This window comes from Podarcis raffonei, chromosome Z (genome assembly GCF_027172205.1).
Source record: "Podarcis raffonei isolate rPodRaf1 chromosome Z, rPodRaf1.pri, whole genome shotgun sequence".
Lineage (NCBI taxonomy): Eukaryota > Metazoa > Chordata > Lepidosauria > Squamata > Lacertidae > Podarcis > Podarcis raffonei.
In genome coordinates, this window is record NC_070621.1 from 4,565,376 (window position 1) to 4,707,425 (window position 142,050).

General features: G+C 45.4%; 5 protein-coding genes, 1 long non-coding RNA gene and 1 pseudogene across 21 annotated transcripts in view; 2 read left to right on the forward strand and 5 right to left on the reverse strand.

The window, feature by feature from the left end:
- Positions 1-1,413: 1,413 nt before the first annotated feature.
- ST6GALNAC6 (ST6 N-acetylgalactosaminide alpha-2,6-sialyltransferase 6) lies at positions 1,414-19,960 on the reverse strand. 5 transcript variants are annotated; one of them, XM_053374030.1, is made up of 7 exons: positions 19,725-19,960; positions 17,796-17,991; positions 11,307-11,371; positions 8,551-8,724; positions 4,272-4,669; positions 2,845-2,952; positions 1,414-2,692 (listed from the first exon to the last, which is right to left on the reverse strand). In XM_053374030.1, the coding sequence occupies exons 3-7, from the start codon at positions 11,319-11,321 to the stop codon at positions 2,506-2,508; spliced, it is 882 nt and encodes a 293-aa protein (XP_053230005.1). In that variant the 5' UTR covers positions 11,322-11,371; positions 17,796-17,991; positions 19,725-19,960; the 3' UTR covers positions 1,414-2,505. The 5 variants fall into 5 exon arrangements, with proteins under 5 accessions (XP_053230005.1, XP_053230002.1, XP_053230003.1 ...); XM_053374027.1 differs by having other exon boundaries at positions 1,414-2,695; XM_053374028.1 differs by lacking the exon at positions 17,796-17,991 and having other exon boundaries at positions 1,414-2,695.
- A 9,200-nt stretch (positions 19,961-29,160) lies between these two features.
- On the reverse strand, positions 29,161-46,386 carry ST6GALNAC4 (ST6 N-acetylgalactosaminide alpha-2,6-sialyltransferase 4). 5 transcript variants are annotated; one of them, XM_053374026.1, is made up of 7 exons: positions 45,883-46,386; positions 43,348-43,412; positions 42,254-42,397; positions 39,207-39,389; positions 35,476-35,678; positions 34,119-34,226; positions 29,161-30,832 (listed from the first exon to the last, which is right to left on the reverse strand). In XM_053374026.1, exons 2-7 carry the CDS (start codon positions 43,357-43,359, stop codon positions 30,643-30,645), a joined length of 840 nt encoding a protein of 279 aa, XP_053230001.1. In that variant the 5' UTR covers positions 43,360-43,412; positions 45,883-46,386; the 3' UTR covers positions 29,161-30,642. The 5 variants fall into 5 exon arrangements, with proteins under 5 accessions (XP_053230001.1, XP_053229997.1, XP_053229998.1 ...); XM_053374022.1 differs by having other exon boundaries at positions 29,167-30,832; positions 35,476-35,888; positions 45,883-46,380; XM_053374023.1 differs by having other exon boundaries at positions 29,167-30,832; positions 35,476-35,888; positions 45,894-45,998.
- A 2,558-nt stretch (positions 46,387-48,944) lies between these two features.
- On the forward strand, positions 48,945-52,252 carry LOC128406543 (uncharacterized). 2 transcript variants are annotated; one of them, XR_008328520.1, is made up of 3 exons: positions 48,945-49,453; positions 49,530-49,587; positions 51,764-52,252. It is a non-coding gene; the product is annotated as an uncharacterized LOC128406543 (long non-coding RNA). The 2 variants fall into 2 exon arrangements; XR_008328519.1 differs by having other exon boundaries at positions 48,945-49,587.
- A 4,380-nt stretch (positions 52,253-56,632) lies between these two features.
- Positions 56,633-76,504, reverse strand: PIP5KL1 (phosphatidylinositol-4-phosphate 5-kinase like 1). The gene is made up of 10 exons (XM_053374021.1): positions 76,181-76,504; positions 72,789-72,989; positions 70,265-70,315; positions 69,193-69,347; positions 64,515-64,639; positions 64,358-64,392; positions 62,171-62,226; positions 61,233-61,345; positions 59,505-59,664; positions 56,633-57,626 (listed from the first exon to the last, which is right to left on the reverse strand). The coding sequence occupies exons 1-10, from the start codon at positions 76,196-76,198 to the stop codon at positions 57,050-57,052; spliced, it is 1,491 nt and encodes a 496-aa protein (XP_053229996.1). The 5' UTR covers positions 76,199-76,504; the 3' UTR covers positions 56,633-57,049.
- LOC128406541 (10 kDa heat shock protein, mitochondrial-like) lies at positions 58,529-59,286 on the forward strand (annotated as a pseudogene).
- Positions 76,505-79,918: 3,414 nt separating the features above from the next.
- On the reverse strand, positions 79,919-85,637 carry DPM2 (dolichyl-phosphate mannosyltransferase subunit 2, regulatory). 2 transcript variants are annotated; one of them, XM_053374033.1, is made up of 4 exons: positions 85,530-85,637; positions 84,468-84,557; positions 83,097-83,199; positions 79,919-81,731 (listed from the first exon to the last, which is right to left on the reverse strand). In XM_053374033.1, exons 1-4 carry the CDS (start codon positions 85,530-85,532, stop codon positions 81,673-81,675), a joined length of 255 nt encoding a protein of 84 aa, XP_053230008.1. In that variant the 5' UTR covers positions 85,533-85,637; the 3' UTR covers positions 79,919-81,672. The 2 variants fall into 2 exon arrangements, with proteins under 2 accessions (XP_053230008.1, XP_053230009.1); XM_053374034.1 differs by lacking the exon at positions 85,530-85,637 and adding an exon at positions 85,187-85,286.
- A 13,517-nt stretch (positions 85,638-99,154) lies between these two features.
- EEIG1 (estrogen-induced osteoclastogenesis regulator 1) overlaps positions 99,155-142,050 on the reverse strand; it is a 47,978-nt gene continuing 5,082 nt past the window's right edge. For 3 of the 6 annotated variants that reach the window (XM_053373260.1, XM_053373263.1, XM_053373261.1), the window contains exons 2-13: positions 141,630-142,050; positions 116,253-116,373; positions 114,872-114,901; positions 108,689-108,805; positions 108,043-108,089; positions 106,286-106,461; positions 104,698-104,802; positions 103,869-104,058; positions 102,357-102,478; positions 100,382-100,451; positions 99,537-99,562; positions 99,155-99,410 (exon numbers count right to left, since the gene is read on the reverse strand). The exon at positions 141,630-142,050 is cut by the window's right edge and continues 279 nt beyond it. In XM_053373260.1, the coding sequence (XP_053229235.1) occupies positions 99,379-99,410; positions 99,537-99,562; positions 100,382-100,451; positions 102,357-102,478; positions 103,869-104,058; positions 104,698-104,802; positions 106,286-106,461; positions 108,043-108,089; positions 108,689-108,805; positions 114,872-114,901; positions 116,253-116,373; positions 141,630-141,775 (1,182 nt within the window). In that variant the 5' untranslated portion in view covers positions 141,776-142,050 and the 3' untranslated portion in view covers positions 99,155-99,378. The remainder of the gene's footprint in view (positions 99,411-99,536; positions 99,563-100,381; positions 100,452-102,356; positions 102,479-103,868; positions 104,059-104,697; positions 104,803-106,285; positions 106,462-108,042; positions 108,090-108,688; positions 108,806-114,871; positions 114,902-116,252; positions 116,374-141,629) is intronic. The other 3 variants (XM_053373264.1, XM_053373265.1, XM_053373266.1) reach the window with 3 other exon arrangements.

Here is a 142,050-nt window from a genome sequence, read left to right on the forward strand (position 1 = left end):
AATTAGCTGTCAAGACGGAAAAAGAGAACTTTGTTTCTGTTGCTTCTGCTGGTTATATCTGTTACAATTTTGTTACAATTTGTTGAAAACAAGGAAGAACTGATACAAACTAACTGGATTTTTGGATTTGAACTGGAATGAATATTAAGAAACCAAAATCCCTCTAGAGGGGGTTTTGGGACATTACAAGAATGGCTGGAGGAGGGAGAATTCAGGCTGAATTGGACAGAGTCTTTGTTCTCTTGGGAAAGTTACAAGGCCAAATTGATGTTTTGGCTATAAATGTTACAACTCTGGAATCAACTGTAAACAGTATCATTGAATCTGATAAGGATTTGAATCAGGAAGTTTATTCAACTGAACAGAAAGAGAAACTTGACAACTTTGAGAATTTGGAGAAGGAGACATGTTGTCCCTGAAGAAAAGGAAGGAGGAGCTGTAATTCTGCAGATGATGAAGGAGGACTTGAGGTCTGACATGATGGTAATGAAGGAAAATAAGAACTTGATGTGGAAAATCTGGCCTGAATTGGAGATTGAAAAAAGGAGAGATCTCCTTATGTGGAGATCTGAAGACCTAAGGATTACAAATTTGCTTAAGGTGGAGGTTGGAGCCTCGGGGACATTTGGACTTGAAAGGAGTAAGAAACAAGATTTGGGCTCCACTTTTAAGTATGGAGGACTGGTTGGAAGAAACATGGATCCTGAAAGGCCAGAGCTTCTCCGAGATTTGGTGTTTAATTTTAAGGACTATCAAAAAAACCGGCAGAGAGGAATTGAGAGAGAATTAAGAGCCTCGGATGTGAGATCTCCAGGCTAATACTAGATTAAGACTGATGGACATTTGTTGGGGACTGAAACCGGGAAAGGGGGGGTGGGGTTTGGGAAGCCAAAGGGTACATAATTATAATGTGTTTTGTTTTTATTTTGTTTTTGTAATGTGTATGAAAATTGGGAAATTCGTGGAAGGGAATTTGGGTTGACTTTAGAAAGAATGTTTTAAGAATGTGTATTGATGTATAAGTATTGATGTTTAAGTTTGGATAAGGTAAAATTGGTTTTTTAAAATGAACTAAATTAAATGAAAATAAGGTTAGCAAAAATAAATTGAGGAAATGGATGAAAGAGAAAAAGTAAAATAATAATATGTTAAATTAAGTATAGAAATAGGTTAAAAATTATGGATAAGGATTTGCTGAATTAACAATTTGAACTGGAATACAAGAAAGGGAGGTATGAGGAGGTCTGGGAAATATGTTATTGAAAAATAGGTATTGTGAACTTTATGTGTTTTTAATCTTTTTTGCTTTTTCCTTTTTGATTCTTTTTTATTGTATTAAATTTGAAAATCTTAATAAATATATATTTTTTTAAAAAAATGTTTTACCGGGAAGGCGGAAGAGATCTTGGCCCCTAGGAGTTGGCTCCTATGGCTCATTTTGACCAGCTGATGCAAGCTTAATAAAATCTAAACAAAACACAAACATGCTTCTTAAGTAAACAGCAGACTAATGGCACATGGCTTGCCTCCCTGGAATAAAAACAAAATCTTCGATTTGTTCCACCCCATGCCACTCTTCTTTCCATCCCCTCTTGGGTCTATTATGGGATGTTCTGTTAGTAATGCAAATAGTTGGCATAGGAAGGTGAGCTAGCAGGTTTGTGGGGGTGGGGGAAAGAGGAGCCATAGCAGGTACTTGTGGATTTGCAAGGGTTGATTTTGGTTTTTCTCAATTTCTCATTATTTCCAATCTCCAGTTCTCCACATTTCAACATTTGCCTTGCAATTATTATTATTTTTGGTAAAAGTGAAAAGTCCCTATTAAAAAGTTAGCAGCATTTTAGTTCCCCTCCCAACCACCGCAACCACTTCTCCCTCCCACAAGGGAGTGCCGTCCTTGACCCTCTCAAAAAGGTTGCCCATCCCTGTTACAAAGGGCTGGGTAAAATTCATGGTCTGCCCACAAGCTCTTAACCATGACAGCTGAAAACCGAACCTCCATGTACAAAGGAAGTCTACCTCTGTATACCCGCTCCAAGCAGGAGGCAAAACACAGTGGAGGGCTGCCACCTTCCTTGTAGGCTTCTCGGAAGTACCTGGTTGGCAGATACAAGGTGCTGAGATCTCATCCTGATCCGACAGGGGCTGTTTTGTGTGCTAATACAAGCCCTCTGGTGGGCTTTCAAATCATGGGCTTCCTTGGCAGCAGCAGGCTGTGAGCTGTCATTAAGGAGGGAGGGGGAGCAGAGTCATCCAATGCATAATGCCCAAGGGCACTGTGGGAAATTTAAAACAGCAGCTGAGCAGGCCTGGCAGCCTGGCACACGGAAGGCCTGGGGCTAGGAACAACGTTGGCCCTTGAGCTATCTTCACACCAAGGGCATCTCTTTCCCTCCTCCTGTTGTGGAGAGGGCCGTGTGCCCCAGAAACTCCTCCCCACTGCCCCGCAAGTCCATGGGTTTGGCACTTGTGTGGTTTCTCCTCCGTCCTACCCCACGGGGGGCTTCAGTCCCAGTTCGGGTGGGAGAAGGTGATGTTGTAGAGACTCGCCCACTTGGCAAAGACCCGCTTCTCAGTGATGAACCGGTGGTGGTGGCCCTTCCGGCTTTGCTCATTGTGGATGTAGGTGGCACATTCATCTGGACCCTTCGGCTCATAGTAGTGGTAGGGCAACCTGTGAGGAGGAGGCTTCCTGCTGTTGGGAAGAGAACCGGGGGTGGGGGGTCGGTTGGGGTTTGGTGAGCAGGGAGCGGTGCAGAGAAGCAGAGGCAGAGATTGAGGCAGCCCTGGGGCAACCCCCACCCCCTCGAAACTGACAAGGAGTATGCAGAGTGCAGGACTTACATGCAGTAGTTGGGAGGGACCATCCCATAGACGTGGATCCTGTCACACAGCTCAACGCCAATCACCATGGTGAACCAGCCGGTGCTCAGCCATGACCGTGACGTCACTCTGCAAAAGCAGGGAGAAACAAAAGGAGGGGGGTTTTCAAAGGAAAGGGAATCCAAACACAACCTGTGAGTGATTGATATAGATTAGATGCTGACCTGCAACAAAATGTTGCAGTGTGGAATTCTCCACGTTGAGGATTCCAATCACTCTATTCTGTTTCACATCAATTTTTCATTCCACACACCTCATACTCCACAGCCAATCAGCATTCTTTTATCACTCAGCACACACTCAACCCTAATTTCGCTGGTTTATTGTTTTTTGTGGGAGGTGCCTGCCCCTCTCTCTGCCGATCCAATGGGGTCCCAGGCACCCACACAGGGTCCGTGTCCCTTTCGGAGACAGACGCGGCAGAAACTATAATGGCTTTAAGAAATGTGGTTTATTCACCTATTTACACCTTCAGTCTGCATGGAGGGAGTCCAGATCTTATAGCATAGTTCTTTCAAGAGGTAGCAGGGCAGGCAATCTGCCCAAGATGGATCTCAGCTCTTCTTCCTCCTTCTCCTTCCTGGCAACCCTTGCTCAATAACTTCATTTTCGTGTCCCCTCAAACACACATCTCACTCCCTTTTGCCCCTTTTGCCATGTTAACAGATTGGTTCTTCTCTAGGCCAGCCAGGCTGGTTTGCATAAGCCAGCCCAGGGATTCCTTGTCTGGCACAGTTCTGCAGCCCATAAGGTAAAGGTAAAGGGACCCCTGACCATTAGGTCCAGTCGTGACCAACTCTAGGGTTGCGGCGCTCATCTCGCTTTATTGGCCGAGGGAGCCGGCGTACAGCTTCCGGGTCATGTGGCCAGCATGACTAAGCCACTTCTGGCGAACCAGAGCAGCGCATGGAAACGCCGTTTACCTTCCTGCTGGAGTGGTACCTATTTATCTACTTGTACTTTGACGTGCTTTCGAACTGCTAGGTTGGCAGGAGCAGGGACCGAGCAACGGGAGCTCACTCCATTGCGGGGATTCGAACCGCCAACCTTCTGATCGGCAAGCCCTAGGCTCTGTGGTTTAACCCACAGCGCCACGTGCATCCCTCTGTAGCCCATACTTTAATCCATATCCCAATTAATCAATATCCTAGCATTTCTTCATTTCTAGGATTTAGCTCTCCCCCCCAACACACCTATTAACCTATTAACACCATTTTCCTTCTACTTCTGCAAATCTTGGGATTCCCCAGAACCTGCAGACACCTCCCTCTTGTAACTTAAAAGGAAAAGATACAATCAACCTATCTCTCCTCCCTCCCCACAGAAGGGCTTGCGTGGAAGAGGAGCTGCAGAAACTATGCTGGAGGGACAACTGCAGGTGAATTTACCTGTCCTTCCCTGTCTCCTTTTTGAACAAGTCATCAAACTGTTTCATGCGCCTGGGGGAAGCTACGAAGGCCGTCATGTTGGGGAATGACATGCTGACGCGCTGGATGACCTTCAGCAAGCTCTTCTGCATCCTGACTGGTGGCCCCCAAAAGATTAAGATGGTGTCTGGAGTCTTGTTGACAAACTCCTGTGGTCTCTTCAGGACCCGGAAGATACTTGAATGGGCCACCACCCTGAAGGTCGTCTTGTTACCAACATCCGCTTCATAGGCCGTCGTGGGAGCATCGTTCATGCGAATTGTGCACTCTGACTGGTCGATTGCTGCTCCCAGCTTGCTCCCCAGCAGGTGACTGGAACTGGTGACGATCACGCATTGGCTGCAGTGATGATCCAAAGTCTGGGGGTGTGGGGATAAGATTATTATTACAGTGGTACCTCGCAAGACGAATGCCTCGTAAGACGAAAAACTCGCAAGACGAAAGAGCAAGACGAAAAAACTCGCAAGACGAAAGAGCCTATGGGCTTGCTTCACAAGACGAAAAGGTCTTGCAAGTTTGTTTCCTTTTTCTTAAAACCGTTAATACCCAGGGTGCATTGCTTGAAGAGGTGCAGTTCCGTGCTTCGCAAGAGGAAAAATTCGCAAGACGATTAAACTCGCAGAACAAATTAATTTCGTCTTGCGAGGCACCACTGTATTATTATTATTAATAATAATAATAATAATAATAATTGTGGCATTTGTGGATTTAAAAAGTGCCTTTGATTCGGTCGACCGCAATAAACTATGGACTAAACTAGAACACCTTGGTATCGACCCATATCTACTTACACTGATTCAAAGTTTACATTCTAACAACCAAATATATGTTAAAGTATCAAAAGATGGTAGACTTGCAGGTCCTATTCTGAATAATCGATGAGTTAGGCAAGGCTGTATCTTGGCCCCTACCCTATTTAATCTATTTTTATCTGACCTACCATTATTTCTTCAAAACGCAACCACTCATACTCCTTATTTAAACAATAGCCCACTCTTTTTATTACTTTATGCAGATGATGCTGTAATTATTTCACTCTCTGTTTTGGGTTTAAAAAAATTATTTAAGAGTTTCTCAAACTACTGCTCTCTCAATAATCTCAAAATTAATTATGATAAGACAAAGGTTATGCAATTTAGAAAGAGAGGGAACCCAAAAGGCTGTATAATTAATGGACATCTAATACAGGAAGTTAAGCACTTCAATTATCTGGGAATCACATTCAAAAATAATATGAATTGGAACTTCTATAGGGCACACCAGTGTGGATTTCAGGTGACCTCAAGAGGTTGGATAAATTTCACGCATCCCTTTTGAGGTCATTATTAGGACTTGCAAACTCTGTAAAATATGAAACGATATGTTGTGAGCTGGGAATACTGCCTTTTTCAGTAAGAGCATGGCTGAGGACCTTGAAATATTGGATCTTCCTCCATTATAGAGCCCTATCCCCTAATTCTATACTTTACGATCTTTTAAGTGATAGTGCAATCTACAATCTATCATTGATTTGTAGGAGAAAACTGGATTCGATAGGGCTCACTCTAACTGATTTTGAAATCTCTGATCCCAAAGATATATGGGAAATTATCAGGAAGACTCTTACAGAAAAAAGTGTTCTCGCCATGCTTGAGGTTGCAAAGCACAGCACCTGCTCTCCTATCCACCTAAATCTCCCTTTGTGTAGAGATTTCCAAAAGGGATACATGACAAATCTGAAGAAACATGAATCGTGTAGGCTGTTTATGTTGGCCAGATTTAACATGTTTCCCTCGGCGGTAGTGAGAGGAAGATACTTAGCTATCCCAGAATCAGAGCGTCTCTGTAAATGCAGAAAACAGGAACCCGATACCCTAGAGCATATATTCTTTTCCTATGATTTTGGCAGCTATGCCAGAAGACAATTATTTGAGGCCCTAAAATTTAATAGACAGTTTTTTACACAACCAACTATTCAGGACCTGCTGGCGGACAGCGATGATCAAATTACTTTAATAGCGGCTGAATTTAGTGCTGTACATGAAGAAAGAATGGGCCATGATAAAGAGACTTAGTGGTTTTTAATGGTAGGTGATGTTGCTGTGTTGTATTATATTATTTATGTACATCGATTTACTTCTTGGAGTTAAGAATAGGACTGGGATAAATTGTGTTCGCTGAGCCCGTATTTTATACAGTCTGTATATGATGTTTGTTTGTTAATGTGAGGTGTGATATGCCTAATAAAGGATTTTGAACAGAACAGATGATTATGATTATTATTATTATTATTAAATTTTATTTATACCCCGCCCTCCCCAGCCAAGACCGGGCTCAAGGGGGCTAACACCGGTATAAAAACAATTGATTGAAATACAAGTTAAAAACAAGATTAAAATACAACATTAAAATGCAGCCTCATTTCAGTAGAAACTCAAATCAAAAACTTTTTGGGGGTGAAAATGTCAAATCTTCACCAAGGCCAACTATCCAGACTGGTCCTACATGGCCAGAAAAAAGCCAGGGAAGTCCCCAAATAGGAGTTCCATCACAGAAGGAGAAAGCAAAAAGGAAGAGGGGGAGGGGATCAAGTTGATTCCAAGCCAAAGGTCAGGTGGAACAACTCTGTCTTACAGGCCCTGCGGGAAGAAATCAGATCCTGCAGGGCCTGGTCTCATGAGACAGAGTGTTCCACCAGGCTGGAGCCAGTGTTGAAAAGGCCCTGGCTCTGGTTGAGGCCAATCTGACTTCCTTAGGGCCCGGGACCTCTAGGGTGTTGCTATTTGTGGACCTTAAGGTAAAAGACGACATAGCAGAAGTTTATAAAATTATGCAAGGTATGGAGAAAGTGGATAGAGAAAGGTTTTCCTCCCTCTCTCATAACACCAGAACTCAAGTACCTCCATTGTAGGAAATGGCCCTAATCCAGGGGTCTGCAACCTTTAAGACAAAAAGAGCCACTTGGACCCGTTTCCGAAGAAAAAAAACTGGGAGCCGCAAAACTCGTCATTATAAAAATAACTTTTTTGTCACTTTTTTATTATTTCTTTGTTTGACCCCTCAGAATTACTCCTCCTCATAGAAATAAACGTTAAATTAACAAGTTACCTCTTTTTGTGTGTGTGTTCTTCACTCCCCTTCAAAACAGTGACCAGCGTACATGCCCCCTTTCAATGCAGTGACCAGCGTACATGCCCCTTACAATGTAGCAGGTGGGCGGGAAGGTGACGTTGGGACGGTGCGTGACTAACGCATGCACCGCCCCATGCGACGTCACAGCCAGTACAGCGCCCGCCACAGTGGGGAGCATAGGGGCGCATAATGCGCCTCCTCCCCTCGCTAGTATCCGCCCTGGAGCCGCGGCAAAGGTGTAAAAGAGCCACGTGCGGCTCCGGAGCCGCGGGTTGCAGACCCCTGCCCTAATCCATGAAAGCTTATGCAATAATACAATTTGTCAAGTCTTCAAGGTGCCACACGTCTTCTTGTTTTTTCAGTTCTGTGGTGGCAAGTTTTGAACCATTCTGCATAGCATTCGTGCTCTCCACAGTTTTTTTGACTTTTTGTGTTGTCATTTCCCCCCCCCCCTTACATTTCATCATTTAATGTCTTCATTTAAAAACATTGCTTCATTTAAAACCATCTTCTCAAAGACTGCTAACAACATCTAAAGCCAATAAAATAATACAATGTTGGTATTATCCAAGATGAAAATGGCAGATAAAACGTCTAAAACAGCTAACCTCTGAAACTCTATTTAAAAGAAAAAATCATCGAGAACAAATCAGCAGAAGTTGAGAATCAATTTCCCATACAGCCACAAAGCCCACTGGGAGACCTTGGGCCAGTAACTCAGCCTAACCGACCTCACAGGGTTGTTGTGAGCATAAAAAGGGGCTGGGGGAGTGTCTATAGCACTCCTTGAGGGGTTTGGGAGAATGTAATTTTTTGTGATGTAAATGTAATAATAAACAGAGGTAGGGAACCTTTTTCAGTCTGAGGGCTGCACTCCCTTCTGGGCACCCAAGGGGCATTTGTCAGTGGTGGGCAGGACCAGAGGCAAAAGTGGGAGGGGCGATGAATGTAAATTTTATCCGAGTTGCTTACACAGTCCTTTTTCTTCCAAGAGTTCAAGGACACTTTCTAGTTAGGCAGAAAACACCTGAGTGTGCAGCAAAGCCAGTGAGGGGCTGAGATTTGGGGAGATCTAAGATTCTATGACCTGCAAAACAACGGCAGCTGAAAGTTCACGCGCTTCCCATACCTTGTTTCCAGAGACTGGCAGGTACCCGTTCTTCACCCCCCATTTTTTGAGGCTAGAAGGCAGCGGGGGCTTCACTTTCACCGCAGTGTAGTGGAAGACTTCGCTCCTGCCATTGTAGATGATCAGCAGCATGACCAGGCCAAACAGAACCACAAAGACAACTGCGCGCTGGCCCTGCAGACACAAAGAGCGGACGAGGGGGCAAATGGTCAGAAGAGCCAGGTTGCTCTCCAGGGCATCTGTTCACACAGGGCACCTTTCTAGCTTGGCAGTAGCCTGCGTAAAAAGGGATTCAGGGACAGTAGTTGTTCACAAGCAGAGCAGGAGCCAAGAGCCTGACATGGCAGAAAAATATACAGGTTCCAAGTCATGGGAAGCGGGAGATCTGCTTGATCCTGGGTGCAGAGGGTCCAGGATACATCCACTCAGGGGCGACCTGTCCCACTTCACCACCTGAGGTAAAAAAGGAAAGTGCTTCTTCCCCACAAAGCTGCTGCCGAAGCCTTGTGAATTAGGGTTGAGCAGCAGCAGCAGCTGGGATGCAGGTGGCGCTGTGGGTTAAACCACAGAGCCTAGGGCTCGCCGATCAGAAGGTCGGCGGTTTGCTCGGTCCCTGCTCCTGCCAACCTAGCAGTTCAAAAGCATGTCAAAGTGCAAGTAGATAAATAGGTACCGCTCCGGCGGGAAGGTAAACGGCGTTTCCGTGCCCTGCTCTGGTTCCCCAGAAGCGGCTTAGTCATGCTGACCACATGACCCGGAAGCTATACGCTGGCTCCCTCGGCCAATAAAGCGAGATGAGCGCCGCAACCCCAGAGTCAGCCACGACTGAACCGTACGGTCAGGTGTCCCTTTACCCTTTACCTTTAGCAGCAGCAGCAGCAGCAGCAGCAGGGGTGGGACTCTGTCTGAGGTGGCTGCTTCAGTCTGCCTCATGGATGGGCCACTCCTGAATTCACTGTTAATGCACAATTATTGTGTCTGTGAAGAGCCCTGCTGGATCAGGCCATAGGGCCCATCTACTCCAGCATCCTGCTCTTACAGTGGCCAATCAGCAGCCCTGCAGGACCTGAGCACAAGGGCATCCTCCCATCTGTCATTCCCATCAATTAGTATTCAGTGGAGGGAGAATGTAGCTATCACAGCTAGTGACCAGTGATAGCCTTATCCTCCATAAAATGATCGCAGAATTCACACACCCCCAAAAGACAACCTGCACATCAGTCTGGAGGGGGCCAGACATTTCCCCCTTCCCTCTCCCATCCTGCTAGAGCAACTTTCATCAACCGGTTTTGGACCACAGCTCTCAGCAAGCACAAATTTATGCAAAGCTTGCTTTTGAAAAACAAACAAACTTAAGTGCCTCATGATTGCCTTTTGTGAGTAAATTATTTAGTGTTGTGATCCTGGGGAAATCTGAATAAGGAACTAATGGAACTGCTGGGCAGGGAGAGGGGGGGTGAACAGTGGGTGTGGTGGTATACAGCCACAAGAGAATAAACAGATTGAACTGTGCAGCAAACCCAGAGAACCAGAAGTGCTTTATGTGGCTCTTAACATTTAACGTTCATTTACCCTCGCAATGAGAAGCAGCAGCTTTTGCATAGCTGTCTATGCAGGCTGCCCATAGGAGAGCACTATGAATTCCTGGCTTGGTGCAGGAAGCATGCCTCTCCCAAAGCAATTCCCAAAGTTTGTGTAGAAGCTAAATGTGCCCATCCAGGCCTCTCTATCTGGTCCTTGAACCTCTCCCTAGGCCACACACTTTCCCAAGCCATGCCTGTCACTGGCCCTGCTACATAGCCCAGGTGCTTTTGCCTGTATGAAATGTGTTCCCTTAACACTAATAAAGCTTTTGCTTATCTGGAGGGAGGGAGATGAGGGACATGTGAATGTGTATATCATGGGTAGGCGATCTGGCCCAATCGCCTTCTAAATCCAGCCTGTGGACGGTCCGGGAATCAGTGTGTTTTTACATGAGTAGAATGTGTCCTTTTATTTAAAATACATCTCTGGGTTATTTGTGGGAATTCGTTCACACACACCCCCAATATAGTCCTGCCCCCCACAAGGTCTGAGGGACAGTGCACTGGCCCCCTGCTGAAAAAGTTTGCTGACCCCTGGTGTATATGAAAACTTACAGTAGAAAGGTGCTCTTTATGTTCTTTCCATCACTCATTTTTGCCTCTGGTACAGTCCTGGAAACCAAGCCTCATGAACGGTTGAGGGAGCTGGGTATGTTTAACTTGAAAAGAGGAGACTGAGAGGAAATGATGATATCCATCTTCCCATATCTCAAGGGCTGTTGCACAGAGGATAGAGCAAGCTTGTTTTCTCCTGCTCTGGAGGGTAGGACTCAAACCAGTGGATTCCAGTTACAAGAAGGGAGATTCCAACTAAACATCAGGAGTAACTTTCTGGTGATAAGAGCTGTTTGACAGTGGAACAGACTCCCACAAGAGGTGGTGGACTCTCCTTCCTTGGAGGTTTGATGGCCACCTGTCATGTATGATCTGCGTGAGATTCCATCATTGCAGGGGGTTGGACTAGTTGACCCTCCCAGCTCTACAGCTCTATGATTCTATGTGGCACTTGGAAACTCTTTGTGCAGAAGGGAATGAGGCCATACAGGCTGAAAAAGATTCCCTGCCGCTGTTGCAGTACAGCAATGCAACATTCATATTCATAGATCAATAGTATGAGGAAGAAACAGATTTCTCCTGAGACTGCAGGGGGCAGGAGTGGGGTAGGGGGCTCACCTTGTCGTTTTTCATGTCGCCGTCCTGGCCTTAGGTTGGAGCCTCGATCAGCGTAACTTGGATGCCTGCAATAAAGTCAAAAGGACAGAGTGACATTTGTGGTTTCTGGATGAATAAGAAGGGGCTTTTACTAGCATGCAAGGTGTTCCACCACCCTGGGGTAGGGGTCACTTCAATGCGAAGGAGAGTGGGACATGGTCTATTTTGCGCCTGGGCTAAGCACTGGAAAGTTGCAATGTACTAATAAGGAAGCTGGGATGCGGGTGGCGCTGTGGTCTAAACCACTGAGCCTAGGGCTTGCCGTATCAGAAGGTCAGCGGTTCGAATCCCCGCAACGGGGTGAGCTCCCATTGTTTGGTCCCTGCTCCTTCCAACCAAGCAGTTCAAAAGCACGTCAAAGTGCAAGTAGATAAATAGGTGCCGCTCCAGCGGGAAGGTAAACGGCGTTTCCGTGCACTACTCTGGTTCTCCAGAAGCGGCTTAGTCATGCTGGCCACATGACCTGGAAAAACTGTCTGCGGACAAACGCCGGCTCCCTCGGCCTATAGAGCGAGATGAGAGCCACAACCCCAGAGTTGTCTGCGACTGGACCTAATGGTCAGGGGTACCTTTACCTTTAATAAGGAAGCAGCGTGTGAGCATGTGCCAAGTGAACTGTTACAAAAGCCCGGTGCCTGCCCCTCTCTCTGCCAAGCAGAGGCCAGAGCACATGGGGCCACAGGCACACACAGGGTCTGTGTCCCTTTGGAGAATAGAAGACATGGCAGAAGGACCTGTGTCTGGTCCTCTCCTTCTGGCACCTCTGCAACTCCTGGTTCCTCTGGCAGGCTCTCAGGAATCTCTGTTTTCTCCTCCTCCACAGTAGGCTCCCAGGGGTCAATCAGAAGCACCCCAAGAGTAGCTCCTCCTCAGCTCCAGCCAGCTTGGTACCTTTTTCTTCCATCACTGGCTCCTGGCATGGAGTCACACTTTGTTCTTTCAGCTGCTGCAAATGGTGCTTTTGCATCTGTTCCCATTGTCAACTTTGGTGCTCGCCCTTCAGCTTCCACTGCTGGTTTAGATGTTCCTGCATCAGCATTAACTGCTTGAGGAGTACTGCCATTCCTCCCTCTATTTTTTATTTCTGGTTTATGTTGATCCTTATATATAGTGAGAGGGTGGGGAGGGGTATTACTCAGAAGGGTGGTGGGAATGGGTGATTGGCTGATAGGTGTGGGAAACCTGTTGACGGCTGTTAATGACTGCAATTGGTCTTACAGGAAAAAGCAAAGGGTGAGATGACTAAAAACAGCTTTATCATGTATAATGAGACAAGAATCCAATGTCTCTATTCAGACCAGGTCTCTCCATGGTTTTAAGTTTGGTAATAAGTTGCAATTCAGCAACTTCTCTTTCCAGTCTATTTCTGAAATTCTTTTGTAATAAATAAGACAGCTACTTTGAGATCTTGTATAGAATGTCCTGGGAGATTGAAGTGTTCTCCTACTGGTTTCTCTGTCTTATGATTCCTGATATCCAGATTTATGTCCATTTATCCTTTGGTGTAGGGTTTGTCCTGTTTGTCCAATTGGCCTGTTTGTCTCATTGGGGCTGGCCTGAAGGCAATTGGAGAAATTTGCCCAAATTGGGCCCCACAGGCTGTTCCTAAGCCCCCCCCCACACACACACCAGGGTAATGTAGATGGATTTTATTTATATCTCTAAGATTCTGCAGACTTTGCTGTGAACTGGGGCCCCCACAAAAAAAATTCAAGTTGGGTCCCAGAGCTTCAAATTGGGCCCCACTGGCTGGCCCTGTCTCATAGTTGCTGGGCCTGAGTTGCCCTGCCCTTGCATGAAGTCTTGGGTTTGCAATTTTGGGAGAGGGGAGATTGCCTGCTGGGGGGCAGGTGGGCTGGCGAGGCCCCCCTAGATTTAGAGGCCCAAGTTGCTCTTGCATGAAGTCTTGGGTTTGCATGAAGTCTTGGGTTTGCAATTTTGGGAGAGGGGAGACTGTGGCACTGGGGAGCGGGCTACCCTACTTCTAACTATAGGGTTAGTAGTAGAAGATAGTGTATTTTAAAATAGTATTATTTGTAAGTGATAAAATGTGAAGATTTTTATGGTATAAGTAAGTGTGATTAAAAAAATGGTTAAAAATTATGATATATGAAACTGCTAAAGATGAGGTAAAATGAAAATCAGATGGGGGGCTTGGGGAAGCCCACCTAACAATGCTTAGAAAAAATAAGGATAAGACATGAATTTGTTTGTATTGTTTGTATTTCTGTATTGTTTATTTGTGTTATAAAATGAATTAAAAAATTGGGGGGGGGAATGAAATGTGTCTCTTGCAAACCTGGAGGAGGGCTGAGAGAGGTATGCAAGTGTGTGCAGAAGCTAACTAGCTTCACCAAGGTAAAACAGTTGTGTTTCAATTCATTTTAATTATTTTTTGGGAAAGTACTTAAGATCAGCCCACCCCCTAGATAAACTTTCTCTCTTTCTTACTTCCCAAGAACAATGTGGCAGCTGGCATCTCTTCTTAACTGTCACGTGTCCTGGATATTTAAATGCTTTTTTTAAAGCCCTACTTTTCCCCTGCACTGCACTCAGAGTGATCAGGAAAATGCTCTAATTGACAAGGGAGGGAGGACCGGGGAGGGGGAGGGGGGAGAGGCAGGAAACCAGCAGGGTCTATAAACAACACGCAGGAAAAGCAGCAGTGAATGGAAAATCTAGGCTTGACCTTAACGCACTGGGCTGGGTCCTCCAAACAGGCCCAAGGACAGGATTGCTACGCATGATTAACTTGGGCAAACTGATTTCCTCGTGGGTTAGATGTCAGGAAAGAGGCAGGAGAATCAGGCACATCCGGAATGGAACATAGGAAACTGCCTTTATACTGAATATTATGAATTTTCAACTAAGGGAAGGGCCATAGCTCAGTGATAAGAGCACCTGCTTGGCATGCAGAAGGTTAGGGCTGGGAGAAAAATCCTGCCTGAAACTCTGGAAGGTCACTGCCAGGTCACGTTGCTAAGTAGGGATGACTGACAAATACTAGTCTAGGTTCAAGCAAAAACTTATCACAGCTGTGATTTTAAGGTTTTGGGGCATGGTACCAAACCCTCTTCATTTCACTACCATGTAGATCACAACAGATCACTTGGACCATTTCTATTTATTTGTTAATTCTAAGTACTTTTACCTTCTTAGTCCTAAAGGTAAAGGGACCCCTGATCATTAGGTCCAGTTGTGGACAACTCTGGGGTTGTGGCACTCATCTCGCTTTACTGGCCGAGGGAGCCAGCGTACAGCTTCTGGGTCATGTGGCCAGCATGACTAAGCCACTTCTGGCGAACCAGAGCAGCGCACGGAAACGCCATTTACCTTCCCGCCGGAGCGGTACCTATTTATCTACTTGCACTTTGATGTGCTTTTGAACTGCTAGGTTGGCAGGAGCAGGGACCGAGCAACAGGAGCTCAACCCATTGCGGGGATTTGAACTGCCAACCTTCTGATTGGCAAGACCTAGGCTCTGTGGTTTAACCCACAGCACCACCTGCATCCCTAAGGGGCCCCAAAACAGATAACATTTTTTTAAAAGGCTGTAACATTAAAGAGAGATGGCTAAAACTCTCCCTATAGAAGAACATACAGCCTTATCCCTTACCTTGGCACTGCTGCTCACCCCGCCCAAGTACCAGCTATCTCCCTCTGCCTAATGGTAGGGCCGTTCTTTGGGGAAGGATTATGGCTCAGAGCATTTGCCTTACATGCAAAAGGTCCCAAGCACAATCTCTGTTGTTTCCAGGTAGGGCTGTGGGAAAACCCTTCCTGAAAACCCCATTTCACCGTTTTTGAAACAGTATATGAACCAAAGCACAGCCACCCTTCAAAATTCAACATACAAACCCTCCCACTATAATGCATTATATTAGAGGGAATTTGCTTTGCAAAAATTTGCATGTTCTATAAAACTGCATGCATGCATGCATACATGCATGTGTGTATTAGGAGGAATTCTCCTTTGCATAAAGAAAAATCTGCAAATGTGGATAACTGATGTTAAGACCAGAAAAATGAGAATCTGAAGAATCTGCCCACCCCTAGTTTGTAGAAGGATTTTTTTTCCCCTTTAGGAGCACGCCATTTTAAGCACAATAAAAGGCTTGTTTTCAGTGTTCTTTAGCAATCTGGTTAGAAGAATTTTAACGATGTGTGGGTGTTAAAATGAAATCCCAGCATCCTGTGCTTGGGATGGAACATTCTGGCCTGCACAGCAGTGCTTTAACGCCAACATTTTACACAGAGACTGTCATCCATTGCTCTCCTAAGTGGGAATAAACCCCAGTGATCTCGGTGGGGCTCTGTAAAACATGCATGTAATTGATTCTTAGAGCAGAGCTTCCAAGTGGAGCACAGCTCCCTTCTCTCAAATGTCCTACTGGGGACTTTCTCCACCTCTTCCTGACCTACCCATCCCTCTGCCATCAACCAGAATGAGGTTTGAATGAGCAAGGATGATTAGGTTTATGCCTGGGCTGCTTTGAAAATAAAATAAAACCTTAAGTATCCATACTTGCCTTTTGTGAGTTAATTATTTAGTGTATGGATCCTAGGGAAATCTGACTCAGGAACTCATGGAATGGGGGGAGTAGGAGTAGGAGAAGTATATTATTAAGTTGGGTGGGAGTGCAACTGAAGAGCCCAGGACGTGTGTCAAACCGGAGAACGCTTTGAACATGTGCTTAAATCTCCCGCAATGAGCAGCGGCAACTTTTGCCTAGTTAGGTCGCACTCCCATGTGGGGGCACAGTAGCCAAAACAGCATCCATGAAGAGGCCAGGGGAGCGGGTGTCAGCAGACTTACATATACTGCTTAATAATTTGGAAAATCAATAAAAATAATTGGCAAAAATATATACACTGTTTAATCACTAGCATTTCTAAGCTGTGTACATAAAAATAAACAATACGGAGAATAATACAAAGGGGAGGGCTTATTGGTTTGCTTTGTTTTTATTATGTATTTTGTGTTTTTATCTTGTATTTTCATGTTGTGAACAAATTAAATAAATGAATTTTTAAACCCCAGAAAATAAAACAGTTAAAAACTCATCATAAAACTGAATATAAACGCAAAACTATCTTAAAATGCTTGCTGGAATAAGAAAGCCATGCACCTGAAGTTCAGGAAAAGGGTGGGCGGGTGCCTGTGTAATCTCAATTGGGTGGGGGTTTCACTGCGGCGGGAAGGTAAATGCCGTTTCCGTGCGCTCTGGTTTCCATCATGGTGTTCTGTTGTGCCAGAAGCAGATTAGTCCTGCTGGCCACATGACCCAGAAAGCTGTCTGTGGACAAACGCCAGCTCCCTTGGCCTGAAGTTAGTTGAGCGCCTCAACCCCAGTCAAATTAGGCTGGACTTAACCATCCAGGGAACCTTAACCTTTTACTTTTACCTTCCATTGGCTACACTGGTTGGGGCTGATAGGAGTTGGAGTGCAACAACACCTACAGCACTCAGTGGTTTAGACCACAGTGGGGAGGGGGATTACATTTTGTGGTTTGCCTCAGGTGCCAGAATGTCTTGGGCAGGCCCTGATCATAGGCAACCAAATAGATTATTGATTACCTGAAGAGGCCAGAGACCATCTTGGCTGGGAGCCCCGGAAGACCTGCTCCCCACCCCCACCCCCCGCCTGCTGGCCTTTCCCATCTGGGAGGGTGGGGCCCTGACTGCAAAAGCTGAGGCTGATGAACAGACATTTAGAATGGAGGGTATTGTTTGGGGGGTATTGTTGCTGTTGATATTAATTTTTTCTATCTGTGTTTTAAGATCTAATTATTTATGTGGAAATCAATCAGTTTGGTTGTGTATTTTTGATGTGTTTTATTTCTTGTTTGTGACTACTTTTGGTTTTGTTTGGAATTCTGTAATTTGTTATGTCATAAGCTTCCTTGAGCATGGTTTGAACTCTGAAAAGGTAGTATACATATAAATTGGTGTCTGTAGTATGTATGTGCAAGGCCAATGACAGCCAAAGCCAATTCATTCTTTATCTCCATGTTCCTTCTCCCTGCTGAGTTCTAGAAGGGGCAGCACTGAGACTAAGGAGGAGGAAGGTGGCAGGCAGGATGACCCCCTAGACTGGATTTAAGTAAGGTAGGGGGCAGGGTCTGGCTGGTGGCAGGCTGAGGTTGGTGGGGCTGTGCCCCATTAGCCCTAATGGTCTAGCTTCCACTGGTATTTGATAGAACACTGGAGAATTTGGGGCGGGTGGCAGAGAGATTTGTTCTACATCTTTGCCCCACTCCAATATTGATTATGCCATTGTCTATTTTAGCAGACATTAAATATATTCCATGCCGCCTTCAGAACTTCAGCTGGGTACAAATGTTTTAAAACAAGCAGATAAATAAGTGCTGCTTGGGCATTTGGGCCTGTGCCTGATTTTAGCTCTAACAGAACATATAAAAAATCCAGGTCAGTGTCTCCCTCCTTACCAAGGCAGGATGTCTCACATGAACAAAGTCGGGAGCATGGTTGGGGGGGTCTTCTCCTTCGTGGGGAGCCATGAGGTGCTGCCAGCCCCAGTTGCCAGACCACCCTTCCATGATGCAGCCTATGCGCTTGCTCCTTTTATTCAAGCATCACAACAAGACAGTAGGCACACAGGCCAGCAGCCCTGCTCTCAGAGGCCTGCAAAAGAAAATGGTGTTTAAAAATAAAATAAAATAAAGCAGATGGGCTGGCTTTTCAAACATGTTTGCTGGTGAGGAATCAAATCGAAAGCACCCTCAGACCCTCATGGGCCAATCTGCTGGTTGGAGTCGAAGGCTTTCTCTCTAGCTAAACTTGAGCAAAGCACATGATGCCAGGTGGCGGAGGGCCAAATTTGGAATCATTCCCTGCCCCAAGGCAACAGTTTTTTCCAAACAGCTGTTTTCATTAGGGCAGGCTCCACCAACCTTAGTTGGCAAAGGCTGCATTAGGGATAAAATAAAATAAAGCTGAGTTATGTCAGATCCCACAGCACAAACACACAAAATGCAAAAGTGACTCAAAGTGAGGATCCAGTGCTGGCTCAGCACATCTTGACCAACCACATAGGAGGGCCGTCTTCACACCATGCATTTAATGCACAGTTCCCCCACTCCCCATGAATCCTTGGGACTGTGGTTTGCTGCTGTGAGAGCTACAATTCCCAGCACCCTTAACAAACCACAGTTTTCATTATTATTTGGGGAGTGGGGGAATGTGCTTTACATGTATGGCGTATATGTAGTTAATGCAACATCTACCAACCAGAGAGAGATTTTGGATTGTGCAATACAATCACAATCTCACATCTTGTTCCCTGTATATTTTATAAATTGCACTGCCTTGCAAAATTTTGTGTGAAAGTGCAGTGCACAATGATGTAAATAAGTAAAAAATATATTCTTAGGAGTGGCCGGGGTGTGTGTGTGCAAGGATGTTAATCAAAGAAAGCTGAGTAGTTATGCTTCACTGACCCAAATAAATCCTTCCATCCCATACCGGAGAGTGTACAGACAAGAAACTTTACAAGTAAGACATCCCCCCGCCCCCTAAAAAGACACTCCACTCTGCCTTCTGTGCTCCTTTACTTGTATGCCAGGAAGGGCCGTAGTGGAAGAGCATCTGCCTGGCATGCAGATGGTCCCAGATTCAAACTGCAGGATCTCCAGGCAGGGTTCAGTGAGACCCCCGTACAAATTCCTGGAGAGCCACTATTAGTTGTACTGTAAACAATGATGAGTGCACTGACTCAGTTTTTACAGCTTCCTCTTTTCATTTACCCCTTCCTTCTGCATTGCTATACTCCATATATATATATATATATATGGAGTCTTCTTATCTAGAAATATCACCACTCTGTTATATGAATGCACTTCTCTCATACACACACACACACACACACACACACACACATATGAGAGAAGTGCAATTCATATAACATACACACACACACACACACACACACACTATATATATATATATATTTATATATATGATACACACAACCACCCTGCCCCCCAAAACCCACCATCCTTCTCTTTAAACCTACCCTTATCCTTTGGAGATTTGTCAAATAAATCGTTAGCATGCACATACATAAAAAGCTTAGCCAAGTGTAACGGATGGTACGGACACCTGGGTCCATTTGGAGGAGCCCCAAGACCTTTACCCAAACAAATATTTAACAATGCGTTTCCATGGGAGGCCTGTTTGTTGTCAAACTCAGCAGCCTGCTGTCAGGCAGTCAAACCTACAAAGCAGATCTAGGGGCAACCAGAGAGAAACCAGCGCTATATCTTAAGGTTTCTAGACACTGGCAGCTTCTCCACTCCTCCCCCCCACCCTACTTCACAAAACAACCCCCCCCCCCAAAAAAAAGCCATACATGCCACCTTCTTGATCTTCAGGTGCGCCCTCGATCCAATTCTAGATTTCACCAGGAAAGGATCTCTCCTCTGGGCTGGTACCCAGCTTCACTTGCACACATCCCATCACCAGAAGAAGCGGCTAAACCTCTGGGATCCAGACGAAAAGATGACTCTCTTGGATTTTGCAAGCCTCTGGGTCCTAGCACGTCTCGCTTTCTCCCGTCTGCATTCATGCTCCGAGCAGCAAATCAGGGGCACCCTTTCCCTCCTCCTCCTCCTTTCTCTCCTGATCCGATTTCAGCTCGCTCTCTGGCTCTGCCTCTCGCTGTGCGCGCGCGCAGTTAGTGAGGTGTTTGGGAAGAGAGATCTGACACCAAGAAGGGGCCCGAGGAGCAAATCCAAGCGATCTATTTTTAATTTTTTGTGAGATTTACACTATTGCCTAGCGATCAAATACGTAGTTCCCCAAAGTGATCATATAAGCAACAGGTTGCAATGATACAAAAAACGAAAAACTCTCTGTATCTCTCTTTGCACCAGCAATCATTAGTCCTGATGGATAGGGCCAGAGGGATACCCACAAACCGGTTTTGTTTTGGGCAGGTGTATTCTGTACTCACGAAATTAAAAGACGCCTGCTTCTTGTGAGGAAAGCAATGACAAACCTAGACAGCATCTTAAAAAGCAGAGACATCACCTTGCCGACAATGGTCTGTATAGTAAAAGCTATGGTTTTCCCAGTAGTGATGTATGGAAATGAGAGCTGGACCATAAAGAAGGCTGATCGCGGAAGAATGGATGCTGTTGAATTATGGTGCTGAAGGAGACTCTTGAGAGTCCCATGGACTGCAAGAAGATCAAACCTATCCATTCTGAAGGAAATCAGCCCTGAGTGCTCACTGGAAGGACAGATCCTGAAGCTGAGGCTCCAGTACTTTGGCCACCTCATGAGAAGAGAAGACTCCCTGGAAAAGACCCTGGTGTTGGGAAAGATGGAGGGCACAAGGAGAAGGGGACGACAGAGGACGAGATGGTTGGACAGTGTTGTCGAAGCTACCAGCGTGAGTTTGACCAAATTGTGGGAGGCAGTGGAAGACAGGAGTGCCTGGCGTGCTCTGGTCCAGGGGGTCACAAAGAGTCGGACACGACTAAACGACTAAACAACAACATTCTATATTAACTCAGACCATTGGTCCATCTATACAGCAGGCAGCAGCACTCCGGGGCTTCAGTCAAGAGTCTCTCCCAGCCCTACCTGGGAGATGTTGGGGGGGTAGAACTGGAACCTTCTGCATGCAAAGCAGGTGCTCTATTAATGAAATATGGCCCTTCCCCATAGTTGCTGCCATAATTGTGCATGGAGTGGATTTATACCAGGCCGTCTGCATGCCATTCTGCTTTATTAGCAGAGCAGGCAGAATATAAATACAGGTAGGTAGCTTACCAAAGTCTAAATGCTATTTACTTGCATTGTTTCTTAATGAGCTACTGGGAAGAAATATGTCTGTACAGTTGCTCTTATTTCACCACAAGTAAAAGAGACGAGAGACTTGCTTTTTAAAATGATGGCCAAAATTTCTAGGGGAAGGGGGCGGTCCTTGAATATCCCTGACGGGGGCTGGGTAAGGGTAGCTTCAGGCCACTCTGAAGCTACATCTCTGAAAGGGAAGATAGTAGATTTTAAGTGTTTAAAGAGCATCCCCACACAGGTGAAACAGGGAGAGTGATGCACATGCAATAAGGCACCAAAAGCACATTAACAGTTTGGAACAAATGCAACGAGGGCCTGTTGTTCTTTAAAATTGATTTCCTCCTTGGTGCATGGTAAAATATTTATTTATGTATTCACAGTCTGCCTTCTTGCAGAGTTACAAGACAGTTAACCATCAGATAAAAAAAGAAGTATAACAATAAAAACAGAAGCAGAATCAATGACACAAACCGGAAGTCAATTTTAAAAAATTTAAAAATGGGGAGGGGGAGCAAATATACTAAAAGACAGATCAGATTAGAGCCAGAGTGGTGTAGTAGTTGGAGTGTCGGGTTAGGACCTGGGAGACCCGAGTTCAAATCCTGACTCAGCCATGAATTTCACTGGGTGACCTCAGACCGATGACTGTCTCTCGGCCTGGCCTACCATGCAGGGCTGTTATAAGGGAGAAAATGGAGAAGGGTACACCATCTCAAGCTCCTTGGAGGAAAGGTAGGATTCTGAATGGGATAACAATTAAAATTAAACTTAAAAGTCCAAAAGATTAGGGCAGGCTTTGCAAGACATAATTAAGAGGCAATAACAAAAGGCACCAGCTGCACAGGTTTACGCTGGGAATTCCATTCTTTAGCTGCTGCCACTGAAGGCCTTGTCCCCAGAAGGCAGGTTTGCTGAGGAAATCTTAGACAAATTCCTGGAGGGCAAGGCTGTCAGTAACCACTAGCCATGATGGCTATGCTCTGCCTGTAGCTGGAGGCTGTCTACTTCCAAGTATCACACGTGGGGAGAGTTCCTGTTGCACTTGGGTTCTGCTTTTTGAATTGTTTGTTTGTTTGTTTGTTTGTGTTTCTTAAATAAAGTTATGTAATTACAATTTGCAGCCCAAACCAATTATGCATCAAATACCCTATGCTTCTCACACTAGGGAAAAAAATGAAATAAAAAGGAGGAAAGACAAGAATAGAAAATGGAATGGAGGGAAGGGGAGGCGGAAGGGACAATGTAACAAAAACTCTACAGTACCACGAATAAATCAAAAGTGAAGAATATTGTTGTTTACGTTGTTGTTCCAGAAATGCAAAAACAAGGCCGGCTTCTCAATAAATTTATTTTCATTCTTATTATGCATTGCGTTCCTCTCACATGCAAGTTTTATGACAGAGGACGCCACATTTTCCTTCACCCAGTCCCATTTTTCTGCAGTGTGCAACACACACAGGCCCCAGACACACAGTTCAGGAATTATTCTTTGCAAAAAGGAATGCAAGGTTGCAAGGTTGGACAGTGAAATATACTCAGAGTCGCAAAGTGATTTCATGCTCTTTATTCAGCCCATAGTGGTGAGGAGGAATGAAAGTCCCCTCAAAGTATCTGCTTTATATACATTATTTACACAATGGGCTGCACATGATTGGTTAATTCCGGAATTCTACTGTAAGCCAATCAGGTTGTGGATTCACTTCTATCTGGAGCATGATTGGGTGGTTCCTGCCAACCAATCATACTGCTGCATTGTTCTAGGACCAATCAGACTGCTGCATTCTGAATCCTATTGTTCTAGGACCAATCAGACTGCTGCCTTTTGGATCCTATTGTTCTAGGACCAATCAGACTGCTGCAGTTTGGATCCTATTCAACTCAGTACATAAAAGACAGACTACAGTCTGAGGACTTCCTTTGCAAGTGTTTAAGGAAAAAGAACCAGATTTTTAAAAAAGAAGGTTCCAAGTTTAATTATCTAAAAATATTTACACAGCAAGGTGTTACGTCCCCAACAGCTCTTGCCATCAGAAAACTCTTCCTGTTTAGCTGAAATCTCCTTTGTTGTAATTTGAAGCCACTAGTTCAAATCCTATCCTCTGGTGCAGCAGCAAGTCTCCGCTGAATTGTAATTCTTCTAACTGTAATCTATTTCCCAATTGGTCTTCTAAGTTCCACTTGGGTCTTCTCTACCACTGGCTTCTCTGCCCCATATTGTCTTTTCTAAATTGGAATTGAGAGGGAACTGTTTTCATAGTTGCATCAAGGGCCGGCCCACTCATAAGGCAAAGTGAGGCAACTGCCTTGGGCAGCAGAATCCACAGGGACAGCAGATTCTGATATAGATTTTCACTCACCTCTTCTTCCCTGGTGGGGTGGGAGACACCATTTTGTGGTTCACCTCAGGTGCCAAAATGCCTTGGACTGGCCCTGGTTGCATCTCCCAGCCAAAAAAATGTTCTTTCCTATAGAATCCATAATGGCAATTGGCTTATGAAAACAGCATTCTTCTCTGCCAAGATCCTAGTTTGAATTACCTTAATACAGTGGTACCTCAGGTTAAGAACTTAATTCGTTCTGGAGGTCCGTTCTTAACCTGAAACTGTTCTTAACCTGAGGTACCACTTCAGCTAATGGGGCCTCCCGCTGCTGCCGCACAATTTCTGTTGTCATCCTGAAGCAAAGTTCTTAACCTGAGGTACTATTTCTGGGTTAGCGGAGTCTGTAACCTGAAGCGTCTGTAATCCGAGGTACCACTGTATTGTTCTCTCATGCATTCACGGGAACTTTTATTAAGCATCAAAGAGTCCAGACTGCTGACACTTCAGATATTGCCAGCTTGCTCATCTGCTAGACAAAACGTGCTTCTTTGCCCTCCTGTAAGCAAAATCCATTCTCTCTCTCTCTCTCTCTCTCTCTCTCTCTCTCTCACACACACACACACACACACACAAATGCAACTGTTATGTTCCGGTTGCTCTGCAGTCACTAAGGCTTGAGTTATTTCTCATCAAAGCTGATACATCCTGCCCTGCAAAGCTCGCAGCTCAATATTTCAGTCCAGCTGGGTTAAAACACAGCTTACTTAACTTTGAAAGGGATAGAATAAAGAGGTCTGATACACTTTAAAAAATATATATACAGGTATATGTAAATATACATTAAGCATAAACGTATCTGATAACATTAAGGTACTCGGTAGCCAACTACACAAGTGCTTCTGTTTATTAGGGTTGCCAACTTACTAAAATCATGCCTAAAGGCACAAGATGCATTTTAATCATGGCCAGGACTTGCATCACAAAGCAGCAAACTGGTCCTTAAGAGGTGTGCATGACCCTTTCTAGAATGCTTCCCTGGCCTGAAACTGTGTTTATTTGAAACTCCTTGAAAGCAGCTTTGGGTGATATTTGTTAAAGCAGGATATAGTGTACAGTCGGGACATTAGGGCAAATCCTCAACAGTAGTTGCTGGTGGCCGGGTGCGTCAGACGGTTGTTCCCCATGGTTACCATGCTCTCGAAGTACAGTCGTCATAGCAACTCTGTCTCACAGATTTAGGTTTCTCAACATTTCCGGAGGAGGCTCTTTGCATGGGGGCAAGGAAAGCCCCCTCCGTTTTGAACGCTGCTCAGCCAACATTTAATGCATCTTTGCTTTTAATGCAAAGAAGCATTTGGTTTTTATATGTTGGTGTGGTGGTCCTAGCTTTAATTTTCTTTGTGTGGGGTGGGTGGGTATTTTAAACCCTTTAGTATCTGGATGATTTGAGGGGGTGCTTATCAAATTTGCAGATGATGTGAGGCATAGCTAATGCCACAGAATACAGAATCAAAATTCAAAATGACCTTAACAGATTGGAGAACTGGGGGCAAGCTAACAAAATGAATTTCAGTAGGGGCATATGTAAAGTTCTGCACTTAGGCAGGAAGAACCAGATGTACCAATATAGGATGGGGACACCTGGCTTACTAGCAGTACATGTGACAAGGACCTGGGGTCTTGGTGGAACACAAGCTTAACATGAGTCAACAGTATGATGCAGGGTCATCTGGTCCAACCTCTGCAATGCAGGAATCTCAGCTAAAGCATCCATGACAGATGACCACCCAACCTCTGCTTCCAAACCTTAAAGGAAGGAGAGTCTACAACCCCCCCGAGGGAGACTGTTCCACTGTTGAACAGCTCTTACTGTCAGAAAGTTATTCCTGATGTTTAGTCAGAATCTCCTTTCTTGTAACTTGAAGACATTGGATCGAGACCTACCCTCCAAAGCAGGAGAATACAAGCTTGCTCCATTTTCAATGTGACAACCCTTGAGATATTTGAAGATGGCTATCCTATCTCCTCTCAGTCTCCTCTTTTCCAGATTAAACATACCCAGCTCCTTCAAGTGCTCCTCATAAGGCTTGGTTTCCAGACCCTTGATCATCTTGGTTGCCCTCCTCTGCACACGTTCCAGTTTGTCAATATCTTTCTTAAATTGTGGTGCCCATAATTAGACATGTATTCCAGCTGTGATCTGACCAAGGCAGAATAGAGTGGGACTATTACTTCCCTTGATGTGGACGCTAGACTTCTGTTGATGCAGCCTAGAATAGCATTAGGGGTTTTTTTTTTGCTGCTGCATCACACTGTGGATTCGTGGTCTGCTCAGACCCCTAGATCTTTTTCGTACCATCCTGCATTTTTCAATGGATTTTCCTATCACTTTCCAAACTGCAAAAAGCCCCGAGGCTTTTAAAAAGTTGATTTGTTGCACTAGGGCAGCAGAGCTCCTTAATAGTCACTTTAAGTGTGCAAACCTCAATAAGGAATATGGGGAGCTGTCTCATAGTGAGTCAGACCACTAGTTCATCTAGCTCAGTATTGCACACTGATTGAGTGGAGCTCTCCAGGGTTTCAGGCAGGGAATATTCCAGCACAACCAGGAGATGCTTGGGATTGAATCTGGGACCTTCTGAATGCAAAGCAGGTGACTTACCACTGAGCTATGGGCCTCTCCCTAAGTTCCAGTATGCGTTTGGATCCCTCCCACAAAATACTGGCTGTCTGGAGGCTCCCTGGCTCAGGTCAATTGAGGAGTCTAGTCCCCAATAAATTCCAAACTTTCAGTGAGTTATTTGTTCTTCCCCTCTCCCCTCAGAACAAAGAGGACATTGTTCATGTCATACTGTCATGGGGGGGGGGAGTGCTGAGTGCAGCAGACGCCATGGAGACTCAACATTCTTTTTGTCAGAACTACATGTGGGATTTTGGCTCAACGGGCATATGGAGAGATGGTCACCCATAGATTTGTTCATGCTTTGGTGACTTAAACCAGGGATATGAACTTGGCAAGGAAAATGGACAATGTGACAAGAACACCAGGACACCAATAATGGTTAATGTTCACCTAGTTTATTGTTGCCGCAGAAGATAATTTTAAAAGTACTTTTCAAAACAGAGAGAACTATGCATGGGGGAGGGCAGAAGAGAGATGAGCTTCGATAGTTTCTGCTTCGCAGCTTTTCTCTGCCACTGCCCTCAGAGGATGAGCCTGCAAAGCAGGAACAGAGAGCCCGTGATTCTCAGGATCTTGGGATCATGCAACACTGCCATTTAACGTGAATAGCAAGCTTCCTGTACCTCCATTTATTTCCCATTATCTATATGACATCCTCTAAATCACTGCCTTTCTGCACTTCCTCAATCTATCCAAGATAAGGTAAAGGTAAAGGTAGCCCTGCCCTTACGGGCCAGTCTTGACAGACTCTAGGGTTGTGCGCTCATCTCACTCTAGAGGCTGTCCACAGACACTTCCGGGTCACGTGGCCAGCGTGACAAGCTGCATCTGGCGGGCCAGCGCAGCACACGGAACGCTGTTTACCTTCCCGCTGGTAAGCGGTCCCTATTTATCTACTTGCACCCGGGGGTGCTTTCGAACTGCAAGGTTGGCAGGCGCTGGGACCGAGCGACGGGAGCACACCCCGCCGCGGGGATTCGAACCGCCGACCATGCGATCTGCAAGTCCTAAGCGCTGAGGTTTTACCCACAGCGCCACCTGCGTCCCAAGATAGTGGCCATCAAATTGGATGCCACCTGCATCCAAGATAGTGGCCATCAAATCTTGTGGGAGTGAATTCCATAGTTCAACTCTGTGCTGTGTGAAAAAGTACTTTCTTTGTCTGCAGCTTCAGTGGATTTCCATGAGTTCCAGCATCGTGAGAGGAGAAATACTTTTAGTCACTTGCTTCACTCCATGTGTAATTTTATGTGCCTCTATCATGTTCCTTGCCTCCTCAGTTTATTGACCTTCCTTTCTGAAATAAAAAGCCCCAATCATGGCAACCTTGCCTCAAAGGGGAGTGGCTCCAGCCCCTCAATTGTTTTAGTTCCACTTTTCTGGAAGTTCCCCCATTCTACAATATCGTTTTCAGGTGTGGTGACCAGAACTGATCACCATATTCTGAGTGTTAGTGCCATAAAGACATTGTGATAGTGGCTGTCTTATTTTCTAGTCTTCTCAGAAAGAAGAGCTGTAATATTTTCATTGGGGGGCGGGGGAGGAATAGGATTGAAATAATTTGCAGTTCAGGATTTTTGTTTCTGACACCAACATTATTTTTATCCTTAATGTACTGCTTGGCAGCAGTGAGATACTTGGCTGTGAGAAATGCATTTAACAAAATAAACAATAATCTTACCAAATTTTAAAAGGCTGATCTATTCCCCATTCCAGTTCCTCATTTACCATAGCATGATGGGTGTGCTGAATTTTTCAACTTCCAAATTCCCAAAAATGAGGGATGCTAAAAATTTGTTACATGACTTGGCAATTCGAAAGATATTTTGGTTAAATTAATATAATTTAGTTTTCCTTCATAAATAAAATGTGTGTAAAATTGCATAGGAATAGTTAAAAATGATTGCCAAGTACTTTAACTGCATGTTAAATATTAATATTATAATGTATTTATCCATATTACTGTTGTTTAGCATTACCTGACATTTTCAGAAGATAAAATTAAAATTATTTGGTTTTCTGAAAACAGTTTATGTGCTTCATCATACGTAAACTTACCCAGCCAAATGTTGTCAAATCACAAAAATAATAGCAGATTTGAAGTCCTCACACCCAAAAAATTTCTTTAAGACCCCCTCACCAAAGACAGAATGACACGCCCTACTATAACAACCTATTGTTGTTGTTGTATTATTATTATTTTATATCCCATCCTTCCTCCCAAAGGAGCCCAGGGCTATAGCTTGGTTGAGGCCCTCTTTGGGGCTCCAATTGTCATTATCATAATTGCACATGGCACTTTTACAAAGCCAGAGAGGCTTGTAACTTAAATGGTTATGCAGAAACACATAGGGGTTTGGCTGGACATCAGGAAATGAGAGGGTCGGGATTTACGGCTGCTCAGAAAGCGTACAGAAATGGAACAGTAAGCACCCTAGGTAAGTGGTGTGACCCTGCAACCTCGGCTGTCACTCTCCTCTTTCTCCTCATCTCAGTGTTGCCTTTTTAGAACTCAGCAGGGGGTTCTGCCCCCTCTGCCTGCCATTGGATCTGGCCCCATCTGGTCTCCCAGCCCTACCACTCCCAACAGGAACCAGCTCCCACTGAGGACTTCCTCCAAGCTGTGTTCCAGATAAAAAAAACCAGCGCTGGTCCACAGTTCCGACCTCCTCCCTCCACGCCCAATGGCTGAACACCACTACCAGCAAACCATTTCAACCCACCAGTTCCCTGATCTCCACCTGTAACTGTGCCGCTGATCCCTTCGTTGTTGCTAAAAAAATGGTCAGATTCGTTGAAAGCCTGAATCTTTAAGAATGCCCTCCTCCCCGCACTTTAAGAAGAGGAGGAGGAGTTTGGCTTTGATATCCCGCTTTATCACTACCCAAAGGAGTCTCAAAGTGGCTAACATTCTCCTTACCCTTCCTCCCCCACAACAAACACTCTGTGAGTGGGGCTGAGAGACGTCAGAGAAGTGTGACTGGCCCAAGGTCACCCAGCAGCTGCAGGTGGAGGAGCGGGGAAGCAAACCCGGTTCACCAGATTACGAGTCCACCGCTCTGAGCCACTACACCACACTGGCTCACACTGGTAAGCCTTTCTCCAAGGGAAAAGGACCGCTTGGAGGGCATGGTGTGTATTTTTTATTGGGTCTGCAGTAGGTGGGGGTCAGGAGAAGGGTTGACTCCCTTTCTGACAATTCCAGCTGCCCCTGCTATTTCTTCAGGAACAGGAGTGGGCACCTTTTTCCTCTCCCTGTTGGGGGCCCCGTCTGCCAGTGAGTGGGGGGCAGCATCCATGGTGAGGCACCCCACTCTCTGCTTCCATACTTAGGCTTTCTCTCTCTTGCTGCCACCCACTTCCCCCCTCCTCGTCACCTGCGTAAAATAAAGCTGAGGGCCACATGAATTTAGTCTGGGGGCCATTCTGCGGTTGACAAGGTACACATCCCACCCCTGTTTTCCGACAGCCAAGACGCGTGAAGCACAGCAGTGTATTTCTGAAGTAGCTGCCTTTCACACTCAGGAAGGCCATGCACTGTCAGCCCTTTCCATGCTCAGGTTTCTAAAATGTTTGATAATCTCTCGGAAACAGCTGAAGGGAAACAGAAGCACAGAAGGCGGTGGAGATAAGAGGAAGCAGCTGAAGGGGTGGGGAAGGAGGGCGACATGGTGGAGAGGCCCACAGAGCCACGTGACCCACAAACACAGCAAACAGCCACATGGCAGCCAAGGCTGTTTTTGCTACTGAGCCCTGGCTGAGAGTCTCAGGCAGAAAGGAGTCGTTTATTTTATTTCATTTTTTATTTCATTTTATTGCTAAACCACGTGATGTTCAGCAATCTCTCAGCAGTGCACAAAACATAGGAACAGTTATTGTGGAAACAGATTACTGTCGTCCCCATCATCTGCTTCCCAAGATCCCATTAACTCAGGGGGTGGGCAGTCTTTTATCAGGTAAACTACCTGGGATCTCCAGCATTAGAAAACGTTGCTGCCTAATCCAGGTGTACTTCTCATCACACAATGTGTCAAGCACAGAAAACATAATTGGTGAAGTAGGCCGCAACAATCCAACACTAGTGAGGATTGCTTATATATATATATATATATACTACAATATTTGAAATGTTTCCATCCCTCCACTTAAAAAAAATAACAATTCCAAAGTGTTTCCCACCTACCAACGAGAAGGACTTTCCACTCAGTGTTCAGGAAGAGGAGAACAACTCCTTGCCTCTTGACCGGAAGTTTAGCAATACATGGCCAAGGGAAATGGAAGAGGCCCTGTACCAGCTGCTCTGCATCCTGATGCCTCATTCCCCTTTGAAAACCACGTGTGCAGGAGCCAGCACTTTGTGCAGAACCAAACAGTGACAAATATGGCTTCCGTCTCAAATGTTTGAAGATTGAATTCATAGAAAATACCAAAACAATAGCACCATGGGTGGCCTGCCGCTGGCCTCATCTACCCATCTGGCCACGAAGGGTGAGTGAAGACAATGTTCCTTTTCTTTGCCCAGCGAGAAAAGACGGCCTTCTCTGTGATGAAACGATGCCCACCGTGGGGTGCTCTTTCATGGGTCAGGTACATCTTGCATTCATCTAGTTTGCCCTTTTCAAAGTAGTGGTAAGGCACAGTGGGCTGGATTCTGTCTCTGCCAATCAAAGGACAACAAAAACACAGAAAATGAAAACCAGGTTGCTGCATGCTTAAAGCGGCCTGGACCACACCGTCTGACAGGTTAAGAGCTGGGCTACCATGTGGCTCCTCCTACTTTAAACCCATGTATCCTCCCATCTGCATTACTGCAATGCACTGTAAGTGGGGCTGCACTTGAAGGAAAAGGCTGCAGCTATTGCAGAATGTGGCAGCTGCTGGGTTGCCCCTGGTCCTGAAAGATGGTTGCCAGAGAGCTACTGGTCTAAACTCAAAGCTTGGGACTCAAGTACTTAAAAGAGCGCCTTCCCCCATACCAAGTATCTTGGACCCTGTGACTGGCAACTCTACAATTCCATGAATCTAAGATTCTTTGGGGACCTTCTAACTCTGCAGGAATCTCATACATGGCAGATGGCCATTCAACCAATGCTAAAAAACCTTCCAGGAAGGAGAGTCCACACCCTCTGGATCCCCATAGCGTGTTGGGGATGGGGGGTGGGGCAGAGGGGTTGTGGCCCCAGGCGCACATTTTTGAGGAGGTGCAATCAGGCACCCCATGACAGACAGAGCCTGGCAACTGAGGTGCAGCAGAAGGTGGGCTGGTCTAGTGGGCAGGTGGATGGAGACGGTGGATGAGGAGCCTATTGGAGGTGGGCTCCATTCATCCTCTCTGAATGCACACCCCTGGTGTGTGCCCCCACCTCAGCTGCTTAATCCACCAGAGGGGCTCAACACTTGCCCTGTCCTGGATGCCTGCATCCTATGCTAAGCCACTGCTCCGGAGGGAGTCCATTCCCCTTCTGAACAGCTGTCCCCCAGTCCCCCAAAAGCCCCGGGTTCAAGCCCTAGCATCTCCAGATAGGGGTGGGAATGTCCCCCATCTGAACAACTCACTGCCAGTCAGTGTCAACAATGCTGAGTTGACAGCCACCAGCCAAGAGGACTGTGTTTTACCTCAACTGTGAGAGGCAGCATGCCTCTGAATACCAGTTTGCTGCGAACTGCAAGAAGGGAGAACTGCCGTTGCACTCAGTTCTTGCTTGTGGGGCTTCCCAAAAGCAACTGTGAGAACAGGATGCATCTTCTTTTTTGCTGCTGAGCTGTTGGGCGAATCAGACGTTTTGCAGGGCAGTGCGGTAGCGAAAGACGCGTCTTTTGCTGCTGCACTACCCCACAGACCACCTGATTAATCTGGCAGCATTTATTTTATTTTATTGCTGTCGGGCTGCCTGGTCTGCTAGAGGGGTAGAAAAAAAATGGCACCTAGACATTTTGTTTTGGCACCCACGACTTAGGTCCCAGGAACCACTTGGCCCCTAACATTTCTATTCTAGTTTCTAACACTGCCGGTAGGCTTGGGATAGAGGTGAAAGCTGTTTCCTGGTCCTGCTGGATCTCTCAGTCTTTCAAGACCATGGTATCCTTCTGGACCATCTAGGCAGGCTGGGAGCTGAGGGCACTGTCATAATAATAATAATAATAATAATAATAATAATAATAATAATAATAAATTTTATTTATATCCCGCCCTCCCCAGCCGAAGGGAGGGAGTCAGGCTGTGCCCTGGCCAAAGGCCTGGTGGAACAGCTCTGTCTTGCAGGCCCTGTGGAAAGATGTCAAGTCCCGCAGGGCCCTAGTCTCTTGTGACAGAGTGTTCCACCAGATTGGAGCCACAGCCGAAAAAGCCCTGGCTCTAGTTGAGGCCAGCCTAACCTCTCTGTGGCCTGGGACCTTCAAGATGTTTTTATTTGAAGACCGTAAGTTTCTCTGTGGGGCATACCAGGAGAGGCGGTCCCGTAGGTACGAGGGTTCTAGGCTGTATAGGGCTTTAAAGGTTAAAACCAGCACCTTAAACCTGATCCTGTACTCCACTGGGAGCCAGTGCAGCTGGTATAGCACCGGGTGAACGAGATCTCGCAGTGAAGACCGCGTAAGGAGCCTCGCTGCAGCATTCTGCACCCGCTGGAGTTTCTGGGTCAGTCTCAAGGGCAGCCCCACGTAGAGCAATAATCCAGTCTGGAGGTGACCGTCGCGTGGATCACAGTGGCTAGGTCAGGGCGAGAGAGGTAAGGCGCCAACTGCTTAGCTTGGCGGAGATGGAAAAATGCCGCCTTTGTTATAGCTGTAATCTGTGCCTCCACGGAAAGGGAGGTGTCGAAGATTACACCCAAACTCTTAACGGACGGTGCTGGCACTAATTGCGCCCCGCAAGAGATGGGAGTTGCCCCCCAATCCCATATCGTCCTGTCCCAGCCACAGGACCTCTGTCTTCAAAGGATTTAGCTTCAACCGGCTCCCACGTAACCATCCAGCCTTTCATGCAGAAAGTGTCCAGAAAGTGGTTTGGGGATGAGTGTTCAGACCCTTTGGCGCTCTGCCTCTTATTTAAATTGGAACCAGTGCAGGGGTGAACGTCCTGTGTGGGTGTCTGTAGGCTGTTGTGGGGTGGATGGCAGTCAAAAGATTGAGGCTGAATCCTGACAAGACAGAAGTATTGTTTCTGGGGGATGGGGGGGGGATGGCAGGTGTGGGGGATTTGCTGGTCCTGAATAGGGTGACTGCTCCTAAAGGACCAGGTGCGCAGCCTGGGAATCAATATGGACTCTCCATGGAGACGCAAGTAAATTCTATGTCCAGGGCAGCTGTCAACCACCTCCTGCTTGCAGACTGTCTTGCCAGAGTAGTGCATGATCTGGTTATCTCCTGCTTGGACTAGTGAAATGCACTACCTTTGAAGGTGAATCAGAAACTACTGTAATCCAGAATGCGGCAGCTAGACTGGTGACTGGGAACAGTGTCCAGGACCATGAAACAAGGATCCTAAACCATCTTCATTGGCTCCCACTAAATTTCTGAGCGCAATGCAAAGTGCTGGTGCTGACCTTTAAAGCCCTAAATGGCCTCGGCCCAGTATGCCTGAAGGCGTGTCTCTAGGCCAGACACTGAGGTCCACCTCCAAGGGCCTTCTGGTGGTTCCCTCACTACAAGAAGTGAAGTTACAGGGAACTAGGCAGAGGGGCTTCTTGGTGGTGGTGCCCACCCTGTGGAATGCACCCACCATCAGATGCCAAGGAGCTAGAAGACACCTGAAAGCTCTGTATAGGGAAATTTTTAAGGATTAATGTTTTGTTGTTTTTGTATATGCTGGAAGCTGCCCAGAGTGGCTGTGGCAACCCAGTCAGATGGGCAGGGTACAATTATTATGTTTATTATTATTCTTAAATAATGTGTGTGTATCTCTGCTTACATACTGTTTCATACCCCACCTCCCTGTGCCATACCTGCAATAGTTCTCGCTGACCATGCCAAAGACAAAGATCTGCTCACACAACTCCATCGCCAAAACCATTGTGAACCAGCCTGTGCTCAGGAAGGAGCCAGATTTCATCCTGTGAATTTGGGAGAGACAAGGCAAACACTAACATAGAGACAGGCAAATCTGTCAACTGCAGCTTCTCTCTGTTTCTCACTTTTCCGACTTTTTAAAAAAGTCACCAGGAGAATTCATAGGGCTTTCAGTGTTGATTTCTCCAAACGTGCATATTTCTGTGTGCAATTCTGCCTGAAAGACACATTTTTTTGCAAAGCATTCCCCCCACCCAAAATGCAGCACGTTTTGTATATCATTTTGGCTAGTATTTGTTCTGCGCAGAATCGTAAAGGGCTGGAGGATGACTCCTAGGCCACCAAAGCTCAAACTTAGGACTTCCTGCATGCAGGTCAGATTACACCAATTCATGGAGGACATGGCCACCAACAGCTACTAGCCACAATGGCTAGGCTCTGTCCACACTGTCAGAGGCAGTGTGCCCTGAACACCAATTGTTGGAATTACAAGCAGGGAGAGTTGGTGTTGTGTTTATGTCCTGCTTGTGGCCTTCCCTTTGGGACATTGGGTTGACCAGTGACTCAGGATGCTGGGCTAGTGACTGTAGCTAGCCAGCAGTAAACTACACCTAGCACATTGGAGTTAACTCTTTATTAGCAAAACCAGGATCTGTCAGGCCTCATGAGCACAGCTACTCGTATCCAGCAGGTCTTGCCCCCATGGAAATCAGTTGCCAAGACTGAAGGTCCCTGCCTCCCCGCAGCTGCCTAAGTCCCCTCCTCTCCACGGATTTTCCTAAGCAATTTGAGGCTGCACCTGTGAGAAGCCCGCTTCTCCTCTGCCCTCTTCATGCCTCTCCTGGTTCCGGGAGACCAGGGTGGAGGAGAGCTTGTCGCAACTGGAGGGGGAGACACTTGTGCCTCTTCACCGGCCAGACTCATCTCTGCCTCTTGGCCTCTCTCCTCTCCTGCTTCAGCTTCAGCTTCTGCCTCTGATTCTGCACTGCTCTCTGCTGCACACTCTCCCTTCTCACTAAACCCTGTTACCTCTTCTGCTTCTGGCACCTCCTCCAGTCTTTCTCTGACCACTCATTGTCTTCCCACCACCAGTCCCTGGGCAAAGAATCTGAGTCTTCTTCCCTTGGTGGTTCCCCAGCTAGTTCCTCCCACCATTCCCCTGAGTCCAACCAGTCCATGACAGCTGGACATGCCCCCTTGGCTGGATCCAACGGGCTCTTCTTATATCCTTGGCAGATGTGCTTCACCATTATGGTCCCTGCCTGGTGATAACCCACTCTAGCCACCTCTCACCTGTTCTTCCCTGTCTCCAGCAGGAAGAGCTCATCACAGTGCACCATCATCTGGTCAGTCAGCGTGTAGAGGTGCAGGCTCGGGTACATCTCCTTCACCTTTAGGAGGGTGCGGTAGACCAAGCCCACCTTCTCCCGGCTCATCAGCCTGGTGGGGCCCCAGATAACATAGATTGTGTCCCGGGACTGCTTGAAGAAATAGCTCTGGTTCCGCAAGAGCAAGGGGATGCTGGTATGAGAAACGACCCGGATAGTGCTCCTGCCACCCACATCCTCCTCGTAGCCCTGGGTGGGGGCCTGGTTCATGCGCAGGACACACTCCTTCTCATCAATCTCCTTCCCAGAACGCGAACCCAGCATCTGCCCAGAACTCGATACCACAGCACACTGGCGACATGGCACTCGGGCCAATGGCTAAAGGTAGAAGAGAATTGAGCCTGGAGGGAGCTTAGAGAAGACCAGAGGCAGTGGCTAAGGCTACCCTTGCTGCACTGCTTCTTTTCCCCCATTAAATCTAGGAACCAAGCCAAAGGAGAAGACAGACATTTTAAACAAAATTGGGTTTTGCCTCTACAAAGAGCACCCTCTTTTGGAAATTCAACATGCATCTGAAAACTGGACCAAGGAAAGGGAGGGGATTCCCTCATCCAGAGTGAGGGTAACACTTCCTGATCTCACTCTGAACTGGCTTTGTGACACTGACACACAGCCAGATCTAACTGGCTGTCTGGTAATGTGGTGTCATCATGTTCAGTGGGTAATACCCAATTGACTGGTGGCGCATTATGAGGCCAGCTTAAAAGAAAAGGCAAGAGAAAAAGGAGTCCTGCCAATTAGGCAACTAATAGCCCACAGGAAAGGTGAACTGTGAGGAGGAGTAAACAGAGCAATTTTGTATGCTATTGAAGCATGATTTTCTTTTTGGTGAAAATTAAATTAATGCATCTTTACTCTGGCATTTGACATCTGAGAGAGATATATTTCAGGACCCACCTCTCACGTCTCAGCCTATCCATGCCTTTGGTTTTTATTCATCCAAGGTTTATACTGACATCCCGGTGAGAACTATGAAAACCCTTCGGGCAAGCAAAGGATTGTTTTGTTTTTAAATTTCTATACCGCTTTATATTTTTAATAAAAAACTCAAAGCGGTTTACAGCATATTAAATCAATAAAACAATAGCTGGGCGATGTTCCTCCGGCCTCATGAGGAGCCTCTTCAGTGGGGCTGGTGAGTGTGGGCCCAACCCCCTAGGCCAGGTGGAAGGAGCCTTGCAGGGAGCGGCCTTCACACTCACAGCCCACACTCACCAGCCCCACTGAAGAGGCTCCTCATGAGGCCGGAGGAACATCGCCTGGCTGTGGGGCATAGAGGCCGCTCCCTGCAAGGCCCCTTCCACCTGGCCTAGGGGGCAGGGCCCACACTCACCAGCCCCACTGAAGAGGCTCCTCATGTGGCCGGAGGAACATCGCCTGGCTGTGGGGCATAGAGGCCGCTCCCTGCAAGGCCCCTTCCACCTGGCCTAGGGGGCAGGGCCCACACTCACCAGCCCCACTGAAGAGGCTCCTCATGAGGCCGGAGGAACATTGCCCGGCTATGGGGCATGGAGGCCGCTCCCTGCAAGGTCCTTTCCACCTGGCTTAGGCAGCGAGGCCCACACTCACCAGCCCCACTGAAGAGACTCCTCATGAGGCTGGAGGAACATCGCCCGGCTGTGGGGCATGGAGGCCGCTCCCTGCAAGGCCCTTTCCATCTGGCCTAGGGGGTGAGGCCCAGACTCACCAGCCCCACTGAAGAGGCTCCTCATGTGGCTGGAGGAACATCGCCCGGCTGTGGGGCGTGAAGGCCGCTCCCTGCAAGGCCCTTTCCACCTGGCTTAGGCAGCGAGGCCCACACTCACCAGCCCCACTGAAGAGGCTCCTCATGTGGCCGGAGGAACATCGCCTGGCTGTGGGGCATGGAGGCCGCTCCCTGCAAGGCCCCTTCCACCTGGCCTAGGGGGCAGGGCCCACACTCACCAGCCCCACTGAAGAGGCTCCTCATGAGGCCGGAGGAACATTGCCCGGCTATGGGGCATGGAGGCCGCTCCCTGCAAGGTCCTTTCCATCTGGCCTAGGGGGCTGGGCCCAGACTCACCAGCCCCACTGAAGAGGCTCCTCATGAGGCCGGAGGAACATCGCCCAACTATGGGGCATGGAGGCCGCTCCCTGCAAGGCCCTTTCCACCTGGCCTAGGGGGCAGGGCCCACACTCACCAGCCCCACTGAAGAGGCTCCTCATGAAGGCAGAGGAACATCACCCAGCTGTGGGGCATGAAGGCCGCTGCCTGCAAGGTCCTTTCCACACAGCCTATGGGGCAGGGCCCACACTCACCAGCCCCACTGAAGAGGCTCCTCATGAGGCCGGAGGAACATCGCCCGGCTATGGGGCATGGAGGCCGCTCCCTGCAAGGCCCTTTCCACCTGGCTTAGGCAGCGAGGCCCACACTCACCAGCCCCACTGAAGAGACTCCTCATGAGGCTGGAGGAACATCGCCCGGCTGTGGGGCATGGAGGCCGCTCCCTGCAAGGCCCTTTCCATCTGGCCTAGGGGGTGAGGCCCAGACTCACCAGCCCCACTGAAGAGACTCCTCATGTGGCTGGAGGAACATCGCCCGGCTGTGGGGCGTGAAGGCCGCTCCCTGCAAGGTCCTTTCCACCTGGCTTAGGCAGCGAGGCCCACACTCACCAGCCCCACTGAAGAGGCTCCTCATGTGGCCGGAGGAACATCGCCTGGCTGTGGGGCATGGAGGCCGCTCCCTGCAAGGCCCTTTCCACCTGGCCTAGGGGGCAGGGCCCACACTCACCAGCCCCACTGAAGAGGCTCCTCATGAGGCCGGAGGAACATTGCCCGCCTATGGGGCATGGAGGCCACTCCCTGCAAGGCCCTTTCCACCTGGCCTAGGGGGCTGGGCCCAGACTCACCAGCCCCACTGAAGAGGCTCCTCATGAGGCCGGAGGAACATCGCCAGGCTGTGGGGCATGGAGGCCGCTCCCTGCAAGGCCCTTTCCACCTGGCCTAGGTGTTTGTATTATTTCCTCTATTTCTGATGTTCAGGATTAAATGTCATTGCTTATGCAGCTAAAATAGCACCATCCAGGCCCAAAGAGGAAGTATCAGCAAACCTTTGGGGGTGGAGAGAACCATAACTACAAAGAACACAAAAAGACGCAAGGTGGCATGAAACCTACCAAACAGGTCTGAGCCCCGAAAAGGACTGACTGCTGGCTGTGGGGCAAGTAGGAATGGAGTGTCTGAAAGAAGGGCATGGCTGGCTGGAACCCTGAACAGGAGTGCTTCATAATGCAGATCCAAATGACCTTTTCAGAAGTTTTCTGCATCCCTTTCTAAACCCTGAACATACTTGTCTGGGTCTCCACACAGAGCACAACGAGGAGGCGGAACAGTCTGCACTACTCCAGGTGAGTGGGGAGGAGGAAGTCACGTTTCTGAATGCTCCCCACCCCATATGTTTTGCTTTAAAAAAAAAAAACACCCTGCAAGTAGAAAACAAGCACATCAGGGAGGAGATAAAACCCTCCCCCCTGCTTTTTGCTTATGGGGAGGGTTTCATTTCTCTCTTCATGGAGGATGAAAAGGACACCCCAAAATGCAACCTGAATTGGTGCCTCTCAACTGACCAATGCCATGGTTTGACAATGGTCGCTTTCATAACCGGGAGGCTTGACTCACCTTCCCATCAGGGACGCTGATGTAACCCTCAAACTGGGCAGCTCCAGGACCAGCTGGCAGGACTCCTTGCTCTTCCGGGTGATGGCAGCCAAGCCAACACAACGACAGACAGAAGTAAGGGCAAATCAAGATGTACAGGATGGAGCAGGCACACAGGATGACCAGAGTTAAAAACAGCCGAGACTGAAGAAAAAGAGAGAGTAGAGTCTGAGCTTCCTCTTGGCAGGCAGAAAGGCAGATGCACATCATAGTCCGAGGGCCGCATTCTCTTCTGGGCAACTTTCCAAGGGCCACATGCCAGTAGCAGGTGAGCCCAGAGGTAAAAGCGGGTGCAGCAACAACAATAATAATAATTTCATTATTTGTACCCTGTCCATCTGACTGGGTTGCCCCAGCCACTCTGGGCAAATGTTAAATTTTATGTTTGTACTACAGGCTAGTTTCTACACACTCCCCTCTCTAGTCTCTTTCCACAAAAGCAGGAGATGCTGCCGGAGTTGAAGGACATAAACACTCAAGCACAGTGCAAACAGCCTGGGGAAACGGGGCCTGGCTGAGGAGTGTGGCCCAGGGACAGTCCCAAGGGCCAGAGAGAGGGGGGCATTTAGCCCCCAGGTGCAAGGGTCCCCATCATTGCATTAGGCAGGGAGCAGTATTTCAACTGAACCTCCTAACAGGGACTGAACCTGGGACTCTGCACATGCAAAGGTCGTACTCTGCTGCACAGCTGGGGTCCTGCTCTGTAGAAACCTTGGCACTCTAAGGACCCTGGGAAAGCAGCGCCACATTAATTGTCCTACAGGATGCTAAAAGACACTTGCCCAAGTGCATCTTGTGGAAATGACAGCAAACAGCTTGATGGCAAACAACTTTGCTGCAGGCAACCCTGAAGAAGTCAATTTGAACAAAGTCCACCTCACACCACTTTTCAGAAGAGGAGCAAGTTTGAGGTCTGGCAACTCGCCAAGAAGAAGAGCATTCCAAGGGCAGATCAAGTGAGGAAACAAATATACCAGAGTTGCCCCACATATCTGCCTCTCAGGTTACTGGCAAGCCTGCAAGGGGACTGGAGAATTTCACTTCCACTTTTAGAATCAGAGCATCATAGAACTGGAGGGTTGGAAGGGATCACGAGGAACACCTAGTCCAACCCCTGCAACGCGGGGATCTTTTGCCCAAGTGGGCTAACCAGAGTTCCCTGTTGTGTCCAGACTCGGAGGGATGGGGGAACTCTTCGTGTTAAACCAATGATGGGGAACCTGTGGCCCTCCAGGTGTTGCCGGACTACAACTCCCATAAGCCCTAGCAAGCACAGTCAATTGACAGGGATGATGGAAGTCAGAGGTGGTTTTAGGGTAGTGCTGCAACAATGTTGTAAAAGATAGAGCACAAGGGTGGTGCTGGGGAGTCTGAATTTTACTGTCACACAGGGCACTTCTGAAATTTGAAAACCCCAAGTCTGCCACTGTGGAAGTCGTAGTTTCCCACAGAAAAAAACATGGTTCTCCATTTCCAGAGATATGGAGGATTTATATTTCTTTCTAGGGAACCTTTCAGAGGCAAGCATGCCAGTGATGGGGGGGGGGCGGCAGAGGCAAAAAGTGAGCAGAGCAATGAATGCAAATGTTTACTTTTGTATGGTAGGTGAGATTCTCCACATTCCCCTCTACTGTCCATGCGGACAAGTATAAGAGGCAGTGTTTGTGGACACCTCGTATCCAAGCAAAAGCAAAAGGAGGGCATGAAGCTGGGGCAGTGAGGTGTGTGGCCTGGGGAGAATCCAGGAGGCCAGGTAGAGAGGTTTGGAAGGCCCTATCGTGCATTGGCCTATGATTCCCCACACCTGGTTCAAACTATGGTTAGTTCAAACAAGCCAGGATCAAACTGTGGCTTAAGAACCACTAAGCAACATTCTGAGTTTTGACTTAATGCGGAGATGGGCTCAGTATAAAAGCAGTTGACTAGATCACTGGGTAGATCTAGCCTGAGACTCTTAATCGCAGGGCCATGGGTTCGAGCTGCACCTTGGGCAAAAGAGTCCTGCATTGCAGAGGGCTGCAGTAGATGACCCTTGTGGTTCCTCCCAGCTCTGAAATTCTATGTGTCTATGAGATATTATTTTAATTAATTAATTGGTCAACCTCTTTATCTTGTCCAAGTCAACTTACAGCCAAATATTTCCAAACGTTTTACTTGCAGTCACACTAAAGAACAAGGGGCAAGCGCCACAGGCTAAGGTTTGCACACACCATGCTACAGCACAGTAATCGTCTCTGGACTCCAATTCCCATTAGCCCCAGCATGGCCCAACGGTCAATGAACCTGGGAGCTGGGGTCTAACACCACCTTCCAAAGGGCCACAGGTTAGCTACCCATGGCTACTCATGTATCTGAACAGGGCATTCAACTCAGCCTTACATCAGCTGCTCTGCACCAAACCTCTGTCCCATTCAGATTTCACAGGTCTGCCGATAGTCCCACCTGCCCTTCGTTCCATGAGCTAAGTGGATGGCGATCACTGTGCTCTTAAGAGGCTTGTTTTAGATGCCATAATTGGCTTAGGCCTGCATGGCGCGAGATCTAACTGCAAAGAAGCTTAAAAGAAACAGAGCTTTGGTTTAACTGGTTGCAGGTTAAATTCCTCCCCACCCCATGCAGGTGAGCAGCTAAGTGGCCACACATGGAACAGAATTCGGTATGTGCCCACAACAGGTTTTGGGGAGCAAGGAGGCTGAGCTTAAGGTTACGCTGGGTCTAAAAGAAACCATTATGGATGGGGCAGGTGCTGTAGCTCAGCAACAGAGGATCAGATTTGCATGCAGAAGTTCTCAGGTTAAATTGCTGGCATTTCCCAGTATGCCTCAAGCAATCCTCAAGCAAAGGACTGGTTTAAGGCAGCTTCCTATGCTCCTCAAGGCCAAATGTTGCAGGACTAAAGTTCCCATCTTCAGGGGAACATCCATAGCTTCAGTGTCAGAGAATCAGCTTGGCATGCAGAAGACCCAGGTTCAGCCCTTTGCTGAGAACCACAAGGAGTAGAATCTTACTTTATCTTTAGGTGAAGAACAACAGCTCAGTAGCAGAGTGTATGTTTTGCAAGCAGATGGTCCCCAGTCCAATCCCTGGCATCTCTCAGAAAGTGCTGGGAAACAACTCCTGTCTGAAATCCTGGAGAGCCCTTGCCTGCCAGCCTGTAGACGATCTGACTTGACTTAAGGAAGATTCCTCTGTTACTAAAACGGCTGCATCTGCTGGGCAAAAGGAACCCAACAGGCAGCGTTTTGAAAGCAAGCAACCCCCTGGTGTAGGGATCAGATGGGATTACCATGAGGAATTATAGAATATACATCAGGCCATCGTGTCCACGATGAAGACATTGTGTTGACTGGGTTTGATATATTGACGATAATTTCTGATTAAATCCCATAAGATTCTACATTCATGTCCTTTAATGCCCTTTTGCCTCTACTGCCCATTTCTCTCCCCTCACATGTCACGTACACAGCAGCACAGCAGTTGCTTCGCCACGCAGGCATCCTGGGCCATAAAGATTGTGGGCAAGCTTATTTGAAGTAGCTCTCTAATGTATATTAATCTTAGGATCTTAATCTTAGGGCCAGGAAACAGATCTCACATGAAGGTGATACTGATTGCTATCCTCCTGGCCATCCTCCTTATCATGTGTACTGATTGTTTATGACCTCCGGGGTTGCCAGATGCTCTTTTTTGTAGTTCTCAACTTATTTACCCCAGAAATATTTGTGCTTAATTAGTTTTAGTGGTTTAACTTCTCCCCACGTGGGGTTTGATGAAATGCTCAGAGGAAATATGGTTGGTTCTTACGAGCACTGTGTAAAAGATTCTTTTGCTAATAAAATGGCCTGGCGAGGGATGTGGTTTACGCACTTTTCTCCGAGAGCCTTGCTGGTCAAAGCCTCGTGTCTTGATTTTTAATCAGGGTCCAATCCTTCCTTTACTTTGCAAACGCAACACCTGGGAAGGTGTGCTATGCCAGTCAAATGAGCAGAAGGCAAGGAGGCACGTGAAGAATGTTAAATGGAAGGAATATTCCCATGGTAAAAGGAGCGTATGAGTGCAAACTCAGATCCCATACACACCTTCTCCCCAATTGCATACTTACAAACAACTGCATCCTTTTAAGGTCTTATCAGCCATGTATCTGCTTTGGGCCTTGAGGACAATGCCCTGAAAAAAATAAAACCGATTGTTTAAGAGACTGCTTCTTAGGACATCTCCACCACATGAGGACATTTGAAAAAGAGAGAGGAAAAGTGGAAGGAGAGCTGCAGACCATTTTTCATACTTGGATATTTTCCTTTGTGCTGGGCATGGTCAGTTCTATGGAAGTGAAGTTCAGTACACTTTATGGCACTGTTTGTGTCTGTATGTGTGTTCAGTGCGTGTGGTGGGATGTCTGTTTCACCAAACCCGTGAGCTTATGGCCCTCCATATTTTGTTGGACCACAATTCCTCATCATCCCTAACCACTGGCCAGGCAGGCTAGTACCCCATCCCTCCTGTGCAGGTAGAAAATGCTGCAAGACCTTCCAGGTGGGAAGAGGGAGAACAAATATTCAGGAGGACCTCTGAAACTAGATTCAGGAGAAGCGGAAATGCCACTGAGACTCTTAGGGTGGAAGGGGTCCAAATACAGTCATAAGCTAAAGGGACCCCTGACCATTAGGTCCTGTCGTGGCCGACTCATCTCGCTTTATTGGCCGACGGAGCCGGCGTAGAGCTTCCGGGTCATGTGGCCAGCATGACTAAGCCGCTTCTGGCGAAGCAGAGCAGCACACGGAAACGCCGTTTACCTTCCCACCGGAGCGGTACCTATTTATCTACTTGCACTTTGACGTGCTTTCGAACTGCTAGGTTGGCAGGAGCAGGGACTGAGCAACAGGAGCTCACTCCGTCGTGGGGATTTGAACCGCTAACCTTCTGATCGGCAAGTCCTAGACTCTGTGGGTTAATCCACAGTCATACCTTGGGATAAATACGCTTCAGGTTGAGTGCTTTTGGGTTGCGCTCTGCGGTGACCTGGAAGTAACAGAGCACGCTACTTCAAGGTTTTGCTGCTCGCGCATGCGCAGATGGTCAAAATGATGTCACGCAAATGTGCGGAAGCGCAAAACGTGACCTGCGCACGTGCATATGCGCTATTGCGTATTACGTTCTGTTCAGGATGCGAACGGGGCTCCGGAATGGATCCCGTTCTCATCCTGAGGTACCACTGTAATATGCGCAGACAGAGTCAACTAATTCTACTTTTGTCCCCATCCACCTCCCTGCTGAGACTAAGGAGGGAGGCAGTGTGGCCACCCATCCCCAAAATAGCAATATAGTTTGTGTCTCTGCTTTGCCCCAATTTAAAACTAAGTCAGAACTTTCAGAACTTGTCATGTTGGTGACACACTTTTTAGACATGCCTCATTTCATGAGACAGTAATTTAGTTTTACTACCAAAGTGGAGGTCAAACTAACCCCTTTCCAGCCCCAGGAGGAGCACAGGCTTTGCTTGCAGAAGATTCTAGAGAGGAGTAGTATATGTGCATATGTATGTATGTATGTATATACACACCTACGCACAGGAATCTGGTCTGTTAGGGCACACAGGGCTCTGCCTCACCACCTCAGCCTGTGCTCAGCCAGCTTTTTTGATTACAACCAGCCCCAGAGATGGCACAGACTGTCAGCTGCCTCCTCCTTAGTTTTTTATTTAACTGTGGGTAAAATTGAAGCTAATCTGTTGGCTAACGTTCCTGCAAATTATTTACTGTTAGATATGTAGGCTAGGCATCAAATGGCACCTTAAATCTAGCTTTGCAGAATGTCTATTTGCCAGGGGGTTGAACTAGATGATCCTCAGAGTCCCTTCCAGCACTATAGTTTTACGATACTATGATCCTATGATCTCAGCTACATTGCTTGACTTTAGCTTGCTCTTACAACAGTTCACTTGTCCTAGGATGCAAGAAGGAAAAGCTCTCACAGTGGAAATGGTATTACTTTCTATTTTGTTCTCTTCCTGTCACTTGATCACAACAGCTGCCTTTTTAACACCTCTCTTTCAGCATCACTGATACCGTTATTTCAGGCTCTGTGAAGTTTTTGCAATTTGGCCAGTTTCAGCTTCTGTAGTGTTGTTGGATCAGTCACAGGAGTTTTTCCTTGTCGTGGTGGACTTTACAACTAGATTCTTGCTGTTGTGCGACTGATGGGTTGGACTTTTTGATTTCATGTTTTTATTGAGTGCTTCAGGTCTGCTTTTCTTACCATACATGTTGGACTTGAGAATACTGTATTTCTATTAGGCAACTAAAAAACTGAGTTAAATAAACAAGTAAAATTTTATAAGTAATAATGAGAATAACTGACAACAATTAAAATAAAAAATTAAAATACCGTGGGTCCCTTCCAACTGCTAAGTCACACTCCAGAGTAGACTCACTGAAATTAAATGACATGACTAGCTTATATCCATTAGGACTATTTTGAATAGGGTATAGTTGGATACATCACAATCACACACACACAGGACCACTTTTGGACAAACCACATGCCCAAATATGTAATCTTAGCCGGATACCGCGGGGGGCACAGTTGATCAAAGAGGAGGAGGGCGTTCTGCACATGCTCAACAGCACATTCATCATACCTGCTCTGTACCTGAACTCAAGGAGGGGGCGGAAGCGATGGGTGGTCTTCTTTCCACACGGAAAAGCAAGACTGGAGTGAGAGCCCTTTTGCTGCTCCGGCTTCCCCGGCTCAAATTCAGACCGCTGGCTTCACGAAGCTCGACGAGAGCGGAGGCGCAAGAGGAATTGGGGCCCCCGCTGCTATCTCGGTGACTCGGTCTGGGAAGAGGAGACGTGCGCGACTCCCACAGCGCTGCAGAGGGCCGGGAGGAGAGGCGCGCATGGCCCCCGAGGGCGGCCGCTTGGCGAGGAGGTATCCTTCCCAAGGCGCGCTCTGCAACTAGACTTTGATGTGCCAAAAGGCGCGGCGGGAGGCGGAGGCGGCGACTGGGACTTCCCAGCCTAGCTTTTTGCTCGCGGGTTCCGAGGAACGGGCCTCGCCCGGCGTTTCGCAGCCTCAGCCGAGGTCTGCGCGCAACGCGGCCGCACGCTTTCCAAAAGCGCAACGCGACGCGCAACCGCTCGGCCAGCTGGTGCTCTGCTTCCTTCCTTAGCTGATTACGACTCCGCCCTTTCCCCTCCCAGCGCCGGAGGGTTCGCGCGACCGCAGCTGTTCCCTTTCGCAGCGCGCGGGAAACAATTCCAGGCCGGTTGCCTTGTGCCGAAAAGCACCGCCTCTCCTTCCAGCTCAGGCCCGGGCCGCCGGCTCCCCGAATGATGGATAGGTTCTCTAGGCTAGGGTTTCAGGAAAAGAGGGTTCTTCCTATCCCTAGCTAAAGATGTTCCACCTCGGTCCTTTGGGGTGGGGGGAACAAAATGAAAGAAAAATTGGAAGGGGGAAAGCTTGTGCTTCTGCGCCCCTTCCTAGGGGCTGCGATCCAAAACGCAACTTACAATTGGGAATCTGACCTCGGAAATCCCTGCCCCCGAGGAAGCGCATTGCGGAGCCCTGACCCAAGGGCAAGCCTCGTCTGTGCGGGTCGTTTGGCGCTGTGGCATACTAGCTCAGATCCATTGGTGGCTGATCCATTAGAGCCAGTGGCTTCCTGCCAGTCCTCCTACTTAGAACCACCACTGGGATGGTCCTGGCTTTCAGTTTCCCCTGCCTTAGCCTCAGTGTTGCTGGGAGGGTGGGCACAAAACTTGCATTACACAGACCCTGCTTGTCGTTGGCTCTGGCGCCAGCCACTGTTGATCCCCCTGCCTTCTGCTCTACCAGCCCCAACAGGCAGCAGCCACCAAGGCCTACAAAGCCCGAAGTGGGCAGATGTTCCTACGGTTGGAGCTACTACTCAAACTATTGACCAGGACTGCTGTGAACATTTTTTGATCTTGATTCAGAAGATTAAGAAGGCAAAAGGAATTGAAATCATTAATTTCTTTTATCTGGGTTTGGCTATTAATCCAATACAAAAAAATGTTTCCCTGTACCCGGCACATCAACACCTCTTCATATTGTGTTAAATAATATTTCCAATTTCGGAATTGAAAAGTCTTTGATTTTGATTTTTATTTTAAAAAATAAAAGCAAGAAAGACAATTTTCTACCTGTGATCCCTTGGGAGATGTTTGTTGATGGTGCCACTTTCAATTACAACTGGGTAGAAATTATGGGAGGAATAAGAACATCTTATTATAGGGAAGGGGAAGAGCATAGACACCGCACACCCCCCAAGAAAAACTGGCTATGGGAGGCTCAGGAGAATCTCCAGAAAAGCACACTGTGGAGGAGTTTCCCGTCTCCCACTCAGTGAAGAATTCGAACTCAGGCTGCAGAGTCTACCAAAATCTTTAATGCTCAGATCAGTGTGATACATGGGCAAAATGCCATTCAAAGGCACAGCAGGTGCTACGCATAGCAAAGCAAGCAAAGACCTTTGGGTATAGGGCGGTATAGAAAACAAACAAACAAATAACAACTTTGACAACAGAGACCCCATTCTTCTTTTTATGAAATGGCTTCTCCAGGAACGACATATACCCCAACTTAAGAGCTAACTCTTCTTAAGCCCCCCCCCCCAATAAAATATTTGAAGGGGCTGGGGACCCCCGAAAAAAAGTTGATGGGTATTGCCATTCAAATAGGGGGGATGCCATGTCATGTGATTATGGAGGGTGGTGCTTACTGCCCCCCCAATATTTTATTCAAGTTGGCACCCCAGCAACCTTTTATTAGGGATTGGGGTGGGCACTAATTTCTCATGCGCAATGACCCTATGTTGAAAACAAACCATTTACATCCACTGTATTAATGGGCTGAGGGACTTTTTAATGTGTCCTTATGACCAACAGGTGGTGGAAGGAGCGAGCCAGATTCTAGTGAGTGAGACTGTCCCTGGCTATAGTACTGGTTTTAGCCCTCTCACTGGTCAGAGGTGAAGGAGCTAATGGGCAGAGGGAATAGGAGAGGGAGGCTGGGGGAACAGGTTTAAAATGGAGACAAAAACCAGTTTCGGTTAGATTTCTTTTCAAAACTATTGTTAATTTTTTTTTTACGTAAGCAAAGGAATTGTAAGGCACAGAAAAATTATTATTTACCACTTTAAAAAGAGATACAAGGGAAAACGAATACAAATGAAAGAATGTGAGGGGCGAAATCAAGTTTATTTACCTTGCAACCAACAAGTCATTGGGTGTGAAAAGGAGCACAGGAAATGGTAGGTGGATATGAAGTCTGCTTCAAGCAGAGTGAAGAATAAATACAGAAAATAGAAGGCTTTTCTTTTAAAAGGCAACTGGAGAAGCCATTTCATAAAAAGAAGAATGGGGTCTCTGTTGTCAAAGTTGTTATTTGTTTGTTTGTTTTCTATACCGCCCTATACCCAAAGGTCTCAGGGCTGTTCACATAAAATATCAAATACACAAAATCAAAACAATAACAGCCCAATAACCCCCCCCAAGAGAGCCAGCATTTTAAAAAGGGTATAGGATATAGATCAGGTCAGGCAAAGGCCTTGTTAAAAAGGGACATTTTTGCCTGGTGCCTAAAGTATATAGTGAAGGCGCCAGGCAAACCTCACTGGGGAGAGCATTCCACAGGTGGGGAGCCACTGCAGAGAAGGCCCCTTCTCATGTTGCCACCCTCTGGACACAGGCCTTTTCCTGTGCCATCACCACACAATAAGGTACATCTTTTGGTGGGACAGGCATCCTTGCTTTGTTCCAGCTTTTTTTTTACATACCTCACAGATCTACCTGTGCCTGAAGCAGATCTGCTCAACTGACAAGTAAGAGGCAGCGTCAGAGCTCTTGATACATCAAGTGAACATCTGCAGCATAGGATTGAGAGATATCTGTGTCTTGACTGCGCTGCTTTAGGTAACCTGCTGTTTTTGCTCTTCTGTGTCTGGAGGGGAGGGCTGCTGAAGACCCTAGTCTCTTCCAGGTGCATCTCAGTGACACAAGAAATGGAATTTTGCAAACCTTCAGGAAACTTAACGGCAAGTGAACTTCACACTCCACAATTCAGTGATCTTTTTCAGTACAATCCTTTTGTGCTGGCCTCTCCATTTCCGTTTGCTTGATCTCTTCACAGTTCTGTCCAAGAGCCCACCACCTTCAGGGGAAGCCAACCCCTCCTGCAGAAGTCAGGTTGGTAAGAACATTTCTCTGGAATTGGCGGGAATAGGCTGGGGACAAGCTAATGAGTCCAGATTGCTTTTCACAGACCAGCAGAAGGAACTTCCAGGCCCATGAATTCACACTTCAGAGGGACAAACAAAAAGGTGACTTTCAAGACTGGAACCAGTCTCTCTCTCTGTTCTGCCCTGCAAATTAATGGCAGTCAAAATGGCACTCTGTGACTTAAACACATCTAGGTGAATATCCCTAGCTTGGCAAGGGATAAAACTTTGATTGTGTTCTGTCTGCAACTTCATAACTCTTAAGGGTTTTCTTTTTCCTGAGAGAACATTCAATATTCAGAGTGTTCGCTCAGGTTTTGCTTTTCACCTTGTTGCATTGCCCCCCCCCCCAAAAAAAGCAAAAGGCGCTGGTGGTTGGCACTCCTGGTTTCTAGGACGGGGTTCAAGTCCCTGCAGTGCCCTTTCTTACTTCCAATGCAACCTCTTTCTCTACCTCTCTATCTCTTCCTCCCTAAGAACTAAATCAAGTAAAGTGCTCCCCTGATGCATTGCTGGCATGTGTCTTAAATAAGCTGTATTACATGGATGCTTCCCATTCTAGCAAGCCCAGACATAGGGAACAAAATACTTCTTTTTTTATTGAAAAAAGACTGAATTTTGCATTGTTTGTTTAGGAAGAAACCTAAATATACAAACAAATGGATCCTATTTAGATTATGCAGAATGTGGAAAAGGCCGGGATGAAAGAGAAATGGCATCACATTCACTCATCAGCAGAAGAACAGCAAATATAAGATGCTCAGGAGTCCTATTTTACAGAAGACAGTTGTCAATTTTCAGGGCTATCAGAGGCTTAAGATGTGGACAGGTGACAGTTCTCTGTATGAAGGTGTCCTCTATTTGAATGGCTGTGCATTTCAGGTCTGGTAGATACAGAAGGAAGAGCGGGGCACTGAAGTTGCCCATCAAGAGATATCACCTTCGCAGCAGACTAAGCACAAACGCACAGGCCACAGTCTTCCCCACTACTGTGAGATGTATAATATTCCCATGTAGAATGATAGGGCAACCTAACACTTTACTGTGAGATGTATAATATTCCCATGTAGAATGATAGGGCAACCTAACACTTCAACCATACTCAAGGTAAGTATATATATATCCAGCTAAGTCATATACGGAATCACTGAAATTAATGGGTCTAGTGACTATGACTTAGTAGGATATAAACTACTTTTTAAATGTGCATCTACACACAGCGTATACAAATCGGTGCCCATTCCTTTGGCCAAGTGTCAAAGGCCACTCTAAACAAATATGTGTCCAATTTCTGCAATTGAGAGTATCTAGGTATGCAATATTGCATGTTCAGTCAGGCCCTTTTGTTTTCCCTGATCGTGAGGAATGCGGTTTTACCCTAAGTAAGTTTACTTCGAAGGAAGTCTGAGTGCTTCCAAAGACTTACTCCCTAGTAAGTGCACGTTGGGGTAGGGTTATAGCTCCGTTTCAGAGTGCATGCTCTGTATGCAGGAGGTTGGGTCCCAGGCATTTCCACATAAGGCTGCTAGGAAACATCCTTACAGAGCCACTGCAAGTCAGCGATACCCAGGAGATCTTCAGGAGGTCCAGAATTGCATTTTGCAACATTTTCCACATTAGTTTGCGGAAATTTCTTTCTTACTTCAGGGCGGTATGTTGCTGAAAGGGAACGGCACACCTTCCCCTGCAGTGAGATTTTCAAATTCCAGTTATCTGGAACATGCACATTTTTGCTAGTTATCTGAGGAAACATTTTATAGTAAACTGGAAGAGGAATTGTGAGTTATTGGTGCCCCCACATCCCCCAATATGTACATATATTATATATATTGGGGAATGGAGCATCAATGACTCACACTTCCTCTTCCAATATTTATTTTAGTGCGTGTAATTCCCCTCTTTGAGAAAGTTCCAATATTACTGAATTAGAATGAAGTGCATGTGACACAAAATGTGACACTCATTTGATACCAATATTCTGGGCCTGGTTACATGACACAGAAGCAGTGGCGTAGCGTGGGGGGTGCAGGGGGGCCCGGGCGCAACATCTGGGGGGGGCGCTCGCACTCGCAGCTCTCTGCCCCTACCTGGCTCACTCACTCTAGGGGGCGCAAATTACTTGCCTTGCCCCGGGTGCTGACAACCCACGCTACACCACTGCACAGAAGTGCTCTGGCCTGGCCAGAGACCAACTTGGAAATTTATACATGATTCTACAAACCATCGTGTTCACCATAAATCTGCAGCAGTACTCTTAAACCTCTCTGTTGTTTTACAGCTTTCTCAGAAAATCAAGCATGTGTGAAAGGTCACAGCCATGCCATACACGCGAAGCACATTTAAAGCACACGGTCACACACCCAGAATCATAGGAACTACAGTTTACCCCTCAGTTTCTGCGGACAGCTTGTAAAGACTTTTCCTTTCCCTGACCCATAAAATTGGACCTAGTCCTTTGTGCTTGAATCTCCTCCATTTTTATCTGCTCTTACATATTTTTATGCTGTTGTTTTATGGAATGCCAAATGATACTGTTTTGGTAAAATATGCAGGGATATCTGATATGTAAAATGAACCATGGAAAGAGAAGTCAAAGATATCTTAAGGATGTAAAAGTGAGTGCTTTAAATGGTAAAACAGAAAAGTCAATAAAAATTATATACCCCCCCCCCAAAATGGTTTTAAAAGAAATGACACGAGAAGACGGGTCTAGTGAGCTGCATCCCCTAGGATCCTCGTTTATTAAACCCAAGACAGTACAAAGTTATTCAAAGGAGCGGTTGTTTTCTTTTGCACCTTTCCCTTTCCAATTTCCCGCCCCCGGAGGGAACCGGGCAACGCCGCCTCCCGAAGCCGAGAGCGGGGCAGGGCCTGGCCAGAGGAGGCGGGCGTCTTTCTCCGGGAGGGCGGCCGCAAAGGCCACGAGGAGGGTTAGGCCCGCCCGGCAGGCAAGGAGCCGAAGCGGGGGACCACGCCGCGGTCTCCGCCGACGTCCCCCGGCCAAGGCTCCATCCTCGCCACCGTCCCGGGGAGTCTCTCGGAGGGCAGGGCAGCCGAGTCAGGGGTCCAGAGGGCGAGGGGGAAGCAGGGGCGTCCCTTGCTGTGGGAGTGGGGGACTTCCCCCGCCACGCGCGGAGGGCGGCTCGAGCTGCACCTGTTGGAGTTCCGCCTGCCGCGCGGACCTGGAACGAGGCGGGTGGAGAGACACAACTCCGGGGCTGCCCTTTCGCATGGAAGAGGCGAGGTTTCTGCAGCAGCGCCTCTTCCTTTTGGAAGATGAAGCAGCGTGGCTGGATTAGAACCTCAGGACGCAAGGATAGCTAGTTGTTCCAGCCTCTCCCTGTGTGCAGCAAAAATGGCAGAGGTCTGTCATCCGGAGGTGGCTGAGCAACCCATCTTTACTTGGTTACCCCTGGGGAGAGGAGGTTCAGTCTGCAGCAAACTTCTGTCCTCCTGCCCAGTGAGCAGGAAATAAACGCCTCAATGGATTCTAGTGATGCACCTGCACACTTGCAAGTCCTCACACCCACAAAGTCTCCGAGTCCCACCTCCTTGGCTTCCCCTTGAGTCATGGCGCGATTGCTTTTCATATCGCTTGAAAAGTGCACAGAGCTTAAAGAGGAAATTGGGAGAGTGATCCTCGCTCCCGTTAGGTTTAGGATTAAGGCTGTGTGCGCACTCTCACTCCCGTTGACTTTGAATGCAGTGCACAGAGTAAATGTGCAGATAGGTTGCTTTTCTCAATCTGGATATAAGCTTGGGGGGGTTGGGGGGAGGGGATGTCATCAAAGTACAGCATTTCACAAGACGGTATACAAGATAGATATGGATTGTGGCTAATGTGGTTGGAATGCACTGGGTGCAGAATAAGTAGGAGTGTGTACACCCAGTCTAACGGCTGTCATTTTTACCTAGATCCTTTGGGATAGCAAGATTTGTGATTCGGGGGGGGGGGGCAGAGGAGTGACTATAAGAATCAGCACCCACGACCCACACGGATAACCGCTATTGTGCCCACAGGCCTGGAAAGGTTTGAACCTCTAGAAAAGATTGTTCTGTTTGTGGAATAGGTAAAGGGACCCCTGGCCATTAGGTCCAGTCGTGGCCGACTCGGGTTGCGGCGCTCATCTCGCTTTATTGGCTGAGGGAGCCGGCGTACAGCTTCTGGGTCATGTGGCCAGCATGACTAAGCCGCTTCTGGCGAACCAGAGCAGCGCACGGAAACGCCATTTACCTTCCCGCCAGAGCGGTACCTATTTATATACTTGCACTTTGATGTGCTTTCGACCTGCTAGGTTGGCAGGAGCAGGGACCGAGCAACGGGAGCTCACCCCGTTGTGGGGATTCGAACCGCTGACCTTCTGATTGGCAAGTCCTAGGCTCTGTGGTTTAACCCACAGCGCCACCCGCATCCCTTTTGTTTGTGGAATACACCAGTTCTAATTCAGCAGTGTCAAAAATGTAGAAGATGGGGAGAAAAGCTCCAACTATCACCCAGATAAGGACACTTTTAATTGATCAGCTAATTAGTTACAGTGGTACCTCAGGTTACATACGCTTCAGGTTACATACGCTTCAGGTTACAGACTCCGCTAACCCAGAAATAGTGCTTCGAGTTAAGAACTTTGCTTCAGGATGAGATCAGAAATTGTGCTCTGGCGGTGCGGCGGCAGCAGGAGGCCCCATTAGCTTAAGTGGTGCTTCAGGTTAAGAGCAGTTTCAGGTTAAGTACGGACCTCCGGAATGAATTAAGTACTTAACCCGAGGTACTGCTAGGTTGGTAGGAGCAGGGACTGAGCAACGGGAGCTCACCCCATCGCGGGGATTCGAACCGCAGACCTTCTGATCAGCAAGTCCTAGGCTCTGTGGTTTAACCCACAGCGCCACTCGCGTCTCCTTAAGACTTTTAGGCTGGGTTTATTTCCTGAACTTTTAGGCAGTTTGTTTGTTTAAAGAAGGTCCAAATTTGTTTCCTAGACAGATCAGGGGTCAGCAAACTTTTTCAGCAGGGGGCCGATCCACTATCCCTCAGACCTTGGGGGGGCCAGACTATATTTTGAAAGAAAAAAAATGAACGAATTCCTATGCCCCACAAATAACCCAGAGATGCATTTTAAATAAAAGGACACATTCTACTCATGTAAAAACACACTGATTCCTGGACTGTCTGTGGGCTGGATTTAGAAGGTGATTGGGCTGGATCCGGCCCCTGGGCCTTAGTTTGCCTACCCATGAGTTAGATCTACAGCAGGGATGGGAAACCTGTAGCCCTTGCAATGTAGTTGATTCATGTTCCCATCATCTCTAGCCTTTGGCCCCACTGGCTGGGGCTGGGAGCTAGAGTCAAACATTACCTGGGGGGCCACAGGTGTTCCCAAGTCTTGTTTCAAACAAATGCACTGCTTGTTCTCCTGTCCCTGTTCTCCCTTTCCCCATCCCTGATTCTTTCCCAGCTGAAAAACTTGCTATCCCATCAGCCCCAGCCAGAATGGCCAGTGAGCCAAGGATGAAGAGAATTGAAGTCCATCATCATCTGGAGGGTCACAGATTCCTCACCTCTGAAAACGGAACCTTCTGAGAACTGTCGCTGACAACTCTTTTTTCTCAATTACTCCTTAATACAGTGGTTTCTTAAACTTTTTCCTTTGGCCCACACTTTCAGAATAAAAATTTGCTTGCGCAAAGTTTTTATTGATAATACATTGGAAATACAACCAGGATTGTACTCAGTATTACTTGGAGATCTTGCTCTCATTTTGAAAAGATACCCATCCATATTCTGTGAATATATATATTCTTTGTTATCAAAATACACTGAAATGTTTAAATGTTTCTTTGATGGAACCTTCCTGCTATACTTGCCATCCTCACACTTTGAGGACCACGGCCTTAACAGTTCTCAAAATTATGGAATAGTTGGAGCTCCATAACTGCATGCATTAACTGTCTGCAAATATAGGAGAGCATATATTTATTGAATATATGGGAAATAATTGTGTACAGCTGAAAACGCTGGCAGAGTTAAGATAAATCCAACAGTGTAAATAAGGTTTGATGGCTGCAATAATGGAATACTGATTGGTATAGTTTTTGTAGAATATGCAGGGATTTATGGTATGTAAAATGAACCATGGAAAGACAAGAAAGGAAGTCATTGCTATCTTAAGGATGTAAAAGGAGTTTTTTTAAATTGTAAAACAAAATTTAATAAAAATTATGTGTGTATACACAGAGAGTGAGAAAACAAATATAGGAGAGCGTTAGTGCCCACCCATTTCAGTGCCATGCCTTTTGTACTGCCGGAGGACAATGTGCAAATGAACCGTTGTCTCTGTGTGGAGCTGGAGCAATAGAGCCTGTTGATCATGACCTTTTGCATTCCAGTTTGTATTATGAGTTTGGGGTGTTAACATGGGTTTCCAGATCCCTCTAATCCCTGGATCCAGCAAGTGTTAAAATATAAGCCATGCGGGCTTTCTGATGAAAGTTAAAGCCAGAATTTAGAGTTGAAAGTGATGAGATGTCACAAAGAAGAAAAGCGGCAAGCTGGAAAGCCAGAGAGGCAGAGCAATGGTTGGTATCTGTATGGGTCCAAGACTGCAGTTATGAGAGAAGAAAGACCCTTTTGGGGTGTTAATGCCATGAACCCCTCCATCATAGCCTTAGCTTGTATATATAAATAAACCATATATCCTAAAGACAGCACTGTCTCCACGGTGCCTCGTTTCCAAAAAGAAACATGAGCCCTGGGTGGGCACCAAGAACCCCTGGAATTTCGCACTGCTCACAGATTGGGGTGTTGTGAGTGGGGGAGAGGTTGATTCTTCCCTTATTAAGAACTCTCCTGGGAATTCTGCTAAGATTTGGTATTGTTTTTTATGAGATGCTTTATTCCGTATTACTGAAAGTGTTTCCCAAAAAATATTCCCAATTTTAATGAATATCAGTGCAACTTTCTTGTCAGCTTCTTGAAGGGAAAACAAAGTATGCGTATAGCTATTTGTTTTTTAATCGTTTGCCATCAGTGGGTTGCTGTTGCTGCATGTCTGATGTCTCTTCTCCCCTCTACTTTAACTCCACCTGGCCTCCTTAATACCTCTGTATAACTATGCTCAATAACAAGCTGGGATGCAGAAACACACACAAACACTTTTGTAGACTCCTGTATTGTCACCACCCTCATATCCAGGATGCAGCAATGATGTTTACAATGTCCAGGATTCAGATCTAAATCCCAGCAGTTGCAGCGTCTCAGCTTTTCAAGACACACGTCTCCCCACCCTCACAAAAATACACACCACTCCTGCAGAAAAACCTGTTCCCTTCTGGCCCTGTGACATAACCCAGCTACCAGGATACAGGGGAATTTTAGTTTCCTGCAGATGTTCCCATCCCTGGACACCAAAAAGTTTCCACAACGACCTCCAACTCCCTGGAGCAGTCACTTCAAAGCTTGCTCTTGTGTACTTGTTGTTTTCTCTGCAAGGCATGTAGGGGACAAGACTCTGGGGACAGTCTGGGGATGTTTCCCTCAGCCCTCCTGCAACTGCCCCCCTCCCTGCGTTCATGCGGTATGGTCTTGCACCCATTTGCAAAGCCTCCTAGCATAATAGACGGGGCCAACTGTGGAGAAACTTTTATCCCGGAACCGAAGGGTCTTCCAGAAATGCTCCATCTTCTTGCGGAAGTTGTAGACTGTGAACAGGTCAACGATACCTATGTAATAGCGATAGTCAGGACCATCGATCACGTGCAAGGCATTCCGCGTGTTGGGAAGGAGCCGCCTGTTCTGGGCCAGGTGGAAGAGTGACTCCGCCAGATGGTTGAAGGTTTGGGGGTGCCCACCCTCCTCTGTTCCAACAGGACACTGGGAAGTCGGGTCGAAGTTGATCCCATGGAGCACGTAAGGAGCCAAGACTTCCTGCATGAAGGTCTCGCTTCCCCTAGAAGAGTCTGCCTCCTTGTCTGTGTTTGCTTTCCTCTTCAGGTACAGCGCCAGCATGTTCTGGATGGTGTACCTGCTTTCGGGAGAGAGCTTGTAGAACTGGTCCACACTAGAAGAATAGCCATGAGACGTGTGAGACTCCTGCAAGGCGTTCCCAAAGTTCTGGTTCTGGTAATCACTGTTAGTGTCAATCGACCTGTCAGGGGAACATAAGCGCATTTGAAGAGCCTTGCTGGGTCAGGCCAAGGCCCATTCAGTCCAACATCCTGTTTGTATAGTGGTTCCTTTCAGATGCCCTTTTTTGTCGATTCATGATAGTTATATGCAATACTGTATTCAGTACTGTTTGTGCCTGCAAAGCTTTCAAGGCAGACATACTCCTACATTTCCAACCAGTCCCCCCTAACTTCAGCTGAAACCAGGTAACTTTTTAATACCACAAGTGTTATTTAGTGGTGGACCATGGTGTCTCAAATTTCAGGGGAGCCCTGTACGATGCCAAAATTCAGTGCCCCCACGCCGCTTGACGTCTATTAAACATCATAGTTGTGGTGTCCCCTGTGGGGCCCGCAAGGCTTCGTGCCAGTGTGACCAAACCAGTTGCACTCCCCTAATTCCATCTAAATGTTATGGGGAGGGAGAGTTGTCCCACTTAAGTTGCACTTAGGAGCTCAAGAGAGCCCCTCTGGCCAACAATAATATAGTAGCACAGGGGAAGCATCACAGAACAACTTAGAAAGCAAAATGACATGTGGATGGTCCACCACAATTGAAATACAGTGGTGCCCCGCAAGACGAATGCCTCGCAAGACGAAAAACTCGCTAGACGAAAGGGTTTTCCGTTTTTTGAGTCGTTCCGCAAGACGAATTTCCCTATGGGCTTGCTTCGCAAGACGAAACGTCTTGCGAGTTCTTGCGAGTTTGTTTCCTTTTTCTTAAAGCCGCTAAGCCGTTAATAGCCGCTAAGCCGCTAATAGCCGCTAAGCCACTAATAGCTGTGCTTCGCAAGCCGAAGAGACTCGCGGAACGGATTAATTTCGTCTTGCGAGGCACCACTGTATTATTGCATCAGTGACCTGCAAAAATGTCTGCAACAAGTCACTGACTGCAGTAATAGTGCCCTGCTATGCCTTTCACACATGGAGCAACTGGGAAGAGCTTTTGGGGGCCATCCATAAATAAGATAGTATAGAATAAATACCGGTAATTCATATTTATTATAGTATACTGCATATGTTCTCCTCCACACATACAGGAGGACATGCAAACTTGTATGCAGGGGTATACAAGTTTGTAAATTAAAAGAAAATGTTTTATTTTTTAAAAAATCTCAAGTTCTTGCAGAGGGAGCAGGTAGCCAGAACAGGGGGCCTTGTAAGTGTGTACCATGGCAAAGCAGGCATTGAAAAAAATTCTTCCCCTCTTTGACCGTGTATTGGTTGAAAGGTGTGCAGCTGAGACTGTAACAAAGGAGGCATTGTGATTCTACAAGCCACTGTTATTGCAATTGGAACAGGCTCTAAAGGCAAGGAGGGAGATACTCATCCAGTTAGTTTAAAAGTTGGTGAGAAGTTTCTGCTACTGGAGAACGATGGAGAAACAGTTCGACTGGATGACAAGGACTGTTTCATATTTAGAGATATTCTTGGAAAATATGTGGACTGAACAGTTCATCTTGATGCACTATCATTAAATTTTCATTATTATTATTATTATTATTATTATTATTATCATTCTGAAAAAGTGCTCAAATGGTTTTGTTCCACCACATAAATAATTTCTTTATTTTTCCAATAAATACAAACTCTCCCAAATTACCAAGCATCATTCTGACTTCAAAATAAAAAAAAGTGTGTGTGTGTGTGTGTGAGAGAGAGAGAGAGAGAGAGAGAGAGAGAGAGAGAGAGAGAGAGAGAGAAGGTGGTGTGAGAAGCACCTGGGAGCTTTCAGGGCTTGTAGAAGGTTGAGTTGGCTAGTAGAGGGTAGGGAGAAAGTAAGGGCCCTGCCAGACTGGCTTCCCCTATGACAGATACCCCCCACCAACAATAACAACAACCCCACCGTAGGGCCTCACATGCTGTTGGCAATGATGTTGGCAAGTGCATGGCTCAGGAGCCTCTCATCCTCATGAAGCGGCTGCACGCCCACCAGAAGGCTGTAGTCTATCACGCCCAAATCCTTCAGGAATTGTGTGTCCAGCTCAAGCTGAGTCAGCATCCAGGCACGCTGTGGACCTGCATGGATGAGAGATGGGCATATTCGGCCAGTCATGGGTGAAGAGCTGGCAAGATCCCCTGTACTGAGCAGAAAACTCTTTGGCCTCCGAGATCTCTCCCAACTCTGAGCAGCCCTCATTAGAGGAATTTTGTCCTGATTTTGCTGAGCTACAACACAAGAACGCACCCCCACGTGGCAATAATGTGGTAACCCTGGGGAAGCATTGCAAAGCAACTGATAAAGCAGAATGATGTTTGTGCGGACAGTCCATTAGAAAGCTGCACTATTATTGCATCTATAGCATATTGCAGAATATGGCCCCCCTCCACACAAAAACATCAGTCTGGAAGGACAGTAGCTTTCATTTCGGAGATTGTGGTTTTACATGTTGCCATTTATTTAAGATTATTTACTTATTTTATAAAATTTATACGCTACTAGATTGTTAGGAACATCAAAGCTGTTTACAGAAAGATAAATCCAAAAAATCAGGAAAAACTTACAATACATTAAACACTGAAGAAGTGAATACCAGAATAGATTAAAACTCCCTCCAGCACATCTAAGCATCTTGTCTAAATATGAATTATTTTAGCAGGCATCAGAAAGAGTTCAATGAAGGCACATGATTGATATCAATAGGCAGGGAGTTCCAAAGTGCAGGGGCTGCCACACTGGAGCTCTTACAGGTGTGGAATGGGTACCATGTGGCATCTGTAGCAGTACCAGTTCTGTCCACTGAAGCAGCCAAGTGGGCACATGTAGGTAAACTGGTCCCAAGGGGTTAGGGGTTTTGTATCCTAATAGCAGCCCCTTGAACCTGGCCTGGTCACAGATCAGCAACCAGTGTAGATCTCTGAGAAGAGATGTTATATATGCTGACAAGGCCTCACTCCTATAAGCAATCGTGTTGCAGCATTCTAAAATAACTACCGGTAATTGTTCTGTGGCAACAGGCTGCAATGACAACTCTTTGGGCATGCTACAGAATCCCTGATATTTGCAATTTCCGCCTAAGACACACGTTGTTGTTTTACACACACAGCTATTCTGTAGAATGCCTGAACAATGTGGGAGAGAACAGCTATTCAGTACTTTGGCTGGGTTTTATTTTTTGCAGAAAGTGTAGATTCCCCAGAAATTCCTTGAATCACTTGCACTGAAATGTTGCCTGTACACACGCACATATACCCCTGACCCCGCCTTTAGGGCAGAAATGGATGCCAGCAAAATAGTCACCATTGGGAGCAGAATGCTGGAAAGGGTGGTCCAACACAACAGTGTACAAAGAACTTGATGAGTGCACAATATTGTGGTTAGGTGCCCAAGAATGTAAAGAGCAGCAAATTTGCTGTCATCTGAGCAAAACATCTGGTTCAACATCCTGCTGATGCTGTTTTCTTGTGAAAAAATAAATATTAAGCAGTTAATTTATTTATAAATAAATAAACAGTGAAATAACACACACCCCTGGACTGCCTCCCCTGTTTTAGCACAAAGTGTGACTTTTGTAGGGATGGGGGCCAGGAAGGTGAGCATCTCCTTCAGGTCCTGCACAGGTGGGGTGGGGGGTGGCGAGACCTACCAAGGCAGATGGTCTTATCAGCAAAGTTTCGATCCTTAAAAACCACAATGATTTCGCTGCCCTTCGGGGCCGGATCTGTCCAGCGGCCCACGTCACATCCTTTAATATCATACCTGCGAGGGGAAAGGAGGGCTGGTAAGTGCCAGAGAGGTGGTCTTCATTCCCTCACCTGTCGTCCAAGAAGGCCTGGGGCATCCCAGCAACAATATCCCCGTGACGTAGGTCAGAAACAAGAGATGGTGACACCCAAGACCACCCCAGTGAGCTTCCTGGCTTAGCAGGGATTCGAACCTGGGCCTGCTGGATCAACACGCCCAACTTGCTTTCAGGGCTCCATTGTTCTTTCAGCAACCCACCTCCCTTTAGAGTAGCAGGCCAGAGAACAATTTTTCTAGTGAGAACAGCGGCTTCCGATCTGCAGTCCGAGCAATGCTAGGGTCCCTCAGAGATTTATGAAGGAGACTCATTAAGATTTGGTGACAATGGACAAACTTCTTTTGCCCACTGCTATACCTCCTTTCATTCCCTGGCAGCACACAACTTCGGGGGGGGTGTGTGTGCGCACCAGACATGTCCTGGGGTGTGTGCAGTTGGGCCCAGGTCTTGCTGAGGCCAGGTACCTACATCTAAGCTATGGCAATTCACACTTGCTAGAAACAAAAAAAAAATAAATCCCTGCGCACAGAAACCTAGCATGTCAGGCAGAGGGATGGTAAGCCTTGCTTCAAAGAGCCCAGTCAGGAGATAGGGAATAAGGTCTTCCTCCACAGCACAACCCTCCAGAAGTAACCCCCCCCCCACCCCTGTTCAATGGACCTTACTCCGAAGGGCATAAGGAAGTCTAGCCCCAGGAGTGGAGGAAGGCCTTTATCGACAACTCAGATCCACCCCCCAGCTAAAAATGGTGCCATTCCTCTCAAACCATGCAAGGAACTCACCGCTCAACAATCTTATCATGAGGGTAGAAGATGCTCTGCATGATGATGAAGTATCTCTAGAGGCACAAGCAGAAAACAGCAGCAGGTCAGTCCAGGGCCAAGACCATTCAAGCATGCAGCGCTCATGGCAGTGTGCAGTCCCTCCCATAGGATGTTTAATGCTAAGGATGCTTAATGCTAAGACAGAAAGATGGGTGGAAGGCAAGGGCCTTCCTCAATGGGTGGGGAAGGGAAGGACCTCTAAGACCCAACTCTTTTCCCTGGCTTTTGACACTTAAGATGTATATTTTTAGGACCCACTTTACTTCTGTAATTTCAACTTCTTGTAATCTATTTTTAATATTCTTATGGTAATAAATAAATTATTGACCACCCCAACTATGATGCCAAAGTCTTTTTTTTTTTGTGCCCCACAAAGCTTTCAAAATTTGTCCACTTCCCACCCCTCATTTTCAGGGTTTGCTGCTATAATGCTGTGATGAAAACAAGGCCCCTAAAAATGTGTTCAGTTTTTTTTATTTTTAAAAAAATTATTTATTTATTTATTTATTTATTTATTTATTTATTTATTTATTTATTTATTGTACAGCACTTGAAAAATCTCTGGATGACATTAAAAAAACTCCAAAAAGCAAGACAGGCCCTGCAAAAAGTGAGGTGAGGACAAGAAAACAAGCAAATGTAGGTGCCCGTTCTTCCCCAAGTTAGATAATAAAGATAATGGCTTGTAGCCAAATAAGTTCAGAGTAGAACCATTGGATTTAGTGGGCCTACGTAAGCCAGACTTGGCAGTTTTAATGGGTCTACTCTGAGCAGGGCTAGCACTGGTATACAACAGCTCAGGTTTTTCAAAATAAAAATGAGGGTGCTAGGAGAGGAGGGGTGATTACATAACCGCCCCCCCCCAGGCCTTATTTATAGATGTTTCTGTTGTGGCAATTATCTAACATTCCCTCTAACAGCAAACTCAAGCGTTTGAGTGCGAACAGGATTGTCTCCAAAACAGGGATATTGAGGAACAAGAGGGAGGTATTTGTAGGTGTGCAGAAGCTGCAACACAGACCCTCCAAGTGTCCCTGATTTAGAGAAGCCACCCCAGTTTCTGATGTGATCCCGGAATGTCCTGCTTTTCCGTCCCTATTTTCATTGGAGAAATGTTGGAGGGTATGGAGTTATCAGACCCCCGAGCCTTCTGAAGGGAATTCTGTATAGGGAAGTTTTTTTTTTTAAAAAATGTTTAATGTTTTATTATGTTGGAAGCTGCCCAATGTTGGGGCAACCCAATAAGATGTATGGGGTATAACAATAAAAATATCATCATGGAATGGGATGTCCCTATTTTCATCAGAGAAATGTGGGAGTGTATGGTAACAGGGTTAGCTGAAATCAAGAGGTCAGCCATTTCTTCCCACCCCCCACAAAATGCCCAGGGGGTGATGAGTGAACTGCCCTGTTTGAGCCCCCTAACTGGCTTATTTCAAGGCTGGAGCCCCAGCAGAAATATTCCAGTAAGGGAGCTTTGAAGCCCTGCAAAATCTCCTCGCAGGTACTGTATATTAACTGAAGGAGGTGAGGACAGGTGACCCCACCTAGGCCCGAAGTCACCCCCCTCAACCAGGCCTCAAAATTCCTTTTCTCTCTTCTAAAAATCCACAGCTAAAGTTTTCCTCTGTTTTCTCACAAGATGCTGTGGCAAAGGCAAAATGTTATTCTTTTATCAGTACCAGAAGGCTTCAAAAAGCTAATGAATAGGCTCTGTCATTGCCAAGAATGCTCAGGCCTGAGAACTGACTCTTATCTCATTCGGTTGTAACACATCTTGAACACGCTGAACCGCAAGGCTCCTCGACCCACCCCCTAGGCTTCCCGCTTCCCTGGGAAGAGTGCAAAAGAGTCCCAAAGACAGGAGCTTTCTGTTCATGCTCAGGAAACTCACTCAACATGGGGCAGGACTCATGAAGAGGAGGAGAAAGGGGAGGGAACTGGAGGGGAATATATGCTCTGTGCAAATGACTGTGAACCCGTGCTTGTTTGTGAGTTATCACACTTGCTCCTTCTACCAGCCCGGATGGTAGAAATAAAGCTTTTTCTCTGAAACTATTCCTTGAGTGTCTGTTGACTTCCATTTCCCTTTCCCGGGCACAAAGGCTAAAAAGGCTACATTCAATAGCTCACATAAAACCTTACCTTCTTTTCCCGAGGGACGATAATACTGTGGACACCTGTTGGAAAGAAGGGAGAAACACACATCACAGCCAAAGGATTTGGCCTGATCATAAGAAACGTATTACTGCTGCTGACTTTTAAGGCTTGTTTTCATTCATGTTCTACAAGCATGTCTTACCCAGGAATTTGACGAGGATGGAGTGAGGGTATCTCTCCATGTGATCAAGATACTTGGCTAGGTTCGTGAGAAGGAATTGGATTTCTTGCTTACTCTGAGTCTTCAGGAAGAAGCGCTTATCATTGCTGTTTAAGACGGGGAGGGAAGCAGGAATTCACTTATTTGTTTAAATTTACATATCACTTTCTCATGCAAGTATGCCCAAATCAGCTTTCAACAGAACAAAACTGCAAATCAATACATCATTACAACAAAGCTCAAATATGAAATAACTGCATGGAAGGGGTTTGGACTAGATGACCGTTGGGTTCAATGAGTGTAAAAGAACCCCCCCCACCCCAACCCCCAACAATCCAACAAATAACTCAGGTTGTTTATACGAACACCATAACATTTCAGAGTCATCATATAGCAAACTGTCAACCATTAAAATAGAACAATTAATGCAAAATGTAATTAACATTCCAATGTGATTGCATGTCAGTGATATTATAACCAGCAGTAACTGCCTGGCAAGAACTGTATCAACTGGTAGAAAAATTAACAAAGTCCATAAATTTTGGTTCTTTTGCTTTTCTTTATTTGCAATATATTTCATTCATAAACAGTGATTCATAGATAGCATATGTAGAGAGGCTAAAAATTTAAAATGCGTGCAATTTTTAGTAGAGTTAGCGCACAGCTTGGAAGCTGGCTGTATACTGAATACATGTTGCTGAACGCGATCTAGTGGTAAAACAATCACACTGAGTGTGGAAAACTTAGTTTATTATAAGAAATACATATTGGATAGTAAACAGTTCCTACTCCAACTAACAAGCTGCAAAGGAGCAGAGCTTGGTCTCTGATCTCAGCAGGAGAGAGAAAGGAAGATGTATCCTCTCTGCTTCAGAAGGGACAGGGTAGGGTCAACAACACTAAGAGCAGCAATCTAGTAATACACTGGTACCTCGGGTTAAGAACTTAATTCATTCTGGAGGTCCATTCTTAACCTGAAACCGTTCTTAACCGGAAGCACCACTTTAGCTAATGGGACCTCCTGCTGCCACCGCGCCACAGCAGCACGATTTCTGTTCTCACCCTGAAGCAAAGTTCTTAACCCGAGGTACTATTTCTGGGTTAGCGGAGTCTGTAACCTGAAACGTCTGTAACCTGAAGCGTCTGTAACCCGAGGTACCACTGTACTGTACAGTCATACCTTGGTTCTCGAACTTAGTCCGTTCCGGGAGTCTGTTCGATTCCTGAAACCCTTTGAAAACCAAAGCGCGGCTTCTGATTGGCTGCAGGAGCTTCCTGCACTCAAGCAGGAGCCATGTTGGACATTCCGGTCCCCCCCCCCCCAAAAAAAAAGTTTGCAAACCGGAACACTTACTTCCGGGTTTGCAGCTTTCAGGAGCCGATTTGTTCGACAACTAAGCCGTTTGAGAACCAAGGTACCACTGTATAGGAAAGGCCAACACATGTTAGTTTAAACATGGGTAGGCAAATTACGGCCCGGGGGCCAGATCCGGCCCAATTGCCTTCTAAATCCGGCCTGCGGGTGGTTCGGGAATCACCATGTTTTTACATGAGTAGAATGTGTCCTTTTATTTAAAATGCACCTCCAGGTTATTTGTGGGGCATAGTAATTCGTTCATTCCCCCCAAAAAAATCTAGACCGGCCCCCTGCTGAAAAAGTTTGCTGACCCCTGGTTTAGAAAGACAGTCTGGGAAGTTTGGAGGTACTGCTGTCTATTTGCTTTCTCCTTATGCAAATCCCATCCAGTATGAATGCAAATTAAGTTGCATAAGAGGCAGATCTGGGAAGCACAACTGGTTTGGTTGCACAGGGTGGGGAGTCTGGGGCACCACAAGGGATGCTGCAACTATGACTTAGAATGGAGCACAAGAGGTGGAATTTTGGCAGCGAACAGGATGCCGCTGAAGTGTGAGACCCATAGATCTGCCACTGGCTGCATTCTAGCAGCTCCAACATAAAATGCATAGGAATTCATAAATATATACAGTGGGACCTTGGGTTACAAGTGCTTTGGGTTACAGACACTTCGGGTTACAGACTCCGCTAACCCAGACGTAGTATCTCAGGCTGATAATTTTGCCCCAGGATGAGAACAGAAGTTGCACGCTGGTGGCGTGGCGGCACGGGAGGCCCCCCATGAGCTAAAGTGGTACCTCAGGTTTAGAACAATTTCGGGTTAGGAATGGACCTCTGGAACGAATTAAGTTCCTAACCCGAGGTACCACTATACTATAAAGTGCATAAAGAACTTATAGAGGCTAAATTTTAAAGTATGGTACATTTCATAGCAGCTTGATCATAGAAAGTGCCCAGAGAAACACCTTCATCAGTGAGAGATGGCTGCTTAAGGCAGCCTTGGCCCAGTTTGGACACCTGCCTTCACACATGCACACACCCCTGTGTTGCAAAATATGAGTCAGCAATATCAAAAGCAGCACGATGGCCAGAAACAATTACAACATGAAAAACTTTATGGAGTAAGTCAAAACATCAAAACCAACAAAGTGAAGTCTCTGAAAGTCCTTAAATGAATCACGGTGCCAGACTTTACCCGGCGGAGAGCAAGCTGTGAAGCCTTGTATAATCAGCAAATGTCCAATTCTGATGTCCAACTCTGAACTCTGCTGAACAGTGTTTCCGGATAACAACTACTGTTTGGTTGAATTCTTCATCAGCCAATTAGTTCAACACTTGTAAGTAGAAAGATATGTAATTTCTTCATTAACCAATCTTTTTTTGAATAGATATAATATACATGAGAATGAAAAATACTCTGGAACAGTGTTCATGCGATTATGATTCATTGACGGACTTTCAGAGACTTCAGTTTATTAGTTTGGATGTTTTGAATTATTCCGTAAAGTTTTTCACATTGTAATTGTTTCTGGCCATCGTGTTGCTTTTGATATTGCTGATACACACACACACACACACACACACACACACACACACACACTGATGGGTTCAAGCCCCACACTGAGCAAAAGACTCCTGCATTCTTGGGGGGTTGGACTAGATGACACTCGTGACCCCTTCCTACTTGACACTTCTATGATTCTATGCCCCAGCCAACCCACTGCCTTGCATGAGTGGCAGGGGCCACCAGAGCAGATGGAGGATGAGAAGAGGACAGAGAGCAGGGGAAAACAGCTGTTAGGGGAGGAGAACCCTTTCCCTATCCTTTGAACTCCCTGGGAAACTCAACAAACTTGCTGCACCTGGAAATGAGTGTGGAGAATGCACCTGACTGGGAGACAGCTATAGGCAGTCTGAGGAAGCGCCACCAACCCTGGGCCTGCCCATAGAAAGCAAATCTAGAGTTTGGATCCTGGGTGAGAACCCAGATGCTGAGAGGGAGGGTGTGTCAGAAGGAAAATGCTTAGTCTGGCTTGGTGCTTAGGCACAGGCCAGACCAACTCCTCATTGCAAAGATGTGTGCAAACTGGACATGAAGTCTGGCAACATTAACCCCGCCATGTGGGAATTCCTTGCAGACAACCGCAATGCCTGGAGACAGACAGGTCATGTGTGCTTCCATAGAAGTGACCAGAGGAGGAATGATCCCTGGGAGGAGCACAGAGAGAAGAGATGCCCGGGTGCATCTGCAGCAGCACAGTTGGACGCCTTCACCTGCTCCAGAGGCAACAAAACATGTCTCTCCCAGATCAGTCTCCACAGCCACAGCAGGCGCTGTAACTCTCCAGTGGTTTGACTTCACCCCCAAAGACACACTCCTCCATTGTCACCTGAGACAGATGGATGCCAACAACAACCATGTATTAATGCAACATTTTTAATACAAATGAGCTGTTTGTACTATTGATTTTGGGATGTGGGTGGCGCTGTGGTCTAAACCACAGAGCCTAGGGCTTGCCGATCAGAAGGTTGGCAGTTCAAATCCCCTCGATGGGGTAAGCTCCTGTTGCTTGGGGTAAGCTCCTGTTGCTTGGTCCCTGACATGCAGTTCAAAAGCATGTCAAACTGCAAGTAGATAAATAGGTACCGCTCCAGCGGGAAGGTAAATGGCGTTTCCGTGCGCTGCTCTGGTTCGCCAGAAGCGGCTTAGTCATGCTGACCACATGACCCGGAAGCTGTACGCCGGCTCCCTTGGCCAGTAAAGCGAGATGAGCGTCGCAACCCCAGAGTCGTCTGCGACTGGACCTAACGGTCAGGGGTCCCTTTACCTTTACTATTGATTTACACTATTGAATCCAGTCGAAATAATGCTAGGCTGGATGGACCGCGAGTCTGACACAGCACAAAGCAGGTTCATGTGAATATATTCACATTATTCCCTGTATTTCCAATGTGCAGGCTGTGTGTGCTGATGCTTATGTATCTAGAATAGAACCACCCACCCACAAGCAGGCTTGGGAGAATCCCAGAGTTTGCCAATGTACCAAAAAAAACAAAAAAACCCTTTGGAGGGAATCCTAAATGAGGATGAGGGCAGTGAAGAGACCGACTCAAAGTAGTCCAGTGAGAACTGAGCCTGCTCAGAGTGCATGGAAGGCTCACGGATTGTTGTGGGGAGGGGCAACCAAAAGCCAGGGAAGCAGGGCAGGGGAGATATGCTGAACAGCAGCAGGACACGCTGCAGCTCTTTATTGCAGGTCTCACATGTGTCTTTTTTTGCTGTGGACAAGGTAGTTCTCTGACCTGAGGAAGAAGTCAGCCGTGCTTTTAGAGTTGCTGATGAACTGCAAGTATGAGCTGTCACAAGTCAGTGACCGTTGGTAATCGACATCCACCATGCCAAGAAATTTTCGGAACCGGGTAAAAGCAGGAGCAGCGTATGTCCTCATCTCAAAGCCCTGCCGGGAAGCAGAACTGACGTCAGTGCAGAGAAAGGGGCGTCCAGAATGCTCAGGGGGCCAAAATTCTGCCCTTCTGGTGGAGAGCCTTACAGCTGAGCAGAGTCCCTGATAGGGAGGGAATGATTCAATTCAGTTCCCATTTCAAGGCAAATATATCTGCTTCACACTTTTCAAAGCAATATGTGGGAACTGAAACACAGCAAGCCTTCAAAATGTGGACTCATCCAAATCACCCATTGCTAAGTTCTCCAGCCAAGTAACGTGTGAAAAAATGCACACTAAAAGTGTGCTTGAAATGCACATATTTGTGATAATAGACACAACATACATTATATTAGGAGGAAATTGCTTAGCATAAAATGTGTTTATTAGGGGAAATTACATACATTGACATGTGCTCACTTCAGTCTACTTCAGTTTCTGGAATTGGCAGTGTTACATGTGCCACATAATACTCATTCAGCATTTGTAAGAAATCTCTCTTTTAGTCTAGCAGCACCCACACTTTGGAACTCCCTGCCTAATGCTGACATGTGTTTCAATTTCTGTTTACCAAATTGTGCTTATTGCTGATTTTTAATGTTATAAATAGCTTTCTAAAATTGTTTTTACTGCTAATTTCATTCTTTTTGTATACTGCTCTGAGGTGTTTTGTTTTTTTAAATTTGTATTCCTCCCTATACCCATAGATCTTAGGGCAGTTTCACAACAAGCGTTATGAAATAGTAAATAAATTAATAAGGAGACATGTGTGCTCAGATGCTGATGAATTTGCATGTGAAGTACTGAACCTAATGCTGGAAAAAGGAGAAGTGGAGAGAATCTGGAATGTTGTACAGATCTGCCCAGCCCAAACCCAACTTGTGCTTGGGAAGTTTCCTTTGGGGACCCCCCCCCCTTCAAAGAATGCCTACCTCATGCATCTGCCTGAGGACTGCCTTAAACTGATCCTCCCTCAGGACGTCCTGGAGAGAGAAAGAGAGTCAGAACACCCACCTTTCCCCCTTCTTGTCCTCAGAACTCCCAGCAAATTCCTCAGGATTTCCCAGCAAATTCCTCATGTGCTTGTCACCAATAAAATACATCTCTTTACAGGTAATAAAAACTTGAGTCTCTCAGTCATTTCTCAAATGCTGAGGCTGCTGAACAACCTCTTGCACTGGGTTGTTGTTTAGGGGGTATTGCATGCGGGGTTGTTGCTGTTAATTTTATGTGTCTCTATTTTAGATCAGTGGCTCTCAGAAGATGTGGTGCACCACAATGGCATAGCTGGAGTGGATGGCAAGGTTGGTGGAAAGATTCAAGGCCAAGTGTGTGCTCAGAGGAAACTCCCATCATCCCTGGCCATTGACCATGCTTCCTGGGGTGATGCGGGTTGAAGTCCAAAAACATCTGGAGGGCCACAGGTTCTCCATGCCCAGTGACAGGGAACCTTTCTTCAATCCAAGGGCCTCATTGCTTTCTGAGCAACCTTCAAAGGGCCAGTGAGTAGATGGGTGGGGCTGGGGCAAAACTGGGCAAAGCAAAAATGTCAATACTACCTCTGGACCGTGCAATGTTTGCTCATCATTCTTTGTGCGAAGAAGACATCTTACATGCAGTAGGCTAGTTTCTACATCCACACTCACACACCCTTCCCCATCCTCTATCTAGGCAAGAAAGAGCCATGATCAAGGATGCATTCCAGTGAGGCAGGAACACTCCATGAATGTGCAAAGCAAAGGCAGCTAGGGCTGTGACTTGGGGAAGAGGGGTGTGGCCTCAGGATAGTCGTGAAAGCCAGATAGATAAGCCTGGGGGAGACATTTAGGCCTCGGGCCTCAGAGGTTTCCCACACATGTTACCTATGGATTCACATAGCACCATCTATGCATACCAAGAATGAGGAACCTGCCACTCTTCAACTCTTCTCTCACCAGAGTGGTTCATGCTCTGGTTATCTCCCACTTGGACTACTGCAATGCGCTCTACGTGGGGCTACCTTTGAAGGTGACCCGGAAACTACAACTAATCCAGAATGCGGCAGCTAGACTGGTGACTGGGAGCGGCCGCCGAGACCATATAACACCGGTCCTGAAAGACCTACATTGGCTCCCAGTACATTTCCAGGCACAATTCAAAGTGTTGGTGCTGACCTTTAAAGCCCTAAACGGCCTCGGTCCAGTATATCTGAAGGAGCGTCTCCTCCCCCATTGTTCTGCCCAGACACTGAGGTCCAGCACCGAGTGCCTTCTGGCGGAGAGATAACCAGAGCATGTACCACTCTGGCGAGACAGTCTGCAGGCAGATAGGGTCTCAGCCTACGTACCAGATGGAGCTGGTAAACAGCTACCCTGGATACAGATTTGACCTGTGCCTCCATGGACAGCTGTGAGTCCAAAATGACTCCCAGGCTGCGCACCTGGTCCTTCAGGGGCACAGTTACCCCATTCAGGACCACTGTATGACAGTGCCCCCAGCTCCCAGCCCCTCAAGACGGTCCAGAAGGATGTTATGGTCGATGGTATCAAACGCCGCTGAGAGATCCAGCAGAACTAGGAAACAGCTCTCACCTTTGTCCCTAGCCCGCCGGAGATCATCAACCAGTGCAACCAAGGCAGTTTCAGTCCCATGATGAGGCCTGAATCCCGACTGGAAGGGATCCAAATGGTCTGCTTCTTCCAGGCGTGCCTGGAGTTGTTCAGCAACCACTCGCTCAATTACCTTGCCCAAGAATGGAAGATTTGAGAGCTCCCCTGGCCCTGCCATCTCCATCCTCGACACCTCGCAGGCTGGGCGAGCGAGCCCTCACCTCTCGGCCAGCCCAGGAGCCATGCGTGTGGGGCCATCTGAGGAGGAGGAGGAAGCACTGCCCCAGCCTGGGCATGGCTTCCCTCCCTGAGTCTCCAGAAGGCAGCAGTAGCTCAGCAGAGAGCCTGTCATGGGAGCACCTAGTTCAGGGGTAGGCAACCTAAGGCCCGTGGGCCGGATGTGGCCCAATCGCCATCTTAATCTGGCCCACGGACTGTCCGTGAATCAGCGTGTTTTTACACGAGTAGAATGTGTCCTATTTTTTTAAATGCATTTCTGGGTTATTTGTGGGACATAGGAATTCGGTCATATATTTTCTTCAAAATATAGTCCAGCCCACCACATGGTCTGAGGGACAGTGGACCGGCCCACAGCTGAAAAAGGTTGCTGACCCCTGACTAGTTGAATCCCTCTCAGGATTCTGCACCTGGTCCCCCCCCCCACACACTCCTGCCTCCTCTTAATCTTCTACACCTGGCTCCAGATGGTCAACCTTGGGGTTCAAGGGGGAAGTGGGAGGAAAAGTTGATCCCCCAAACACAAAGTTAGCCCATCCCTGTCCCCAGAAGGCTCCTGTTTCACAGTTGCCAAGGAGGCAACAAAGGCGGGAATAGAACCTGCCCCCCACATCCTGCAGCCCAAACTCACTGTGGTTACTGGGTTATGGATAGCATGATTGACAGATGCCCTGAGCCCCTTCTTTATCATACTGGTGAACTGATAGAGTGGGTGATCCTCGTTGATTTCAAAGAAGCCCAAAAGGTTCCACTGCTGGCGGATTCTCCAGAGGATCCGGTACAGGAATGGGTTAAACCTCCGACTTCTACCTTTAGGTAGGATCTCGCAGTGCTAAAAGGGAAGGAAGGAAGGGGTCAGCAGTGGAAGTCAGTTCCAAAACCAAAGTGTTCCAAAACCAAGGCGTGGTTTCCCAGAAAGTAATGCAAAATGGATTAAACCTGAAGGGTCACCAGCTTTTTAGTGTGAATTTCTACCAGTATATGTATTTTTGTAAGCAATTTTGTGTTTCGCATAGTTTCAGAAAGTGCACCGTTTAAATGCAAACTGAATCAGATTTCTCCCCCGCTGCTGATATTCACTGGGTGATGTCTGACAGAGTGTGGTGCAGCTGAATGTTGCTCAGTGCTTGGAGAAAAGGGCTGGAGTTTCGTTTCTATCAAATGGCCCAGGTCCAGAATCTGTTACAGCTGCTGTAGCGGGTGATAGTATTGATGTATACATTGCCAGGTAGCCTACAGGTGAAGAGGTGCAAAAAAAAGTGTATGTGAAAGGATATCATTAGGATAATCTGCTCACTGTATGTGTCAAGAATGTTTGTGCAGGAAAATAATGCAGCCTTGGACCAGTTTTGTAGAAGGTAGATGCTGAATTATTCCTGCTGAATCAGGCAACCAGCTCTGATAACGCAGGCATGCTTTTCCTCTGAGAATGTGAATTTATATGCATGTGTACAGCAGTATACCTAGACTCCCTTGCGCCATTGGCAAGGCGATTTAACAGTGCCCCCCCAGTCCCTTACACCCTGGGCAATCACTGGCTCTTTCTGTACAATTTTTGCATCCCCTGGGTCTGCGCTGTTGGTAGGGGGCAACCTAGCCAACCCCTAGTTATGCCCCTGCATGTGTAAAACTAAGGTGGGGTTTTGCCTTTCTATAAGCATGTATAACTTATGGGCCTGTGGAATCTGCTTTTGTGAGTTCCTCAGTGGCCGCTCTTGTTCTGAACAAACTAAAGCTGTCTTAAACATCATAAATTGAAGAAAATCCACTACAGCTTTCTCCAATCTATGGATCTCCAAACGTTATTTTTCTGGGGCTTGAAAGGTATATAAGGTAAGAATAAATTCCTTGGCAATATCTGATTCACCACATCACGACTGAATTCATGGTTTGCTACTTATCTGATTTTTTGGTAAGACTGTTGGCCATTAATTTCTGCTGCAAATGTTGTTGAATGGATTCCAAATGATAGTCCCAAGATGTAACATCCTTTGCTAATGTCAATGTACCAATGAATTTATTCATCTAACAATATATATATACCACTTGATGCAGTAAAACCTCTACGTAGTTTTAAAAATATTAAATTTATCAATTAAAAAATTTAAAACAATGGAACTCATATATATATATATATATATATATATATATATATATATATATCGTAAAAGAGATTAAGCATGTCAACGTGTATACAGTGTCACGACAGCATGTCAAAGTATACAGTGGTACCTCGGGTTACATATGCTTCAGGTTACAGACTCCGCTAACCCAGAAATATTACCTCGGGTTAAGAACTTTGCTTCAAGATGAGAACAGAAATTGTGCTCCAGCAGTGCAGCGGCAGCAGGAGGCCCCATTAGCTAAAGTAGTGCTTCAGGTTAAGAACAATTTCAGGTTAAGAACGGACCTCCGGAACGAATTAAGTACTTAACCCGAGGTACCACTGCATAGTGAAAGGAACCCGAGGTACCACTGCATAGTGAAAGAACCTGTCAGGTGTCAACAGGCAGGGAGTTCCAAAGTGTAGCTGCCACCACATTACAAGGTCTGTTACTCAGAAGTGCAGAGTGAGTCTTCTGGGGCACCTGTCAGTGCCAGCTCTGTAGATCAATGCAGAATTCTATTATTTGTCCTGATTTTATCCCAGATTCAGTCCTCAAAAGGACTAAATGTAAATGTAAGGAGGCAACAGTGGCCTAGAAAATTGTGGATACTCTTTATCAGTGGATAGCATACCATATGTCTTGAAATGCATTCTTGCTCATGAAATATATGCCATTTTCATTTAAAAACAAAAAAACAAAAACCTCTCAGTTGCTAAGCTGTGAACAGGGTGAATGGTTAAACTCCATTAAAAAGGGAAATATTCTGCCAATTGTTGTAAATGGATTTATCTCACAGAAAAGTGGCTCTTAGAGGAAATGCCTGGATTGGCTCCAGTGTTAGTTCAGCTCAGGCACATTAAAAATAGTGGCCATGACTAACTTAGCTCCACAGTATTTTATTTCAGTGGGTCCTACCTTGAAAAGCGAGTAACACTGCACACATCCCTTAGTTTTAGCTTCTGTGTATCTTGATATTAGTATAAAATACATTTGTTTGTTTGTTTGAAACCGGGACATACCTGGAGGGTACCAGAGTGGGAAGAGCACCACACCCCATAGTCACCTTCAACTGGACTTAACTGTCCAGGGGTCCTTTCTCTTTACCTGTGCCATCAAATAAATACCATATGCACATGGCATTGCTGTGAGGTCTCATTCCAAGGAAGGGGACAGAAAGATTTAGGGAACATACTGTCACTTATCTGGGAGTAAAGCCCCATTGTGATCAGTGGGACTTTCTTCTGAGTAAACAGGCAGAATTGTCTGGGAGCCCTTTAAAAGGACCTGGCAGTGCATTCCACTGAGATGTAAGAAACATGGATTAAGAGAGTGTTAGGGGACCCTGAGGGCTGCATTTGCTTCTGGGCAACATTATGAGGGCCACATGACAGTGGTGGGTGGGGGCAAAAGCACAAAAATGGGCGGGGCACTGAATGTAAATATTCCTTTTGTACAGTAGGCTTGTTTCTACACCCACACCCCTCTATCCTCCGTTCAGGCAATTGAGAGGCATGTTCAAAGTTCAAGGACACATTCCAGCCAGGCAAAAACACCTGGGGTGCACTGTAGGGGTGTGTGAGTGAGGGAGAGTTCTAAGGGCCAGGCAGAGAGGTGTGGAGGGTGACACTTGACGACTGGGCCCAAGGTTCTGTATTAAAGGATTGATTTGCGGATTCTGAACTATCACCAGGAAATGAGCCCACCAATGATGTGGACTGACTCCCGCTAGCCTATCATTTTGTTCAAAACAAGGGGATGTGAATACGAGTCCATTATTGGGATGTTTTATGGTGTGGGGCAGCCTAGCCTTCCATATGCTCCAATAAGTGTCAACTTTGTGACCTGGAGCAAGGGGTATGAGGAAGGATCACAGACATGGTTTTTGTGAACGAGTGGGGAAAAGTTTCCTACATACCTGACTTTTGGAACTCATGATAAACGGATGGGTCGCACATTCACTTCTGAGAGAAACAAGCTGGTGACGACCAGGTAGATTCTAATCTCCCTAGAAACCACGGAACCCACTTGGAGGTTCCTTTCCAAGATGGCAGTTCAGTCTTGTGGCCTTTCAGAGGACCACATGGGAGTTCCATTGCATGAAGAGAAGAAATTGGATCAGGTTCTTGGGCTAAATGACAGAGGAGGCTGGTCCATATGGGTGAGTGTGGCACTGCCTCCACCAACCGCACTCTGCCCTCAGCCAGCCATCTGTCCATCATGGGCACCAACATATCCTCCAACATTCATCAATCAATCAATTTCCTTTATTCGACCGATAGTCAGAAATAAAACATTACACAATAATTATAAACTATAACATCATAGGGGTACATAAATAAGGTAGGGCCACAGTACTAGACCTCTCACAGATAACCTACATCAAAGCATTCAGTTATACGTTTCCGACACTTGAGTGCCAGGAAAAGGAATTTAGCCACTGACAAAATTGTTTTCCCAGAAGACTTATTTAGCAGATATGCTGTCTGCTTTCCTCTTTGTCGGGAACTGAGCTGGGGTAAGTGTGGAGTTATAAGGTACTGTCTTAAATCGTTGTAAATGGGACAGCTCAGTAAAATGTGCTCTGTGGATTCTACCTCACCCAATGCACAGTGGCATAATCTCTGGTCATATGGGACTCCTCCATATCTTCCCTTCAGAACCGCCGAGTCAAGAACATTCAGCCTAGCCGCAGTAAATAATCTGCGGTATTCCACGTAGTGGATATCCTCCAACATTCCACAGATTAAAATAGGGACATTTCTCACTCCCCCCCCCGATCGCTCCCTCCCCCATATTTCATACCACCCACACTGAGCATTTCCTATAAGAAGAAGGGCAAGTGCCGCCACCACTACTCCTATGGGACACAGAACACTTGCCCTCCAAAGTCAAGAAGAAGAAGAAGAAGAAGAAGAAGAAGAAGAAGAAGAAGAGGAGGAGGAGGAGGAGGAGGAGGAGGAGGAGGAGGAGGAGGAGGAGGAATTTGGATTTGATATCCCGTTTTATCACTACCCCAAGGAGTCTCAAAGCGGCTAACATTCTCCTTTCCCTTCCTCCCCACAACAAACACTCTGTGAGGTGAGTGGGGCTGAGAGACTTCAGAGAAGTGTGACTGGCCCAAGGTCACCCAGCAGCTGCAGGTGGAGGAGCAGAGACGCGAACCCGGTTCACCAGATTACAAGTCCACCGCTCTTAACCACTACACCACACTGGAGAAAACCCCTTAATAAAGATTTTATTTTTTGGTAGATTTACAAAAAAGAACGCACACCCCAATAAATAGATTTTACAAAGGGGCAAGTTCAGATCCACAAAGCACTTTTTTATATTTTTAAAAAAATCAAAACTCCTTGCACTCTGCTCCCCCTTTCTCCCTGCCCAGGGGGGTCCTGCCCTCTGCCTGCCCCTCAGAGCTGGTGTGTCACACAGGGCAGGGCCTTAGCGGCAGCAGCCCCTTCTCCTCCTCACCTGCTCTCTAGCAGTCGCTGTGAGCTGCCCACAGGAGAGGAGGAGGGAGGAGAATGGCTGCAGCAGCAGCAGCAGCCATGGAGTGGTAACGTGATGCTGCTTTGCAGCCACCACTACCGCTGCTGCCACTTAATAATAATAATAATAATAATAATAATAATAATAATAAAAACATTTATTTATACCCCACCCTCCCCGGCCAGAGCCTGGCTCAGGGTGGCTAACATCAATAAAATCACAGTAAAAACATAATAGGGGGAAAGGGGGGGGGGAAACAACCAATCTAAAATACAGGTTAAAATGCAATTTAAAATGCAGCCTCATTTTAAAGTAGCCAATAAATCAAGACCATAAGGGGAAGGAAACATAAGGGTCAGACTGAGTCCAAACCAAAGGCCAGGCGGAACAGCTCTGTCTTGCAGGCCCTGCGGAAAATGTCAAGTCCTACAGGGCCCTAGTCTCTTGTGACAGAGTGTACCACCAAGTCAGGGCCAGTGCTGGAAAGGCCCTGGCCCTAGTTGAAACCAATCTAACCTCCTTGAGGCTTGGGACCTCCAAAGTGTTGTTATTTGTGGACCTTAAGGACACGTGTCACCTCCTCCTCCCTGAGCTTGTTCGCAGCAGCACTGGCAGGGGAAATAGGGACATTCTGGCATCAAATCAGAAGCCAGAATGACTTTCGTAATTCTGGGATCGTCCCTGGAAATTGGCACACTTGGGAGGGTATGCACTGATGGTCACCAGGGCTTCTAGTGGTACCAGGTTGGGAGCACCCCAGATTTCAAACCTGATACCTAGGGGTGGCCCCTGGTAATATCAAGGGAGAGGCCACCGATTATGTCACAGCCCTGGAGGCAGAGGTTAACTGGGAGAGGGGAGGAGAGAAGGGCAGGTCCCCATAATGTTCATGCTATTGTCTGCCACCAGCTCTTGCCCACTTGGAGATTCAAACCCACCTGCCATGTGAAGGGAGCTGGGGAAACTTGGATAGTTCAGGTCCTACCAGGAGGCCTGGCAAACTTGGGGCCTTCCACACTGCAGTACCAATAGGTACCAACCACTGCTGCCAATTTACTATGCTGCTTTAGCCTTTGCACCAGGGGTAGGCAACCTGTATGTGTCTACACCTGTCTGACAACCATCCATGGAAGCCCTCCTCCATCTGGAATATTCTTAAGATTCCTGTATTTCAGTCAAGTGCATACCAGGACTTGACGATCAGAGTGAATTAAACCACTCTGTTGGCATAGCACAATACATCCACTTTTAAAAAAGAATCTGACTTTTTGCAGCTAAAAAACTGATGGGAAAGGCATTGAAAAGTGTGGAACAAATAATGGAAAAACATGTAAACACCCTGCAATCAGTTAAGAGGATGAATCCTCCATGTCATATAACTGCCCTGTAAACGAATAAAAATTAATGCTCAATAAAGACCAGGTTTTGGGTCACATTCACACCATACATTCAGACCATGTGACCCTCCCACCCCCGGGAATCCTAGGAATTGCAGTTTGTTAAGGATGCAGTTCTGTGGTGGATGGACTACGGTTCTTTGAGGGAAGCCATGTTTTTAATGTAAGATGTGGACGTGACCCCATAGCCCAACCACCACATAAGCTTCATGCAAGCAAATCAGGACGAAGGCTGAATAAACAGGGCTTCTGGAAGAACATCCGGACTGGAACATCATCTGTCTTATGCCAGGTCAGACTGTCTACAACCAGCCCAGTTTTCTCTCTTCTGCCTGGCAGGGCCTCTTCAGAGAGAGAGACCACCCCCTGCTTCTTTTCATTGGAGACACCAGATTTTGAACCTCTTCCCCACTCATCACTCACCACCAACCACAATCGTTTTTTGTTTGAGGAAGGCAGGGGTGGTGCGTCCCATTTCGCTGCCTGAGGTAAAATGGGAAGATGCTACCTGAGGTAAAACGTGAAGGGGCCAGCTGAGGCGAAACAGGAAGGTGCCGCCCCACCCCTGCCAAAATACGGCTCTATAAAGCTGAAATAAATAAAGAAAAGAGATGCAGCCTGCAAAACTGTACCCATGGAAGAAACCAGCACATACTTTATTACCAGAGCTGCTGGGGATTACAGGGCAAGAGCCTGAGGAGACAATTCTGAGGAGAGTCTCCAATACATACATAGGCAGAGAAAATAATAGCAACAACCAAAACTAGAAGAAGAGGGGCCATTAACTGTTTATTCTGATAAGCTCAATACACTTTGGTCAGGAAACCTGTTTTCAGCTCAAAGAGCCATACAGAGGGTTGTCCAATGCTAGTCCTATTTCACAGTAGACCCACTAAAATGAATGGGGCTAAATTAAGTCATCCCCAATCATTTCAATGGGTCTACACTGAGTAGGACTGGATTGGATATTCTTTTGCACGGCTTTTCGGGCACTGCTTCCAGCTTTTCCTCTCCTCTTTCTCTTTTTAACGTTCAAAAGACAGGGTGGTTTCAAAAAAGGTTCTTCCTGCTTGTGAATCCCCATGCTGTGAGTGGAACCATCAACCCCCCTCAGTGTTTATACCTCCATTTAACAGATGTGCAGTCTGAGCCCCAGACCAACTCAAGCCCACCTAGTGGATTAACTTTCCCCGCCTCTGGGTTAATAAAATTACAAAACTGAATTAATACTCCAGGACAACAAAAGCGGGCTCTTGTGTGCTTCTTGAACTCCTTAAAAAACCAGGCCAGCCAGGCAGCCTCAGACAAGCTCTAAGGAATCTGTGGCCCTCCAACCATTGGAGGACTCGAACTCCCATCACCCTCAGTCAGCACAGCCAATGCTTAGGGATGATGGAAGTTGGGAGTCGAACAGCAACACTGGCAGGGCCATAATTGCACACATAATGCCACAGCTGCAGGCAAAGCTCTGCTCTCATCAGGGGCCTGCTTACTCATCAGACAACTCCGGGTCAGCACAGCAGTAAGAGTGCCGGTTTCAACTATATGACCCTGCTTCAAAAGTCTGGCTGTCCAAATGCTGCCAGTGAACATGTGAAAGTGTTCCTAGGACCTCTTTTGCAATTTTGACAAGCAAAGGGGCTCGCAGGATGCAGCAGAGCTGCCCGGGGCTTCTGGGAGTAGTAATCCACAGTGACGGCAGGGCACTGTACTAGGGGAGGCTGAACTGAAGGAAAACATGGTCCAAAGAGCTGAAAGGGGAGTGAGACTGGTGGTGGCAGAGAGATGGAATCGAAGGAGGTGGAGGAGGCAGGAGAAGAGGAAAAAGTGTGTCAACAAAAAGAGGTTGCAGTGCAACCAGAGGTAGCCAATATGGCACCTTGCAGATGCTGTTGGGACTCTAGCTCCCATCAGCCCCCAATGGTTCAGGGATGGCAGGAGATGTAGCCTAACAACATCTGGAAGGGCCACAGGTTCTCCATCTGTACTCCAAGACATCCCCTACAGCATTTGAGAGACGGAGGAAGACCTCTGTTTAGACAAGGCCTCCCTTCCAGAGAAGGGATGGGGAACCCGGTGCCCTTTACTTTGGGGTGGAGTCGCAACCACTGGATGGCCAATGGTTATGGGATGATGGGGGTGAGTTTGAGTGTGACAACATCTGAAGAGCGTCTTGCTGGCTACCCCAGATTTAGGCTCTTTACTGGGGTAGCCAAGAGGACACTGGGGTACTGATCTAAGTATTCCAAAAGGCTGGAACAGAGCAGCATTGTTTGTGGTGCCTCTGGCTCTGAGTCCCTTTGGTCCATACCCAGACTGGGACATAGTTGATGAGGGTAGCAGCCAAGTCCCTCCACCCTTCCTAGCATTTGCTGCTGGTGTCTGCTAGTTACTGTGGGCTGGGCCGCCCCAGAAAATGTGTTGCTGTTCAGTAAAAATGATTTGATGGGGGAAAACCCACACACGTTGCTGATGTCAAAAGTGCCTGCCGGATTTCCTGTGTGCTCCTTCCTTCTTGCCACCTTCATGCAGATTTCTTCGCAGTCTTCCTGTTCTTCCATGTGATGGTGGCTATGAACATTCCTAGCAAAACACAATGGGAGGGAAATCTGTTTTAAGGCACTGCTGTGCTGCCCTGAGCAACGTCAGACTCTCGGCCATCAAGTTATTCAAGAAACAAAGCTGTTCTATGGCAATAGAACCATTGGTGCATTGGAAGAACTCTTCTCTATATATTGAAGTGAGGAAGGAACCTCATTTCCTCGCCCCCTAGGCTTTACACTGCGCACTTCAGGTTATGTGAAAGGGAGAACAGGCAACACAAATAAGAAAGGTTCTGCTGAGAAGCCAGTTCCATCAGGCACCTCCCTCGCGTGATTGTCATCTTCCAGCAGCTACTCCATCAGGCTGCAGCAGAGGGAAAGAAGGTAAGTGGGGCTACTCCATTGGTTCTGCAAAGAGACGAGTAATTTCTGACTCCTTTCCTTGAACAGTTTCCCACTCCAGTTGGTTGTGGGGAGGTACTGCCCAAGCAGGATTACCGTCCTCTGCTTTCTTCAGGGTTTGGGTACACCAAACAGTTTCTAGCAAGAACTTGCTGGCATGCCTGAACCAGGCAGGATTTAACTCTCCGGTCACCAGTTGATGTGCTATTCAGTCCTGCTTTCTGCAGCCGTGTCTCTACCTGCCCCACTACTGATCTCACATGCAACGTCAGGTGTGGGGCAAGTGGGCATGGATTGGGGCTTGTGGGCCAAATGGGGAGACTGGATGTTTCCCACCCCTGAACTACTACCTGTGTTTGTTTTAATCTCCTCGTTTTTCTGTGACATGCCTTTCAGATTGTTGGCTGGGGCTGATGGAAGCTATAGTGCAACGAGATCTGGAGGCTTGCGCCCCCCCATTATTATTTTTTTTCAGCTTTTACATTTTGTATCATTTGCTGGCCAGAGAATGTTAATTATTGGGCAATAAACCCATAGGGACGTGGGTGGCACTGTGGGTAAAACCTCAGCGCCTAGGACTTGCCGATCGCATGGTCGGCGGTTCGAATCCCCGCGGCGGGGTGCGCTCCTGTCGTTCGGTCCCAGCGCCTGCCAACCTAGCAGTTCGAAAGCACCCCCGGGTGCAAGTAGATAAATAGGGACCGCTTACCAGCGGGAAGGTAAACGGCGTTCCGTGTGCTGCGCTGGCTCGCCAGATGCAGCTTGTCACGCTGGCCACGTGACCCGGAAGTGTCTGCAGACAGCGCTGTCTCCCGGCCTATAGAGTGAGATGAGCGCACAACCCTAGAGTCTGGCAAGACTGGCCCGTACGGGCAGGGGTACCTTTACCTTTACCTTACACCCATATTATGGATCAATACAGAGATTCTTTGCTAAGTTCTTATCACAGGTTTCCATCTGTAAAAAACACAACACAACATGAAGACATGAAGATTTGACTTACCTATAAAGAGCAGCAATACAAGCCCCGCAACGACAGGGATGATCACCGAATACTCTCGTGGCAAAAAATACTTGTGAATCAGGTGGTCAATTTCAATGAAGGGCTGAAGGAACAGGTGCATATGTCAGTGAGTGTAAATGGGGAAATGTTTCTGCCTGTACCCTCAGCAGTAGACCAGATTCCAACACCCCTCCACCTTTTTTGCACAGAGAGTTTGTGAAGGTCAAAGGGACCACAAACTCAATGGTTAGGGAGCTCACACTTTACACCTGGAACTTCCTGGATTCAACCCCTGAAACCTCCAGTACATAGGATTACAGAGCGGGCGACAGGAAAGACTTTCCTACACAAGTTCTATAGCTAAGTGGCAGAGCATGTGCTTGAAATGCAAAAGGCTACACGCTGCATTTTAATGTTTTGATGTTGTATTTTAATCTTGTTTTTAAGTTGTATTTATTCAACTTGTTTTTATTATTGGTTGTTAGCTGCCCTGAGCCTGGCCTTGGCTGGGGAGGGCGGGGTATAAATAAAATTTATTATTATTATTATAATCGTCAGCATCTCCTCGTAGGGCTGGAAAAGTCCCCAATCTAAAATCTGGGGACCCACTGCTGGGCAGTCTTAACAATACTGAGCTAGATGGGCTGCTTGTGAGACTTTGAATAAGGCAGCTTCTTAAGTTCCTCTTTGGGAAGGTTTGTGGCTCAGTGTTGGAGCATCTGCTTGGCATGCAGAAGGTCCCAGGTTCAATCTCCAGCATCTCTTGGTAAGACAGGGGGAAATCCCCGTCCAAAACCTTGGAAGAGCTGCTATCACAATTGTGCCGCAATTGAATTTGCAAGAACCGGTGTTGTGCCATGGTTCAAGTGAGACGAGGAAGCGGGATTTAAACCCACACTCAGTCACAGTGCTTACTAAGTGGTGCTGGTTCAATAACTATTGTTCTGCCTAACCTCCCTCACAGGCTTGTTGCGAGGATAAGCTGGGGACAGGGAGAATATTACAGAGCACCTTGAGCTCCTTAGAGCAAAAGTAGAGAACCGTTTTCAGCACAGGGGCAACATTCTCATCTGAGCATCCTAAGAGGTACATGCTAATGGTGGGTGGGACCAGAGGCAAAAGTGGGCCAATCAAAGAATGTAACATTTCACCCTTATACAGCAGGCTAATTTCTGCACACACACCTCTCTACCTTCCATTCAGGCAGGTGACGGGTGAGCTGTGGGGAGCAGTTCTGAGGGCCAAATAGAAAGGCCTTAAGGGCCACATTGCACCCCCCAGGCCTCAGTTTTCCTACCTGTGCCCTGGAGGAAAGGCTGGGTATAAATGTACTAAAATAAGATTTTTTAAAAACAATAATAAATAACATACCAGAATGATAATCCAGACAGTATAGTAAGCAAAGAGAATGAGACTGAAGGCTACCAAGCCATACCCAACCAACTGGTCAGTAGCAGTGGCCTAAAACAAAGGTAGAAGAAAAATTAGGGTCGTCTCAATGAAAGGCAGTCAAGATATAACATAAACCAACATATACGCCGTTTACTCAACATCCAAGTGGTTTACAAAACACAATGTAAAACATTTGTTAACAAAATACAGATAAAAAGCAAACATTACAGACAAGCTCACATAAAATGTTACAAAAATATGAACAAAATCAGAAATTTAAATGTTATGCTATTTGTGCTAGGTTTTTTTGGGCAGGGCGTTGAAATGATTGATTCTTTTACTAATTTAAACTGTTCAAAATTATTGTTATATTGTTAGAATTGTATATTATTTTAACTCCGTGCAAACAACCCAGAGGTTGTTTTTTAAAACAACAACAACCTTTGCTTCTTTTCTTTAAGTAAACGATTTTCAAAAAAGAGTAGATTGCATTAAATAATTAATATATTGAAACCCAATACTTGACGTTATGCTGTAAAGTGAAAACAGATCAAACCAATGTATCGTTCCACAGCTGTCCATGAGAATCGACCCATATCGTATAACAAGGTCCAAACCCCACCGCCCAGCCCCCACCCCCCAAGGGCAGTGCGGTGTTCTTTTCATAAAACTTATGTGCCCTATCATCGTGTGACAACCATGCTTCGGAGAGTTCCTGAGAAAGGTCCGTTCGAGAGCGCTGCTCCCTGGCTGAGCTACAGATGATTCTACCAGCCTTTCTCAAGCTGTGTGTCCCCAGATGTTGTCGGACTACAACTCCCATCACCCCTAGCTAGCAAGGCCAGAGCTCAGGGATGATGGGAGTTGTAGTCCAACAACATTTGGATACTCACAACTTGAGAACCACAAGAAAACAAACAAGGGACGCGGCCGCCCCTGCAACGCCCAGCTCCCCAATATGAGTCCCAACGAAAGAGAGGCAGCAAAACGCCCTTTCCCCGCAGCGAGACCCTCAACCAGCGGGGAGGGAAAGGGACTCACCATAGTAAGCGCGGCTAGTCCGGTCTCTCCCTTTCCAAGGCGGGTTGACGGGCTCACTTCCGGCCAGGCTGTCCAACCAGAACTCAGGACGTAATACAAGCGCCGGAAGGGAGCACCCAACCATAGAGATAGGAAAAGGAGGAAAGGCTATACTAGCAAGTGACTTTCGGGAACGTCGAAACCTCACCATAGACTTACTGAATAAACAGACGGAACCACGGACGCCATATTTTATTTTTCGAAAGAATATTTATTTCATTCTAACTGACAGGCTGCTCATATTACCAGTGGAGGGAGCTGTAACAGGGGAGGGGGGGGGAAAGTGTCCCTGCCCCTCCCCAAAAAAGCATCAAGAACAGGGACCATCGAAGAAAAAGCCCTTTCCCAACCACATACTGTTTTTGTGTGAAATGTTCAGTTTTGTTGGCCATTTGCAGTGCAGTCCTGCAAATGTCTTCCCAGAAGTAAAACCCTGATTAGTTGAATGGGGCTTTCTGTCCTGTAAGTGAGCCTGGACCTTAGGGAGCTTCCTTACACCCAGTCAGCTCTACGTGTTTTTCAAATCAGAACCAGTGAAAGCAGTGAAGGTCCTGTGTGAGTGTCTGAAGGAGGTTGGAGGATGGATGGCGGCTAACAGATTGAGGTTGAATCCTGACAAGACAGAAGTACTGTTTTGGGGAGACAGGCTGGTGGCTATGGAGGACTCCCTGGTCCTGTTTATCAGCTCCATCTGGTACGCAGGCTGAGACCCACCTGCCCGCAGACTATCTCGCCAGAGTGGCACATGCTCTGGTTATCTCCCGCTTGGACTACTGCCATGCGCTCTATGTGGGGCTACCTTTGAAGGTGACCCAGAAACTACAACTAATCCAGAATGCGGCAGCTAGACTGGTGATTGGGAGACCACATAACACCAGTCCTGAAAGACCTACATTGGCTCCCAGTACATTTCCAGGCACAATTCAAAGTGTTGGTGCTGACTTTTAAAGCCCTCAATGGCCTTGGGCCAGAATACCTGAAGGAGTGTCTCCACCCCCATCGTTCAGCCCAGACACTGAGGTCCAGCGCCGAGGGCCTTCAGGCAGTTGCAGCACTGTGAGAAGTGAGGTTACAGGGAACCAGGCAGAGGGCCTTCTCGGTAGTGGTGCCCACCCTGTGGAACACCCTTCCATCAGATGTCAAGGAAATAAACAACTATGTGACTTTTAAAAGATATGAAGGCAGCCCTGTTTAGGGAAGTTTTTAATGTTTTGTTGGAAGCTGCCCAGGGCTTCAGGCAGGGGAATTTTCCCAGCCCTCCCTGGAGATGCTGGGAGTGAACCTTCTGCATTTAAAGCATGTTATGTACTGAGTTGAATAGGATCCAAACTGCAGCAGTCTGATTGGTCCTAGAACAATAGGATCCAAAAGGCAGCAGTCTGATTGGTCCTAGAACAATAGGATCCAAAAGGCAGCAGTCTGATTGGTCCTAGAACAATAGGATTCAGAATGCAGCAGTCTGATTGGTCCTAGAACAATGCAGCAGTATGACTGGTTGGCAGGAACTACCCAATCATGCTCCAGATAGAAGTGAATCCACAACCTGATTGGCTTACAGTAGAATTCCGGAATTAGCCAATCATGTGCAGCCCATTGTGTAAATAATGTATATAAAGCAGATACTTTGAGGGGACTTTCATTCCTCCTCACCACTATGAGCTGAATAAAGAGCATGAAATCACTTTGCGACTCTGAGTATATTTCAAAGCAGATGTTCTGTCACCACCAATTTCTCACTCACACCCAATACATTTAAAGCAATGCTCTTAAACCAATACTCTTAATGCTGCTTTCACAGATGGTCATGGAGACTACCAGGAACTGTAAATTCTTCAGGTTGCTGGGAATTGAAACTCCACATGATCAGCACCCTCAACAAACTAAAGTTCCCAGGATTCCAATGACTCCAACCAGCCATCTCATTCTTCCTCAAGAAATCATCCTCCCCATTGCCTTGCAGTCCAAGCCCTCCAGTTGCTCACCCATGCTCTAGGCCTCCAGATGTGCTCCTGGGTCACTCCTAGTGGTTGTAGCATCTTGCCAGGCAGGGCTCCTGCCTCACATAGAGTTGCTTTTCTCCCCAAGGAAGCTTCTCATGCACTCTGCTCGCAGGTGCTTCCCTTCAACGAACTGCAAGCCCTGTTGCTGCTCCATTTGGTCAAGCCACTGGCTTTGCTGCTCCATCAGCAAGTTGAACTGCTCCAGGAGTATTTTTTGTTTTCTCCCTCCATTTTGACTTCAGCCTGTTACGGAAAGGGGGGGGGCATGTCTTCTTCATCTTCTTCTTCGCTACAATATATCAATTTATTTCCAATTGTCAATGTCAAAAGGGACTAAAATTTATAAAATTCATAGAAAATCAACGTGCCAATTTGCTCAATTTCTCTAGGACTCCATCACACCTCCCCTGTCCTCCATAATCCCTCAAGCAAGGTGTCAAGACCCTAATCCTGTCAAATCACTCTGCCAAGCCTTTCCTCCGGGCAATGCCAGGTGGCAGACTATGCATACATGGACCATTGTCTTCTCATCACCGGCACTCAGGATGTGCTTATCTGCGCATATCTCCAGCTCTGCATATTCCCCCCTCCCTCCTCCATATGTTAATCCGATGTAACCCAACCTCTCCTTAATGTATTCATGATGTAATCTGTGTAACCCAACCTTTCCTTAATGTATTCATGATGTAACTGGGATGTGTTTTGCACTGTATTCTGGGACATGGGGGGAGTTTCAAAAGTTCATGTCACCCCTTTCTCGCTGTTCAATCTTGCCTTGAACCTGTTGCGCAATAAACTTGGATCTTCTGCAATTTGCTCCTGTCCGGCTGAGCTCATTTTCTTCCGCAGGGACCCACGGACTTAGTCCGATGAGCTGGGTGGCAGAGTAGCCCCGCACCCAGATTTTAGCCGTAACAAGCCACACTTTGTTCTCAGGCCTTTTTCCACTAGGGAACACAGATCCTGCTGCTGACACGACCATTAAAGTGGCATAACAGTGCTTTTAAGTGTATAGCGTGAATGTGACCTGAGTTGTGACCCATCTCCTCTTGGAATGTAGCCAACCTGCCAACAACAACCCTGGATGCTATTGCAGATATATTGTGCGCACCACTTCTCTTCCTGATTTGAGCACTGGAACACATTGCTGAGTTCGTCCCCACCTTTCCCTGCCACTCCCTGCATCCCCCTGCCTCAGCCAACTTGTAAATAGTGTGCAATACAACTAGACTACACTGTAGGGTTGTTTCAGCCCAATGCCCAATGTAATATATCCAGGAAGACCTGCACGGCACAGCTGTCATCACCCACTGTCCCCTGGACCCAGGCTTCTCCAATATGCAATATGTAATTTTCATTATGGATGTTTATGTTATTTTTGTCCTCTATAAACCTCTAAAAGGAGCCATATTTTGCACCTGAATGGTTTTGTATATAAATTAAACAGAAATAACGAAATTTGCATGGGATGTATATTGATGAAGAGTGGTGGGCAACTTTTTCTGTTGAGGGCCGCATTTTCTCAGGGTTAACCTATCTTATTTGGTGGGGTGGGGCCACCCCATTTTCTTTCTCATTCAGTCACTTTTCCCTCCATGTTTCAATCACCATTTCCTCCATTAAATTAAGCCAAGGCCTTAATTGCACCTGAGGGCTGCAGGTTGCCAACCCCCATTTTACTTGAGCAACAACTGAATCAGAGCAGAAAGCTCCTCTCTTTGCTACCGTTTGTTTGGTGATGGAGAGGGCACATGGGTGCTCAATTGCCAGCTTTGTTAAATGGGATTTCCACACCGATTCCTAGCAGCAGCTTTCAATTCCTCTCCAGTGTTGGGGGGCATTTAAAAATGGCTTCTCTATTATTATTTTTTAAAATAATTTTTATTACATTTTCAATTTTTTATAATCACAATATCCATACATAAATCAATAAGCTCAAACATCACTCTATCCGAGCATCTACTAAAAACGGCTTCTCAGTGTGAACCAGGAAATGTCATACATGGAAAATGAGATGGTTCTTTTTATTTTTTGGCTATGTCACTATCAGTGAGTGCCTGTCACTCTAACCCAGAGTTTTCCAAACTTTTCATGTTGGTGACACACTTTTTAGACATGCATCACTTCACAACATAGTAATTCAGTTTTACTAGTAAACCAGAGGTTAAACTAACCCCTTTCCAGCCCCGGGAGGAGCATGGGGAGTGTTCACACGTCACACTAACGTGTCACAACATGCAGTTTGGAAAGCTCTACTCTAACCTTTAGGATCCGTTTTTATTGTTCAAATCCAGTTATTTTATCAAACAGATATTTCTGGCTATGAGAGCGACATCGGAGAGTGCCAGCTGTGTCGTGCTCTGTGACCCAGTGTCCTGCTGCTTGCACCTTGATGCAAGCTGACAATCTCGGACAATCTGCGGGTCTACGAGACAGTCCTCCCCCACCCTGGGGGGTCTGCCAGGGATAATTATCCCCCACATCAGCCCTGAATTACCAGCACGGCTGCGATCCGATCGTATGGGAGACAGCCATTTCCCACCGCCGGAAACAGGAAGCCCACAGCATCCTTTTCTTAGTGCTTACAGACTGTTTAATTATGTGTTTTAGGACCTTTACTGATATCAATATCAAGCTCACCAGTTGGTAGTTACGTGGGTCTTCCCCCCCCCCTTTGAAAATGGGAGCATTTGCCCACCTCGTCTGCAGGGACCTTACCTGTTCTCCCAAGAGTTCTCAAAGATTATAGACAGAGGCTCTGAGATTACATCCACAACCTCCTTTGTGATTTCCCTTTTCTTCCATTTCTTATGCATGCCCTTCTTAAATCTCACCTCATCTGCAAGCTCCTTATGCAGCCACACCTGTTTCCTTAGATGCCTCCCACTTTTCTTTCCTGTTGGAATTGTCTGCATTTGGGCCTTCAATATTTCACCTTTTAAGAAAGTATTGTCTACTGTGCACCTTTCCCCCTATCTCTCTGTGTTGGGGAACATCAGGACCAGGGTGGAATGCAACCCTCCAGGCCTCCCCTCTTTGGTCCAAGGCTCAGGTTGAGGTGTGTATAATGAGTAGCTTTTGCATATACATATTTAAATTGCTCTGCCTACTTTGGCACCTGGGCTATGGAAGGCTTCCTCATGATAGATATGCAGCCATTTTGCTGAAAGTAGTTCCCCACCCTGGGGGGGTCCCTGCTTGCAGAATGTTTCCCCCCAGGCGGCTTGCCTGGCACCACCACTACATAGCATTAGGCACAAGGCAAAAACATTTTTCTTGCCAGGTATTTGGTTATTAATTATTTGTGGCCTCCTTGAGTAGGTGGGATGTTTCACTCCTGTCCTTTAAAAATAGGATTGTCTTTTATATTTTTGTTGTTCTTTTGAGCCAGTTTAAAATGTATTTGTTTCTATATTGTAAAGCTCTTTATATTGTTACCTTGGTAACAATGTGCAACAAATTCAATTTAATAAAAATTAATTGCATTGTCAGAATTCCCTCTTTTCAAACCAAGTAACGCAATATTCAATCCACCCAGGCATATTTAAAAACTTTATAGGTGCTATAGGTTTGGAGTATTAGTTTTGATGATATCTGTGGTCCTTTCTAGGCCTATAGTTCTTCATCCAGTAAGGTTTAGAATCTAGTAGCAGCAGTTGAACAGTCAGACCAGTTTCTTCTTCATAAGGTAACAGCCTTAGTTAAGTGCCACCATTTACACATCCAAAGACAAATGGGGGTGATTGTCCCCCACCCATTGGAAGCAACATCACCTTCCAAGGTTGAAGTGCTATTGTCAGTTTGGTGTGTTTTGGCTGATGCCGGAAGACAAAGACTCATTTTGCTCTGTGCTGGCGCCAAAGCTGTGGCTTGGGGCTTCCCTAGAAACCCAAGGGGCAAACAGTATCTGTTGAACTGTTAATGCAGGCATTTCCATCGTATGCTCAGGTTGAATATATAGAAGAAGAAGAAGAAGAGTTTGGATTTGATATCCCGCCTTTCGCTCCCTTTAAGGAGTCTCAAAGCGGCCAACATTCTCCTTTCCCTTCCTCCCCCACAACAAACTGTGAGGTGAGTGGGGCTGAGAGACTTCAAAGAAGTGTGACTAGCCCAAGGTCACCCAGCAGCTGCATGTGGAGGAGCGGAGACGTGAACCCGGTTCCCCAGATTACAAGACTACCGCTCTTAACCACTACACCACACTTGTTTATATGTGTAAACAAAACCGTGTATCATAAAGAAGCCAGACTCCATTGACCTTCATCTAAAGGAAACCAAACCCTGGGTAAGTGGGGGAACTCCTGGAGTCTCTCACCACTCCAGGACAGGGGTACACACTTTTCCTGCTTCTGACTTATTTTCTAATAGAATTTGGGATCTCCAGTTTGACTGATGTCTTTTTCTAGTATCAGGATATATATTTACTGTGTTGGGCTCTTCTGAGCATTACATAAGAAGCCCCAAAAGGCAAATGCAGAAACTTTGTAGAGGGACTTAGGCTTGTCTCCAGCTATGCAAGAGTTGATGTGCAGACACTCAGTAAGATGGGCATCTGCCATGAATGCTTTAGTTGAGATTCCTGCATTGCAGGGGTTGGATAATATGACCCTCAGGGTCCCTTTCAACTCTACAATTCTGCAACTCATTGTACATTAAGAATCCCACTTACAGTGGAATAGTATATATGCCTACTTTAGAAGCAAGTATGTTTGTATTTAAATAGCTGTACTCCTGGGTAAGCAGCCCATTCTTTTGGTTTAGGAGTGCCATTGGGGGGGGAGGTTCTTGTACTTTCTTAACAGCTGTATCTCCACAATCAGGACCAGTAGGACATACTGGACTTCCCATGGTTAACAGGTAGGTTTGGGGAGCAGAATTAACTGTGCTTCATAATTTTGTTATGGTGCCCATGGTGGTGATTTGCTGTTATGCCAAACCCCTACGACAGCCATTTTATGACTGGACCAAAAACACTCTCAAAATTCAGAATGTGCCCACTGTTCCAAAAGCTATCATTAGCTAATATTTATATCTCATTGCTCTTCAACTCCCACCTTGCTATTTTCTTTTTGATATACCTGCCCACTAATATGTCACTTCTTGCATTTCGATGAAATGGGCTTATGCCATAACAAATTTGTTTCATATTTTAAAGGTGCCACAAGAATTTCCTTGTTTTTGCTGCAGGAAGCTGAAACACGGCTACCTTCTAAAAATGTACATGTGGCTTATGGAATTCAATACACTGCCTTCTCAAACTTGGTACCCTCCAGATTCTTTGTAGTGCCAGTGCCATCAGCCCCAAAACAGGTTGGTGAAAGTTGCAACTACTGGTGTTTGTTTATAGACATCCATGAGCCAAGGCAGAATGCCAGAAAGTGCAAATCACATGGTTTTCATGAGCTTCCTGGATGGGCGTCCTGGAGACATCTGTCTGGTTACTGTAGGAAACAGGAAACTGGACTAGATGGGCCTGTGGTCTGATCCAGTAGGGCTCTTGTATTCTCAGCAAGTCCAGAGTGCTGTATTTAGAGGTGTTTGCAGCCCGTGAGTGCCAAAAGGCTGAAGACAAAAAGGAAACCCACACAAAAAAACAGTCAAGACAGATCAGATGTGAAGTACCAAAAAGAAAAAGAATGAAGATCACCTTTATTACCCCCAAAACCGTAATGACATTTGACATTATAGTGATTTTCTCATTTATACTTGTGGCTTCTCTACATTAGGAAGCAAAAATCAGAGAACACAAACACAATTGGTTGAATCAGAGACGGCACAGCATTCCATTAGAAAACAAAAAACCAGAATACACTAGTGGAGCAAGTTAGAAGTGGTGTGGGCGGGGGAAAAAAAGACACATTCATAAACCATTCTCCTCTAGCCCCACAAAATCTGAACAAGAATAATTGAAAGAACAGAGCAGTGGAACTAACATATCTTCTATACTTGCTTTTAATGATAATGGAATCTTTAGATTTTACTTAAATCTGTGTTTAGTTTAGAATAGGCATAGGCAAACTCAGCCCTCCAGATGTTTTGGGACTACAACTCCCATCATCCCTAGCTAACAGGACCAGCGGTCAGGGATGATGGGAATAGTAGTCCCAAAACATCTGGAGGGCTGAGTTTGCCTATGCCTGGTTTAGAAAATGTTAAATCTATCTCTTCAAGCATTCTTAAAAAAAGTTTGCATAGTCCCATTTTCCCTTTCCAAAAATATCTACGCGCTCTCTTTCTCTCTATAGAATTATCTGAATATAAACTTGAGCGCAGCTCTCTTCTGAGCCTCAATAACTTTTCCAAGAAAATAAACATGATCTCTCTCATTTTTTTCTAACCCTCTCAAAAATATGGGCTTAAAAAACAAAACTAGCAAACATTTTCTCTTGAAGCAAAGTAAAAGAATCAGAGGCTCTACTCTTAAGTTCAAAGTTCCTTTTACTTCTCCAGGGGAAGGGGAATATATCTCCCCCCACTAGCCAAAGAGGGAAAGGGACAGACTGGGGTGGCTTCCTTCGCCACGCTGGTTGGGACTGATGGGAACTGCAGTCCACCAATACTGAGAGGGCCACGTTTCCCAGTCCTGACGTAGGATGGCCAGGTGCAGTCAGCCCACAATGGGGACTCTGCAGGGCTAAAGATCCTACAAACACTTGCTGCTAGGCAGAGAGTTTGTGGATCAGGCCCTATGAAGAGCAGCCCTGTCCACAGGGCAAAGAAACAATGGCACATATTTCCTTAGCTAGCTTGAGGAGGGGAGCAGGAAAGTGGGTTCGTTTAGCAGCTCCTGAGATCAAGCTACAAGGGAGAGATCTGCTCTTCTCCTTGAGGTTCCCCCTCTCCAGGAGAGGTGCATTTAACATGGGCGCTTTAACGCGATGCGTACCAGGTATGGGGCCTTCCAGAGGTTCACATTATGGGCACAGTCCAGCTGCACAGAGTTTGTTTTTTGTTGTTAAGCGGGGGGGGGGGTAAGAATACACAAAATGAAATATAAACACAGCTCATGTTCAAGACCTTAAATCACCACTCATTGGTGTCTTGGGCTTTCTTTACAAAGGAACAAACCATGCCTTTTAAAATAAGGAAATAAATCATCTCAACCAGTCAGAGACAGCCAAGTGAATTTTAGTACATACCTACTTTTTGCCCCTCCCCAAGTGCTGAGCAAACTGTGAAATTCAGTTACCTGATCCCTTTTCACCACCATTCTAGCCTTCAGGGTCTCTACTGAGCCCATCTCCAACATGAGTGCAGCAGGAGATTAGCACGATTCACTAAGGCTCAATGTATTACCCACAGGGAAAAGGTGCCTCATTCACTACCCACCACAAATACCATTACACTGAATACCCTTTGCATTCTTCAGATCAGATTCACAGAGAGACAGGGAGATACCAAAACACAAAAAAGTCCAAGTTGCAGGAGAGTTGAAGCCCAACCTGTTCTCATTTGGCACTGGACAAAGGGGGGGGGGAACAAAGATACTGCTCCCTATCAGCTAACAGCTTTCTCTAACCAGGTACCTCCAGATAAGCTGGTCTACAACTGCCATCATCCCTGATGACTGGCCCTACTAGCTAGTCCTGAAGGGAGTTGGTAGTTCAACACCATCCAGATGGTCTTAGGGTGGTATCCAACTATGTTCTACCTAGTGAAATTAATGGGCCCAAGTTGGTAATATTCATTAATTTGAGTGGGTCTGTTCTGAGTAGAACTAACATTGGATACAAACATTTGCCCCTATAAAATCTTTTGCGTGACCCGAGGGGATGGGAATTTGATGGAGGTGTTGTTGCCGAAACTTCTGGGTTTTAAAGCAGTATGACTATCAAAATGGTGAGGCTTCACTGGGTTCCTGCTTTGTCTCACACAAGCTAGAAATAATAATAATAACCCCCAACACAAGATAGCAATTAAAACAGTGATTCCCCTCAAAAAAAGCAGAAAAAGAAAAAGGAAAAAAAGCTGCAAAACACCAGCCTGCTGGGTTCATAAACAAAATTCAACAAAAAATCAAGAATAAAGAAATGAAAAAAAGTCTCCAAGTGGGATCAGTGGTCTGAGAAGTTCAATTAAGAAACAAAAAACAAATACAACCATTATCTTCCAGTCAACTAGGAAAAAACACACCAATCATGCCAACAAAGACAGTGCTTGTGATGCAACTAACATTTTAAGCAGCAGCAGAATGGCTGACCAAAAAAAGTCCCCAGCTCCCCCAACACAGATCCTATTCAACTAGTGAAGTGCACTTAGAGAAGAGCCATGGGTGGAATTTTAGGATGGGGTGATAAAATCATAGACCCCACAGACTCCCTTGGTTCTTACTAATATTGAAACAAAACTGGTTTAGCCTTGAAAGCAGTACCAAGTGGCTTGGCACAACAGAGCACACAATTTCATCATAGCAACACATTTTAAGTCAAAGCTTCAAGAACCTAACAAGCCATCAAGAGCACTGAAAGATGGCCCCTAAGAACAGCTGTTACTGGCTGGGGCCTGCAGGGAGCTGTTGCCCCAAACTTCTAGGGGACACCAGTTTGGGGAAGGTAGCAACAGAAGGATGCCCTTTCCCCTCCCTCCTGATCAGGGGTCCCAAACTAAGGTCCGCAGGCCGGATAAGGCCCGAGGGACTCATTTATCCAGCCCGTGGCAACCCCCACAGGGTCTATCCATTTGGTCTGTGAGGCTATTTTGGCCAAGCCATGCCCACCTGCCCTACACGGCAACTGAAAAGAGGGGCTTGCAAGCACCACTGCTTGGAAATGCCTACAGAACCCCTAAGAAAAGCACTGCTCAATGTAGGACTGTGAAAGGGGCTTCTGAAGAGCAGATAATCAGCTGATTGTTGTGTCTTCAGAAGCTCCTTCAAAGCCCCATCCGGCACAGCATTTGGAAAGGGGTTCAGCAAAACTGATTACAAGGCCCCTTCAGGTTTTGGCCACCTGTCAAACTTGGCCCAAAAGTGGTAGGTGGAGTAAAATCTGGCCCACTAGTCAGAATGAATTCTCCCCTCCCTGCAGTAGATGATGTGCGCAGCCTGGAGCCCTAAATATAGCTAAACCCTAAAGAAAGGATGCTCCAAAGCATGTACAGTGGTACCTCTGGTTGAAACGAGTGCAACCCGCAGCAGCATGTCTGTGCACATGCGGGTTGCGATTCGCTGCTTGTGTGCATGGCGTCATTTTGCGTGTCTGCGCATGCACGAGCAGCGAAACCCAGAAGTAACCCTTCCGGGTCACCGCAGGACGTAACCTGAAAGAACATAAATGAAGCGGACATAACATGAGGTATGACTGTAAAGTGAAGGCTGTGTGCCCGCACTTCCATCTCAGAACACAGTGGTCTAGTCAGTTCAGAGACAGCAACCCTACAGAGCCATGTTTCCTTTCCCAATTCCCACCCACCCACCTGAATTCTGTGGCACTCCATTCACAAATACCTCTGTTACAAAGATGGCTCTCAGCCCACTTGAATATAAGTATCAGGGGTGGGGAGAAAGAAAAGGAGGAGCCCCTCCCATCCATTCTACTTTGCTGCAGGTGATAAGTGTGAATGTGTGTGCTTTCATGTACACAAACACCCAGTGCTGAGCACACGTGTTAACAGAACATTAATGGCCTTGGCCACACTCTTCTCAACAGTGGCTGGCAGTGCTCCCAAAATGTATACGATGTCTGCAGAGCAGCAGACATGAAAGTGAGGTGGGGAAGGTGCTAAATGGAAAATAGCGTATAGGCTGAAATTATACACAAGTAGTGCCTGTGTCCTGCCTGCAGCAGGTCAAGGCAGGAAACACTTTAAGACCTAGCAATATAATTGCCAGGATTATAAGGGTGGAAAGAAAATTGAGCTCAGACTCTCTTTCTCTTCTTCTGCATACCTGAACTGTTATTCCCACTCCCCTACAAGGTCTCAGTGTTGGAAGGGGAAAGAAGAAACAGAGAAAAAGCTCAGGCATCAATTATTACAAAATCCAATCCCATGCTCCAAATCCTGGTAAACGAGTATGAGGACACAGCAAGCACAGGCAGGAAAATGAAGTAGTAGAAGAACCCCAAGATGGCAGTTTTCTCCCATGAAAACCAACATCTCCTGCAAGCAGAAATCTACCACAGCAGCAAGTAGACTGAGCTAGACCCTCTCTTCCTTCTGTGCTAGTGTTCTACTTCAGAAGAATGCTTTTCTTTACATAGGGGGAGCATTAAAAAACCGGAATCTCTCCTGTTTTAAGGTTATTCTACTTCTTCATTCTGCTGCTTCATTCAGCAGATTTAGCTTGATTCAGCAAGGGATGGAGTCCATGGGCCAAAGCAGGAGCCTCCTGGACAGATTTTAGGCACATTTTAGGCAAAGGGAGAGGAGACTCGACTCATTATAGCAGCAGCAATTCCAGCAGCTATTCCAAATCAAAGCTGAAAGACTGGTAGGGGTCAGGGGGAAGAACTATCAACCATGTTTCAGTTTTGGAAGAGTGTCAAAACTCTCCCTACCCAGAATGGGATAAAAGACTACCCTAATTCAACACATTTTGTGACCCAGAAGGTAGCCGTAATGTTAAATGATTTCTCCAACTGGCCTCACAATGAGCAGACAGAATCATAATTACAGTGGACGCTCGGGTTGTGAATGTGATCTGTGCGGGATGCACATTCGCAACCCGCAGCGGCACGTCTGCACGCGCGGGTTGCAATTCGGCGCTTCTATGCATGCGTGACCGCCAAAACCCGGAAGTAACCTGTTATGGTACTTCCGGGTTTCGGTGGGTGCGTAACCCGAAAAAACGCAACCTGAAGCAGCTGTAACCTGAGGTGCTCTGATGCTCAACTGTTACAGACACCCCTACCAACCTATAACATCAGTTCTTTGTTGCAAAAAATGAACGAAGAGTGCAGGTTGCACTTCTGAAAACAGTCTTTCAAGAATACTTTTGGAATCCGGAAAGCGCTCCATCTAATTAAAACTGAGGCCAGGCACCCCTTCCATGTCCTGCAGTGGGGGGGGGGCTGCTACTGTAAGACTGCAGCTGGCAATACCATGATGTGCTCAGCATTCGTAATTCATTTGTTTTCTCTCTTTCTTTGAACAATCAAGTTCTATTTTTCAGCAACTCTTGAAACGCACTTTTGGAAGAAAAACAGAAATGAAAAGCCATTTCCTATGAATGGATGATCTTTGGGGCTGTTGACTTTAAACTTTAAAAAAAAATGTTTGGGTGCTCTGCTCAGCAGCTGTCCTCACAGCAAAGTTCTCCCGTGATCTACAAGGCAGAAGCCTGCTGAAGAAAAAGCTGCAAGAGTTATTGCACCAAAGTGGCTGCTTCCACCTCGCCTTTTGCATTCAGTTAACAATGCTTCTCCTCAATCCCAATTTGATTTGGGGAGGGGGGTTGAGAGGAAGTATTCAAAGTGGTATAACCCAATGGCTGAGAGACACAGGATCAGCAAAATCCTACACATGAGAAGAAAAAGTGGTTCAATGGAATGAGGGTTTGACATGGAGTGCAGAGTTGTCTTCCCCTGACAAGGAAGATTGGCAGGAAAATTCTTGGACATTGCCAGATAAATCTGAGGAGACATGAGGCAGATTTGGGCAAAAGTGCATGTTCTGGAGTGTCAAGTCCTCGGAGAAGGTTCTGCAGTGCACACATGTCAGGGAACAGGTTTTGGGAAATCCTGCCTGGAATGTTGCTTGAAGAGAGGTTAGAAAAGGAATAAAGAATGGCATCCACCAACACCACCGCAGATGGGTAAGGAGACTGTTTCCAGCAGGTCTACTTGCTTCTGTTCACATTTAATGGGTTTCGATTACCACTGGCTCGTAAACTCCAGATGAGACTCTGTGTAAGAAAGAGGAGAGGGAGCCATTATAATCTCTGTGGGTGCAGGTCCCATTTGTAAAGAGCTGAAACTTAAAAATGAAGACATTAAGAACTGTTCTAATGGAGATATTGAAGATAACTAACCTGGCCTGAAATCATACGTCAGAAAGCTTTTTTGGTGGGGGGTTTTCGGGGGTGGATGGAGAAAGAGAGAAAAAGACACACAGACATTGCTTTAATTCAAGACAGTTTACCATGTTATTAGCAGGGCATTCTGATACTAGTAAAAATGGATTTCAACGGAGCTAAATATCAGGATTCCTTCTTATTTTTTCATGCATGCCATGCTTTTAGCAAAGTTTGCAGATAGGGTCACATCCTCTAACTTAGGAGTAGATAATGGGTACTATGATTTCATCAGTGAAACGGCCTAAGGCCTGTGGATTTGTGCTTACAAATCAATGCCTGTGATTTATTATTTTACAACACAACAGTAGGCTTCAAAGAGGTCACTCAGGACTACAGCATATGCTTTGCATACAAAAGATTTGAGGTTCAAGCCCTGGCATCTCTAGGTTAGGTAAGAATACTGTCTGAGGTCAATAAAGACTGACATAGTGTTCACCAACTCCCATCAGCTCCAACCAATAGTCAGGGATGATGGGAGCTGTAGTCTGGGAAAGCTAGTGTAGACAGTACTGAGCTAGGATGAAGTCATGGCCTGTCTGATATGGAAAGCATATGGTTGTAGGGGTGACTGAGCATGCGTTAGCCAAAATAGCAGTACCAAAAGAGCACCTCCCTAGGCCTTTTACTTCAGTATTTCTTAGGCACTGCCTAGATCCATCCCCCAAATGAGCTCTTGCCATCAATTTCCAAAGTTGTGGATTAACTGAAAACACCCACCCACAAAATACCAGCAAAAGCATCTCCCCACAGGCATGGTCTAAACCTAGTCTTTCAAAAGGAATCTGCTAGGGAACTCATACCTGTTGGCAAGCTGAATTCCGCTTAGTGTAGTTGTGCCATCTCTGCTCACAAACAGCCTCAGGTTACTATCTGTAAAGAACAAAGGAAGGGGAAGAGTGAAATATAAAACTGCCACAATCCCCAGAGGGTCTCCTGCTGGCTATGCAAAACTGCTGAGCAAGGGAAGGCATTTTCACAGTTGCCATTTTGCACAGCCATGAGAATACACCGTCTTCAGCATCAGAGAACATGCTTAGCAGAGTATTTGGGAAAGTGCTCTTCATACTGGGTTAGGCACTCTCAAGCTACAATGGCGAAAGTGCAGCACAGCAAACAGGAAGGAGGAAGCTGGGGTGGCACCAAAAGGGAAGCACATCTCACACGCAAGAAATGCTTTCATATATGGAAGATCCCCTAGATAAAAATAAAGATTGTATTTAGAATGATAAAGCAGTTATCATTCTGGCAGTCTGGCAGGATTTTCTGTTAATAAGGATAAAACTAAAATGTTGGTAAAAAATATAGATCAATGAAAGAGACTTTGCAAGAGGAATTGGGTGTTAAAGTGGAAAGAAGGTGAAGTATCTGTGTGAATATGGATAACAAATAAGAATGTATTGTTGTATCAAAACAACTATGAAAAAGTGTAGAATACTGGGAAACAGGACCTATTAAGATGGGATAGGAAAAAACTCTCATTAATGGGAAGAACCTCAGCTGTAAAAATGAATGTATTGCCTAAAATGTTATTTCTTTTGCAGGCAATACCGATAATAATAAAGCGTGATTGTTTCAAATAACGGCAAAAATAATTAACTTTATTTATCTGGCAGGGGAAGAAATCTAGAATAAAATATAAAATACTAAGAGATGTTAAAGAAAGAGGAGGATTTGCACTGCTGGATTTAAAATTATATTATGACTTATCATGTTTTATGTTGTTATGGGAATGGTTGCTATTGGAAAATACCAGATTGCTAGATCTGGAATACAAGGTTTGGACAGCATGCATATCTGTGGTATGCGAAGGTAAAAGTCCACAGAGAATTTTTAAATGTATTATAAGAAGCTGTCTATACAAACCTATTGGAAAGAAAACCTATTGGAAAGAAAAGCACCATTGCGGCTATCCACCATAGAGGCATGTGCACAAAAGAAAACAAATATGGGGGCAAAATAGGGAGCTTATAGAGATATATTAAGTTTTTCCTGAAGCTGGTTGTAAACTTAAAAAACAGTAAGAGATCCAACAATGGATATGATTGGTGTCAGTATCGTCAAGTAAACGAAATATTGAAAAAAGATATGTAGAATGGTTTTACATAACAAAGGTCAGAATTTGAAATCAAACTGTTAGCGGTTAAGGTAAAACTGATCCCAAAAAAGTATAAACTGTTACTGGAATGGGAAGCAAAAGATGAATGGTTAAATCAGTCATGATACAATGGGTCAAAGATTTAGGGCAATGGGAAAAACTGTGGAGAGAAAATCTGAAATTTACTCCTGTTATGCATTAAAGGAAAACTATATGAAAATGATATACAGATGGTATCTAACACCAGACAAATTGGCAAAGATGTACAAAATGGTATCAAAACAAATGCTGGAAATGTAAACATAATGAGGGAACATTTTTTCATATGTGATCAACATGTGAAAAAGCCAAATGTTTCTGGGAAATGATACACAATGAAATGAAAAAATGTTTAAACTGGTAATTTCCCCAAAACCTGATGCTTTCCTTTTAGGGATAATAGGGTCAGAAACCCCCCAAAAGATGATAAACTTATTTATGTATGCAACAACAGCAATCAGAATCTTGTATGCACTACAATAATCCTACCATTAAAATTGGTCATTTCTTCGTCAAAGGGCAAACGGGCAAATTTAGCAAGGGATCAAATACTTTTCCCCCTCACTGTAGGCGGCAAAGCCTTACAGAAAACAAACCTGAAGACCACGGGAACAGAGTCTAGTAAATACTAGCAAACTCACCTTCAGTGTTGCTGACATCCGTGAAGTCCTGACTCTGCATGATTTTCTCCACTATGTCATCTGCATCGATCCGGGTGTCATCCACCCAGGTGGGATGGCTTTCCACAGAATCCTTTTTTCTCCTTAGGAATAGAATATGGAAAAAACAGAGAAAAGTGAAGGAGGCTATCCTGATAACGAAAACCTCAATTTCTACCTGGAAGGGAAAACACAAAGTTCTGCTTTTATATCCAATAATTTATGTCCCACATATTTAAGCATCACTTTAAAAATTGCAGAAAATTGGCGCTGTGGGTTAAACCACAGAGCCTAGGACGATCAGAAGGTCGGTGGTTCGAATCCCTGTGGCGGGGTGAGCTCCCGTCGTTTGGTCCCTGCTCCTGCCAACCTAGCAGTTCGAAAGCATGTCAAAGTGCAAGTAGATAAATAGGTACTGCTCCGGTGGGAAGGTAAATGGCATTTCTGTGTGCTGCTCTGGTTCACCAGAAGCAGCTTAGTCATGCTGGCCACATGACCCAGAAGCTGTACGCCAGCTCCCTCGGCCAATAAAGCAAGATGAGTGCCACAACCCCAGAGTTGGCCACGAATGGACCTAATGGTCAGGGGTCCCTTTACCTTTACCTTAAACTGCTCATTTGGCCTGTAAGACAATTTTGGACAAGCCATGCCCACCTGCACTACACCTGATGTCATATATGACTTCAGATGTAGGGTAGGCAAAGCCAAACCAGGTCTTTGCAGGCACTGCAGATTGTAGGCACAGTGAAAGGTGCATTGCATAGCCACTCTCAAGCATGAGACAACCACCTGGTTGTTGGGTGCTTAGGAAGCATAATGCAAGGGACTTTGGCATGTGTCAATCACCTGGCACTAAATGACTGACAAGCCAGTTGTCCTGCCCACCTGCCAAAGCTGGCCAGTGGGGAGAGGGGCAGAAATAAATAATATATCTGGCCACCAGGATTTCACTGTGCAGGTCTGGAAACGCTGTTCATTGCTGTAGGTAGCCCAGAGCTAGAAGAACCTGAATTCTGATTCAGAAAAAGGAGAAACGTGCCCAGATTATTGAGAAATGCCATTAACTCAGTGACATAACACATACTTTGAATGAGTAAGATCCCAAGCATAGACTCCATCATGTGCTGTTTAACTTGTGGTGGAGAACATGTAGCCCACCTGATGCTGCTGGACCAGAGCTCCCAGCGTGTTTGGCCACTTGTTGGTTGGGGCTGATGGGAGCTGAAGTTCAACACCACCTGAAGGGCCATAGATTTCCATACCATTGAATTAAAGCGTCTTGGGGATCCATGGTCTTAATTTGGCATAAAGAAGCTTCATATGTGCTCCAAGAGACACAAATGAATTTTTTCCCATTGCACCAGTGATGGGAAACCTCCAGCACTTTAGATGACTTTGGCCAATGATCAGGGAAGATAGGAGTTGTAGCCCAGCAGTATCAGGAGAATCAAAAGTTTCCCCACTCCTCCATTACACCAACCAACACTTTCGCACCTGGATGATCTGTCCAACAGAAGGTTTGGTCTTGGTGGGCGAGGTGGTTTCTCCGGCTTGTGCTCCCGCTCACCCTCTGGGCACTCCACTGTCATGCTAAGTCCTCCTGAGGCGCTACTGCTGGTGGATGTGTTGCGGCGGTGGGTCAGGTCAGACAAGCTGGAGGATCGTGAATGCTCAGTGCTGTAGCCTGTGAACAGATGTATCAGGTGCTACATGCAACCCACTTTTCCACACCACAGCCACCAGGCACAAGGGTTTGCATGCAGTTTGCTCCACAAACAAGGAAAGCTTTAATCTGCTTATAAAAAGGACAATTCTTGCTCCAAGTATATCCTTCATGTATTGTCAACACCAGTCTTCACCAACCGGGTGCCCTCTAGATTTTTGGACTGCAAGTCTCCAATGAGAATCAGAGTCCAAAATATTTGGAGGCTTCCTGGTTTGCGAAGAATGTATTGTCTGAATCAGTGGTTCTCAAAGGGTGTGGTGCGTTACACTGGTGCAGCAAGTGTGGCAGGAAGATTCAAGGACAGTCACCCAGTGAGCGTCACAACTAATTTGGGACTAGAACCAGGCCTTCTAGGTCATACCCCAACCCTCTTACTACTACATACTGGCTCTTGGACAGTAACACAGAGCTCTGCCCCACCAAAGAGAGATGTATGTGCTTGGTTGTTGTTTTTTAAAAAATTGTGCCAAATAATTTTATGCTTTCTAGAGTTCTGCAATTGCAGCAAAGATAGAATTAAGCAAAATTAAGTGCAGCAAGGAACAACTGCAATGTACTTTGCATTTCCCTGGCAAGCTATGCAACAAGCAAAGTTACCAGAGATTTTGGATTGCTGGCTGGCGTAGCTTGAATTCCGTGAGTGTCCGGAATGGAATACTTCATCAGGACTTGACAGGTTCTGGTCTGGTTCTTCTGTTACACCTGATAAGGAAAGGAGACAAGGACATGGAAATATGCTGGGAGATGTCAGCTATGTGGTTTCTCTTTCTCTAGAAAAGTTCCACAGGATTTGTTTCAACTGGCATGTAGTGAGGAAGCCATGCCATCAAATGTCAATATTATCTGTGCAAGAGGAGCAACAGCTCTGGAACTGCCAAGCAACTTCCCACAACGATAGCATGAGGCATTCCCTTGGACTGCCCCACCCCCCTGAGAGATCAGCCAATTCTTGAACGGGTCTGACCCTTCAAGTTTACTGGGTGAGGTGTATCCTTTGATTCTGTACAGCAGTGGTGGGGAAATTGTAGCCCCTTGGCTCCAATTGGGCCTGCTAGTGGTCACAAACCACAGCCGCCAGCCCAACACTTGACATATGTATGTGACATCAGATGTGAGGCAGGTAAAGACTTGCCTGGTATTGACTGCACTAGGGAGTTCCTCATCATTACTGAGAGCAAGTGTCTTTGGAATTGTTCCCCAATGTAGTAGTAGTAGTAGTAGTAATAATAATAATAATAACAATAATAATAATAAACCCAAAGGATTTTAATGTCAAAGTTGGTCCATGGAGCAGGTTAAGAACAAGTCCACCCACTGTATCCCGTTTCCTTCCCCTGCTGCAAAGGATTCCATTTTTTAAAAGCTCAGCACAACCATCAAGAAGTCAGCACACTGCATTCCAAAGGTGGATTTTTTTTGGCCTTTGCTCCGCTTTTGTGCTTCCTATTTTAAGACCTCTCTCATGCAACAGAGCAGGCACATCGTTGCACTATTCAATGTTACCACATGGTGCAGACTGGCACTTGCCCAAGTGGAAAGGGAAAAGATACAGTGGTACCTCAGGTTACAGATGCTTCAGGTTAGACTCCACTTACCCAGAAATAGTACCTTGGATTAAGAACTTTGCTACAGGATGAGAACAGAAATCGCGTGGCAGTGGCAGTGGGAGGCCCCATTAGCTAAAGTGGTACCTCAGGTTAAGAACAGCTTCAGGTTAAGAACAGACCTCCAGAACAAGTCTAAAAATGGAAGGGTAGCGGTAGAGCACATGTTCTGCCTATAGGAGGTCTCAGATACAATCGCAGGCATCCCCAGATGGGACTGGGGAAGACTCCCTGCCTTTCTGAAACCCTGGTGAGAGATTAACAGTCAGTATAGACAACACTGACCATGTTGGACCAATGGACCAATTTGGTATAAAGTGGCTTCCTGTGTTCGCTGAAAGGTAGGGGAGCTGTTCTAGGCCCAGACAAAATAGTCTGGCACAAGGAGAGAACCAAGTGGAGAACAGTGGTCAATAAATAGTAAATAAACTTGTGCAGAAAAAGAGGAATGCTGCAAATAGAAGAAAAGATACTATTTGCAGAAATGAGCTGAAGCACTTAAACCCAAAGAACAGCAAGCTTGATGCTAATTCAGAATGTGATGGAGATATAGCAAATGTACTTCAGAAAACATAAATTACCTGTACCCGAACCAAGAATGGTGGGTCTGGGCTTGTTCTGACGGACTGAACCAATGGTGGCAGATGTGCTACTGGTGGGAGTTGTGCTGCTGCTGGTCGTTCCCTCCCCTTTACAGGTCAACTGCAGGGTAGAGTCCTGGCCTGGTATAGTAATTGATTTGGCTGTGGACGGAGGCCTACAAAAAGCAAACACACAGAGAGAGTTTAACAAGATGCACACAGCGATCTAGGAACATTAGCAGTAATCAGTCAGCCAGGGAACGATAGCACTGATCATTTTGCTTTGCTGCATTACAAGAAACGAAAGAGGCAAGCAGGTTGTAAATAACAACATAACAGAAAGAAGGGAGGGAGAAAGAGTTGCTCATGAGAAGCTGAGGTCCTTGCTGGTATGTCCTTGAAAAAAATTCCGTAACAGCTGTGTAAGTGAAGTATGCAATATGATATGAAGTAAAACACTAGCAAGCCGAGACTGAAATATTTTAGCATGTAAACAGAGGGCTCTGATGTGGCAATGAGGGCTCCATTTTGAGTATACTGTACAGCATTAAGACATCTTCCACAGCCACCAGAAACAACCTGATAGTCTTGAGACATAATTGCATTTTACTTCCCTTCTCCCCTCAACCTAATGAAGCAGGACAACAGGGAACCATGTGACAGGTACTTTAAAATGGTTGTTACATAGTGTCTGTAAGAAGCAATGATTTGGCCAAGTGGTTCTCAGGAAGAAAAACTACCTGTTGTGAGGCAACAACAGAAAATATATCCTTTAACAGTAGCTGTTGAAGCAGAAGTACCTTGTGAATAAGTGGTTGTTGACTGGCTAGCAGCCCTCTCCAAAGTCAGCAGCCCCCACACATGCCGTGCAGGGACTCTTAAACCAGCCAGCAACAACACACAGGCACAGCACTGACAGAAATGCCAGAACACAGAACACACAGAAATGTGTGTTCTCTCTGAGGCAGCCACACAAGGGTGAGATCTTTTCAGTGGTGGCTCCCTGTCTGTAGAATGCACTCCTCAAAGAGTTGCGCTGGGGGTCATCATGCTCAACCTTTAGACACCGGGTGAAGATATTCCCATTCACTCAGGCATTTGACTCTTAATTGGGGTGTAATTTGCCTGTATTGGTGTTCATCTTTTAGTAGAGTAGGGTGGAATTTGTCCTTTTTATGTTATAGCAGGATAAGCACTTTTAGTCTAGAATATTCTTTTAACTTTTTGATTTGTTTTCTATTTTAGAATTATGGAGGCTTTTATACATGTAAGTCACTCTGAGACATTTTAGGCAGTAAGCGACGAATGTAAGTGATAGTGATGATTTTGTTACTGGTGAAAGAAGCACTGGAATCCTGGACTCCTCTGGGAGGAAGGGTGGGGGTATAAATCAAATGAATTAATAAACTGAATGAACCAATACTCTCGTGACTGCCCCATGGCAGCAGCCAGCAGTTCCCACCAGCAAACAGCTTTACTATAGCCACTGTTGAATGTCACCCTGTAGAGAGGTGACCTCCAACAGGCAAACACTCAGAATTACATCCCAAGCCACACACCCTGCTCAGAAGTCAGAGGGAAGCAGGCAAAGGCATGGCAATCCTGGGCTTTGCACATGATTCCTTATCAACTACTTTTAGCGTAGAAGTGTTTGGAAGCACAACAGCAGACATAATTTTCTCTCTGAACTCTGCCTGTTTTACTCAAGTCCCTTTGCTGACAAAATAATGGTAAAACAAAACAAAACAACCACTCACGTTTTGAAGCAAGGATCTCCAGAGAGCAGGGACATGCCAATCATTACCTGAGGAAGATTGAAATGAAAGTCTTGAAAATATATATGTAGCCCACCCTGGTAATTCATAAAACAAAAACAAATAAACCATAGTTTTAAACCCAACCAGAGTTCTGGGTTTAGAAGTTATTGGGAACTGTCATTGGGTTTTTTCCCCCTTTTCCCTTTTTAAATGGAAGCAGAGGCTTTCCATCTCTTTCTGGCCATAATAAGGGAAAGGGAAGGGTGCGCTTGCAAGTCCTTGGCTTGTTGCGGTTTGTTACCATAGCAGGAAGCCATGGTTTCCCTTTACATCTGAACCAAGTCTAAAGGAACTAAAATTGCCCCTAAAAGCGATGACAGCATAGCACTAGGCAATGTGCGTGGATATATATTTTTGCTGATCATGTAGTTCTCCACATCCTATATGGGAAACTGTTTTTTCCCGTTGGGTAGGGAACCAGCAGCTTCAAGTTCCTCCTTTCAGCACCCTACTGCCAAGACACACCAGAACCGGAAGAAATAAGAGGTTGGGGAGGGGGTGGAGTAGAGAGAAGGATTTTAAATATATACACATTCAGGCTGAAATTCAGAAACAGCACCTGTCCATGGAATTTCTTAGCATTTACCTTCAATATGGAATTATCCTGCCGAGTATTCTTGGTGTCATATCCCTCCAGCAAGCAGCATCTGACAGTGAACCCGGAGCCTGCAAATTCTGCTAGATTCAGATCAGCAAAACCCAGCTGTAAAGGCAACAGAGTCAAGATCAGCAAAACCCCACGTGAACGCACACGCATGCATACACAAACTGCACTGCACAGTAAACAAGAAAAAAGAAGAGCACCAAGTGGGACAGGACCAGAATTTGCGGTACCATTTTGGAACATGCCTTGTTCCTCACCTGGAGGAAACTTTCAGAAAAGGTTTGTTCAGGAAACATTTACAGAAAGGGTGGAAGAAACAGAACTGCTGTTCTGGCAAGGACAGCGTTAACCCGCCTGGAGTCATTGCATAACCAAGGACATAGAAGACACTAGGGTCAGTGATGTGGAAAAACACACACTCCTATGCGCGCGCGCACACACACACACAGCCCAACATAATAAAACACTCTTTGTATTATGCCACCCCAGAATGCACTGCAGCGAGCATGCCAAGAGATGAAAGGATATTGCTGTAGATGAAAATCAGTGCACAGTTCCTAAGGAGCAAGACTGGGAGATTGCACAGAAACAAGGCTTCAGACTTATTTTACAATTCTGGGGAATGAGTTAGAAATGCTCTTGTACAGCAAGCCATATGGTGAAGGGGAGGAACTTGCCACTGGAGTATGAGATGTCCAACTGACATCAAGTTATAACATTCTCACATACTGATCCATCTAAAGATAGCAAAGGAAACTTTTAGGGGATATGTTTCGAGGAGTTAAAAATCCATTATTGTCTCCAGTTATGAGAAGGACTGAATGCAGTTGTGAAGGGGGCGGGGCGGAGGATGACACCAACATTGTTATAAGCCACCTTTCTAGGTAAATGGCCTTCCAAAGCAGATTACAAATGAAACAAAAAGTACAACATCACAAAATTTAAAAGTACAAGCCAACAACACACTCTCTCTCTCTCTCAATATATATATGTATCTCAATCACAGAAATATAACTGATGGACATTTCGTCTGGAAAGCCAGTGCAGGGGAGAAATAGGTCTTTGGGGCCTTATGCAAAGCCTAAATTGCAGGTATTGAGTGCAGGTCCAATAGGAGGGAGTTTCACAACCTCTGGGTCACCCACCCTACTGACAAGAGAGGATGGACACCCCAGGAGAGCCTCCGAATCAGGCCTTAGGGCGCTGTCAAGATGGTATAGGTGCACGTGGTCTAATGAACAGCTTAGAACCAAAACCGTTTAGGTATTTTACTTAAGCAGCATTTTAGCTCATTATAGGATATATTTAGCGTCAAACACAATTTGTTTAGGTTTCCATCGCCTGATAAAGAAGAATTCTGAAGGCAGGCTTTCTCCTCCCTTTCCTTTTCCCTTATCATATGGGACAAATCACAGTAATTGCTTGCAAATTTTAGTATTGGCACCATAGTACAATCATACTGGAGGTGTTGCCACTTTTAACAGGATGTAAGGGGTAGGACAACTTTGTTTTGGACCCAAACATACAACACGTAGCTAAAGTGTAATGGTGGAAGCTCCCAGCTTTCTTGTATCTGACACTGCTTCAGTAACTAGTTCTATGGCAGCCATGTCCAATGCGTCAATCGCGGGCGTGATTCTGGTCAATCTGTCAATCTCCCCCCTCTCTCTCTGGACCCAAACCAGCTCTTTCTGTCTCTGAGGGCTTCTCTCTCTCTCTCTCTCTCTCTCCCTCTCTGAAGGAGAAGCGAGCGAGTGCAAGGCGGGAGGAGGTCTACGCAGATGGAGAGGCTGAGCAAGAGAGGGAGCGAGAGAGAAGCCCTGCGTGCTGGCTCCTCAAGAGAAAGGGCTGGTTTGGGTCCAGAGAGAAAGAGCGCGCGTGTGAGAGACCCAGTGAAGCTTACTCCCAAGTAAACACGTGAGAGGGAGGGGGGGACCCTTCCTGGCTGCTGCCATCCTGCCCACATTGAGAGATTTACTCCCAAGAAGACGTACAAGAGGATTGGGCAGAACAAAACTGAAGGGCAGGGGGAGAGAAATTCTGGAATGCATTGATGGGGAAACAAAAATCCTACAGGGTGTGCAGCGTGTCCCCCCTCCTCCCCGCTCTAAAACAGCCGCCCTTTATCTACAACACCCCTTCTGCGCTAGTAGTTTGCAGCAGCAGTGGATATGTGTGTGTGTGTGTGTGTGTGTGTGTGTGTGTAGAGGGAGGAAGGGAGAGAAGCCCTGCGCACTGGCTCCTCAGAGAGAGAAAGGGCTGGTTTAGGTTTACTCAAAAGGAAAGGATGGGTTGGATCCAAGGGAAAGGGCTTCTACAGGTTTCACCCAGTTCTTAAGGTGGTCCATGAAGGCTCTCAACTCTGCAGTTGAGTTTACCCAATTTCTGTTTCAAACTATTGGGGAAACCGCTGTGGCTGACATGTGCCTGACTCATTTGAAAAACAGCAAGAGTCCTGGGGTACTTAAAAGACTTAACACATTTATTATGACATGAGCTTTTGTGAACAACAATCCGTGCATCATGTTCTGATCATGTAGGACCCTGTCCTCAATGTTATTTTCTTATGTTATTACAAGTATACAAAGCATGTATTTTAAAAAATATATTGATTTATGATGAACTTTTCAGATTTTATGGAAACGATTATCATTTGTTATTATTTTTATCATAAGCTCAGCCAAATATAGTATGTTTAAGTTGAAGAATGACAAGGGGAGAGTGTGGTAGATCACTGCCAGTTTTTGATGCTGGATAGTAGATCAAAGCCTCCTTGAAGTTGGACATGCCTGTTCTATGGTCACTCAGATACCAGCTAGTAAACAAGCAAGTATACCAGCTAGTAAACAACCACCATACCAGCTAGTAAACAAGCAAGTATCGACATCGAACATTTCAAGGATGTTCAAAGCTCTTAGCATATGTTATGTTAGGATGCATGTTGCCTTGGTTGCTTTTCCTTAAAATAGATGTCTAAGGAGGTCAGTATTTGCTGAGGTGTGGCACAGAAGTAGAAAGAAGGAGGTGGCTTGTTTACACTCATCTAGTGAGTTTGCAACTGAGGTGCGATCTGAACTGAGGACTTCCTCATCTCACTGTTCACACTCTTAGGCAACAGAGACTTAAACTGCTAAACCAATCATCCTGTCACCCCTCTCATATTCTGGGAGGGGAGCTAGGGTTAATTATTGGTACCTTCACTGAAATACAATTCCCAGGATTTTCTGCAGAGAAATCATAACAGTGAAATTGATATTTGTAAGTTTGCAGACAAGAGGTGCTCTTAGCTGTTGCACAATACTGGTTACCTCTTGCCTGATCTTTCATGTTTCCAAGCTTTCATCTTGGGAAATGTGGGATAGGACAAAAAACTCTATGGTATCTTTTGAGAGGGAAACATTTCCATGACCAAATGATGGTAAAAGAAATGGGAGCAGACATGCACTGAATTAGCCTTTAACAATTCTGTAAGTTTGTTTTCACAGAAGATGTACATCTTCTGAGTTTCTTTCATTTAAAATTGTTTAAAAACATTTCCACCCAGTGTGTCCTCAACATGCCTGGGTGGGGAACGTTTTTAGCTCTTGGCCCAGAGTGGCTGGGGAGACTCAGTCAGATGGGCGGGGTATAAATAATAAAATTATTATTATTATTATTATTATTATTATTATTATTATTATTATTATTATCCTTATCAGGCTCAGCCTTTTGGGCCAAATTTGGCATGTGAGTGTGGCCACTGACCTGGCACTCACATGGCGTCATTATGATGTCATTTGATTGTCAAGTGAGCAGGGCTGCCCACCTGTCAAAATCCCTCACACAGTTTTGCAATTCTTTCTACACTTCCCTTTTAAATCCATTGTTGGAGGTTTAAAAGAGGAATACAGGGAGACTTGCAAAGGCAAGAGCTTGGAGTCTGTCTTAAAGCTGCAAAGCAGCCTTTGAAGTAGTCTTGAGAACAGGAGGGAGCTTGCTTCAAAGTGTGCTTTTGCCTGGCACTCTAAGATTGAATATGCTGCCTATTCTCCTTTCTTTCTCCTTTCTGGGGAGAAAGAAAGGTGATTTTGCTAGCAAAAAAACCATGTTAGGAATAGGATCATGCACCCAATGCAACATTGGGAGTCATAAGAGTTGGAGTTCAACATCATCAGGAGGCCCACAAGTTATCCATCCCTAGACTGAAAGCAAAATGGGTAGATAATAGCAGTTCAAATTGTGATCTGATCTTAAGCTTCTATTAAAGGCTCATGAAAACACAACAGACTCAGCCAGGCACCTATGAGACCTTCATTGCCCTAGTTATGAGTTATGGCACTAGCAGTAGGGCACTTCAGAAAGCAGCTACAGAACATCTGAATTCTCAGTGGTCAACAAGGTATCCTGCTTTTACATGATCTACACATCATAGACCTGTGCACCCCCTCAAAGGCAAAGACATCTCCAAAACGTGACAAGCTAGTTTTCCAGAACTTGCCTCAATACATTCTTCCACTTGTGCATTTCATTTTCTATTTTAACATGACCACACACCCACTACTTACTCCTGCTATAAAAAGTCACCTGGCTTTGTCATTATGGGTGGCATTTCCCAGATGGCAAATCTCACCACACCCTTGTCACATTAGTCAACAGCTTGGAACCCTGAAGGAACAAGAGGATTCCTTCAGATGTTTGATTCAGGGAAATGGTGACCTATTTTTTCAGCATACCCCACTTCTCCCTTTTAAAGTCACTTATCCGCTCTTAATTCATGCTAGTGAGTGCTTCCCAGACTGAAATACAAAGAGGGAGGACCCCTCCGTCATGGAAAAGTCTTCAATTCTCCACTATGCATGAAAGCAGCCTTTGGCAACCTGGTGCCCTCCAACTAGGGCTAGTGGCAATTGTAGTCCAAAATATCTGGAGGGCAGCAGGTTGGTGAAGGCTGTATTAACACATAGCAGAGAAATGTGGGGCTCTTGTTGGCTGCAAAGAAAAGAAAAGATGCTGTGGGTTCCTAACCCAGTAGCCACCAATGCTATGTGTAATACATGCTGAGGTCTAAACTTTTCCCAGGAAATGGATTCCTGAGAGCAAATAGATAACTGAAGACAGCCAAAAGCTGCTAGAGGAAGGGCAATGCTTTTAACAAAAGGATGTTCAGATATAACCTTTCAGTACAGCTTCCTTAATTTTCATTCCATAGCCAACTCTACCATCCGGTTCAGAACCTAGTGTTTTCTCTACATCAACACATCCATCAGATCTCTTCCAAAGAAATAATTTAACTGAGTACAGAGATCTTGGGAGCCTGGCTTTTGAACAGTACATGAACCCAGCTTAAAAGCCAGACACTAAAAAGGGGCATACCTAATGAATCAAAGATGAGGAACCTCAGGCCCAGGTGCCAGATGTGACCCTCCAGGCCTCTCTACCTGGCTCTTGAGATCTTTCCCAGCCACACATCCTCACCCCAGGCCTCACCCTTCACTGGTGTTGCTTCACACACTCCTTGGATGTTTTTGTTTGCATAGAATGTGGTCGCTAAATAACACTTTCTGGTAGAGATGGTTCATGGCCCCAACCCTCAAAACACTAGTCAGCCTCTGAAATGACACCCAAGATGCATGGGTGGGTCATTCACACCAGCTTCCTAAGCCCAATAGAGCCAGTCTTCCATTATTTTAAGTGTTTTAAACAGCAGAAATTACAGAGTCCTAGAACTGCAGGGCAACCCATTGACAGAAAGTGTCCTTTTTTCCTCTATAGGCAGTAATAATGTGGTGTCATTATCTTAAAAGAAAGACAACAACAGGTAAAGGAATGCTGATATCCACCAGGAACCAACAGGTGCAACAGCTAAAAACAGAGGGAGACACAAGCCAACTCCGTCAGAAAGTGTAGTTTAGGGGGCTACCCATTCCTAGGTACAAAGTACACCCACATCTCTGAGTTTCCCAGAACTATTTTGCCAGACTCTGTAAGACAGCATCATTGGCCATCCTCTCCCTGGTTCAGTTCCCCATCTGCATTAAGGGGATAATACTAAACTACCTTACAGGGCTGTTGTAAAGATTGCCAAGAATGCATTAAAAGTGTTTTGTATGCTCAAAAGCTCATTATTCTACAATTACAAAGAGATGATGTAAAGTTTGGTTTTTAACTGCTCATAATCCATCTTACCTTGGAATAAGTTTTCCCTCCCTTCAGCTCCTGTAATGAGAAAACAAAAAGAGGACAGAAGAGTTTCATTACAGTAATTATAGCAAAGGCATCCCTCTCCTTGCCTGAGTGTAGTGACTGTACATGGTGAAAATACCTTTCAGTGCAATGAAAGGAATATGCAGTACTAACCATTCATCCACTGCTTGAAACAATTGCTGCTTTCCTAGCTATTTAAATTGGGTGCATTAGCTTCTCTGTTAAAAATGAGGTACATTTAGGGCTAGTCAAGCAGCAACCACTTAGGACTGACATGCATTACGTGTGTTTGTGGGGTGGGGGTGTTAATCAGACACCTCTAAGTTACCTGGTTTTATTATACTGTATTTACTTTTAAAATGTATAAACCTTTTATCTAAAAGACATTCTAAAACCAACCAACGACACACACAAAAAATGTAAAAGGAATAAAACCTTTAGACTAACTAAATCTGCTAAATATATTGGAAAGTTGTTTGCCTGCTTGCTATGCATTTGGACACCCCTTAAGATATCATAGCCAAATTATGTATTATGGTTTCTGAGATAAAGGAGCAAGTTTTCATCTATGGTTGAAAGCAACTGGACGCCATTTTAAATCAAGATGGCAGACAACCTTTCAAAACTGCACTGTTTTTGTTTCTTAGAATTCCTGAGCAATGCCAGGTACAAGCCTGCTACTATACCAGTATCTAAAATTCATGGGAAAATAAAAAGGTTTTAACCTGGGATCAAAAAACAAAATACAGTCTCAGCACCAGACCTACCTACACTAGGAGGGCATTCCAGAGTCAGAGAACCACCACAGGAACAGCTCTTTCTTTTCCACATACTTGATGTACTTCTAAAAACTGCACATAGAGAAAGACCCTCTCCAATGATCCTACTGCATAGGAGGTGCTCCTGTAGATATTTGAGCCCCAAGTCATTTAAGACTTTTAAAAGCAAGCACCAACACCTTGAATTGGGCATGGTAATGAATAGGGAGCCAATGTAGTTCCAATTTATTCTCTACATCCTCCCTTCAGCAATAGGAACCCAAGAAATAATGCATTTTATCCAAAAATTCTGCCACAAATAGCAGTTTGTGGCCTTCTGTACAAGGAGTGGGGTTAGTAAGCAAGTTACAATTGTGGGGGAAACCCAGGGGAAATTGGATTTTTATACATATAGGGGTATCTACAGTTCAGGGGAAAGCTGGGGGTGGTGACAGAGGGAAATCGTATTCTTAGCTAAACAGAGAGAACAACAACTACAAAAACTATTTAAAAAAGGAATTCTTGCTGGAGACTGTATTCCCCACTTAAAGCCATAGTTCTAGGTAATAAACCAAACAGGGGTAGAGTCAATGCGGGATACTCACCTTGCGGACAGACACACGGCAGATGCAGGGGTCCAGGAGGCCAGTGGCAGGATTGGCACTCATTTTACAGACAAAGGTAAATTTCTTCTTCCAGTGAACACAGTTCTCCTGAACTTCCTCTCTATAAAGAAAACAAAAAGAGGCAATGTTGAATTCAAACCACTTTGAACAGATTCCAGAACTAAGCTATCTTGGCCGTAGACTTCAAACACATAAAAAGAGAGAAAACATTACCTCTTACCCATTGTGTCCATTGAGCTCTATCTACATTTACTTTGGGAGCACATTGAGCTGCACGACAGAGAGAGAGAGAGAGAGAGAGAGAGAGAGAGAGAGAGAGAACAAGCCTAAAAGCTTAAGCACATGTGGGGGTCAGGTGGGATGAACATCTCATGAATGAAGGGTGGGCTACTTAAGGAAGCACACTCCACACACACACACACACACACACACAGAGAGAGAGAGAGAGAGAGAGAGAGAGAGAGAGAGAGAGAGAGAGGGCAGCCTTCCCGCGGCCCTGTAGCTTAACAGGTTCGTTGCAGGGAGAAAACTGGACACAGGAAGGCTAATCTTCTCCTGCAGGATCCTTTCAACTGTAGTCAATGAGCCTAAATTTACCCTCTACCTTCAGCTCTTGATCCCTGCTTGTATGGGGGGGGGGGTTTAAGTACACACACACATTTACTCACTCCACTTTTCTATCACAGGCATAGGAGCCAATTCCTAGGGGATGAGGGCTCTTCACTGCCCCAATAAAACATTTGAGGGGGCCGGGGCCCCCCAAAGTTGATGTGCATTGCCATTCAAGTGGTGTCCATGCACTGCATCATGTAATCAATTATGTAGGGCAAGACTTACTCACCCCCCGCCAATATTTTATTAAAGTTGGCAGCCCTGATTGCAGGTAGTGATATCAGTAAGTTACATGAACAAATTTGTTTAGCTATAAGATACACTGCCTAACACATACCTTCACTGTCCACATATCACCCTGCTTTAGAGAGTGAAAAGCAGGTGTAGTGGTTATCCTACACACCCTGATTTTGTATTCCTTAACAGTCAGCATAACATTGAACCCCATACCCCACCCTGGGAAAGCCATTTTTACACAACTAGTTACTCTGGTACCAATCACCCTCTTTTAGCTATCATCACAGCGTCATTGTGAAGATAAAGGAGGGTGGGGGGAATCTGTCATGTACATTGCTCTGAGGTCCTCAAAGGAAGGACGGATTAAAATGTAACTAGTAATAAAACAATCAACATTAAATAACTCCATCATTCGCCCCAAGATACTACACAAGTGCAGAATATAAAAGGGTAGGATACTTTGTGAAGCAGCTTAGAGTAAATGAGCAGCAAATTAAATTAAATTAAAACAAAGTAAATTTAATTGAGGGGGCGGGGAAAAGAAATGGAGTAGGAGAAATCAGGAAGCGGTTTGCATTGTAACTGCTGTAACCTGCCCTGGGACATTACAGTGAAGGGCAGGTTAATAATAATAATAATAATAATAATAATAATAATAATAATAATACAAAGAGGAATCAAACTCAACATCTAAACCTCAAAGACAAGTTTGGAATTGGGGGGGGGGGAGAGAAAGAAACAAATTTGATTTAAGAAAAAATAGAAGTATTCAGGCCACACAGCAGGGAAGAGATGAAGGAAAAAGGGTAGGCTCACACACCCTCAGTTTTGGCCCTGCTTACAATCCCTGCCCCGTAAAAAGGTGAATGTAGAGTTTTGACAGAAAACAAGTTTGCCCACCCCAGACATACTGTTTTCCTCAGTGGTATAATAAATGTTTAATACAGTGGTACCTTGGGTTACATACGCTAACCCAGAAATAGTACGTCGGGTTAAGAACTTTGCTTCAGGATGAGAACAGAAATCGTGCTCCGGCAGCGCAGGGGCAGCAAGAGGCCCCATTAGCTAAAGTGGTGCTTCAGGTTAAGAACAGTTTCAGGTTGAGAACAGACCTCCAGAACGAATTAAGTACTTAACCCGAGGTACCACTGTAATCCCAAGTCTCAAATGAACACATGGAGAACAGTACCCTACTTTCAGCTGAATTTACTCTGCCTTTTGGCCCAGTTTGGAGATTCTCTTTTTTACTGGCCATCAACCTAAACCAGAAATGCATGTTTTACAGAGGGGAAATGTGGGAAATGGCCCTGGTGACAGGACACTTGACAAAATAAATGGCTCAGGCAGAAACAGAGAAGGAGAACAACCTGGCTGGTGCAGGCCTTGGCTTTATGGCAAACCAACAGAAACATTAAGGCTGACAATAGACTGGGAGGAGGGGGCCGTGTTGCAGGGAAGAGGTTCAGGTTTTCATTTCTTCTCTGGGGTAAACCATCAAGAGTAGTGGGGAAATAGGTAGAATTGGCCGGCTCCTTTTTCAGTGAGAATAAACACAACTGTGCATGAGTACAAGTCAGACAGTGTGAGTTTCCCTCTGAATGAGAGGGTGTACTTTTATGAATCAGGGAGGCTTCTCTGATCAATTTGTGGGCCTGCCCACAGCTCTGAAGACAGCTCTGAAGACAATTAAAAGTTCAAAGTGTAATTTGGAGGGGATAAGAAGAAGAAAAAAATAACAGCACTGAGATTTGTGGAATACTTCTCTAGCTACCGGATAGCAATTTTCAAGCACAGAAGAAAAAGGAGTGGAGTGGGGGAGATAATACCAGGAAGACATTAGATAAGATTGTGCTTCAATAATTAAATGCAGCTCTCTCTCCCCACCAATAATTAAATGTGGCTGTCTCTCCCTCATCCCTTTTTACCCTTAGGCAGAATGCAAGTGAACAGAAACAGAATCAGTTGTGGACTGGTAGGAAGAGGGAGCTTTATCCACTGCTTGTTCTTTGCTTTCCAACATTTGATTATGGCTAAAGGGACTCTTTTCAATGTTTAGGTTTGCGAATACACCTGTAAAAGTAACAAGCTCACAAAATGACATACTAGCCCACACACATTTATTATTGTCATTGTCATCATTATCCATTTATTACAGTCAGCAGATCATCCCAAAGCCAACACAGTACAATTAGGACTTAAAAAAAAAAGTTACAAAATGGCGGTAAACAGTATCAGCCATTCAGTGAGGCCTTCCTTGCGATTTTTTGGCCTTTCTGATTCGGACCATAGGCTCAGGTTTGAACTCCCACTTAGCCACAAAGCTCCCTGGGTGACTATGGACCGGCCACAGTCTGTCAGCCTAATCTACCTCATATAGTTGTTGAGAGGTTAAATAAGGGAGGGGGAGGGAGAAGAGAGTAATTTATGCCACCTTGAGCTCCTTGGGATAGAAATATAATAAAGTCAATTAAATTATGGGATAAGCTGAACATTGCTGTAATGTGTGTCAAAAGTCTGCATCACTCTAATACATTCTCTATATATTATTGTTGGTGGGAGGTGTGCTGCAGTACAATTCTAGAAATAAACTTGAATAAAGCTTGGGTTATGGGGGGTATATTTTCTGCCTTCTCAGCTTAAGTCTTTAAAGTGAAGGAAATTACAGGGAGCATAATTTAACAGCTGACCTGGATGAGACCAAGAAAAATGTGTGTATAATCACAAAGGGTACAATTAGAGAGGGAGCATGCTCACAGAATGAAGCCAACAAGATGCCAGAAGCAAAGCACGAAGACAAGAGGAAAGTAACAACATTTCCCAACCAAGATTACAGGGCAACCCCAGCTTCACCCTAAATCAGATTCCAGAAATAGATGCATCCAATTTGAAAACAATGCCCTGTGAGTGAGAGGGTGGGGTGGGAATAGATTAGACCAATGACTGGCCATTAGTGCCAGATCATCACTGGGCTTGCAAGTGTCTATCTAATATCACTAATACCTCCAGAAGCAAATATTATTATTATTATTATTATTATTATTATTATTAAATATTTACATTTCATTCATATTCTTATCCTTCGGAAAAGAAGTAAAATATCCAAAAACCTACCACTGCACACTGTCTCTCTTCTAGCACCATTCATTTGCCTGAAGGCAACTTTCTGCCTCAGGCTACCAGGCTGGTGCTTAAATACAAGGCTATTATCATGGTTCCATTTTACTTATTGACACTAAATGTTCATATATTCTTGGAAAGAAAATGCCATTTTTGCTTTTTTTAAGTTCCTGCAGTTACATACAGATCCAGTTTCCAGGACAGCTAATTTTGTGCAAGTACTTCCTTAAGAATTACACTGAAAAACAGAAGTAGAAAAGCCCAAGTATTTTAATGACACACAAAGGTCAGATTTAGGCATCCCCATTTACAGATCCTTAAGTAATGGGGCAGAACAAACTTTTTCCAAGTTCCTCAAATTTATCCAGGATGTATGGTATAACGAAGAAAAAAAACTGACAGGAGATTGTACAAAATGCAGTTCACATATGCATATTTCCCAAGGCCTATTAGAGATTATGCATGGCCAGAGAATATACACAATTCAGATGAAATATGCACATTCCCCAAAGTCTGTTGGACATTATGCATACTGACCGAGAAAAGTGCACAATTCCCTCTTAGTGGATAGATTACGTGCACACTCTACATGAGACCAGGTGAATGTGCACATGGCCAATCATGCGCATTAACAACTCAACTTACATTCTGCTGAATATACATATGTGACACACACGTATTTCACATTTCATCCTCAGCACTAGGTACAAAAAGGGATCTCAGGTTGCAGTGAAAGACTATGGGGGAAAGAGAAAAAAGTATAGCAGCAGCAATGGCAGCTTTCCCACAGCATAAAAGCTAGCACTTATTCAGATCAATAGCTTTGTTTACTTCTCATTTTCAGGGGTCACTGTGCTTTTGCGATATCTGCTTGATTAAAAGTTTTATCACTAAGATATAAATCTGGGTCAAACCCTCAAAAGCAGCACTAATCCTCCTGTGCTATTGCAACAGATGGCTCTGCGTGGCATGTTGGCTCACCACTTTGTTTGAGGATGCCCCAGTTAAGCACCAAGGCCATGTCACGCTACCTGTTCTTAATCAGTAGGACAAGCCAACCTATCTGATAAAAAGTCATTCCCCCAGCCAATCCTAAAAATCCAGTATTGGAGGCTGTATGCCTCAGAGTAGCAGAGTGCTGAGAGTGCTGCTGTCCTTAAGTCCTGCTTGTGGGCTTCCCAGGGACTTCTGGTTGGCTACTGTGAGAACAGGATGCTGGACTAGATAGGCCTTTGTTCTGATCCAGCAAATCTCTTCTTATGTCCCATTGTAAAAAAAGTTAAGAAAAAATACTAGCAGCAGCTGTTTTTCAAGTTTGTACCAACTTCCTTACTATGCAACTTGGTTAACTAGAAGACAGAGTTTAGCCAGTTTCTTAATAGGGTTGCCAAATGTCCTCTTTTTCCAGGACACATCCACCTTTTCAAGGGAATGTAAAATGAGAGTAGTCATAGTGATCCATAGTTAAAAGCAGAAGTCAGCATTTTTTGCTCTTCAAAATATGGCAACCCTACTTAATGTAATCCAACAATGGGCACCTTTGCTGGACACTTTCATCCTAGTGAAAGGCTTTCCTAATATTAGCACCATCAGCTAAAACATGTTTGTCTATGAAGTAAAAAGCATATTGCTGGACCTCATGATGGCATGACTCTCCTACTTAAGCCACCAGGCTGCGGTTAGGATATCTATAGAACCATCTACTCTTTTGTCCTCTTACCATTCTAGGTGCAGCAAGTGGGCATGTCAGAGACAGGACCTTTTTAATGGTAACACCAACAATATGGAATGCCGTCCCAGGCTCTGCCACTGTTTGCAGTTCTGTTTCTCGAAAGCGACTTTCTCCAGAAAAATCAGCCAAATCTCCCCTCCTGCTCCTTGTTCCTCGCGAGAAGCAATCCATTTGTTTGAAACCACACCATGTTTCTACCTGCTAATCAGTCAGATCTCCCTTCCTACTCCCTGCCCACATGAGAGAAGCAATACATTTAACTGTGTGAAAGAGATTCTTCACAGTTTGTTTGCAATATGTGTAATATTTGATGTGCTCCTCAGCACATCAAAAAGAGCAGATGGAAAGGAAACACTTCAGTCAGTCAATCAGGGCAGTCTCGCCCATGCCACTGCCCATGTATGAGCCAGTGGCAGCATTCAAAATTTGTCAGGCGCCAGGCACGTTTTGCACCTGGCTATTGGCCACTTGTGACCAAGTGAAGATGCCTGGGTGCCAGGATGGCATCTGATGTCTCCACCATCTGGAGCTGCATGCCTGGGGATCCTAGGACCTTGCCTGTTTTCTAACAACACACCCTACAGAATTTTGTGATATTTTATATGCACAATCAGAATGAATTTCATGTATCAAAAAGTCATATTGAAATATATTACTTTCAAGCTGCCTGGCCCCCAAATGGCAACTAGACATTCTGTTTTGATGACTATAACCCTAGTTTAAGGAGCCATTTGGTGCCTAGCTTATATACTGTATCTGGGTTTCAAAGACTGGCCAGTGAACCATCCTGTGATCTTTGGATGAAGGGCAGTAGACAAATTAAATAAATAAATAAATAAATAAATAAATAAATAAATAAATAAATAAGATCCAACTTATTAAAAATCCCAGAACACAATAGCAAGGGCTCTGAATCAACAGCATTTTGTCTTGGACTGCAAGACATACCTTTGACACAGCCAGTCAATGCTAGAAAGTCATTTGTTCGTGACTTCACTCACGTCATCCAAGACAAACAGCCAAACTTAACAGATGAACATTCAGCTGTTTTCATTCTCTACATGCTGTTTCTTTCCCAGAACACTGAAGTAATTATCCAAGCAAAAAAGAAAGGGGGAGCCTTTTCTAAAATGGAAAGAGTATGGCTCAGACACTGATGATGTAAAACTTTGTTATCAATACAAATCTTAAATTCAGTTGTTAATGCAAACAAATCAGATGTTCCACAGTGAGCATTTATTGAAGGTCACGCAAATGAGTTACCACATCCTCCTACCCATGAAGTTACACTCATGCTTTTATAACCCACACAACTGCAAGCTATCTCCATCTCATTCTTCTATAGTCCTATACTTACCTATCTTATTCAGATATCATGACAAGGCTATATGGAATGCTAAACATCTGCTATTTATTTTGGAAAGTTGTTGCTTGTTCACTATGCAAATTTTGCAATCAGGTTTCTGCCTACGTGTGAATACTATTGGACACCATTTAGAATCAAAGTGGTGGACTGAACCTTTCAAAATGGCACTAATTTTAACCACCGATTGGCTGAGGCCAATGCAGCTTGTTTTTCCAATATAGCAGTATATCACCAAACTGTGATGTTTGGGCTGGTGATATACCTCAATGCTGAAAAACTGATATTGCCCAGCCCTAATCATGAGGGGTTGCTGACCAACTAGAATGTGAAGCCTGGAGAGTGGGATGTTCGTTGTGGGGAAAGGTTGACATGTTTCCCAAGGAATATCAACTTAAGTCTTAATCTAATTACCAGTGCAATAGGTCTGATGGAGGAGGTCCTACTGTCATTTTCCTAGATTTAATTACGGTAACAAGTGATTAAAGGGCATAGAAGTGGACACTTACATTAGGTCTGGCAACAGTTCTGGGAGTTTACTAGGCTTAAGCAGCCATCTTTCCACATTAATAACTTCAATCTCTAGAAGGGTTAGTAACAAAAGCTAGGAGCCAAATGGCACCTTGAACCTAGGTTATGTTCACACAATGATATGTCTGGACACAATTTTTTACAGGATTACAAAGCAAATGAAGACAAGATTGCCGATCTAGCTGAATATGGAATAAATGCTGTGCATAAAAGGCAAGTTCTTTTAAAATACAGAAACAATTAAGTGGAAAAGCAGTCTAAAAGAGATGAGACTGCTGTTTCACACTAGGAAAAGTAAAAACCAAACTTCAAAGCAAAGCTAGAATACACAGCTAAAATACATTGAAGTTCCCATTGAACTATGTTTCTCAGTAAAAAAAAATGGTCTGCTGGAAACAGAAAGATGGCCACATTCAAATGCAGCACTAATCCATGAACAGTAATTAAATAAATTAGCCTGTGTACAAGCTGGAGTGAACATTCCCTGCTTGCTTGCTTCCTTCCTTCCTTCCTTCCTTCCTTAAGCAGGAAAACAAACCATGGAGCAGCTGGATATGTGTAAACCATTGCTCACAGTTCCTTCCTCCCAAACTAATCTGACTGTGAAACCAAGCACAAGCCTTAGCTACAGATCACTTTTTGGAGAGTAACAAATGGTTTGGTTCACACACAAATGGGTTGTTTCTCCGCCAGAATAAAGAAGGAGTGAAGCAGGAAGGCTTGGACTGCATTCATCAGCCAATTTCCTTAACTCTGGTTAATGGCTTCATGCTATATCCAAACATACCCAACGCCTGCTAACATATCACTGGATGGATAAGACACTAGTTAAGTATGTTCACAGAGGGTAGGGAATGAGTAAGAACAGATTATATTTGAAATACAAATGGTTTGCTACTGTTATAGCTTTATTCTAAAACAGCTTTATGATTTTTTAAAAGGGTATCTTCTTTGTGTGCATTCCTTGCTTCTACAAATTCAAAGCAGTCTTTTCCAGCTGTTACAAGACTATCTGACAGGGTCTGCAACCACATACTAGTTACCTACTGCTTGCCCCAGAAAGTATATTTTTATCTTCACAACTAAGGAAATATAAATTGCAATTCAAAATAGCAGTGAGCTACTACAGAAATGCTTAAAAGGCTTGAAATGACACATCAAAAAGAAGGGGGGAAAGGAAGTTGGTGAAATGAGAGATAAAGACTGCAGGAGCTAAAGTAAGGCATTAGAGGGGTTAACAGATTATGAGTTATGATCAACTGCTGCAAAGGAGTGCTGATGCACCAGTACAATCAGAGCGGGTGGGCAGTTCCAACTCCAGAGTCTTTCTGCCACATCTACAGAAAGAACATGGATTGCTTTTGGTCAGAGGCCAGGGATGCTTGCCAGAGAAAAATATCACAAGGGTCACAAAGTGAGCTCATGCTGCAGCTCGAAGAGACAGATGGCCCTTGACAGAAGCAAAGCAATAACTGGGCAGGCAATGCTCTGTTACTGAAAAACGCACCCAGAACTTTCAACAATACAGATGCAAACAACACAGATTTGCAAATAACCCTACAGAAAAGCTATCAATTACTACTCAACATGGTGGCTATATACTGCCTCCAATAACAGAAGCAGCAATCCTCTGAGTAGCAGTTGCCATGGAACAGCAGGTGGGGAGAGGGCTATGGTCCTCCTCTCCAGCTTGTGGGCTCCCCAGGAGTATCTGGTTGGCTACTGTGAGAAACAGGATCCTGGATTAGATAAGCCTTTGGTCTGATCCTTAAATTCTTTTAAAAAAAACCAAACACCTGTCTTACCTACTTTCATCAGTATGGAGGCAATTGAGATGCCAAAGCAGTGACACCTGGCTTTGCTGCACCAGCCTGACTAGCTATCAGTGGAACCAGGAAGGGTGAGGAGCATGGCCTGGGGAGAGTCTGGTGGGCCAGAAGATTCTCACCCCTGTGCTACAGTACAGAACTCAGCTGGGACAGCAGTTAAAATCCTGGTAAGTTGGGGAGTTAGGAACATGGCATTTACTCTGGCTACCCGCAGCTTTTTAGGCACAATTCAAGTTTGTCAATAAAATTCCAGAAGTCTGGGCACAATATTATCCACTATGGATTCCCAGGCCGACCAGGAATACTACCCAGTGGTATTATTATGTAATCTAATCGTCAAATGGCACATTAAACCTAGGTTACAGTTGCCACAGTGGAACATCTAGGCACCATTCCCCCCCCCCCGCCGCCATGGGATTTATTATTGTTATTGTTGTTGTTCATTCCATTTCTATAACGCTTTATGTTTTAAAGAACAAATCTCAAAGTGGTTTACAATACATTAAAACATCAAATAAAACAATCCAGAATAAAACTAATTCAAGCTTCAGGGAAAGTATTTCAGATCCTTCTCCAAGTGACAATTTTGCTTTTCCCAGTCGCCAACCTGGCGTCTAAAGATCTCCAAGGAGTCACAATTGGATCCGCACCAGTGGCAAAGTGTGCCTGATGCCTGCCTAATTTTGAACACTGATACCACCCTTTTGAGTCTATCCCAGTATCAATTATTGGAAGGCAAGGACCCTGGAATAGTCACAGTCTCTCAGCCTAGGTTACCTCATAGTGCTATAGGGAGGATAAAATGGAGATGGGAGAACCATGTATGCCACCTTGAGCCCTTGCAGGAAATGTGAGGCACCTTCAAAGAATACTTCTTTCCCTTTTAAAATTGCATTTATAGCCCACAACAGTGAACAGCCTTTCCAATGAGCTATCAAAGGCCAGACATCATTCAGAACTATTAGGTATTTAAGATACAATCTGCACTTAACTTTGGGTGGCTGAGGTTAAGCAAGTGAAAAGGGTGGGGCTTTATTGCCTTCTGGTTGGTTGGTTTCACGTAAATAGCTGACCTATGTTCTCATTTCAAAGAGTTACCTTTAGACATTTAAATAGGAGCACATGTACTTAAAAAGCAGATAAAACTGAGATACGTCAGTCAAGAAGAACAACTGGTTGAGCAAATCAACAGAATAAGTACAATTCTTCTTCCGTCAATGGTGACACACTATTAACAATGCAGAAAAACTGAGTGCACACACAAGATCGCAGGTTGTTATTTTGGATTTTGAGAACAGCTACAATCCCCTTGAAGATTACTCACACCATAAATATAGGTTGGAAAGTACTTTATAAAACAAACGTATGGATACAAAACAAATGTCTCTTTTCTGTCTAATCTCTTCATGAAAAAGAATGAGTGACAAGTGATAAACAGTAATCATGAGATCATCATGTTATGCATTCTAGGACTAGTGCTAGCACTGAAATGGAGACATGTGAACTCAACTTTATTTGGCAAATTGGATAACAGAACGAAGTGGTGGGGAAAAGAAGTGATAGGTTTTAAAATCAGTTGATGGAAAACTTACAGGCACATGTTTTGTGGTAGGAAAGGTCATTCTGGATATTGGAATCTGACTTCTAGTATTAATATTTTCCTGAGAAGCAAAGGGCTACTGTTGGAAGCTCAGCTCAGAAACTGACTTACTGTTTAAGTGACTGAGGACAGCAAAAGTTGGGGTAGAGGGGAAGTTAAAACCATTCAAGTTTCAATGCTTTCCACTGTCCAGTACCGGGGACAGCTATGCTTACAAGCTACCTAGGAGCATCTGGATGACTATGGATGGAGACAGGCCTGGTTCACATATCACTTTAAACCAGCCAAATTTCACTATGGTTTAAGATGGAAGTGCAGAGTGCTGGTGCACAGCGACTTGATTGGCTTTTCCCCAGCTCCCAAAAGCACAGAAGGAAGGAAGCCATGATGTGGCTTAGTGCTACATCCCCTAACAAACCACAAGCAAGACACCAAGAATAAACTTTGGTTATAGCTTGTGGAGATTTATAAACCAATGAGCCCAAGTTTAGACATAATGCATGGAAGAGAAGGGGAGGACCAATGCACCCACCTTTTCAGCCCTGTGCATCACCATGCTGCACATTCACCTCTGAATCATAGTAAAGGTAAAGGGACCCCTGACCATTAGGTCCAGTCGTGGCCGACTCTGGGGTTGCGGCGCTCATCTCACTTTATTGGTCGAGGGAGCTGGCGTACAGCTTGCGGGTCATGTGGCCAGCATGACTAAGCCGCTTCTGGCGAACCAGAGCAGCGCCCAGAAATGCTGTTTACCTTCCGGCCGGAGAGGTACCTATTTATCTACTTGCACTTTGACATGCTTTCGCACTGCTAGGTTGGCAGGAGCAGGGACCGAGCAATGGGAGCTCACCCCGTCGCGGGGATTCGAACCGCCAACCTTCTGATCGGCAAGTCCTAGGTTCTGTAGTTTAACCATAGTTAAGGTTAATAGTCAAAATGACATGCAAATGAGGCCATAGAGGTGTTAAACCTGGTTACAAGATCAACTTTTTGGGGCCCTGGCTTGGAGAAACATCATTCAGAATTCCTTTTGGGCATATTACTATCAGATATATATTGCTCTACTCTCTCCTCCCATACTCCTTTAAAAATTTGTTTCCAGACCTCAGATTCTGAACTAACATATTGGTTCCATTTTTATTTTGCTTTTTATAGGCATGGTGAGGTGCAATTCATTTTCACTTGGCAGATTTACTAAAACAGAGAGTAAAAACCTCACCAGTGAAAAAAGGAGGCTGTCCGGAGCTGGTAGCTTTACTAGTATCTTCATTTTAGATACAGTTTCCAATTCACCCTTTGGATCTGCAAATAAATTGAAGCCTAAGAGAGCTATGCACGAATAAAATAAGCCTAAATTCAGTCCTGCAGTGAACTTTAGCCTTGCTTTTTATCTCCAAAGTTACACCACCTTTAAGCTCAATACAAGAAATGACAACATAATCTGCATTATATAAGAGCTATAAAAATAGCCCTGATTAAACGTTCACACCCCAACATGTATGGACTTGTCCCATCAAGCAACACTACCAGGTGCTATCAAGTCCACAAAGAAACAAGACCACCATCAAGTCATGTTCTGCCTCTGAATACCAGCTGCTGGGAATCACAGGTAGGGATAGCTCTGTAGCTTAAAAAAGCCCCCACCTCACCTCCAGCTTGCATTAGGCAACCTAGAGGTGCAGGCTCCATTAGACCCTTTCAAGGCAGCCACAGCCTTGGCATGTGGCTTTGGTGGGCTCAGCCAGGCAGTTCAAGGGCTCTCTGATGCTGCTGCCGGGTCCAGAGCTTGCCAGCAACCTTAGGTAGTCCCGCCTTGCGGACTTCACCTGGGAGGGTGGGTAGGAGCCCTGAGGTTCCTGTTCATGCACAAGCAACAGGGACTTCAGTGCTTGGTCAGCTAGGGGCAGTGGTCAGCTCAGTCAGCTGAGCAGCAGTGGGGTCAGCGCATTGGCTCCAGTCTATGAGGCGATGGGGTGAAAGCGCCTCAGCTCCCATAATGAGAGCTGACTCAGTTTCACCCCACGCCTTGCTGGCTGGGGTCAATACAACTTCTTTCAACATCATAGTTTATCGCCAAACCACACTGTTCGACAGGTGATAGATACATCGCGATGGTGAAAACCTAACATCGGCCAGACCTAGGAGTAGTAATGATGCACACTTGTTAAGACCTGAATCCACTTCCATCACTACTGCCACTTGGTGGTGCAGAATAAGCAAAGTAAGTAATTTGAGGAGTGGGGTGGGTAGAAATTCCAGTGGAAGGCAGGCGTCAGAAAACAACTTCTTTTACCCTCTTCTCCTTTCCCCATAAGTTGGCTCAGTGTGATGGCACACAAAACACAAGAGGGAAACCCACTAATAATTAGGCAGTGGAATGAGAATAAAAACAGCACTGTGTCATCATATAGCTCCATGAGATGCATACACCCAGTCATAATGTTGTGTACAGTACCAGTCACCCCACCTCAAAAGGATATGGCAAAGAGACTGGAAGGAGTATGATTTAGAAAGACAAGCTACATTCACTGACTCAATTAATATATAGTGGCATTGCTCATATTAAGAACTTAGGGATCTTCAACCTTAAATCACTTCAGAAATTACAGGTGCAAACATGTCACACACCACTACAACTTGGTTACCGTATTTTTTGCTCTATAAGACTCACTTTTCCCCTTCTAAAAAGTAAGGGGAAATGTGTGTGCGTCTTATGGAGCGAATGCAGGCTGCGCAGCTATCCCAGAAGCCAGAACAGCAAGAGAGATTGCTGCTTTCACTGCGCAGCGATCCCTCTTGCTGTTCTGGCTTCTGAGATTCAGAATATATGTTTTCTTGTTTTCCACCTCCAAAAACTAGGTGCGTCTTGTGGTCTGGTGCGTCTTATAGAGCGAAAAATACGGTACATACATATCTGTGAAGTTCTTATGATTTGTTAAAAACTATTTCTTTAAATAAATAGGACTATCTATCTATCTATTGCACCTGGTGCGCTATATATATATATATATATATATATATATATATATATCGATCGCCTATGATGTTGGAGGTAGGGTTGTTTTTTTAAAATTCTAGGGAACAACCTAGAGGAAGCATTACAAACAAGATAGATTTTATAAATAGATGTGATTATGCATCTGTGCACTGAGCAATGCAATATTATAGTACTGAATTATGGTAAGCCAGTTATTTAACATATGCATTGTTTTAATAATGCATATTTAATATCTGTGACCGTCCAGATGGTGCTTGACTACATCTTTCATCATCCCTGAAGACTGGTCATTCAAGCTGGGGCTTAAGGAAGCTGGAGTTCATCAATACCTGAAATTCACCCAGTTTAAAAAGAAAATATGATAAAGATTTATAAAAGTTATCAGAAGCATGAAGAGTTCAAAGTAATTTACTCTCATGCAACACTGAAACTTTGTCACCCAGTTAAAGGACAGGCATCAAGTTAAGCACTTCCTTCACCCAATGCTTAATTTACTTAGGAAGTGATCCAACCAGATTTACTTTTCATCAGTTTCATGAGGGAGAGTTAAAGCATGTGAGCTCAATGGGGCTAAAAAATACTTTATTTGACTGGGTCATGCCATTTAATTTGTTACGGCAAGAATGGTGGTGGCTACTAGCAATAGATGGCTACTTAGATGATTTAAATTATATTCAATGAATCAGTCTACCATAGCTTTATTAGCCTGTAGTGATGGTGGCTAAAACTAAAATCTTAATTGCCAGGAATACTTTCTCTCTCCAATTATCACACACACACACACACAGAGAGAGAGAGAGAGAGAGAGAGAGAGAGAGAGAGAGAGGGAGAGGTTACAAAGCAGGAGATGACTATGTAACTGCCCAAGGCATCTGACTGGCCTTTGTTGGGAAACAAATCTCTGGACTGGATCTTTTGGTGTGATCCAGCAGAACAATTTTTGAAAGATTCAGGAAAAACTATGATATTATTATTATTATTATTATTATTATTATTATTATTATTCACTCTCACAAGAGGTAGTGATGGCCGCCTAATTGGATGACTTTAAAGTGTTGACCCAGTGTGCAGCAACAGTGAAAAGGGCATGCTATGGATCATTAGGAAATGAACTGAAAATAAAATTGCCAATATCATAATGTCATTATACAAATCTATGATGCAATTGCATTTGGAGTTCTGTGTACAATTCTCAAAAAATAAATTGTAGAGTTGGAGATGGTTCAGAAAATGGCAACTAAAATGATAAAGGTGATGGAGTGACTCGCCTATGAAGAAAGGTTGCAGCATTTGGAGCTTTTTAGTTTAGAGAGACGGCAAGTAAGAGGTGACATGACAGGAGTTCATAAAATCACGCAAGGCATAGAGAAAGTGGATAGAAAATATTTTTCCTCCCTCACTCACAAGACCAGAACTCATGGGCCTCCAATGAAGCGGAATGCTGGAAGATTCTGAACAGATAAAAGAAAGTACCTCCCCACACAGAACATAGCTAAACTGTGGAACTCACTACCACAGGAGACAATGATGGCTTTTAAAATGGATTACAAAAATCCACATAGAATAAAGTGACCAGGAGGTACCAGTCATGAAGGCTGGGGAAACCCAGCCAGATGGGCGAGGTATGTATGTATGTATGTATGTATGTATGTATGTATAAATAAATAAATAAATAAATAGATGATAGATAGATAGATAGATATTATGGTTGGAGGCAGCAATGTTTCAAAACACCAGTTGCTGGAAACTGAGGGGAGAGTGCTCTTATGCCCAAATCCTGCTCGTGGGTTTCGCACAGGGATCTGGTTGGCCACTGTGAGAACAGGATGTTGGACTAGATGGGTCATTGCGCTGATCCAGCAGGGTCTTCCTATGTTCTTAAAAGAGGATTAGACAAATGAATAAAGGGTAAGCAGAGACATCACCTTGCCAACAAAGGTCCTTATAGTAAAAGCTATGGTTTTCCCAGTAGTGATGTATGGAAATGAGAGCTGGACCATAAAGAAGGCTGATAGTCGAAGAATTGATGCTTTTGAATTATGGTGCTGGAGGAGACTCTTGAGAGTCCCGTGGACTGCAAGAAGATCAAACCTATCCACTCTTAAGGAAATGAGCCCTGAGTGCTCACTGGAAGGACAGATCCTGAAGCTGAGGCTCCAATACTTTGGCCACCTCATGAGAAGAGAAGACTCCCTGGAAAAGACCCTGATGTTGGGAAAGATTGAGGGCACAAGGAGAAGGGGACGACAGAGGACGAGATGGTTGGATAGTGTTCTTGAAGCTACCAGCATGAGTTTGACCAAACTGCGGGAGGCAGTGGAAGACAGGAGTGCCTGGCATGCTATGGTCCATGGGGTCATGAAGAGTCGGACACGACTAAACAACAACAAGGGTCTCTATGGCAAATGGTCACAATGGCTATGTTCTGCCTCCACTGTTGGGAGACAGGATGCTTCTGAATACCAGTTGCTGAGGAACACAAGAATTATTAATTTATTTTCATTGTCATTTATGGCATTTCATTGTCACTTACCATTTTATTAAGTACCCTACTTTGCCAGGGTGCTGAAATCCACTGAGAAGTACTACTGCCTCACTTAAATTTTAGTCTTTATCCTCCAGTTCTCCTGTTTCAAGAGTTTAATGAACTGAAGTAACCTTCTGAAAATATGAGTCATAACTGTACATATTTTTCTGAGCACAATTTGATGGAGGAGCTTGGGTCATGAGAACGCATGGGGAAAGAGAAAGAGTCACTACAAAAAGATTTCATTTCCTCCACCTCCATGACAGAACCATTCCCTCACTCACAAAAACTGGATTCATTTTGTGAACATAAGCACAAGTGTTTTATCTAACGAGAACAGTCTTTCAAACCCAGCCAGTACATGAGATTCAGGGCCCAGCTGAATGGTACCACATCGAGATTAGCTCAGAATGCCGGCACAGTGATATGGCTGCGACACGCTGATGGGCAAATAGCAAGCTTGCAGGAACAGGAGCAGAGTCCAAGGAGAATATGTCATTCTACATAAGACTGGCACTCCCAACCCTAAGATGAAGTATTTAGAACTCAGGGACTAATAGTACCAATTAGTCTGACTTTTTTTTTTTTTTTAGAGCAACACTGAAGAGGATAGGTGAAATAGTTGCTTTAAAAAGAGGAAGGCCTCTCTTAGTGCCACAAGTGGTTATGAGCAGAGACAAACTTCTTTCTATTCCCACTCTCCCTCATAATGTAACAATATTAATTTTAAATAGCAGGAGATACAGAGAAGGATTATTTTTTTCAGCATTATTACATTTATATACGTACTGCCTTGCTACCATGGAACTCAAAAGGATGCACAGATGCAAAGCATAAATTTTCAGTAGGGTTCAGTATTATAAATGTTATAAATAATAAATAAATAAATTTATATACTCCCCTTCCTCTGAGGTTCACAGAGAGGTTTACAGTAGACATACAAAAATATGTGACATAATAACAAACAAAACACACACACACACACACCCCGTTCAAAAGCCCATAGAATGTTTTCACCTGGCACCTAAAATATGTATTGAAAGTGCCAGGTGAGCCTCCCAGTAGCAGTTACTACCATATAAATGTGTATAGGATAGACCTACTGAATGGTCTAGGCTAGGCGTACCTGTTGCTGCAGGCCTGCAGCACTGCTGAAGCTAATGAAGTACGATGGAATGAGAAGCCACTGGGAGACCAATGCAACAGACAAGATTGCATTTTGAGTTTGCATAGGATTTCAGCATTATTTCAATATGTTATCAGAAAAAGGATCACATCAGAAGTTTAGCTCTCACTGCTGGTTTCACCACAGCAGTTTAGCTCTCATTGCTGGTTTCACCACAGCAGTTAATACCCAGTGAAGCAAAATGTCTTTCATCATACTCTTGACTTTTACAAATGAAAACAGAAAAAGTAGGAAGTCAGAACCTGTAGGGCCTATCCTTACATAAAAGATGCAGACCTTCATAGGACAAGTTTTTTTAATCACCCCTTTCACAAAAGGAGCAGCACCTCTTCTTAAAGTCCACAGGGTAGAAAGCTTTGCTTAAGAGAACAAACAACCATTTGCAGTGGTTTCCGTTTGATCAGATGACGCAGGTGCAAAAACCACAGCCTGGAGAGATAAACATCATGATGAAAATGAGATACACTGAGAAGAAAATGTAACTCATATCTACAGAAGGAACACTGTCTCTAGGACACATTTATGCTGCCTGCTCTGCTGCTCCCTTTCACATAGTTTTCCCCACTTCCCACTCTTAACTGAAAAGTGTTCTCTCAGAAGCTAGCGCCATCTGGACCTCCTCCCTGCCAAACTGGTTTTCAACATTCCACTGGAAACAGCCCATATCTATTGTCTTGTTTATACTGCTAGCTTTCTCTCCTTCCATTACATTTGTGGGGAGGTAGACAGGGGCGGAATGAGTGTGCACAGTCACATGTGTGATTGATACAACCTTCTGCCCAAGTTACCTCTCAGTGTTAAACTGTTACTACTTCTGATAATGGATGTGATGGGGAAAACTATTGTGTAAAACTGACTTCCTAATTTAGTAACACGGGGATGGGCTATGCAATAAATACCTCAGTTTCCATGATGAAACTTCCGTATGTTTATCTGTATCTTTCTGTGGTCTTTCTTGAAACATTCTATAACAGATGGCATAGTAAATCTCATAGTTGCACTTTGAAAGCAGAGGTGCTGGCCCAGTATTTGTAAGCTACCTAACATCTTCTGTAGTGCTTTTGGAGGATACAAACTACAGCATTTTAATAGTGACGTTTTGGAGAAAGAGAAATTCACATTTTGATCAGAGGAACCTCATGTTCTAATATGTTGCATATCAAGTCTGATTCCAAACTGTTGTAAGACTATTTCTGTGGCAATAGGTTACAGGGAGTTGAGGAAACAGCTTTTCACTTTTGTGGCGCTTGGTCAAGGGTAATTAAAATTCCAAGCTGGAAACTTTCAGTCCAGCCTATGACACTATTTCCTATAAAATCCAAGCTTGGAAATATTAATGTGTTCCAAACAAGCTAGGATTGGTATTCCTTGAACAGTTGGAAGATTTTTATTATTTTGTTGTCATTTCTGAAACATTGGTATGATCTAGTAAATTTATTCATGATGTATTATATATTTTAATGAACTGTTTAAAAAGATTTACTGATCTAATATTTTGTTATTTGTGTGTTGCCTTATCATGAATTTATGCTTTAGCTGCTGGAAAAAAAAGTATAGGCTAATTTGGGGAGGGGATTGTATTATTATGTTTTTGTCAATTTGATGTAAATCACCTTGGGCATATATTGAATGGTGGCATATAAATAAAAACAGTAACAGCAAACAAGCAGCAAGAAGATATTAAAAATATCCCAAATCTGGATTTGCTTTCAGGGTCTGCTAGTGAGAGAATGAGGGAAATCCACATGCACTAGTCTTAAAGTGACTCAAGCTGCTTACACTGCTGCAGCTATCAACACTGGCTTTAGGACCCAGCATTCACGGGCAGATGTGCAAGCCCCAGCAGCTCAACAGAGCCAAGCACTGATGCCAGCTTTGGGTTCCCCATAAAGGCAGCTGGGTCTCTGAGCTGGCCATCATTTGAATTACCCACAGTGCCTAAGAACCACACTGCCAGGGCACTATAGGTTAATAAGATAGTGTATGGTTCACAGATAGCCACAGATTACAATGCTATTGTAGAGGTAAAGGATCTCTGGATGGTTAAGTCCAGTCAAACATGACTATGCTGCTGTATGCTATTGCCACCAGAAGCAACAGATAACACTTTGCCAAGCACCTTCAAACCTACATCTGGTCCTGATGACTAGAGTGTGTTACCATTGACTTTCTAAAAAGGAGTCAGCGCTAGGAATTGGGCACCTAAGCAGAAAGGCACACCACAGCATCTCTGTTGGCAGATTATGTGAACAGTATATAAAACGAGAACAATTACGTCCTCCAGAGAGTTGCTTTGAATATAAAGTTGGAAAGTTGTAACACATAGGATGAGTGTTAAAAGTTTACATGTTATTGCAACAGTTGTCAAACCTGATCGTGATTTTCTATAATCTAAGCATCTTATTAAGATGTAGGGGAGGCTGCAAAAATTAAGGCCAGTTTCAATGCACAGCTAGAACCAGAGTTTAGGGAGTGGAATGTGGATCACACACTCTTCAACCCCTCCCCCATAACCCCTTTCCACTAGCCACCTGCTTTTGTGTGACCAACCATCTCTATCCTATGAAAAAGTCATTTTAAGAACCTTAAATTTTAGAAGCATACCTGGCTCTTACTAATCTAGGATAGTAAGCACACCCATGCACACTCACACGCAGAAGAGAGAGAAGGGTGGGGGGAAGGGGATACACCCTTAACCCTTGTTCTTTGTACTGTATATCCAAACCCATCATGAGAGGACATAAAGGACACTGTGAAAGGTTTCCATGCCAGCTCCCTGAATATGATGTGCAAAGCCCACTTGAGCTCTTATAGAGGTTGCAGAGTCCAGCGGACAAGACAGCAAACTGTGAAGCTTAGTGGAAAGGAAACAAGTTTCCACACACTTTCTCATTTGGGGCAGGCTGCCCATGCGTGGATGGGTGATAAGACTGCATACTCTATTGCCAGTTTTCCACTTTACTGGTTTATGAGTAACCATGCTGGTAGAGAGAAAAATGCATGCATCTGGATTAAATTAGAGGCAGTTTCTCTGCTGGAACACATCTGTGATCTGCAACAATCACATGCTGAGAGGACTGCTGAAATTCAGCCAGGGGGGGAAAAAGACACATGAGTTCAGCAGCAGCAGCAGCACAAGCACTGGAACAGACAAACACCAGAACTACACCGCTGCATCCAAGGTCAACAAGGAGGCATACTAAGCATTACTTGCAAGCAAATTACCTAGATTCTTATTTTGTTGGGGAGAGGGGGAATTAATTCCTTCCTCTTTCACACACTTCAAATTCCAGAGATAAGCCTCTTTCACCCAAAACAATAGGCAAAACTAAAGTGGGAGAAAGTGGGATCTCAAATGGGGTGGGGTGATGGTCAGGCAGCACTTATGAAGAACTCAACCGTTAAACTAAAGGGCTTCCAGATTTGGAGGGAAACAAATCTGGCCTCTGCACAGTACAAGGGGGTGGAGCATCTTCCAAAAAGGATCAGCAAAGGGAAAACACTTTAGCAGTTAAGTTTGCTCATCTCCTTGAACGCCTATATGGACTCCCCTGCTGAGCACCTGAGGGCCCTGTTCCTGCCTCTTTCCACCTGGCCCAGGGCGGAGCCTGACAGGCCTCTGAACAGCAGAGATGGTTCTTTTTTAAAAAATGTTTTTAAATTATTATTTTACCCTTTTAAATTCTTTTTTAGCATTGGGGGTGGGATAAATGTTTAGTTGGGGTTAGGGATTTGTTTAATTTTAGTAAGATTGTAACTTTTTATTATTTTTAGTTTCTATTGTTTTATTTGTTTTTTCTATAGGTTGTATTTTGTTTTTAAGGGGTGGGGTCAGGGCTGGCTGGGAGTGGGCCCCAGCCAACAGAATGGCTGGGGCAGGTTCCATGGGGGGGGGCTGCACTGGGACACCCGATCTCAGTGATCACGGGTAGTAGGAGGAAGAGTTACGCTAAGACCAGACCATGTCATTACCGAGGAATCAGATTTAGTCGCTGCTCGAGGACTATCCCTGCCTCCAGGTCTGGTCTTGACTGGATGGACACTGGAATCAGCAAGGGAGACCCACATGACCTGAAGGTGCTGCTGTGCAATGCCAGGTCAATGATTGCTAAGACCACTGCCATCAAAGACTTGATCGTGGATGGAGGACTTGATCTGGCATGTGTAACAGAGATCTGGTTGGAGGAAGCATGTGGGCCTGTCCTTGCCGCTGCTTGTCTACCAGGTTTCTCTTACGCACAGCAACCCAGGCCATGTGGGCGGTGGTGGTGGCGGGGTTTGCAGCGATTTTTAGGAAGTTATTAGCATGCACCAGGTGTCCTATTGGAAAGACCCAGTTTTCTGAGTGCATGTTCTGGAGGTTGGGCAATAGGGGCAGTACAGGATTCCTTTTGGTGTACCAACCTCCCTGCTACACCAAGGATTCCCTGCCTGAGCTGCTTCAGGTTGTTGTGGATGTTCTCCTGGAGACACAGAGTTTGGTTGTCCTGGGGGATTTTAACATCCACGCTGACACGACGTTACAAGTGGCCTCCCGGGACTTTGTGGAAAGCATGGCCTCCACGGGGATGTCCCTGAATAAGTTTGGCCCAACTCATAGTCGTGGACATGCCTTAGACCTGGTGTTCACCTCTATGGATGTGGGTGATCTGACACTAAGTAAAAGTGAAACAAAAGAAGTGCCACGGTCGGATCACTTCCTGGTGCAACTGGACTTCTCCACGACCCTTCCCCTCTGCAGGAAGGTGGGACTGAGTTGGCTGGTCTGCCCCCCCCCCACTTAATGGATCCAAATGATTTGCAGTGATTTCCAAATGAGAGCCAGTGTGGTGTAGTGGTTAAGAGTGGTAGTCTTGTAATCTGCGGAACCAGGTTCACGTCTCCGCTCCTCCACATGCAGCTGCTGGGTGACCTTGGGCCAGTCACACTTCTTTGAAGTCTCTCAGCCCCACTCACCTCACAGAGTGTTTGTTGTGGGGGAGGAAGGGAAAGGAGAATGTTAGCCGCTTTGAGACTCCTGAAGGGGAGTAAAAAGGCGGGATATCAAATCCAAACTCGTCTTCCTCTTCTTCCAGAAAGTTGTAGGGGATGTTATATCCCATGTTGATGACCTTTCAGCTGATTTCCCTGGTGGCCCTCTGGAATGTGGAGTTAACCAGGGCTATTGACTGTCTAGCTCTGAAGCACCCTCTCCAATTGCATGGTTTCCCCCGGAGCTGAGGGCAATGAAACCACCACTGAGATGGCTAGAGTGCCAGTGGCGGAAAACTCATTCTGAATCTGACCGGACACGGGTTAGAGCTCAACGTCAAGCCTACCAAGTGGCAATAGCAACGGCAAAGAGGACCTTCTTCACCTCCTCTATTGCATTTGCAGAAAACAGAAGCAGGAGACTCTTTCAGGTGGTTTGCAATTTAGCAGTACCACTTGAGCCATTGGTAAGGGCCCCAAGATCAATGATTTTGCAAAGTTTTTTGCAGATAAAATCATGCAGATTTGGAAAGAGGTAGACTCCATTGTGGGAACAGGGCTGGGGCGGGAGAGTGCTGGAGTCCTGTCTAGTCCAAGTTGTGTGGGATCAATTCCAATTCCGAGGATGTGGACAGGCTGCTTGGACGAGTGAAACCGACCACCTGTCTCCTTGATCCTTGCCCATGCTGGGCTGTGTTCAGAAAGTGGTGTTGGGGGATGAGTGTTCAGACCTCTGGGCTCTCATTTGTGGGGTGCCTCAGAGTTCCGTCCTCTCCCCCATGCATCTACATGAAGCCGCTGGGAGAGATCATCGGGGGTTTGGGCTGGGTGTTCATCAGTATGCGGATAATACCCAGCTCTACCTCTCTTTTAAATCTGAATCACTGACGGCAGTGAAGGTCCTGTGTGAATGTCTGGAGGCAGTTGGAGGATGGATGGCAGCTAATAGATTGAGGCTGAATCCTGAAAAGACAGGAGTACTGTTTTGGGGAGACAGGGGGCAGATGGGTATGGAAGACTCCCTGGTCCTGAATCAGGTAACTGTGTGGACCAGGTGTGGAGCATAGGAGTCATTTTGGACTCACAGCTGTCCATGGAGGTGCAGGTCAATTCTGTGTCCAGGGCAGCGGTGTACTATCTGGTATGAAGGCTGAGACCCTACCTGCCTGTGGAATGTCTTGCCAGAGTGGTGCATGCTCTAGTTATCTCCCGCTTGGACTACTGCAATGTGCTCTACGTGGGGCTACCTTTGAAGGTGACCTGTAAACTACAACTAATGCAGAATGTGGCAGCTAGACTGGTGACTGGGAGTGGCCGCTGAGACCACCAGTCTTGAAAGACCTACATTGGCTCCCAGTACATTTCCGGGCACAATTCAAAGTGTTGGTGCTGACCTTTAAAGCCCTAAACAGCCACGGCCCATTATACCTAAAGGAGCATCTCCACCCCCATCGTTCTTCCCAGACACTGAGGTCCAGCGCCAAGGACCATCTGGCGGTTCCCTCACTGCGAGAAGAAAGTTACCGGGAACCAGGCAAAGGGCCTTCTTGGTAGTGGTGCCTGCCCTATGGAATGCCCTCCCAAAAGATGTGAAAGAAATAAACAACTATCTGACTTTTAGAAGACATCTGAAGGCAGCCATGTTTAGGGAAGCTTTTAATAATTGATGAATTATTGTATTTTACTATTTTGCTGGAAACTGCCCAGAGTGGCTGGGGAAAACCAGCCAGATTGGCAGGGTAGAAATAATAATAATATATGAAGAGACAAAAAAACTTTGGCTTCATGCTGCTTTTTAAAAAGAAAGCCACACAAAAATCAATTTTTGTCCCTTCCTAGAGACCTACGTGCTTTTGTACAAGTACAAGAAAAGCTTCTAAAATCTCCTGCCATGAGTTACGGAACAAGGCAGTTCACGAGCAAGTCCAGGATTGTTTTCGGAATTTGTTTTGGCACAATGCTAGGCAATAATCAATCTGCACACAGCCAGCAACAAAAGCAACATTTGATTAACAGTTACTGAAAGACAGGGCAGTCGCCTTTTAGAGAAGAGAGAAAATAATCCTACAAATTAAATGTTTTTTAAAAAAGGGACTCCCTCCATGGACCAGAACTGTATTAGTTTAGATTCATGATACAGCATTTTGGTCTATTAATGAATGTAAAACAACAAAAAAAGAGAACAACACAGCATCTAAAGCTGTGATTTTTCAAACAGATTCTCAAGTATCACATACTTTGCAACCTAGAATAAGCTCAACAAGGGAGCAAAGAGGAAGGATATGCAGAACTATCTTTCCCAAATCTCAAGTTCTTTAGTGAGTATCAATACACACACTCATCACTATATGAACTACTAGGGTGGGGAAATGAAAATTTTTTCAGATCACAAATGCTTTAGTTTGAAAAGTCTTGAAAAATGTGTATCCAACTTCCTGAAGAACCTCACACAGCAGGCCATCAGTGTCCACAGAACTTCATTTCCTCTCTCCCCACCCACCATGCACACACAAAGCACAAGGGGGGCACTAGACAAGGGGAAATAGCCCTAGTGACACATAATTGTTCAGAACAACAAATATCAAACAGGGAGGGCCAGATAGGCAGGGTATAAATAATAAATTATTATTATTATAAATGAAGAACTTCCTACCTGGAAGATAAAGTGGCAAAATCTCCTCCATCAAGAAGCCTAATTTTGCAGAACAGAACCCCATTCACAAAAGGAACAGCAGTCAGCTCCTCTAATGTGAAACTGGTTTGAAATTTGAACTTCTTCTTCTTCATCAAGAAAGCCATGGGCAAATTCAAACAAGGCCAAAAAACACAAAGTCTAGAAACTCCCAAAAGAAAAAGAGCAAAAATATCTAAAGGGTGCAGCAGCTCCAAATATAAACAGTAAAGATGTTTCAAAGAAGGTGAAACACAATGTAAGAAATAAATCCACAGTCAATCCAGTTTACAAAAATAGAGCACAGAAATCTCAGTTCAAATGCAATGGCACCCTAACTTTAAATGAAAAATCCTCTTCTTTTTTTGGTGGTCTGATCTGGCTATAGTATCATCGCTGGTGC

What these genes read in the sequence shown, in the direction of transcription:
- ST6GALNAC4 (XM_053374022.1), bottom strand. An exon ending in TCAGCGTCCCTGATGGGAAG is followed by an intron (nt 35,889 to 39,206) that starts GTGAGTCAAGCC and finishes TTCTACCTTTAG; the next exon opens with CCATTGGCCCGAGTGCCATG. An exon ending in CTGGAGACAGGGAAGAACAG is followed by an intron (nt 34,227 to 35,475) that starts GTGAGAGGTGGC and finishes CCAAATTCACAG; the next exon opens with GATGAAATCTGGCTCCTTCC.
- DPM2 (XM_053374033.1), bottom strand. An exon ending in CTGTCTGGATTATCATTCTG is followed by an intron (nt 83,200 to 84,467) that starts GTATGTTATTTA and finishes CTGTTCCTTCAG; the next exon opens with CCCTTCATTGAAATTGACCA. An exon ending in TGTATTGCTGCTCTTTATAG is followed by an intron (nt 81,732 to 83,096) that starts GTAAGTCAAATC and finishes GTGTTTTGCTAG; the next exon opens with GAATGTTCATAGCCACCATC.
- ST6GALNAC6 (XM_053374028.1), bottom strand. An exon ending in AAGGAGACAGGGAAGGACAG is followed by an intron (nt 2,953 to 4,271) that starts GTAAATTCACCT and finishes CTGCTTTTGCAG; the next exon opens with AGTGACGTCACGGTCATGGC. An exon ending in GTCCCTCCCAACTACTGCAT is followed by an intron (nt 2,696 to 2,844) that starts GTAAGTCCTGCA and finishes TCTTCCCAACAG; the next exon opens with CAGGAAGCCTCCTCCTCACA.
- PIP5KL1 (XM_053374021.1), bottom strand. An exon ending in ACGGCTGACTTCTTCCTCAG is followed by an intron (nt 64,640 to 69,192) that starts GTCAGAGAACTA and finishes CGTCTTAAACAG; the next exon opens with CAATGATAAGCGCTTCTTCC. An exon ending in TGATAAGACCATCTGCCTTG is followed by an intron (nt 59,665 to 61,232) that starts GTAGGTCTCGCC and finishes TCATCCATGCAG; the next exon opens with GTCCACAGCGTGCCTGGATG.